General features: G+C 41.1%; 7 protein-coding genes across 7 annotated transcripts; 6 read left to right on the top strand and 1 right to left on the bottom strand.

The window, feature by feature from the left end:
* Positions 1–9,336: 9,336 nt before the first annotated feature.
* On the top strand, positions 9,337–10,299 carry LOC308139185 (olfactory receptor 2AT4-like; the record flags this gene model as incomplete). The annotated part of the gene is made up of 1 exon (XM_080508532.1): positions 9,337–10,299. The coding sequence occupies one exon, from the start codon at positions 9,337–9,339 to the stop codon at positions 10,297–10,299; it is 963 nt and encodes a 320-aa protein (XP_080364658.1).
* A 2,090-nt stretch (positions 10,300–12,389) lies between these two features.
* Positions 12,390–13,915, top strand: coa4 (cytochrome c oxidase assembly factor 4 homolog). Its single transcript, XM_080508869.1, has 2 exons — positions 12,390–12,491; positions 13,469–13,915. The coding sequence occupies exon 2, from the start codon at positions 13,499–13,501 to the stop codon at positions 13,748–13,750; it is 252 nt and encodes an 83-aa protein (XP_080364995.1). The 5' UTR covers positions 12,390–12,491; positions 13,469–13,498; the 3' UTR covers positions 13,751–13,915.
* A 1,304-nt stretch (positions 13,916–15,219) lies between these two features.
* Positions 15,220–16,397, top strand: LOC308139184 (olfactory receptor 2AT4-like; the record flags this gene model as incomplete). The annotated part of the gene is made up of 2 exons (XM_080508531.1): positions 15,220–16,170; positions 16,386–16,397. 2 exons carry the CDS (start codon positions 15,220–15,222, stop codon positions 16,395–16,397), a joined length of 963 nt encoding a protein of 320 aa, XP_080364657.1.
* Positions 16,398–19,851: 3,454 nt separating this feature from the next.
* On the top strand, positions 19,852–20,820 carry LOC308139062 (olfactory receptor 1M1-like; the record flags this gene model as incomplete). The annotated part of the gene is made up of 1 exon (XM_080508388.1): positions 19,852–20,820. One exon carries the CDS (start codon positions 19,852–19,854, stop codon positions 20,818–20,820), a length of 969 nt encoding a protein of 322 aa, XP_080364514.1.
* Positions 20,821–25,151: 4,331 nt separating this feature from the next.
* Positions 25,152–33,326, bottom strand: sar1b (secretion associated, Ras related GTPase 1B). Its single transcript, XM_080508928.1, has 7 exons — positions 33,183–33,326; positions 30,105–30,180; positions 28,740–28,859; positions 28,540–28,605; positions 28,318–28,421; positions 27,411–27,542; positions 25,152–26,886 (listed from the first exon to the last, which is right to left on the bottom strand). Exons 2-7 carry the CDS (start codon positions 30,160–30,162, stop codon positions 26,770–26,772), a joined length of 597 nt encoding a protein of 198 aa, XP_080365054.1. The 5' UTR covers positions 30,163–30,180; positions 33,183–33,326; the 3' UTR covers positions 25,152–26,769.
* A 4,053-nt stretch (positions 33,327–37,379) lies between these two features.
* sec24a (SEC24 homolog A, COPII coat complex component) lies at positions 37,380–56,096 on the top strand. The gene is made up of 23 exons (XM_080509223.1): positions 37,380–37,691; positions 41,188–41,793; positions 43,611–43,775; positions 44,969–45,031; positions 46,037–46,191; positions 46,420–46,607; positions 46,757–46,859; positions 47,807–47,933; positions 48,290–48,399; positions 48,544–48,656; positions 49,272–49,390; positions 49,621–49,676; positions 50,089–50,295; positions 50,458–50,581; positions 50,746–50,904; positions 51,094–51,267; positions 51,370–51,480; positions 53,021–53,196; positions 53,333–53,470; positions 53,593–53,697; positions 54,030–54,122; positions 54,291–54,394; positions 54,840–56,096. Exons 1-23 carry the CDS (start codon positions 37,631–37,633, stop codon positions 54,952–54,954), a joined length of 3,372 nt encoding a protein of 1,123 aa, XP_080365349.1. The 5' UTR covers positions 37,380–37,630; the 3' UTR covers positions 54,955–56,096.
* A 946-nt stretch (positions 56,097–57,042) lies between these two features.
* On the top strand, positions 57,043–62,350 carry camlg (calcium modulating ligand). The gene is made up of 4 exons (XM_080508939.1): positions 57,043–57,346; positions 58,320–58,780; positions 58,920–58,985; positions 59,458–62,350. The coding sequence occupies exons 1-4, from the start codon at positions 57,196–57,198 to the stop codon at positions 59,647–59,649; spliced, it is 870 nt and encodes a 289-aa protein (XP_080365065.1). The 5' UTR covers positions 57,043–57,195; the 3' UTR covers positions 59,650–62,350.
* Positions 62,351–102,239: the final 39,889 nt, after the last annotated feature.

The following is a 102,239-nucleotide window of genomic DNA, read 5'->3' as shown; positions in this document are numbered from 1 at the left end:
TCAATTTATCTTTCACAACAATAAAATAATTTCATTGCAGAAGATGCAAAACTGTTCTCTGTGGTAAAATCAAGAGAAACTCTGTCTCAGCTTGTATTTCAAGTGGGTTAAATATGGATATTATGTTTTTATATGAAAAACTTTTGGCTTACAACGCACCAAATGTCATCCAGAAGATCGGTTCTGGCATTTCTGTTCCAGGTTTGCATGTTCTCTTGGTGCTTATGTGAACCTCCAACACTTCCACACTAACAGGGCATTTCAAGGGCAAAATGTCATGTACTCTTTGTTCCTTTTTGGACTTTCTAACAGTCTAAATACATGTGTTTTAGATGATACAGTTGACTGTTGTTGTGACGGACTCTCTGAGCTGATGGTCTGGCAGCCTGTCCAAGGTGTACAGTTCCTGCTGGACCTTTTGGCTGGCGATGAACATCTGGGATGGGCTCCAGCTCCACGTCACTCCACTCTGAGTATCGTAGATGGATGGACAGATCATTCATGCAGCACCACACAGGAACACAGCTCGCGATTCGATTGTCCTTTGACCTCCCCTTTGAACAGACTCACTCGTAACAAGCTGTACAGGTGCCTCAGATCTATACGCTAATTACAGCTACAGACTCACATGTCAATATCCAAGAAGAAGGCATCAGCGATGTGCAGAATGGCCTGATGAGAAAGAGCTCCGACCTTAATCTTTTGCAGGGCAACACATTAATTTCTCAGATTTCACACATTAATTCCAGGCACATCCTCTCCAGCAAGGGCACAGGTGCTGCTTTTTTGGATTACATCGTTTGGTTAGGCAGAGTCAGAAATACCCTTCACATCCCCGGAGTGATTGGAAATGGGGATGCTGATTAACTAGATAATTTTCACACACGAAAGTTGGAAAAACTGCACCTGGACCTTAAAAAATTGCTTTTGCAAGTTGTTAAAGTGCTAACTTTTCATCTGTTCATTGAAAGAGTCACTCATCAAAATTCACTGAATAAAATCCTTTTCTGAAATCAACATATTGTTACTGATATGGAAATGTTTTTGTTTTCATAATATTTGTATGCATTTAGTGAATTTTTATCTTCAGGGCAGCACAACACTTTTTTAGCTATTGACACAAAACCGTCTGAACTGAACTGATTAGGCGCTAAAACTGAATTGAGTGTCTTCAGTCCACTGTGAGCCCGTGCTTCACCTTGTCGATGAGAGGGTAAGCCAGCGGCGGGTGTAGTACTGAGAATCTACAATAAAGGGTGAAAAGTAGCAGTGAATGTACAGGATCTACAAGGGGGCAACTGACCACCGGGACCTCCAATGAATTTCCCAGTTGCTTGGTTGTTTTTGAAGCACTTCGGCCAGGGAGATGTGAATCCGTTTAGTATTAAAAAATACATTTATTCTTCACAGTTTGGGCTCTTGTCATTGGAGCACCAAATTACTCTAGCGACTTCTTTCAGCGACTTAATACACCATCTTGTGGAGCAAGATTGCATTGAAAGACTAAATTAGCTGGAGGAAGTGGAAGAATGGGCTGATTTTTGTAGGTAGTCACAATTTTTTGTTTGAGATGACATCATGTCTGTTTGATCGTTCTGCTGATTGTTTGAGCGATTAAATTAAAACATCATATACTTTGCATGTCAAGTCAGTAACAAAAACTATAGCTTTTCGGGGCAGTGGTGGCCAAGAAGTTAAAGAGATGGACTTGGGATTTTAAAATTTCAACTCCACTGTGGGCAGGTCACTGCTGTGGATCATTGAGCATGGGGTAATGTATGACTAGTTATTCAAGTTAGAATTTTTTTTTAAAGATTTAAAAGATCGAAATCAAACAAAAAGCTGATATTTTTCTTCTTCTAACTACATTTGGCACTGGTTAAAAAAAAAACACAAAATAATGGTGGAATAGAATGTATTTTTTTTAAATGACTGAAGAGGTTTTAACAACATAGATACCCATTAGCTACAATACCTTCTAATTAACGTCAAAACTGCTCATTGAATCACATTCACATTAATCATACCAGCATCAACTGAGGAGCTTCTAATTAGCTGTCAGTGAGTCAGTTCTGAGTGTGTGTGTGTGTGTGTGTGTGTGTGTGTGTGTGTGTGTGTGTGTGTGTGTGTGTGTGTGTGTGTGTGTGTGTGTGTGTGTGTGTGTGTGTGTGTGTGTGTGTGTGTGTGTGTGTGTGTGTGTGTGTGTCAGATTCTCATTCAGATGACTGCAAAAAATATATATATATAAAAATGCAGCATCAGCATTATGAATATTTCATGCTGTCCTTCACTCAAGAGGAGCTGCTGATCCTCTGACGGGTCACAACATCGGTCCGTTACCGCAGAGACAGAAACAGCATCTGCGTTGACAACCTGTCCGTCACTTTCAGGGGTTTTGAAAGAGCTCTCACCATTCTCGGTGCAGACAACTTTTACGACCTGGATTTCAACATGCAATCTCAGCATGTGCCATCACACCGCGAGTCTGTCCTCACAAAGTCACATCGGTGTGAAAAGGACTTGCAGATGAACCTGCCAAAAAGGAAATCCAATAACGTGCATATACAGCAATGTCAACTACAAACGTTGCATGTTATGGGAAGTTCAGAATAGTAGTTACAACAACACAACGTGAAACTGATGCATGCAGCTTCAGCAATACACACTGAGGATTGTAGGTCACTTTGTTGACAACAGATCAACCTGATTATATCAGTCAGTGTGCACACCAGCTGGGATTTCTATGCTATAAAACTGTTAATTACTGCCCTCTTGTGGCTATTTGACTTTCATGCAACTGCACAAAATGGTTACAAATGCAAGAAAAAAAAGGTGTTAAGTGCACATCTCAGCTTTAAGGTCTGTTTATATGAATAAATGGAAGTTTTAGAAACAATTTAAATGGAGCTGAGGACTCAGCTGGACTCGTAAAACAAGGCCGCAGGGTGACTGTGTCTGAAGACCGCCACATCCACCCGTCCATCAGAGGGCAAACACATTTACACTTTTCCCTTCTGTTTCATAACAGGTTGTTGATGTCATTGTTGAAAACATGCAGACAGAAAGACCACCACTTGCTCAAGCGCAAGCTTAGTAGTAACTTGACAGTCAGAGTCACTGACCTTTGAAAAGTGAAGGAAATCCTTCTTTGCGAGTGACAACTTTTATCATTGAACCATAAATAAGATTTGTTCTCCTCCATTATAACCCACAGTGAAAGTTCTTCACATGTCTACTGAAGGCTCCTGGGAAATATGGTCAACCACGCTCTAATTACTCTCAGTCTGTCTTTTCCTGCCACGTTGTCCCCTCATGGCCAATCTTGAAATTTGAATCCAACTGATTCCTCCATTACCTGAACATGGAAATGCCCAAGGCATGTCTGGTGGAGCAGCAATGTCGCTCCTATAATTGCTTGTTATAGAGTATCACACAAAAAATATGAGCCAGTTGTTAAAGTACAGGTGAACTGGCAGCAGGGTGGCAGGAGATGTCAAAATTCTGATTTATCAGAAAGACAGCCTCAAGGGTTCTGCCAAACCTGCTGACAGCACAATAATGAAGGCAAGTGTCACTAGCTTGGGAATAAAAACTTCTATATTGTCAACTAAAGTAAGTGTTTTGGATGAAACCTCAACTGGATTCTGTTGCATACGGATGAGGATGATTCGTTTTTATCATGAAGGTTGGTGTCTAATCCCCATTCACAGTCCGCTTGGCTCATCTACCTGAAATAAATAGAAACACAGCAAAAACCAGTGTCCCGAACTTCTGTATAGTGCTTCAGATAATAGACTATGGGCTAATCCTCGTTAATATTGCGGCTTTTCTGTCTGCTCCGGGTACCCTACACGTCATTTAAATACAGAAATATGTCCCAGAAATTGGTCTGAATATAGAAGATGTCTGTGTAGTATCCTCAAGGTACCTGGAACACCATGCATTATTTTTATGGAATAAAAGCCCCCAATACACATCAAGAAACAGGGTTTTTGAGGTGCAGTGATTGTGATGACTGACTACTGAATAGCTTTGGTTCAATCTACATCCAAGTTCTGATCTTTGTGTTTTGTGTAAATACCATTCAAATAAATAAGAAAAACCCCAATAGGTCCCAATATGTCAGAAGGGAATGCAATAGACAAGCCTTCAATTACTGTTTATCACGTCAAAAAGTTGATTTACTTCAATATTTGCAATATGCTGTTACATTTCAATGTTACATTGTGGCATTAAACATCTGTCATCTCTGTTCATCTTAATCCACCACAGTCTATGACTTACATTCAGTGGCTCACACATCATCTGAAGTGTGTAACTCCAGAACTTCAAATCAAAATGACCATTAAAAAAGTGACCCCTGTCATTTAAGCTGCTGACTTTGCAGCACAGACTCCACTAATGGATAGTTGTGACATATTCACGTTAAAAATGCATTAGATAACCTCTGAGCGGACGAAAATGAACCATGCAATGCTGCTGGCCTGTAAAGAAAGCATTCTCATTATCACAGTACCTCTATGCATAATGTAATACCATAAAGAGCAACTGAAAGCTGAGCACTATGCAAGACTGTAAAGTGCATGACCTTGTATCGAACATCTGCACGTGTGTATAAATGCCACACTGTTGTGGCCCCATGTGCTCTTTGTTATTCGCTTCGATCATCACATACAGAGACATGACTCACTTAAGATTGTAATTGGGAGATTTAATTGTGAGTACTCTCCTTTTTAACAGAGGCAAATGAGATTACTTGGTTCTGGAGTCTCAACAGTAAAATCATTTGTTTATTACAGGAGGGGCCATTAAGCAGCGTGCTCCGGAGATGACATCAACCAGTCTCATTAGAAAAGCACCAGGAGTCACAGAGGCAGTAGAGAGTTGACCTGAACCTGAAGTATTATGTGCAAAAAGTTGCAACCCGTCATTCAAAGATGATGACAGGGTATTTAAGTTCCAGTGTTTGCAGGTCATAAAACATGTAAATGTGGTAACAGATGCACAAACCGAGTGCTTCTGTTGCTGTTTAAGATGGGATCGAAACCTTAAATGTGTTTTCTGTCTCGACTCATATTGTGCATGATAAAAGATTACTGGACGGCTCTCGCAAAGTAAAGTTGTTGTTTTTCACAATGGCGAATACAAACATGCACATTCATAGATCAAATTGGTGAAAGTTTAAAATTTCTCAACGGCACGTCTGTTTTAGAAAGTTTGAACTTTTACCAGTTTCATCTGTTAATACATTTTAAACATGCATATTTATGTCCAGTATGTGTGCAATTTAGAGTCACCAATGAACCTAAAAGAAATGCCGTCGGATGAAACTGGAGTAGCACACAAGCACAGGAAAACATGCAAACTCTGCAAAGAAAGGCCTTCAACAAAACACCACTTGGGAACATTTTTACCAAACTGCAATGAGATTGCAATTTACTGCACGATCGTGCAGGATGTCAACATGCGTGTGTATTTAATAATCCTCCAATCTCTCCATCGGGTCACGATCCACAGCTCTGGAAAAAACCACCTTCACTGCTCGCCCTCTTCTGTCGGTTCACACGCGTTCAAGGATTCCTCAATCTTACAGGAGGACGCTGCCATACAGGCTCAATCTATTTTTACCCGCTAACCTACATAAATCAAAGTACAGGCCAGCCTCTGGAGTTTGCTCCTGCTGCGAGTCATTAAAAGTTTTTCATGGGTTTATTGCATTACAAATTAGCCAAGGTTAATGTACTCCTGAAACAAGAACCGACTTACACACCAAGAGCATTAAAAATACATTTAACCCAGTCTGATTCAGTCTTTCTTACTGCCAAATCTTGGATGCACTTAATTATTGTGTTGCTTATCAATGTGACACTCTCACAAGATTGAGCCCGTAATTTGGATGCATTTAGTCATCAATGTGGACGTGATGACACAAGGCAAAAAGACACTTTTTTAACTCTTGAGAGTCTCTCTAATGAGCCCCAGTTGGGAGGGTTTCACCAGGGAATGATGCTTCAAGATCCTGCTTGTAAACAAATGGTCCTGCTGTTGAGGCCTAATTAATCTCTTCTGTACTTCATGATTAGTGAAGAGGACCATGGGAATGCAAACATTTCAAGGAGAGAATTACTTTTTAGGAAAAGCTGGAAGGGAAAAACTCAACGACCATCACAAGATGGAAGTCAATGAGTGAAATTAATGTGTATTTACACTTCTCATATGACAGCATATACAGTACATGTCAAGTGTGTTTTTGCATTGCTCTTTTAATACTTGCATGTACCGACATTATAATCCTGAAAAAAAATGTCTTGCCTGAAGCGAACAAAAGAAGACTTTACAGATTTGTTCTTCTCTGATCTGTTTACAAAGATCCTGCAGAGCTCATGGCTTGGTCTCATCGCTCAAAAGTGTTAAAGGGGTCATACTATGCAAAATTCACTTTTTAATGGTTTTCCAACAGTATTATGCATTCCGATACCTGGAATGATGCCCCAGTAGTGAAGGCAACCTGTTGTCTCCCTCCCTGGTTTGTTTTATGTTTCAAAAAGTGTGTTGCTCTAATGAGCCGATCAGAAATCAAACCCTATATAGTGTTATCAGGGGGAGGCCCTCCAATAGGCAAATGGAAAAGCTGACTTTAGGGCAATAAACTTTGAATGCAACATTTTGGCCCAATCAGACCCATGTGAAATATGGAAACATGACCACTTGTCGACTTCATCTTATCATGTTGTAGTAAAGAGCCTCCATCAGATTCTGGTTCTAAAGTAATTATTGATTTAACTTTTAATCCAGTTTTGGAGGTTGCAAATATACAGGAGTCTGATCTTGTGGACTTTAGTGTTTATGGACATTTGGATTTTATTTTTTTCTTGCAAATAAAGACGAATTTCTGTTCCACCTACTGCAGTGTCTGGCGATTGAGTCCCTTCCAGAGTCAAACCCATCAGAAATGGCAAATGCATTTCACTCATGTAGCAATTTTCCACCATGTGAGCGATCCCCAAAGCACTCCACACTGTTAACCACATTCATCCATGCTCAAATCCATCCGCAATTTGGGGTTCAGTGTCTTGCTCAGGGGCACTTCGACCCCTCTACCAACTGAGCCTCAGCCACCTTGAAAGGAATCCTGAAGATGGAGCTGCCATTCAAGAGGAGAAAACACAAGGAAGAGAAAAGCCTCTGTAGCAATCCCTCAAGGAAAAATATGGAAAGAAGAGAATATGTGACATTTCTAGACACCCATGCACTGACGGATTGGTAGTTTATTAACTGCTTAATGGTCACATCTTTGTACATTTCCACGTTGTTGTGAGGCATTCTTAACGTTTAGCTACTGCACACACAAAAAAATGCAACAATGATCTTTTTTTCAGTTAATTACATTAAATTAACTCACTTATGTCCACTGCAAGCACAACTGTCGGCTTATTTTAAAGTTCAGCACCTTTGTCACACTTTGGCTTCTAATTACAAGTAACGGCTTCAAAGAGGACGTCAGCAGCAGCTTCAGGTCCACAGGCCTATCTCCTGCAGCTCTTCAGAGAGGAGCTGACTATCAGACCATTGGGGGGTTTACTCCAGCTTCTCAGCAACACTAACAACTCATTAGTATCACTATACATTGCCTCCCTTTACAGCACAGTTTTAATTGCAAGAGTGCAAGACCTTCTAATGGCTGCAGATGAGATTAATTAGGCTTAAGCTTGAACAGTAAAAGCTTTGTTTGTTACAGGCAAGGTCATTAACCAACATCCTTTGGTAATGACATCACAAATAGGACTAATTAGAAAAGCTCCCAAGAGTCAACAGAAGCAAGAGAGGATCATTTTGTTTGGGGTCACAGAGTCCTGTTTGGAGACAAAGGGCCCCAGCAGGGAACACTATTTTCCATTAATGTCAATAAGTTTTGTTGTCAAGCTGCAACATGTTGTCACAGTTCGTGCACATGTAAAAGTCTTTTGGAGAAACCTATGAAACTTAAGTCCCATGTGACTTAATAACAGAACATTTACAAATAAATTGTTTCCCCAAAATGACTGGGACTTTTATCAAAAGCCAAAACTTTTAGTTTCTCAATTTCCAACTCAATGTCTTCAATAAGTCGTCTATTTATCCTTCTTCTGAATCCAGTTTCAGAATTCTATGCCAGCTGACATTTGTTGAAGGTCAGAGCACACAAGCTGTCAGTCCAGACACTCAATCACACACTGAAGTGATCCAGTAAGTGATGCAGGTTGTCCTAATAAACTCAAGATTAGTGGTTACCCTTGTCATCCTTCCCATGTGTAGAAGTGTTCTTTGACAAGTTGCCCCCAACAGTGGCATCCCATCGCCACTGATGACTGTGTGAATGATTGTTTCTGCAAAGGTGGGATGGTGATTCAGCATGTGAAGTGTGCTGAGATGGGTTAAAGAGTCATGGTGAACATTTCGTTTCTTGTGTTATTTTTGAGAATCTCCCTCTGTCTCGTTTTAAGGCTCCTTGACTTCCTCCCCTTGTGTCTGATGGATTTTTTTGCTCCAATAAAATGAGCTACAGTTCGACCTGTCTGGCATCCTGAGTCCACCTTTCAGCAAACGATAACAAAAATGCATTCACTCTGGCACCCAATTTTCAGCAAATAGAATAGAATAGTCCCAGAATTGTTTTGGAACTATCCAGAGTCATGACATTGCAAAGACAAAATAACATTTTCATGTTAGTTTGAAATGGGTGCTCCACCGTGGTGCGCCTGCTGTGTGCGTGCGTGCGTGCGTGCGTGCGTGCGTCCGTGCGTGCGTGCGTGCGTGCGTGCGTGCGTGCGTGCGTGTACCCTACATTTTTTGTAAAAGCTCCAGTTCCTATTAAGATAACTTACTATAAGTTTGATAAAGTTGGTATTGAACCTGATTGGAAGTACTTTTTTCAGTGCAACAATACACTTCTCCCAGTGGAGTAAGAGGCAACAGCTCATTACATTGATAATGACATTCACCCCAAATTAATGTTATTCTTAATTGGAAGATGTCCCTGTTATCTCAGGAGATGGATTAGGAGGGTAGATATTCTATTTCATACAGATAAGAGGTGGAGACAGTCTCATCATGTGAAGTCACATTGCTCAAGACGCGACAGGTGAAGCTGTACTCTTTGGTATGTTTGACTGAACAGTAATGGATTCATATCTTTACAGAGAATGCTGGTCTTCCGTTTCACTATCATCAGTGTTCAGGTTCTGCTCTGTTGTTTGGACTGATGAGTGAAAGGAGTGACTGGATAGGGATGAATTGCTTTTCTCTTTTGCAGACTGGGGAGGTTTAATGCTTCTGGCTTTTCTATGAGGATCAACTATGTCTGTTGCCAAGACTGTTTCAAACAGTTCTGCCATCATTCATCCTCCAGGCTTCTACATCATTGGTTTTCAGGTATTTCCTCACATCAGTGTCTATATCCTCTTCCTCGCTTTGGTCTATATCGTTACATTGGTGTTCAATGCTTTGTTAATGTATGTCATTGCCTGTGACCACTACTTACACACTTCAAAATTTCTGGCTGTTTTCAACCTTGCATTAGTCGACATAATCCTCAACACGACCACCATTCCCAGCATGATTAAAGTCTTTTTTGTAAAAGACAATTTTATTCCATTCAACTTGTGTCTTGTGCAAATGTACTTCTACTATTCTTTTGTCTCCATGGAGGCGTATTCACTTGCTATACTCGCCTACGACCGGATGGTTGCAATATGTTTCCCTCTGCGTCAGAACATATTAAACACAGTGCAGGTCATGTCATGTATCGTTGCCCTGTGTTGGATGTATAATCTGGGAAGAATAATTTACAGTGTGTCAATAATGAGTGAACTTTCCTTTTGTGACTCTGTCAGAGTCTTCAGTTATTTTTGTGACTATGCGCCTGTGTTTAGACTCGCCTGTAATGATAACTCAAAGCAGTGGTCCGTAGCCTCCACGTCCAGTATGGTAAACTTGTTACTTCCCTTTTTTTTCATCATTTTGTCTTATGTCAGTATCCTGCTGGCTGTGTTCAGGATGCAATCAGTCGGGAGTCGTGTAAAAGCTCTTGCAACTTGCGTTGAACACCTCATCCTTGTTGCAATATTTTATATTCCTATATTCAGCATCTTCCTTACTGGGCTTTATTTCCGTGGCATTGACCCAGACCTGCGTGTGCTGAGCCTGTCGCTGGCCTCTTGTATCCCTCCATGTGTCAATCCCATCATGTATTCTTTTAAAACCAAAGAAATTAAAGACAGAGTCAGGACAATGTTCCGTAGAATGAAAACAAGTCCTTGACAATTTCTTAATGTGCAGTGTAAACGGGGAATTGTGTGTATCTGCAGGTTGGAAAGGAGTATGAGTTAATGTGATGCCCTGTGAGGTCACTGAAACGCAACGGCATATGCATGTTTGTGTGAGATATTCTTCAATGTGGAAGAAGAAGATCTCAGATGATTTTTTCTGAATGATCAGCGTTTGGAAAGGTTAGGATGACGCCACATACACACCAAATGCACACTCATGAGTGCAACATAGATTAATATGTATGTTTGTACAGTAAAAGCTGTGTTTTATTGATTCCATTAACTGTAATACTCCCGTGATGGTTTGTTGGAGTAATTTCATTTTGAGGAACTATGGCCTCTGAAATATCCCCGGATTTCCTCTTGGCAACGCTGTTACTATATTAGTATATAAGTATATCTGGATATATAATGAGTTGTGATGATGTGTTTGCTTTATTTTTCTATCTTATGTCAGCAAGTAAAAATGCTATACAATCAAGCTGCTGGTTACATTGACTTGATGTAACTGATTATTTTACAACCACAAGCCTTGATCAACTGAAACTTGTAAAATAGTCTTGTCATGCATGGCTTTATATTTTTCTCACATCATCATATTCATGATGAATACCTACAATGTCACAAATGGATGATCTGTCATCAATAAATGTGGTCTGTAATTGACTCTGTGTTCAGCTTGTCGTCACACATCATTGACTTCACTGTTGAACATCCAGCCACTTGAAGAAGAGGATTATTGTATATGAGGCTTGTAATTGCTTTCTTCCAAGCAGCTCATTGAATGTGTTCACTTTCCCATTTGTTAAAGTGTTTAAAACTCTCCAAAGATTTAATTCAGTCTATATTCATGTAGTAAATAAATAGTTCAAAATAATTTCTTTCATGCGCCTGTCTCCACATCAGTTTTTGTTTTTCGAAACAACAAATATTAGATGAACTGTGTAGAAACAAAGTGTACGAGCTTCACATTGAAACAAACTGAAAATATAAAATTTAGACACTGGGGAAGTATATCAAAGAACAGATATATATTTCATGGAGTTCTTTCTTATTCCAAGACCCAATGACATATTGATTATCGCATGCATCTGACAGTGAGGCTATCCTTGTTCTAATTCTAGGCTTAAGAGGCTTTTCTGTGCGGAGTTTGTACTTGTAGACTCCACCTGTGTGTGCACAAGTTCCCTAGCTTTATCCCATTTTCTGAAAACTTGTGCTTCGGGTTGATTCTTGACTCTGAATCGATATTAGGTCCATTTTCATCAGCTCCAGCTATGACATAAATCTTAAATGGATAAAGCAGCTTTAGTTCTTCGATTTTAAGCTTTAATATCTGTAAGTGTATTTTGATTACATCACTTAGATTTAAAAATAAATAAATGATAATTTGACTGTGATGTGGCAACATAACACTCAAAGAGCCATCCAAAAAGCAACTGTCAGATACTGCATTGTCACATGATTTTCTCTCTCTCTCTCTCTCTCTCTCTCTCTCTCTCTCTCTCTCTCTCTCTCTCTCTCTCTCTCTCTCTCTGAAAGAAAGGAAAGCCCTTGAGGAAATTTCTTCTATGCATTTAACTCATCCAATTCACAAGAAACATAAATCATAAATGATCCATACAACAGGCATCCATCCAACTTCTGGTCTCCAGTCGATCACAGGACAAACACAGAGACAGACAGCCACACATACTCACACATGCAGTCAATTTAGGGTCACGACAGGTGCGAAGGGCAGATTACTATTATTATTATTATCATTATTATTATCATTATTATTATTATTATTATTATTATTATTATTATTATTATTATTATTATTATTATTATTATTATTATTTATTGTTATTATTATTATTGATTTAAATATTTATATTTGAGTGACTGACTGGTGATCCACATATTGTTATTCTCGTAGCTTCAATATAATAAGAATAAGAATAAGAATGTTAAAGGAACATTTTGTATTATTGTTATTATTATTATGAGCGATAGACATGTTTATTTATGAACAACCAAACGGAACCAACCCGCCATTGACGGAACTATTTTACGGTGACACCCTCGTCCTTCATTGACAAGTATCCTCCGCTCCTTCTGTTACGAAAGGTCTGAAGCTATGAACGTTTCACGGGTTTAAAGTCACTTTCACGACAGAGATCTTCGCGCAGACATTAAAAGGTAACAACTTTAGAGACTGATGCGAAGATTTGCGAAGTTTGGTCTTGTTTTTCATCATTTCATTACGTTAAAAGACGTTTTTCTACAAACCATGCCCGAGTCAGTGCTGTGCAGGGTTTTAACAATATCTTAGTGATTTATTTCATTTTAATAACGATGTCCTAGTTTTACAGTAATATACTATATTTAAATGTGTTGCAATGTTAACAGTATTCAGCTGCAATTACATTGTTGTCTAAGGCAGATAATGTATAACTACTGACTGCGAAATTACCACTTCTGGGTTGGTACTATTTGTAGTTTTGTTTTTGAACTGACATGTGGGCATGTGATTGCATTTATTATATTGATTATAAGCCTTATCCAGTCACTCCCATTTCAATGAATGTACTTGTAAGCGATCCTGTCACAATGCATTTAGAGGTGTTTATTTCTGGTTTATATCCAACGGAGTTATGCTGGAGTTCAGCATTATTTTATGGGTTTCACTATTGGAGCCACACTGCAGACACTGCTGCTATTACATGACTGTGCAACCTCCAATATTTGTTTATTAGTTACAATTCAAGTCCTTTAAAATATTATGACGTTCTATATGTACATATTAATATTTAAAATTGACTGATTTAATTCTCTGCAGGGTGCTAGAGCCAATCATTTTACTGTAGGCAATCACATGGTATGCCTGGACAGGTGACCAGTCCATCACTTGACAAACACCGAGACGGACAACCAGAGAAACTCATTCACTCCTAGAAGCAATTTAGAGTTACCCATTAGCATCACATGCATGATTTTGATCTGTGGAAGGAAACCGGAGAAAAGTACTTGAACCCAGATCTTCTTATTGCACTACCTTGATGATATTCAGACGTTTTATAGATGCACTTGCTGAGTGAAATAAAAGGAAGAGGAAGCAATAGATTGAGGAAACTGTTATCATTTGTTATTGTAACTTTTTTTTTGGTCATTTGCAGGCCTCTGTCGGCACAGTGTATTGATGAAGAATGGCAGCTGCTTCTCCCCATGACCGCAGCAGAAACGACGACGAGGAGGACCCGGTGGATCAGATGATTTCCCGCACCGGCTGCGCTGAGCTGCACTACGCGGTGCAGGAGTGCATGGCTGAACACCAGGACTGGCGGGTGTGCCAGAACCAGGTTCAGACTTTCAAAGACTGCATGATGAATTTCCAAAAAGCCCGCAAACAGCAGCTGATGAAGCAACTGCAGACCTCGTCCGAGTCTTCTCCCAGCTGAGCTCGTTCATCCGGTGGGATGCGATACAGAAAGACTGTATTACTTCATGTGTTCATATGAGCAGTAACTTCCTGACATGAGTGATCAATGCAATTCATCAATATGAAAGTATTTGATTTATCACAGCTACAGTTTGTATGTTGGTTAAAAGAAATTAAAAAAAAAAACAGGATTGTGTACAAAACTAATATATTTGACATCATTAAAGAAGCTTGAGAAAAATGTCAATCATATTGTGTTTAACATTGTTTGGTGGTTTGGGGGCAGTGTGGAGAGCAAGTGCGTTCATACAAGAAGGATTGTGTATAAACAAGCTCAATTAGGAAGAATAAGAATTGCAATACTAGTACTACCACCTCCAAAGTCATTACTGCTTATTATAATGAAAATGGATAAACAACAGCAATAGGTGAGCGTTGATGACGTCCGTCTTGAAGACAATTCAGGACAGTGGTTTGCTGGAGCTGATCCAGGCTGATTGAGTGAAGGCAGGTCACATCCTGGACCGTCCACAGGATAAACACACGTCCTCATATTCACACCGACGGGCAGTGTAGAGGCACTAATTGACCTCAATAGTGTAATTTTGGACTGTGGGATGAAACCCAAATACAAGGCCCCTAATCAAGTTTGAAACAGTCACTATAGTATCATGAGGCCCCATAATAAATAGATTATTCAATCTATGCTCTGCTACTTGTAATCCAAATTAGGTCTTGCTGACATAAAAAGAAACAGTGACGCCAGACTCCTGTAACTTCCTCCAACTCATCCAGGGAAGTTTCTCCTAACAGGTATTGGACTTGGACCGACCTAGCAGTGCCTGGTCGTTCTGTCCCATAGCAGAAGGCCTCTTCATCAGATCAAGTTAACAGGCTCCTTACAAAAGGGAGCAAAAGCTCTCATTTTAAGCCTCTTCTTGATGGCTGTTCTCCACGCTACGGCATGAAGAGAGTCTCGCCATCCTGAGAGGCAAACTAATTTAGGCCATTTTTAATCATTGAAAATGAGTAAATCTCGGAAAATAAAACCGTTTTTTCAAAGAGGAACGCAAATGATGAACGTGAAGTCGTACTCACCTCGAAAGTTAATCTCAGTCTCATCATACAGAGCCACTTCCCCGACATCTGCACGTATAATTGATGTGATTAAGAAGCTTCTGCTCCTCCCTCAACTATTGCATAGAGTGCTATATCTCATGAGATCAATGCGTAGAATATATCTTGTGATATAATCAGGCGGGTCATGCAGACACCTGCATCAAACAGTGCTGCCGTTTAGTGAGCGCCAGGTGAGGAACTTTCACTATTTTCTCTTATATCCATGTTTAAACTGTATGTGGACCTCAAGATTGAATCTTCTCTGCTGTCCATTTGCCGTCCATTCCTAATGCTAACATGATGGGATTTCATGTGATTTAGACTTTTTGAGCACTAAACCTCCTCCGACCCACAGTGTGGAGATCAACTATGTTTTTTCCCAGGACTGTCTTGAACAACTCCAACATCATTCATCCTCCCGGCTTCTACATCATCGGCTTTGAGACTTTTTCCAACATCAACCTCTACTTTGTCTTTCTCGCTTTTGTCTATGCTGTTACCGTGTTTTTCAACTGTTTAGTGATCTATATAATTGGCGCCAATCATTGTTTACACACCCCAAAGTTTTTGGCTGTGGTGAACCTCTCAGTGATTGACCTGGTCCTGAACTCGTGCACTATTCCCAGCATGATAAAGATATTCCTGCTGAAGGACAACTTCATTCCCTTCAACTTGTGTCTCCTCCAAATGCACGTGTATTACTCTTGCGTCTCACTGGAGTCGTATGCGCTTGCCATACTTGCCTACGACAGACTGATCGCAATTTGTTTCCCTCTGCGTAAAAACTCCATCAACACGGTGCGGAGCATGTCCTGCGTGGTCAGTGTCACGTGGTGTGTCACTCTGGCGATAACTACGTTCACGACATCGATAATGACCAGGCTGTCTTTTTGCAGTTCGGTCCAAGTGTTCAGTTATTTCTGTGACTACGCGCCTGTGTTCAGACTTGCTTGTAATGATTACTCCATGCAGTGGTTTGCAGCTTCTTTTCTCAGCATTTTGATCATCCTGGGCCCCTTTATTTTCATCCTTCTGTCTTATCTCAGCATCCTGCTGACCGTGTTCAGGATGAAGTCTCTGGACAGTCGAGTGAAAGCCTTGTCCACTTGTGTCGAGCATCTGATTCTCGTTGCTATTTTCTACATCCCCCTCCTTGTCATTTTCACGGTCGGGTTTCATCTGGGAGCCATTAACCCGGACCAGCGGGTCCTGAGCCTGTCGCTGTCCTCCTGCATCCCGCCCTGTGTGAATCCTGTAGTGTATTCGTTAAAAACCAAGGAGATTAAAATCAGAGCACTGGCGGTGGTCAGAAAAAATAAAGTAACAAATCAAAGAAGCTTAAAATAAGTAGGGTTTAACTAAAACATGTATGGAGGTGTGTGCCATGAATAAATAGCCTTATTGTGTGACATCAGTAAGAAATAGTAACAGTTTAGCTGATCGTTTTCACAGAATATCAAGAAGGATAACGTTACAAGAAACTGTTGCTTAACAGTCATTTTTGGGATTTTTACTGCTTTTCTTTTCTCTGACAGGTTAAAAAGTGACTCTTTGGTTGTGAACTGATTTCTGTTCAGTTTTCTTTTCCTGTTCACTCTCTTTTGTAAAATCTTTAATCACAAAAGTAAAACGGCACTGTTGGAGTGTGGTCATATTTCACTTCTTTTAGGAGTTTTGAGGTCACGATTTAAAACTTAAATGTCTTACTTGCTTTTCTTTTTTTAAAATGTCTCAACATGGTAAAAAGAAATGTGCGGAATTGTAACTCTTGGCTCGGATCAGCTTGGTTGGAGATGGTTTAAAATACGTAGAGTTCATTATTTTAATCTTTCACATTTATACTGTGATAGAATTCAATATAAATGTTTGGTTGTCAGTTACGATCATCTCCAGCCAGGAGGACAAGGAGGACGTTATCAGAGATTTGGGCTTTGTTCTAATTTTCAATGACCTTATTTGATCTAATTTCAATCATTTTCTTCTTGTACAAATCTAGTTGTTGTTGTTAGTTTGCTGTGTGTGTGTGTGTTTTCAGTGCAACATACAATGAAACTGTTGCATAAAAAGGTGTTATCTAAATAAACCTATATCTGAGCTCAACAGTCTTATTAAACATCTATTAAATTAAATTGAAATAATTGTCTCTTTCTTTTGTCATCTAACATGAGTATGTTCAGCTTGTTGTAATGTGTACAACGGAGTAACAGAGTAATGTGACATAAGTTACACTTACACGTAGACTTGTGAAAATTAGACTTTAGTAAAAGATCATTTCTACATATTTTCTTAAGTAAGAATGAAAAAAAAGTAAAGTTTTAACATGTTCAAGTTAAAATGAAGTTGTAACTTCATTGTTCCAGAATATCTTTTGGTGTTTTATTGTTTGTTATTTATTATCTAGACCAGTGTTTTTCAACCTTTTTTGAGCCAAGGCACACTTTTTTCTTTGGAAAAATCTGGAGGCACACCACCACCCGAAATGTTAAAATGTGAACCTCTGTAGCCTCTATTAACAATATAAAGTCATTCTCATCAATGCTTTATCAACAGGAATTAAATAAATACAGAAAAAAGTATTTCCCAATTTATTTATTTTTATTTTTACTCACTCAGTGTGAAACCTGGACCTGATGGATGAACACAGACCTGATATCCTGGTTAACATTCTTCCTTTTCAAAACTTCTCCATCACTGTCACTCACACAGTACGTTGATACAAGATGGGAGCAGCGCAGGTGGTGCTGATTAACCAGCTGATTGTGTTTTTGTTCCTCGGTTCAGATAGTTAATTATTTCGTCTAGTTTGGTTTGGTTTGTTGGATGTTGGTGTGCAACCATGAGTGAGAAATGTGTTGTGTGGAGTCTCATCCTGTTAGGAAGTTCCAATTGCGTTAGTTCATGTCAAAGTAAAAGCCTCTAGTGTACAGTTGGTAGAATACAAATTTGACTTACAGCAATACTCCTGCGCTCGCCATTGCATGAATACAAAATTACTCTGCACGCCGTGGCTGCGAGAATAAAAGTTTACTTAGAAAAAATATGAATTTGGACCTGACTATATCTCGTGGAGTGACACAGTGGTTGACAAACACTGCTTTATTATATTTCATTCACTGTGATTGGTGTCAAAAAATGATTGGTGTCACCAAATGTCACGTGTTGAACCGTTGTTGCTGGATTTTTTTATGTGAATTTGACAGGGGAGAAAAATAAATTTTGTAATAGCATTGTCAAGCTTAATTCTTCTTTTTGATGCTTCCCAGCTTGACGGGACGTGGACGGAGCTCAAGTACATCAACGCGAGGCCAACTCAGTTTTTTTAAAACGTTTATTTCCAGCTTTTTATACAACAGGTTGAATACCTTAAAGAAAAGGGTACAAGAGACAAAGGAAGAAATAAGCTCTGTTCAAATGTTTCCAATGAATTAACACCATGAGCTTTTTATCATTTTTATTAATTAATTTATTAACTGAATTATCTGCTATTTACCAGTGTTTCAACCTAAAATGTTTTCTATTTGTAAAATTAAATCATGTACCTTGATGCACTTATTTTAACCATTTAATCAAAGTCTAACTTTTTACAATGCATTTGACCCATAAACATATTTATTCATTTTAGTCTTTATAGAACTCAACCAAAAATCATTACTCTAAACATTTTAGTAATTTTATCCTTCATTGTTTTAACATAAATTGCACTATAAAATCACAATATGTATATGTATCAAGTGGACCACACAGCACCCAGTATCGATGAATTTTGCCTAAATTATGCCTCTGCAAACAAATTGGTCAGGCCAACCACTATGGTAGTAGAGTTAATCTTTACATTTGTGAAAAATGTGAAATTGGATAATTTCCCACGGCTCACCTGACTATATCTCGCAGAACACCAGTGTTCAACTCTCCTTCCTTCTTATGGGGTCACATTTCCAAAAAAAACCCCCAAAAAACGGATGGACTTTATATTAAACTGAATGAATTAAATTCAAAGCCTTTTTAAAAGGCTTTTATGAAAGAATCATTATTGATGTGACTTGATCCCTCTTTCGCTCGTCCATTTCTGTACCTTCAGTTCTGAAAACTGCTTTTATTATTTCACTGTAACTCAAGTTAAAACAATGAAACCAGATTTGTGTGTAAATGTAGAGAGTATAAAGTAAAAGACTGCCATGGTGGGTTTGTAAAACCATGCATAATGCAACAGCTATACGAAAAGTTTGTTTGGGTACATTTGACTGTATTACGCACCAGAAGGTTTCATTGAAATTGGCATTATATTGAATTGTTTGGTTTTTGCCAAAGAATGTACATCTCCATCACATATACTGCGTGCTACAACAAATTCAAAAACCAAAACTTTCAAAGTTTAAATTTCAATGTTTTTATGGCACTATTTTACCTACTCAAGATGAAATTGGGCCGTTTGTGGATCCTGCACTAAAATGTGCTTTAATTAAAACAAATTATCTGGCATGATGGAATAGAATAGAATAGAAGAGAATAGAAGAGAATAGTCTTTTCAGTGGCATTGTGCACAGTAAAGCGACTGTCCCAGGCATGACCTCTTTGTTGTATTTTACTTGATCTTGATAGCATCACTTTGTAGAAGGACTCGTAAGTCAACCCCACACTCCTGCTCTCCTTGGACCAAATTAAAAGCCTTTTTTCTTCCAGCTATCAAGAGATCTCCGGAGACCTCTGCGGCCTATATATTTGTCACGGTCAGATATGTGGAAATCTGCACTCTGCTTCGGGAGGCGGCACTCACAGAGCGGCTGCAGATCCAGGTAATACCATGACCCATTGTGTTGCAGCTTGCATGGTTTGTCAATACGTACTTTTTTATGTTCATAGAATGATTCTAATGGCACAAGATTGATTAACATACTTATGGCATAATTTCTGTCCATTTTCTTTTTTTCTTTCTTTGTTTTTTGCAGAGTGGAAGGTTATCATGCCGAAGACGTCCTCCACCACAGCCTGTGGAGATCAAAAATGTCTTTTCTCAGGACTGTTTTAAACACCTCAGGCGTCATTCATCCTCCAGGCTTCTTCCTCATCGGCTTTGAGACTTTCTCCAACGTCCGTTTCTACTTCATCTTTCTCGCATTTGTCTATGTGGTGACAGTGTTTTTCAACAGCATGGTCATTTACATAATTGCCTATAATCACCGTTTGCACACTCCAAAGTTCTTTGCTGTCCTCAACCTTGCCGTGATTGATGTGATTTTGAACACGTGTACTATTCCCGGCATGATTAAGGTGTTCCTCGTACAGGACAACTTCATTCCTTTCAACCTGTGCTTGGTACAAATGTTTGTCTACTACACTTTTGGAACTCTGGAGTCGTATGCACTGGCTATACTTGCCTATGACAGACTACTTGCAATATGCTTCCCTTTGCGTCACAACTCAATCAACACACTGCGAAGCATGTGCTGCATTGTCAGCCTCTCCTGGTCTTTTGCATTGGGGGTCATTGCTTATGCTGTCGCTCTGATGACCCGGCTGTCTTTTTGCAATTCTCTCAAAGTATTCAGTTACTTCTGTGACTATGCGCCTGTGTTTAGACTCGCCTGTAATGATTACTCGACGCAGTGGTGGGTGGCCTCCATGCTGACCTTCATGCTCCTCGTGGGCCCATTTACCTTCATCCTCCTCTCCTACGTCAGCATCCTGGTGACTGTCTTCAAGATGAAATCTCTGCAAAGTCGAGTGAAAGCCTTGTCCACTTGTATCGAGCATCTCATTCTTGTGGCTATATTTTACATTCCTCTTATTGTCATTTTCACGGTCGGCTTTTATTTGAGGCTGATTAACCCCGACCAGCGTGTCCTCAGCTTGTCTCTGGCCTCTTGCCTCCCACCTTGCATCAATCCCATCGTTTACTCTCTAAAAACCAAAGAAATCAAAATCAAAGTGCTGGCGCTGATCAGAAAAAACTATGTTGGCACAGACCAATGAAAATCCGATGCTTGGAGAATTTAATAGAAACGTTCAAATAGTGATTTTCGTCTGTTTTTTCACACTTTGGTTGTGTATGGAATCTCCCCTCTAGAGGCCAGAACTCCTCTGCCAATTTGTCATGTGTGTTTAAAAAAAGCATTGCAAACCATTCCCGATCACTCCGTGTCCTGTTTGTCTTGTTTCTCGCCCATCTGCTCAAATGTTTTAAGAAAAAAATGTAATACAACACAGTTTCAAGGGATAATATTTAGATAAAATTGCTGACTGAAGACTGAAGAACCAAGTACGAAATATCATGAAATGATCCTGAGAATCAGAATAAATGTTTGTGGAGAAGACAAAAAGACTAGACACGTGTGATGTTCTGGTATGATTGTCTACAAGCTTTGATGAGTCAAAGAAATTATGATGTGCAGGTATATGGCATCATAATGAATATTCACCATGTGTGTCATGTTGATTACAGGTGTGTGTTTCAGGCAGAAACAGGTGCATTTAATCCTATTGTTCTGCACAGTGCAATACATGGTTTTTAGTACAATACATTGGTTCTAACACAGACTTGAGCATTTCTACAGGCTCCATGCAGTCATGGAGTTAATCTGAAATATGGAATCAAATGAGAATGAATGCGCCTGATGGATGATACACCAACTCTAAACTGGAAAACAGGATATAAGATGGATGGACCATGTACAATAAAATATGCAGCTTTATTGAGTGCTCATTTTCCTATTTTCACTGTGTTTAAAGATTACAACCATTACCAGGCAAACCACACAAGGAAATACAAAACCTTGACTGATGCAGAGCAGAAAAGTTAATGGAAATCATGTAACATTGATTTCATTCAGGTGATATACAGAATTCAGCTTCTGTCTGAAAAATAATTGCCCACCCTGCTCTGACAGAGCAGCAGCCTTGATATCACGGAATTCCCTTGAACATGATGCCCTCTAGTGGGTGCATGTGTACAATACTGAGTCTTTGACAAATACTCCAGCATGTGAAACCATTGAAACAGGAATAGCTGCTCGACTATTCAACGCAAGTCATTTCTGCTTCAACAAACCTTCTTAAATTATCCTGAAGTTGCAAAATGTTAGTTTTTATTAAGTACACGTCTTACTCTGTGCGTACAATAACTGTCAAGTCTGACATGGAATGTAATTAACACAATTTATACTAAAATGACAGCTTATAATAAGAGACCAAATGTATACCACAACCAAGAAAAATACAAATTCAGATTGTCCAAATTACTTTTTATTCATTATTCAACCTTCAAGGCCAGTCATGGTAAGATCATTTCCACTTGTCCCTCGCCTGTTAAGCAAGCTTGAATTTCTGTAAAAGCCTGCAGATATATATTATGTTATTTCTTCAAATGCTTCATGATTCTATTCATTCTGCCCATCTCCAGTACTAAAGTGTGTTCAGACAATAGGTTGGCAGGGAGAAAAGTACACACTGCAGGCGCAGCACAAAAAGCCAGGCGGTTTCCCACCCACACTCACATCTGCGGCCAATGCAGAACTATCTGTTAACCTAACGCTTCATGCTTATTATATCTATATGTCATCATGTACTGCAGGGATAAATCTGAACTGGATCCAAAACAGTACTCTGATTACATTTTATAAAGATACGGTCTGATACTCTATTTACAAATGTTTCATAAGTCTATTATATTTGGAATTGTTTGCTTAAAACAAAGCATATTGTCCAATAAAATAGATCTGTGTTAAGAATGAAAGAAGACGAGTTGGCTATAAATATGTATCATAAATGGAAGAAACTTTTTGAAAGCATTTAGTAAATGTTTCTACATAGAACTTTGGGATGGTAGAAGAAGTATTGTTAGAACAAAGAAATACTCTCATAATAACACTTATTTCCATACCTTGTGTGTATAGTTGACATAAGAGACTTAAAACCAGACTGGATTCAAATAAAGTATAATGGGAAGTAGAATTTGTTATCAATCAGACTTAGAACGTTCGACCAGCTGAACCTTGTTTTTATATGAGAATTGTCACAATTAACAAGTCAATTCGAATTCCATCAATTGTAACTGGATAAATATTTTTTTTTTGGTCCCCATATTGGATTTATGAAAGTAATGCAGTACTTCTGCTACTTGTCCGAAGATGGTAAAAATACTTAGAAACTTCATGGCCCAAAACCGACCCACGGGATGAAATTAGCAACTGTCGCTTCAAAGATATTTAACGCTAGGCAAACACAGCTCAGCCAAAAGGTCAGTGATGCAGAAGCGAAAGCTTTGCGCCCTTTCCCACAGGAGCATCATCACTGGAGCCCCGCTGTGAGGGAGAACTTGTGGAAACATGCATGTTGAAGGAAACACCCTGAGAAGCAACAGGCTCCTACCAGCTACAGTCTAGAAAAAAAACATTAGAGTTTTTATTTGATTGTAACCCATGTCAACCTAATGCATTCAGTAAGTCAAATTTAATATGTATCCTGTAAAAAAAAATGCACAGGTACATCTCAAAAAATTTGAATATCAATATTCTTCGTCACTCATTTCAGAAAGTCAAACCTATATATTATATAGGCTCATGACACGGACTGAAATATTTCAAACCTTTATTTCTTAAAATGTTGATTATGGGTTACAGATGGTGAAAACCCAAAATGCAGTGTTTCAGAAAATTTGAATACTACATAAGATGCGGGAAAAAAAGGATATTTTGAACAAAAAAGAATGTTCATTTCGATGCACTCAATACTTGGTTGGCCTCCTTTTGCATGAATTACTGCGCCTTTAGCGACGTGGCCTGGAGGCCATACACCTGTGGCACTGCTCAGGTGTCATGGAAGCCCGGGTTTCTTTGACAGCAGCCTTCAGGTCATCTGCATTGTTGGTCTGGTGTCTCTCACCGTCCTCTGGACAAGAGACCAGAGATTGTCTCTGGGGTTCAGGTCAGGCCAGTTTTGCTGGACGATCCAGCACAGTAACACGAGGGTCATTGGACCAGCTTCTGGTACCTTTGGCAGTGTGGGCAGGCGCCAAGTCCTGCTGGAAAATTAAATCAGCATCTCCATAAAGCTTGTCAGCAGAAGGAAGCATGAAGTCTCTAAAGTTTCCTGCTCGACGCTGTGTTGACTGTGGACTTCGGCAAACACAGCGGAGGGACACCAGCAGAGGACATGGCATCACAGACGGAGGAAACTTCACTCTGGACTTCAAGCAATGTGGATTCTGAGCCTCTCCACTCTTCCTCTCTGCAGCTATGACCTTTTTTTTGGCTTACCCTCCTTGTAGACGGTGTCAATGACTGTCAAGTCGGCAGTCTTCCCCATGATTGTGTAGCCGACTGACCCAGACTGAGACCATTTCAAGGCTCAGGAAACCTTTGCAGGTGTTTTGAGTTAATTAGCTGATTGCGGTTTGACACCATGACTTTCCAAAACGGAACTTTTCCACATTCTTCTAATCTTCTGACACAGAATTTTTGGTTTTCACTATCTGTAAAACATAATCATCAACATTTCAAGAAATAAAGTCTTGAAATATTTCACTGTCATGAGCCTATATCATATATAGGTTTGACTTTCTGAAATGATTGACCAAAAATATTGAACATTTTCATGATATTCAGATTTTTTTGAGATGTACCTGTATTTCAAGCTCCAGACTAAAATATCAGATCTCCTTTTCTTCTATTTTTGGGTCAAGACTTTCTGATCAGAGACCAATACAAGATGAAACAAAATCTTTCATCACTTTAATTCATCTTCTCACTCAGACATCCTGAGTGATCCCATTGAAAGAGGTCAGAGGTCGGAAATCACATGAAAATATACACGGTGTGAATCGAACAAATCAAAGGTCAATGGGATCATTTAGCCACTTGAAAGTCATTCGACTTTTGCTTTCATTTTGCCGCTAGTTGGAAGAGTTTGTGATAAATGTGTTTTCGGTTACTTTTAATGGAAGTGAAGGAGCATGTATGCAGTACAGAATGCCACTCCTTACAGTGGGGCGCCGTCTCCACATACCTGTGCGCAAAACTAACAATCATTTATAGGTCATCAGGAGTGTCCTTATGTAAAATCAGGTCTTTTTTTTCCTCCACATTGGAAAGCCAGAATTTGCCCACGCACAGATGCATTATAAATACATCCACCAACCCCGAATTAAAAATAAAGACCGAGTGAATTCGGGATCAATGTTAACGCCGGTTATTCAATGCAAACATCTATTAAGTGTTTCAAACAACATTTGAGTCGCACCCTTGTTGGAACTGTAGCTCGTCGTTTGATATCGCCGAGGAATGAAAGAGACACAAAAGGGACAGGGACAGAAAAAGTTGTGTATTATGCGCAATTCCATTGTTTCCTTAAAAAAAAAAAAAAAAAAAAAAAAAAAAATGAACATGACAATCATCTTTCATTGTAAATTTTGGCATCATCTTCCCTCCGGTTGGACTCTCTGGAGTAATGGCTCATTAAAAATCAAAAGAACAGAACAAGGCATGCATAATAGTTACTGGTAATGCACATAGATCAAAGGATACCACTTAGAAATACAAAATCCATGTACGATGTTCATGTACATTTCATATTAATATAGCTGGTCCCTTTTCCTTCGAGGTCTCTATCTACCTGTTCCCACTGTGGGACGGTGTCTTTTACTTGGTCACTATATTCACCCTGTAAAAAAAAAAAAAAAAAAACACGGTCTGAACTGGAATATACATCTCTTCTCATATCTCGATGTTACAACAGTCTTTTATTCCTCCTGTCACCTCCCACAGCATGTTATCAAGCTAATTATTGCAAAGTAGCATTCACTTAAATAGTTTGCTTTGCATCTACACAATTTCCTTCCAAACCATGCCATAGTTACACCCAGTATCATTTTCTATTAAAAATCTTCCGTTGGTTAGACTACTACCACCCCCCGCCCTCGGCTTCTCGTGTAAAAGGAGCCCAGTGACTGTTTGGATCCATTCGTTGCGTTTCTGCCCATTAAACAGAAGGCTGGAACAAAAATGTCGAAACTTTTTTTTGTTGTTTTTTGGCTTTTTTACTTCAAAATAATGCAAAGAATTTTATTCTAATTTTGGAGGAAGAATAATGCACTGGTCCCATTTTAATAAATGGGTGAAACAGCCAACGTTTATAGTGAAGGCTGTATTCGTGGCCACATCTGAAACCATGTAAAACAAAACAAACAAACAAACAAAAAAAAGAACCAAGACAAAACAACGCTGTGATTAAATACGATGTTGAATGAATGTTTTTACTGTTAAAAAAGTGTACTGCAATGTATACAACTACTTTGCACGCTCTCTTGTTGCTCAAAATGAGTTGAAGAGGGGGATGGAGGCATTGGGAACTGATATTTCAATGGAATCATGTACAGATTTAGTTATAATGCATCTATCATCACACTCATCAGATGAGAGAGAGAGAGAGAGAGAGAGAGAGAGCGAGAGAGTGAGAGAGCGCAAGAGCAAGAAAGAGAGAGAGAGAGCGAGAAAGAGAAAGAGAGAGAGAGAGAGAGAGAGAGAGAGAGGGGCGAACAACAGACAATACAGAAAAGATTCATCCGTTTGATTTTAAAACACCCTTTTGCTCTGGGACCGATGCTATGCTATGCTACCCTCTTCGAAAAAGAAAGAGGTGGAAACAAATGTGTAATGTGCGCGTATAGATTTGAATGTTGCGAGTGCGGAACCAAATGTTTGACCAATAAAAAGTCTATTGGGATCAAGTTGTACTGGTTGCTCTGGAGATGGAGACAGACTTGATTAAACCAAACATGGGGCCGAGTGTGATGGTACTGGTGGCAACGATGGGCGTCTCGAGTGGTTGGATTCGGTGCCGCCGCCGCCCCTCCCCCTCCCATGGTGGCGGTGGAGGAGGAGGAGGTGATGTCGGTGTGTTGGGTGGGGGGGGGGTCCTGGCTGGTGTTTAGTCGATGTACTGGGAGAGCCAGCGGAAGCCCTCGCCGTAGCCCTGCCGCTTCAAAACGCTGCACATGAACACCTCCAGTGGTCTCGTGTTCAGCTCCTTCATGGGAACGTTGCCCTGAGAAAAGAAGCGAGCGAACGGTCACGCAAGGCGATGAATCCTTCCGTCATGTAAACAAAAGACGACGGATGCGATTCTGCACGTGGATTTAATTTAAAAGTAGAAAGTAATTTGTGTTGCAACAAACTTAAAAGTTCAGGGTTTGAATACACTCACTGAAGGCTGAACGCAAAGTAGCATTTTAACCCGTCAAACCGATGACGATGATTCACTCGGTTTAATTTCAGATGACAAACGGCTCAATGTGACGAAGGACTGCAATCAGGTTTTCTACAAAGACATTTCTAGTTTGTCAAAGCCGGAGCTCATCTTCTTGGATTTCTCTTTCACTCTTGTCTCAGGGTTGGAATTAAATCTACTTTTTACAATAAGAATCTTTTGTAGGATCTTGTTTACTATACAAACAAGTGAAACACATTCAGTGAATTCAATTCCAGCTTTTCAAGCTCTTGAACAGTTCAATAGCCACTACGACTCATCGCGTTAAGAGGGATGGAACCGTCTGCACCGTGTCTTCTTACCTTTCCTGTCGTCTGTCCGTACAACCCAAACATTTCCCTCAATCTCTCCTCGCTGATGGCCTCTGGTCTGTCAATCTTGTTGCCCAGAATCAGGATAGGCACATTTCCGATGGTCTCGTCTGTCATTAACGCCTGGTAGAGGTGGAAAGGATGATTTTCTTTCAGATGGTCACAGAAGATTCAGTCCTTACCGAGTTTAACTGTTTACTGCATTTACCTTTATTGACGCCAATATCCACAACTTCAATATTCACAGATTTCACAGAGTTGTTAGTATCATAGTCAGGTGGTGACACCTAAGCAAGATGCGTCTGGATCTGGAACCTTTGTTTTATCATGAGCTATGAGTGAGTGGGATCGCTGGCAAAAACAGCGAAACACAATAATCTGTCTTCCTCAAAATCATTGGAAGTGTTGGCAGTGCTGCGTGACGGGAGTCATTGCATAGACAGCCATGTAGCAGGTGACATCACATGTAAACAGTAATGAAGCATGGTGCAAGCAGCCTCTGCTATTAATCCGCTGTTTCCATGGCGACCGCTGACCATCTTTTGAAGGCGTTGGCGGTTTCCGCCAGTTACAGCAGATGTTAAAAACAGGCAAAAACGCATATTAGTCCTTGCCGATGCCATTGTGTTTACAGCGCATTAAATATTTATCGTTTATACTGGACGCACACAGAGAGAACATGTAAACTCATTATTCACATCCGTAATTTGGTGTTTGCATAAACAACTCAGGTAGGGCAAAAAAAAAAAAAAGGTAGCAAAGCTCAACGAATCAGAAAATTTTGCTTTTAAACCTGCATGATTCCTACTTGTGGTATTTCAGTGAACAAGTCAAAATCTCATTTGAAGGGAGGAATGGGATGGATGGATGGATGGATGGATGGATGGATGGCACTTACATCAAGTTCTGCTTTTGATTCCGCCAATCTTATTCCGTCTGCACAATCCACAAGGAAGACGATGCCATTAATGGCAGGGAGGTAGTTTTTCCATACTCTGCGGGCTGCGGAAAGCAACATAAAAAAAAAAAAACAACAGAAAAATACAGTTGTTCAGTTTGATTGTTCAGCATATTCTAGACAATATCCACAAATAGGCAGACATGTACAAAACAAACGCACCTTGTTGATGGCCTCCAAGGTCAAAGGTGGTGAAAGTCATGCCAGCAATCGTCAGCTCTTCAGAGGCTGGAGGAGGAAAAGGGAATAAGCTCATGTTTAAAAAGACATTGCTGAAGGTGAACTCATCATCAAGGCCTGAATAAATTAGTGTTGACAGTACTGTGTAGATGTGCATGTATGTGACAGAAACGTCAACTCACTTGGGTGTAAAGTTGGCACATGCTGTCCCAATCTGTCATCTTTGAGCATGTGCAGTAGCGTGGTTTTGCCAGCATTGTCCAGGCCAAGAAATACTAACTTGCCGGATTTCTTGAACAGTCCTGGAACGGAGTCAGAAGGATTTCAAAGCATGAGCTTTCGGACACTAAACGCGTCAAGATTGCTGCGTCACATTACACACTATTGTGGGAGAAGAAAGCAAAAACGAAAAACACCTATAAAGCAGAGAGGTGACAATCCAGAAATGACTGCCAAGCTCAGACTTGTTCTGAAGAACTGGCTGTCCTCACACATAGAAAATGACTAGTTTAGGCTCACTAACGACATGCACAAACATGGTGATTTGACGGCTATTTAATTTGTACTCCCCACAGGGGAAATGAATTAAATCCTTGATTGTCTAAATTAATTGATATCCTTGTGTTCTTCATAATAGCAATTTGTAAAACAGAAAATACAGAAGAAGGTGGATAATTCAGAGATAACTACCTATTCATATTAAGACTATTTTTTCATTTCTGAAATGGGGGGGGGATGGCAAACGCAGCACCACGACTCTTGCTTGATAACATTGCATGGCTTTGTGTTTGCCGCTGAGTCAGCACGTTGATACCGAGTGGATTCAGACAGTTTCTGACTGACTCGGCTCGACTGGACGTCGTCATTATTCACGGCAGCACGATGCAACCGAACAGGGAGAACAGGACCAACTGCTTGGAGTCGGCCTCTGCGACGCAGAAACTAGAACAGAGCACTCTGGTGGTGGTGGAGGTGGTGGGGGGGGGGTAGAGCATCTGGTACGCGCAGCAGTTTTGCCACCGGATTTTACACTCGCAGATTACTTCATGTGCAAGCACAACAAGCCAGTTTCTGCATGAATCAAAGAACAACCAAGCTATAAATTAGGAATTTCAAGGTTTTCTTTAAACTGGTCTGCCAGGTTTTGGTTGTGTGTTTTGTTTTTTATAAATTGGGAAGTAAACTAATGTCTTCTGTGTGATAAGGGTTTTCTAAAGTTGTTTGTGCAGGTCAGGAGCTGAACTCAACGGTCTGTGAGCAAACAGTAAACAGACTCCTCTGAGGAAACGCATCCCGGATGGATTTCTGAGCACAAAGCTCACTACTTAGCACGAACATGTAGGACAGATTGGCCGCTGTGAAAAGTAATGGCATTACATTCCCACTAAAACTTAGCAGTTTAATTTACCAGGACTATTCTAATTTTTCACTACCTTCCTGTTCACACCAAGATAATGCCATCTGGACTGATGATGTGTTGGTTTTTATTTTATTTTTTTACAGGTTTTAACTGTGATTTTGATGAGCAGCTTGTCACATGTACTCACCTAAAAACTGTAGTACGCTATTGAAACTGGTACAAATCCAATCCATTACGAATGACATATCCGAAGCTGTTGAATCCTAAAAAAAAAAAAAAAACAATAACAAAGAGGACAAACGGGTAAGAAAACATGCAAAACAAAAAGATGAAATGTGTTTCTTTTAGCTGGAATACCTACAATATAAAGCATGCATTAAATGTAAGCATGTAAAGCAGTGACATGGAATAAGTTTCACCCTTTCTTCATTCACAAGTTGTTTTTTTATGTTAAAGTCTGGGAGTGACCTACACAGAATTGGAAAATTGAAAAGGATTTTGTCTATGTGGCATATTTTCTGTCTAAACAATAAAAGCAGAAACTTTACTTGTGTTTTCAAGCACAAGGTGAACCAAAATACATCCGAGAACATAGAACATATGTGAAAAGGACATCTCCTTTACAGATAATACAAATGAGAACTCCACAACCATATCAACTCTGGTGGTATGTTACGACATGACACTACTAGCTCAACTTGCAATCTACTTTTTTCAGGCCATATTGTTTTGTTAAATTGTGTCATTTTCTACTTTACAGAACCAGAACACACCTAAAAAACTTAAGGAACAAATCGAACACACGCAAAAACATTATACAACCGTAAGATCGATAGAATCTAATCACTGCGGAGCTCATAGTCATGTCAGTTAGCAGGCAGCTTGCCTCCACCTATCAGATAGATACTTGCAACTGGTGATAAGGACGAGTAGCCGTCTACAGCCAATGATTAGCCCGTTCCAGTAGGAGTCTTTTGACAGCAGGACAGAAGATCCAGAGGTCTGATTACAGACCATCTGACAGGCAGCATGGGGTGCAAGCGCTTTGCAAATCTAGTCTAATCTCAACCTTTCTGGATAAACGAGACAGTATTTCATTCAATACAAAAAGAATCTGTGACGTGACTTGTTATTGGGGTGAAATCCACAGTTCCATTACAAACGATGTTGTAAGTTTATCGTTGAAGTTCAGGCAGCATGAATATCTGAGGGAAAAAAAAACAAACACTTCCTCAGTGATTACTTTCCTTTGAACTTCATCCGGTTTCCTTGGCTCTTCTTGATGACCGTTAAACCCATCACAACATGGAAAGTCAGAGCCAACCTCTACCCCTTACGCAACACGCAAACAATTCCATGGCTGAAGTTTACGGTAGACAAAGGTCAAGAACAGGCAAATAAAGAAAATACAGCTGAGTTACACGTCAGCTGCTTAGCCTGGGCTCCTGTCATGACATAATGAGTTGGAATTAAAAGACTATCAGCCTCATGTGTTTTGTAATATAACAACAGCAAAACGCTCAGTGGCTAATGCCAAGCGCAGTGAGATGCAGTCTCGCACAAGGGTGCGTGTGACTTGAAAACACTGCAAAGAGACCCAGCACGTGGAAATTTAATGCATGTGTGAGGCACAAACATAAAATTTTGGCAGCTTCAGCATGTGTTCATAGGTCTGCTGTGGATGTTTAAAGTGCGGCCCGAAAGGTAAACAAGAATAAAGACAGCTCATACTGAGAGCTATGTAGCATGGATTAGACATTTTAACAGATTAGCTAATGTCACATGTGAGCAAAGAGAAATGTGAAGTCACATTTTTTTGACTGATCGCTATCACACTAAGAAAATCTGTCATCTGAACCATGACTTCATGGTCTCGCACACACTTCCTGCAGCTCCAGACCCCCTTTCTGCTCACTCAGGTCATTGGACCAACAGCTTTTAGTAATTACCAGACTTACAGCAGAGCGGGCTTTCTGAAAAGCAGCCCCACACCTCTGGGATGAAATCCTTATGTAGGTCAAGTCATCGGTTTCTCTTGAAAAAGCACTCCTTAACTGTAACACTTCTCAGATTACACTTAATTATTTGATTTGGGCTTCATGATACATTTTTTTAGCCTAACATAAAAATAACACTGTTTTACAGTGCCACTTATAGTAGTATTTTTTTTCACTTTGGTAATTAAGAAAGGTGTCCAATAATCTATGACGGCTGATTTTTTTTTGACAGTCTTGAAGACTGGCACAAACACTGGCAATCAAGCATATAAAAAGCTGTGAATTATCTGGAATGCATTTGAAAGACGGACTTAATCTTGCTTCAGATGTCTATGTAAATTAGAATACCTTGTTATTTTAATGTGGAAAAAAAATATCTTTTGAATTAATCTATCTTACGTTTTTAACTCAGTTTCAGTTTGTTGTTGTACAATACTTTGGCGATCAGACTCGTTACAAGAACGTGGCTTTTTCTGGGAGACGCTGCAGCAACTGACGACATTTCATCTTAAACCAATATTGTCACTGGATGCAACAACTCACGTAACCATTTTAGTAGTTCAGTCGAAAATGCTGTTTTAATATCAAACCATGAGGGGAAAAGCAACAGTGAGACAAATTCGAATTTGGTTAGACTTAGGCCGGGCTGGTGCCTATCAAAATCACCTGTTCTAGCATGAATAACTAAACAAGAAAATATAATCTGAGCCCATTGAATGTGGTGGTTAAGATTATGAAAAGCAACATAGCAGAGGCTAGCTAACATTTGCCTTATTGGCCAATGTTATATGGGAACGAGTTGGCATTAAAATAAAGATAGATTATAGCAAATTATTAGCACATCGACACTTCTCTTCGAGGGCTAATATTTCGATTAAACCTGGATTGAAGAGGAGTGGAGAGGCCAGCTGACGGACAGGCTAGTAGCAGGAAGCTACAAGCTACGTGTCATATTCAGGACTTAGGCGACGTTGCATCGAGAGCTTGTTGGCTACGTAAGCTAACCATCACTTAGCTCCCCAGAAGTTGTACCAAAATACACACGAAACTCGCGGTAACGCGAGGGTTTACGCCGCCAAGCGCCACATAAACGTAACATATTGTCAGGTTGAAGTTCCATCCAACTCAAAGTACAACTGGTATCAAAACGTGCAGGCTGAGTTGGCGTTAGCATTGCTAGCAGCGTTAGCAGCCGGGGTCGTTAGCGAGCGGCATAACAAGTGTTTCCTGACAAACACGTTAAAGTGTCGTCGGAATCAAAAACTCACCCGTCGCTTATGTGGAGAATAATTCACAGCGTACGCTCGCTCTAATTGTCATGTAACTGGGCCTGCCTGCGGACTGCCAGGTCTTCCTCTCCTCTCCTTCGTGTTTTGTTACTGAGCCACGACGCTGCAATGGCTGAACAGATCCTCCCCGAAACCCCGAGCCCCGGCCCGGCCCCGCTTCCTGCTTATGTGTCACATCAGCGCTCCGGCCGGAGAACCACGTCCAGCATCCAGCATCCAGCGTCCAAGTACAGCTCCACTGCCCGCTGCTGTTCAGATTCACAAAACATTTAAGATAGCTCCATCCAAACAATGTTCCAACTGTGAGCGTTACAGTTACATACATATGTTTCAAAGTTATTATAAAGTTATGTCGACATAGAGTTGAATTGAACCACCATATTATTTGTATATTTTCTCATGTTATCTACGACAATGGTCCCATTGCATACCAAATGCTTTGTTTTGCATGTTTTTTTCCCACTTTACTTACTGTTTGTACAACATTTTTAGAATATTATAGAGTTATTATATTAGACAACAGTTTGATTGTCTCTTTATTTTTCCAGACATACTGTTGTATATTTTCTTCTTTTCAGGTATACATATTTGTATATAAATCATTGTTTAGATTTGTTTTTTTATGTACATTTATAATGTACATATTTTGTTTTGTACACCGTTTTGTAGTGGTTCAGTTATGTGCTTTTAATTAAGGTCTTCCATATTGTATTTTATTTTTGTTCACTCAACATCAACTGGCTATAAAATATAAAAATATATAAATATAATGGCTCTACAATATGCCATAATGTCCTTTCGCTCTGAAGAGTGGACCCTTGGATATTAGAGTGTCCCTACATCAGAGGTTTTACTGTATATTGATAGATTCATGTGAACTGAATAGATTTTTTAATTTGAATGTGTTTGTATACTATGTTTTTGATATGTCTGGAATCAATGAATAATGTCTTTTTTAAGTAGTGTTGTAAAATAATCCTGTTTAATAAAGGATTAACTTTGAACTAATTGACCTGAATTAAAAAAAAACACTTTCTTGTTTATTCCATGAGCTTTAAATGTATATTTGTTATAATTTCATATTGATGCTGAAACAAAGAAATTACCTTAATTTCAATTGTCTTTTTAAGCGATATAAAATACTTTGTCGAGTTGTAAAAACAAATCCATATATTTTTGATGGGAATATCCTGAAAGAATCTCATTTCCTTTAATAACAAAAGTTGGGGTGAAGTTCATGTTTTTGTCTGCTGTAATTATTGGTTTGTATGTATGTATGTATGTATGTATGTATGTATGTATGTGTGTATGTATGTATGTATGTATGTATTTTACCAACTTTTCTGAACTCCTCTCCCTAATTGCAAGACATTTTCAGGGATGAATTGTCATCACCCAAGGACAAATCAATTGGATTTTGTCACGTTCAACGGCGAACTCTTTCCAAATAAATCCCTAAAAACTGCAAAGAAAATTCCCATACAAATCAGAAGAGAGGCACCTTTTGGATTAGATCAACGGAGATCAGCGTCTGTTATTCATGGAGAAGCGCCCTGCTCAGTGTTTCACACAGTGATGTTGCTACCAAACAGGCTAGTTATCATCCCTATGAGCTAAAGGTTAACATGTTACGGATGCTAACTTGGTTCCGCAAACAAATGTGGCGTTGGTGAAGTTCTGTGCTCTACTTACTCTCTAATTTAACATAAATCCCTGTAACCATTAAAATATCCTGGTAATGCACTAATAGCAGGTTTGTATCTCCCAACATTTCCAGGAAAGAATATGAATTACACCTCATGGTGGAGCAGTGGTAAATACTTTCACCTCACAGCAAAAATGTCTTGGGTCGACCCTCTCTGTGTGGAGTTTGCATGTTTTCCTCATTAGTGTATGTGGGAGTTTCATACGGGGACTCTGGTTTCCTCTCACAGTCCAAAGAAAATGCATAAGATATTAATTGGTGACTGTAATCGATCCAAGATGTGAGTGTGTGTTATTTTTGTCTATGTGTGTTTGCCCAGTGATAGACTGGAGACTTGTCGATGTATGTATGTATGTATGTATGTATGTATGTATGTATGTATGTATGTATGTATGTATGTATGTATGTATGTATGTATGTATGTATGTATGTATGTATGTATGTATGTATGTATGGATGTATGTATGTATGTATGTATGTATGTATGTATGGATGGATGGATGGATGGATGGAGGAACTCACACCTACCTTAAAAAAGACCCCATTTTGTCTCTGCGCTCTCGTGTGTCAGACTGTTGTTTCTAAAAATTGTATATATTTAAAAGGTCTTTATGAACTTTTTATTCTTTGAAAAATAAATTGGAAGAAGAAAAACAAGTCAAAAGTGTTTGAATTTCTTATTGAAGGATCATAAATCAGAGTGCAATTCTGCATCTTCAGATGGTATAATTGCAAGATTCTTCCATTCACTATGATTTCAAAGAAAAAACAGCCATACATTTGGTCCTTAACTTTATTTATCAGTTTAAAAAAAAAAAAAAATTAAACAAAAACATTGGCAAATCTGATGAAAGAAATATTTCTCTTAAAAATACAGCTGCAGTTAGGGACACATTAAATCCCAGACAAAACAAATACAGTTGACAGTTGAATAAAACTTAAAGCTAATACTTGAAAGTGTCGTATGGATTACATTCTTCTGTATGTAATTTTCTACAGGCAAGGCAAGGCTAGGCACATTTATTTCTATCGCAACATTCAGGCACAAGGCAATTCAATGTGCTTTACGAGGAAATATAGGAAGTATAATAATACAAAGCCACGAAGAAAGTAAAAAAAAAAAAAAAGAGTAAATTAAATCCCTTATTAAAATAGAGGCAATAAAATAATTTAAATATATTGTTTATTTGAATGCCTGAGTAGATAACAGTGTTTACAGGACTGATTGAAAGGAAATTAGTATGTCAGCAGTACTCAGGTGTTCTGGAAATTTGTTCCACAGGTGAGGAGTTTAGGAACCAAAAGCTGCTTCACATTGTTTCTTCTTACTCTGGGAAGACTCAGTAAACCTCTTACTGGGGACCTCAGGGGGATGTTTCGTATTCTACAAGTAAATCTAAGATGTATTTCGGCTCAAGATCATTCAAAGCTTTGACGACAAGAAGGCAGATTCTGAAGTTAATCATTTGACAGACAGGAAGCAGTGATTTAGGCTCAGGCGTACTAATGTGTTACATAATGTTTTATTTGTTGTTTATTTAGAGTACAAAGACACGAGTATGTACATTGACAATGAACTGGATTGGGTTAAGAACACTGAAGCCCTTTAAGGGCCAAAGCACTCAATGTTTTGAGGAGCACTATGCCAAAGTTGTTCTATGAGTCCGTGGTGACCAGTGCAATCCATTTCATTTTGCATGCTGGGCCAGCTAACCAAAAGGGCCAGTGACATTGTGAGGGCAGAGATGGACTCAGTAGAGGTGGTCTCAGAGAGGAGGGTCTGGTTCAAACTGAGGCCCAAATCCTGAACGTATCTCACCTCCTTCGTGACGTTTTGGTCAGCAGGAGAATCTTCAGCAAGCAACAGACTCAAATCACCAACATGCACTAGAGTGCCACAGGAGATTGTTTCTTCCTGTGTCCATAAGATTCTATACCTCCTCCATTTAAATAGTATTGGTTGTGTTTTCTGTTAATTCCATAATTTTTGTGCACCACAAAGCCTGCATATTACTATTTACGTAATATTACTTATATGTTACCCTGTCCTATTAATGTTTAACTTAATTTCTTATTTATTCTGTGTTTTCCATTGTGTGGGGAGTAGCGTGTTGAAATAATTTCGTTCTGGGATTAATAAGTATTTCTCTTCTATTCCATATTAGTTTTTGATCCAACGGGTTGCATTCTTTGTGTAAGTGCCTTTGTTTTCTGTTTTCTTTTGTCCCACCTGATGCAGATAACAATGTGTGAATGCAACATGTACTTTTTCCTGCCATTACAGTATTCTAAACGAATGATAATGACAAAATATGAGTACAATTTGAATAGGAAGATACGCCTTGCTTTTTGTTTCCAGTACAGCGGAAAAAGCCGTGCACGAGAGGAAGTGCCACGTGTCCACACTGCGCATGCCTGACGCTTTTGACGTCAGACCGCTAGGTGATCCTGCTTCCGGTGAAAGAGGAGAAGTGTCTCACTCCTTCACTCCGACAAGGCCCGTCCGCTCACCGCGGGTAGCTTAGCGGGTTTGGCCACCAGCCATGGCTTTGTGATTTTCGCCGAATCACTCTACTAACTTTGTTCAAGAACTTGGAGACGGTCGCCGTTACGTGGCCGCTTCGCCAGAGCCTCAGGTTCAAACGACCGGCGAGCTAGTTAGCACGCTAACGACGCAGCTAGCTTTAGCAGCTCTGAACTCGATCCTGGTTTCTATTTCAAGATGTCAACAGCGGGGTTTAACTCCCAGAACGGGACGGGGACGGGGCAGGCTTATGCGAACGGTGAGTAACATTTATATTAAGTTTAAAGCGAACGCGGCACGGTTAGCAAATGCTCCTAAAGCAAGTAACAGGCGAGCTGTATCGTGCTAACTGTTAGCCAGCTAGCCGACTTGCTTAGTAACGTAACTGAGCTGTCAGGTGTGGTTACGATATGGTGACAGCGGTTAATCTTGACCCGTGTTACCCTACTTACTTAAGACGTCAAAAATAGTTGCCGTTGTGAACCTACGCTCACTAAAGATGTCCTACGAACTGCTAAACTTGGCCAGTGCTTTCTTCTGTTGGTTTGTCGAGGTGGCAGACCAACAGGTTGGACCAATTGGTCCATAGAACTCAGCCCAGGTTTAAGGCTGCACTCCTTTTCTGTCATTTCTGTCATGTAACAACACCATTGCAGTTTTAACTTCTCACGTCTGGCTCAAACATCCCTCGACTAGTTTTGAACTGATTAGGAGATGGATATGTAGTTCTATCAACATCTGTATGTAATCAACAGCTGACTGTTGTTGACTTCGGTGCAATTCAAAAACAATTTGACAATAGTTATCATGTAACATGGAACTGAAAATATATGTATTACTGCTGATATTGCATTTTCTGATTTGCTAAATAAATACCAGGCTCATTTTCTAAACGAGAGAACAATAAACATGTGGAAAAGTGTGCATTTTGAAATACAGAGCTTGACTTCAGAACAATAAAACACATTTTAAAAGTAATTCAACACATGCAGAAAGTCTCACTTCAGAGCCTCTGATATGCAGGTTGAGGAACCATTGGTGATTCTGGGACCATATTTAGTTTTGATTCTGTTCATTGTGGAGAAAGCTGCCTCACCTTTGTGTCTTATGTACAGAGCGACTTTCCTCAGACCTGGAAAGGAGTCTCGGGAACATTTGGGACCAAAAAGTGGAAGTGTCAGTTCTTAGAAATGGCTCTTTCAAGGCAACATATGCTTGGAGATCAACCATTAGCACAAAGAGAAGCTCAGCATTTACCAATTTAAAGTTCTGTGTGACTTCTTTTGAGAAGCCCCTGACGTCTGTGATGAGAAATGACTCTGAATGAATATGGGGAGCTGTAGTTCAAAGTTGAAACTGTTAACATGTTTTCTCAAGTTGATAATCGGCAAAATTAAAAAAAAATCTCAATGGATGTAAACGTCTGGAAGGTCCTGATGGACTGGTCATACTGGACTCTCAGACTACTGATTCTCTGTGATCTCACTTCTCATTTGAGTGGGTTTTTCTGTTCAAAGGCTTTGTGTTTTGTCTCATAATGTTGTTGTACAATGACATTTTAATAAGAGTAACAGACTCACAGTTTTTGTGCTGCCAGTGGGGAAAAATGTGTGATTTTCACTGTCAACATTTCTTTCTTTGGAGAGGGTCATCAGCTCCTGGTTTTTCCTCAATTTCCTCTGTCTTATTTGTTTTTTCTCTCCTTTAGTCTGTCTTTTTCTCTGCCTTTATCCATTGTGAATTGTCTGTCTGTCAAAGTTTTTCCCTTAAAATGCACAGATTTGATTGGCGACATGGTGACGGTTTAACTCGCATGCAATTGGTCTTTGCATTTCCTCATCTTCTAAACTGTAAAGACTATAAACGCTGCACCAATTCAGATGGAAGCTCTCCATCCAGTTTACTATTACTGCCAAGACGATAAAAGCCACGTCTGTTAAAAATGAAGCTCTCCGCCAGTAACCTTCTGTTTGGGCTGGAGGTTGGTCCAGGTCTGAATGGGACAGCGTCTGGGTCCGGACCTGGACCACTGTCTACCATTTAGTGATGCCTGGTTATACCGTTTCCAGTCTCATCTGTGTGTTTATTACTTCAGTCTACAACCCAGATTTGTTGCTCTCACTTGTTTGCCATCATACAAATTGCTGCACATGTGGCAGTTTGGGACACATCCAGTTATAATGGAGCTGGCATTTCTCCTGCCCTGATGTAATTGTTTTGCCTCAAGCTGAAGTTTGGTATATTCCCAAGAGCAAGTAAGATTAATATAAAACTAATCAGCGACTATGCAAGAAGTGTGCTGAGTTCTGTTTTTTTTATCATCATCAGTGCATGTGAAGAAGATATCTTCTACTATGCAAACAATGCCTCCACTGTTTTGCTGGAGCTGTTGATAAGCACGTGTCTGTTTTCTAAATGGAAATTCTTAACCTATATTAACATACAGTTCTTTCTTTGGCCATACAAGTCGCTCATTGAGTAGTGATAAATCTGTGGTAATACAATGGAAACTTTCTTTGAGTGTGATGAGTTGCAGCAACAATCCTTCTAAATTAATTTCATAATGTAGTGATCATATGAATCATGATTCAATTAAATCAAAAGAATTGTAATTTCCACAAGGGCTTCACCCACAGTAATAGCATTTCTGATTTAAGTTTTTCCAAGGTAATTATCAGACGCATAGCTTTAGTTCTAACAAGCTGGACTGGAAGGGAATCTGTCTTTTATTTTAAGCAATCTTAGGGATTTTTTCCCCTTCATTTAAGTTTGTTTGGGCTTCAACAACAGGTCTGTGTCCACATCTCCCTCTCTTTTGCACTACATGGGTGAGTGATGTACACGACTGAACATTGTGTGTGACAGTTTCTCTGCTCACGAGTTGAAATGAGATTGACATGGATTATGCTTCTTCTAACTTTACTCATTGACGAGCGTTGTTTTCTAATCCCCTCTCACTCTGCTGGCTTAGCCGTGTTTCCAGTTATGTAGTAGAGGGCTAAGTGGATAGTATCAAGTCCATTTTGCATTAGGTGATCATTCAGGTGCAAACAACAGTTAAAGCCCTTCGACCTGCATTATTTTGATTACGTATTTATAGAGAGATGAATATGCTATACTTCATTCAGACGTCCAATCAGAACATTACTCTTTTTCATATTTGGCTTTCTGGGAGGCTGTCGAGGGATTCTTGATTGTGCAAAAATCTGTAGTATCTCATGTTTTAATGTCGTGTTGAAATTATGAAGGTCAGACTTTGCTTGGAGCCCCTCTCTCACCGTCACCGATGGCTGATCATTGAATTAAATCTATGTAAAGAGATTAGAGCCTGGGTTGGTTGTTCATTGGTCATTTAGTGGAGCCATGTGGTTATCTCTTGGTGTTAAAACACCACTGCTGGGGTGCCATTGATATTTTTTATTTTTTATTTTCATAAATGCTTTGATTGAAAAAGTACAAATTCAAGCTCTTTCAGACTGTGGACTCTAACAATGTTCAGCTCAACAGTTGTATGTACTTTTTAGTGTTTGAGCTTCTGGACATTAAGTTACTTCTCCTAAATGTTACATGTTAGCTGTGGTCAAGCATGAAGAGATTATGATCTGCAGTCGTTCAATCCTGCAGACGTTTTGTTGGGAACATGGAGACTGAACCTTCTCAACACAAAGTGTGACATTAAAAAAAAAAAGTATATGATATGCATAATTTTTGTCTCGGTTTGATTTAGTAACTTTCTTTTTTCATCCTGTCTCCAGGACCATCGCAGAATCCAGTTGCCCTCCAACAGCTGCCAGGAGTTAGCTATGGCATGAGTCACCAGTCAGCCTACAATCCAATGCAGGCCAAAGCTCCTTCTGCCCCTGGCCCTGGACAGTATCCCTCTGGACCATATCAGCCTACCCCTCCAGTTAACTCCTATCAGCCAGGCCCACCTCCGACCTCTTACCCATCCGCCGCAGGTCGCCCCCTGTTGTCTGCACCTCCAGTAGGAGGTCTTCCCTCTCATACCCCTCCGCAATCGGCAAGCCCCAGTCCTGGTCCGAGACTACTGCCGGCACAGGCCACACCACCTCCTCCTGCCGTGTCTTCAGGTAGTTACCACCAGAACCCCCAGCAGCCTGGGGCTCCGGCATGGCAATACAACGCAAGCGTCCCACCGATGGGGCAACCCCCTCCCTCCATGAGCATGCCCCCTCGAGGCCCTGTGGCCAACCATGCGAGTCCAGCTGCAAGCTTCGCCGGACCACCGCCGTCGTCAGCAGCTTATGGCACTGCAGCACCTCCTCGTGTGTCCCAGAGCACCATCCAGCCCCCAGGCCCAGGGATGCCCCCCTCATCTCTTCATGGATACACTCAAGCAGGTAGGAATGTCCTGTAAAAGTTCCTCTTGCTTTTGGCTCTGCACAATGGAACGCGCTCAATAAATATTTTACTTGTAATTGAACTGGTAATTACACAGAAGCCAGGCAACAGTTGCCAGTGAGAATAAATGAGACACTCATGATGCAGGTGTTCCCTCAGGTCAAATTAGTACACAATGAATCATCTTTTCTTCCGACTTAATAACATCAGGCCAGTGAACTTGAAAATATTTACACTGATTCAATATTACCAGATCCGGAATTAAGTGCCTATGGATGCTTTACTTTTTAGTTATTTCTACTATCATTTCTTTCCACTGAACCTTATGTAACACAATTTCTGCTATTTTACTGTCATTGTGATCTTTCTCTGACATGTGCTGCTGATATGCGTATCTGTAATACTGATATGTTGGAAGTGGACATTGCCCTCTGTTCTCCTGTTGAATGTGCTGGCAACTGTTGCTTCTGGCTCCATCCTGAACACTGAGACTCATTTTGAACAAAGTTCAAACAGAAAAGGTTTATTGTTTCCAGCTAAAAGGAGGACTGGGCTTTTACAGCAGATCCATTATTTCAATTTGCATTTTCATCTGATCATTAAGCTGTTTCCTTTTATTGATTCTTGATTGAATTAATCATTGAGGTTTACAACAGTTTTTTTTCTCTCAGTATCAAGAATAGTGAAGAATCTCAGTAAACAGGAAGTGGCTTTGTTACATAATCAGAGTACAAGTTTGATGTGTAATTTTTGTCTTCTGAGACATATGATTTGTCAGCATTCTGACGGTCAACTATGATTTTTTTTTCCCGTAACATTTTGGTAGTGTGATACTTGGAGAGTTCACGTGACAAATGGCAGACATGTTGCATAGTATTCTCAAATTGGCTTAAAAATGTCAAACATAATGACATTATATAGGCTGTGCACTGGGCTGAGACGATATTGAGATATTTGATAATGCTTTAATCAAAGTTCCAAGTATATAGAGAAAAGGTGTTAAATAGCCATTGTAACTGGTTTCTGTACTAATATAAAGTACTACTGCACACAATATTTTGTGATGCAGATTATTGTTATAGTCATTTTTATGCTTCTTGGTGTAATTTTTTTTCTTTCTTAAATCGGTAACATATGTCCGCTGTATTTTTATGTTTCCTTTCCACAAAATGATCGTTGTTTGTGTCATTTATCAAAACTCTTGTTTAAGAAAATTGCATAGTTGGATGTGAATCTACTTTCTGCCTTTTCTGATCAATACATTCACTGAGCAGTTTGTTTTAAGTTACATGCTGCCCTGAACTGGCTGTTAGCGAGTGGAGATAAATGAGTTGCTGCTCTAACATTAGCTGGCTGTACGTTTAAAGGAGCACAGCTGTTGTCGCCACGACTCCACGCTTGTTTGGTTACAGCATCTCTGCGATATCTCGTGTCCTCCGTGTACTTGAGACGTGTTAACAGGGCAGAGGTGTTTCACACAGCGTGGTTAATTAACATAATTTTAGAAAGGAGAAAAGTTCTTCTCTCTCTGTGTCTGTGTGTACGCTGTTGGTTGAACTTGCTGCTGAAGCATAAGAAGCAACAAGCATCAAATGTCTGGATGCTCAAGGAGGCCCTTTTAAGAAGCAAAACAATGTTGGAACTATTTGTGAATGTAGTTTTTTAACGTTCAGGACTTACTGTATTTCTCTGGGAAACTGAGAAGCACCGGACATTTTCTCTCTTCATATGATAAATGTGTCGCCTGATTAAAACGGAAAGAAATTATGAGTCTTGGAAGTAATAATTCAAATTTACTGCTGTTGATTTTCAACAGGTGTTGCTCCTCCACCAGTGAATCCCATGGCTCCCCACACATACCAAGCAAACAGACCTGCCTACGGTCCTCCGCCTACAGGTCCTCCGCAAAACATACGACCCACTCCACCTCCCACTGGACCCCCAATGGGTAGTGCCACACCTCCACCACCCAAAGCAGATGGTAAGCCTTTTCTCCCTCTTCATACGTTCAGCTTTATTCTTTCTATTGACTTTAAAGGCTGAAAAGATTTCAACTGGACAGTTTGGACTTTACCAAAATGTCATGAGATCACGTTGTAGAACACATTCCTTAATCCCCTTGACAGATTGGTGACAGAATGCATGCATGTAGACGTACACACTGGGAAACGACAAATGAATTGCCCCTTGTCGGATTAATAACAGCGTCTGAACTGAACATGAAATGAACAGGTTGCTGTTGTCGGTCAGAATAAGGACGATACTGATTTGATGAGTCGCTGATTGTATGTTGACACTACCAGTGTTAGTCAACAATTCTTTGTTCTTTTTACCTTCCCTTCTATCCCCTCCTTCTTCCACATGCCAGCTCAGTGTGGGGGGGCTGTGAACAGCACTCTCTCCCCCACTGAGCCCGACTGCCAGGAGGGGGATATTGAATGTCCAGGTGTGGCCCAATTTATATCACTCGCTGTTTTTGTCGTAGTGCCGCCATACCAGTCCTGTCTTCTCTGTGCAGTTCTACAAGTGTTCTCAGAAGTGCTACTTAAGGATTATTTAAAGGCCCTTTGAAATTATGTTGGGAGTGCTGTTTATTCATGTTGTTGGAGAAGCTTTCTACACTTGATTGACATTCCAGCAGCCATTTGTGCATTCAATGGCTCATCAGAAAAGATACACTTTTTAACATAAAAGGATTTAATTGATGTGAAAAATAGTCTTTTTAAAAAAAAAACAATTGGCACAAATCAAGAGATAACTGAACAAGATGACACCACTGTTTTATATTTCATGGGGCCTTTATGTCTGTCTACTAAGTTTTCAGTGCCATGTGTACAATAAGAGAACGAGTAAAGATGCTTTGCTTTATACCTTTTAGCTGGTGGTTATAAAAGTATTTTTTTGTGTCATCTAGTGTCATCACAACACCCATGCTGCCTCTAAAGAAACATGCTACTCAAAGTGGACACGTTTCCTTCAAATATCATCACTTCCATCAATAGCTCCACCATTAGCATTGCTTTTCTTTAAGTGTAGCCCTTCTGTCCAACTTGCTGAACTCTTTCTCCGCCGTACAATTCATTCATAAGCATTAACTTCCCTTCCCCGTGCAGCCTGCTGATTGCCAAGTGCCACCGAAGAGTATAAATTACACCTGTTTTTGCTTTGACACAGGAGCTTTGACTGGAAATGGCCCACAGGCATCAAATAGCTATAATCATGTTGACAACAAAATGGGTAAGTTAGATGTTTCTTTTTTGTTTTTTTTTCATTGTTTCTCATCTACGACATGCACAATTTAAATGTACTGAATTTGGTTTTCAAGCTTCGAAACAGTCTTTTCTTTTTTTCCTTACTGTTGCAAATTTTACAATCGGTCTTTATTCTGTCATAGATGTAAAATATCTATCAATGGCTGTCAGTTTGGGGAAGTGGTAATTAATCACTAGTCTTTCATTTTCTTACACGTAAGGGTAAAGGTGATATTCTTATCTGTACACGAAGGTACACTACTTATAATTTGCCTCGCGTTTATTTTTGTTCCACTGGATTTGGAGCACATGCACATAAAACACATCAAAGCCTGTTAAAAAAATCAGGGAATCAATTGCAATGGGTTTTTTTCATGACTCGGCAAGCCGTTTTGCGCACACACACAAAAACGGATTCAAAAAAAGTCATTCAAAGTGGATGAGATTTTGGTGGAAAATGCCCCAATACCTCCTTTCTCCATGATTTAAGCTACAAACCTCATTTAACGTTTAGAATCTTTCCCTATCGGTCCAATATTCAGCTGTGAAAAAGCTTTTTTATTTTTGATTATGACTGCTGATACTTTTTCACCATTACTGCTATTATCACACGTACACATTATCCTATACATTCAAACACACAATGATAGTTACTGCTTTGTAGTGGCAGTGTGGAGGGAATACAGTGGGCACACACAAAATTTTAATCCAAGATTGTCTGTCAAGCTAAATTATAGAGTAGTTTATATTTTGCACGTTTGGTCATGAAGATGTCAGAAGTGCTCAGCAGTCAGTAACACTTGTGTCCTGCAAAAAAAACCTGTTGTATATTCTTTTTAATCCCTTTAGTATCATTTTGCTGCACATAACAAAGAACCAGAAAGATGTAAAATGTTGATTGATGAATGCATCGTTTGCTCTTAGTAATTAGAATACCGATATAGTAAAACAAGCAGACAGTCACTAATTAATTTTTTCTCTCCCTCCGCAGCCGGTCTCACTCAGCCTGGACCTCCCGGTCGGCACTTGGGCCACTACCCCTCCCTCCCCCCCGGGTACCAGAACACCTCGACTCCCTCTCCCATGCATCCCGCTCTGCAAGCCGCCACTCAGCCTTATACTCAGGCACCTCAGCCGTACCCTCAGGTGAGAGCAGGGCTGATCACCTATTATCAGCAGGATGTCACGTCTTTGCTCTCTCAGAAGCAAGTTTCCTTTCATATATTTACTGTTTCAGAAATCAAAACATCTCTACAGTCCTTACTAGTATTTTTAAACCCAACGATAATGTATTTTCTTACCTATTTTAGATTCCTGGGTAATTTAGCTGTCTGAATGTCGAACTGAATAGCTTGTCATCATTCCTTCTCTCAGATGACCGGTGGCCCAGGTATGGCCCAGCTGAGTCCATCACTAGCTGCCATGAGCCTCCAGTCCAACACCCCGGAGGCCCTCAGAGTTGTCAACCTACTGCAGGAGAGGAACCTGCTGCCACCAACCCCGATCCCAGCCCCCACACCCTGCCTCCCCCAGGACCTGCAGAAGATTAACTGCAGCCCAGAGTAACACATGCTCCTCTAATACTGCATTAGATATAATTTTTATTAAACTTATTGATTGAAAATGAGAATTCTTGCATCTGAAGATGTCAACAGTTATTTCTATAGTGCATTTAGATGAGTCGGCTTAAATGTCTTGTTTGTGCCTCCAGGGTTTTCCGTTGTACGCTGACCAGCATCCCTCAGACCCAGTCTCTGCTCAATAAAGCGAAGATGCCTCTCGGCCTGCTGCTCCACCCCTTCAAAGATCTCTCGGTAATGCCTCGGTTTGTTATTCAGTCTTCACATACTGCTCATCAACAATATTTACATTTTCAACTAGTCTTTTTTTTTTTTTCTCCCGTTCACTTTTTGAAACGTGCATGTGTCTTTAAGCTTGTGTAAACATGAGAACGTGTTTGCTTATTAGGTTAACAGATTATGAACACGGAAAAAATGCTCTCGTTCTTCTGCCCAAGTTTTTTCCATGTATGTTTTTCCCGAGGTTTAAGAATTATAACACATGGCATAGACGAGTTTATCATGCTCCTGTATGAGAAAAAATTATATATTTTACTCAGTTACCAATGAATCTATTGGTTTTTAGTCCCAGAACAGATCAAACTATCCTACCTTCATTGGGTCAGTCGCTGCAGTCCTATATTTCTTGAATACAACCTGAATACTTATCATTTTACTTCCAGAAGGTCAGTCGTCTTCTGTGTCTCCCAAACCCCTTCTTATTCAGTTGTATAAAAAAAAAAAAAAAAAAAACACACAGCAGAACAAATTGTTAAGGCGATGGTTACGTCAGTGAAGACTAAAGAATCCTTGTTGAGCTTCGGGTAACGAGTTACTTCTACTTTTATGATCCAAATGTCACAAATCAAAGAGTGTGAGGATCGGGTCAGTTGTCTCTGAGTGTTACTCATGATGAAACAGACCTTTTGTGCTGATGCAACATTGATATTGCAGTAGAAAACATCCCCACAGCAACAACAGCTGACAAGTTACTGAAAGATGTGCAGTTACAAAATGAGTTCTTTGAATTTTGCCTCAGCTCATCTTCAGTTCTTGTTGTCGCACTCCATTTCTAAATTTGCTCAGTTCATGTGTGTTTGCGAGTGTCGTTGTCAGTCCCAATGAGCAAATGAGAAAACGAATTTGCCTGAAGGTCGATTTTTTTTTTCTTATTTTTTTTTTTTTCTGTGGCTTTGTTGCAGCAACTTCCTGTGGTAACATCCAGTACTATTGTCCGGTGTCGCTCATGCAGAACCTACATCAACCCATTTGTGACTTTTCTGGACCAGAGGAGGTGGAAGTGCAACCTGTGCTTCCGGGTCAATGATGGTAAGAAACCGGGGAGCGGTCAGGAAGATGTATACTCCAAAAGGATGTCGGTCTTTAAAAAAAAAAAACTTTTATTTGGCGAACTAGTACAGCATAACAATGAAGTGCATTTCATTTAGTCTTTATTGTTGTCATAATGTTCCTACGCTTCCATCTTGGTCAGCAAAATATTTTAGTATGATTATATTGGTGATATTTTATTTTATTAAAAAAAACAAATAATAAACTTGAGATGAAATTCGCCTGACAAAAAAAAGAAGAAAAGCAAAATCTACTTTGTTGCACATTGGTGTAATTGTGAGGCGTTAAAATAGTATTTCTATAAATGTATTTGATTGGATGTTGTGTTTCTGTAGTTCCAGAGGAGTTTATGTACAACCCAGTCAGCAGATCATATGGAGAACCACATAAAAGGCCCGAAGTTCAAAATGCCACCATTGAGTTTATTGCTCCATCAGAATACATGGTAGGTTCAACCCTCTGGAGCGTTTCCAGGACAACGCTATTTAACTTCATGTGATGAACTCAAGTCATCGAACCAATTATCAACATTGCCAATTGTGTGTTTGAGCTTCTTTCCACGAGTTGTGTTTTCTGTGTTTGTGTCCAGCTGAGGCCACCACAACCTGCTGTTTACCTTTTTGTTTTGGACGTTTCCCATAATGCAGTGGAGACAGGCTACCTGAATGTCTTCTGTCAGTCACTACTGGACAACCTCAACACGTAAGTGGAAAGTTTAACTTAAAATAACCTTTTTTTTTTTTTTCCTGTGAGAACTTAAACTAAATTGCAGGTGGTTAATAAATAGAAATTGAATTTAGAATTGGTGTACCAAATTGTTGCTTATAAATGCTTGATTGACTGGAGTTATTCCCTGCATGCAACTAGTAGAAGTCATACAAATAACTGGTGCATACATTTATGTATACAATTATTAAAACATATTCTTTCTAAGTACAGAGGAGAATAATTAATTCCCATAATGTCCGAAATCAGCAGTTCTCTTACTTTTTACAGTTTTCACTATGGCTAACGTGATAAGCTCTGCACGGCGAATCAAACAAACGAGACATTTTTGATCAGCCGTGATGTGAGACTTTTTGCCCACCGCATCGACATAATTTAACTTGATAAGATTATAGCAGACAGCTCAACCTCTGTTTTTCTTTTCACACACAGTCAAAGTCATAACTAAGCAAGACTGCATGAACCAATGAACCAATGGCGATACAGATTTGGATCATGATACAATATTGGTTACATTCTCTGTTTTACTTGTCATTCTCATTAATGTTAATGAGACTCCCGGCGTTACAGAAGCCTGTTTGTGTGTTTCAGGCTTCCTGGAGATTCACGGACAAAGGTAGGCTTCATCACCTTCGACAGCACCATCCATTTCTACAACCTCCAGGAGGGACTTTCCCAGCCTCAGATGCTGATCGTGTCAGACATAGAAGGTGAGACGCAAAGATCGCAACAGCTGCCTGCACGCCTACTGCACAACTTTAGAAGCGAACGAGTCGGGACAGACCTTTGATAACCCCTATTTTATTATAAATTGTATTTCTGTTATCTAATGGTATTTCTGCTGTTATCAGAGTAAGAAAAAAAGATTATCTTACTTGTTTTTGAGGGTGTATTTGATTGCGTTCCCATCAGTTGGTTTAAAACAATTTGTGCTCCACAGATATCTTTTTACCAACACCAGACAGCCTTCTAGTAAACCTCAATGAATGCAAAGAGGTAAGAAATATAACTTCTACTCCTTTAGTGAATGAATCTACCCTCAAACATGAAGCACTGTGACAAAGCAACACCCGCGATGTCACTTCAATGACAATTTTGTGGCGTGTTGCTGCTACATCTGGAAAAATCAACAACTTTTTCAACTTTCCAGACCGTTTCATTGTGCAGTAAAGGTTTTCACTGTAAGAGTCACTCAAAGAATCAATCTCAAGGTGTCGTTAATACAACAATAGTTGAAGCTGAAGGCAGCGTACACCATTCACCCACGAGACCTAATATGTACAACTACCAATCATAGATGTGTATTCAAGAATGTATCATCACTGTAGTCACAGTGTTGATAAAGGTAGCCTCTGAATTGTAAATCGGTGGAAACGTCTCTTAAAAACTCTTGTGTTTTTTTTCCCAGCTCGTGCAGGACCTGCTGAAGAGCCTGCCCACTTTATTTCAGAAGACGATGGAGACTCAGTCCGCACTGGGTCCCGCTCTGCAAGCAGCCTTCAAGTTGTTGTCGCCCACAGGAGGGCGCCTGTCTGTTTTCCAGACCCAGCTGCCTAACCTCGGAGTGGGGGCGCTCCAGTCGAGAGAGGACCCCAACCAGCGGGCCTCTGCCAAGGTAAACCCAGGATTCTCCGGGGGGATTGAGTCTAAGTGTGTTCAGCATCGTATTGTCTTTAACTCGCACTAGATTAATTATTTTCCGTCACTGAGACAAAATCGTTTTGGATCTGGGTAGTTTTTCCATTATTATTTAGTTGTATTTTCTTTTGCCATTAAGGACGTCCAGCACTTGGCCCCGGCCACAGACTTCTACAAGAAGCTGGCTCTTGACTGCTCGGGCCAACAGGTGGCCGTCGACCTGTTCCTGCTCAGCTCTCAGTACTGTGACCTTGCCTCACTTGGTGAGTCAGAAGAGAAGACATGGTCTATTTTACTTCGTGTTATTCACATATTCAGAGCGCAATGAGGCGCTTTAATATGACATATAGTTACATCATTTCCAAAATGTCAAAATTGAAACAGTCTTTGGCTTTGCCTCTCTCCTTGTGTGCCCGCTCTCTTCCAGGCTGTATATCCAGGTATTCTGCAGGAAGCGTTCACTACTACCCCTCCTACCACCACCAGCACAGCCCTGCTCAGGTGGAGCGCTTCCAGAAGGATCTCAAGAGATATTTAACCAGGAAAATTGGCTTTGAGGCCGTCATGAGGATACGCTGCACCAAAGGTAGATTAGAACACGTATAACTGAAACGGTGTTTCTAATGTTTGTCTACATTCCTCACCATTTATGTTTACGAGTGCATTATGCATACCCTTATTATTAACATACATGCTTCAGAGCCCTTGCGTAGGTGTTTTTCTTTTTTTATCTCAGTTTGATTGACTTTTAATGTGTCATTCTTCGTCTCTGCAGGCCTGTCCATCCACACGTTCCACGGAAACTTCTTCGTGCGCTCCACAGACCTGTTGTCCTTGCCCAACGTCAACCCAGACGCCGGCTTCGCAGTTCAAATGTCCATCGAGGAAAACTTGGACGACATGCAAGTCGTCTCTTTCCAAGCTGCTCTGCTTTACACATCTAGTAAAGGTACACGCACACACACATTTTAAGTAAAAGTTTATGAGCTTTTTTTATATTGTGTATATATATATATATGTTTGTTTATATAAACTGGGTTATCTCCTGCAGGAGAGAGGAGGATCCGTGTGCACACTTTGTGTCTCCCTGTGGTCAATTCTATGACCGATATCTTTGCTGGGGCTGATGTACAGGCCATGTCAGGACTGCTGGCTTGTATGGGTATGTTCTGAATACTGGCTGCACCGACACTGCGTCACGGTTTCTTGAAAATCAAAATACTTTTGGAACTTGTACCAAAATACTTACAAATATGGATTCTATAAATCTGAACACACAGCTCTTAACTTCTATGGTGTACGTACTGTCACTCATGACAATATTTGTATATAGTCCAGTTTTTAGAAATGTTTTATTTTGATTATGCCCGAGATAATTTTCTGAAACATTTAGTTACTTCTTTTTGCCACAGTAAATAAGCTTCAAATTGACAGGACACTAAATCCTCACAGGCTTTTCATCCACTTTGCTCTTATTAGCACTGACAGATGGTGACAAGCGGCGACAGCTGTGGTTGCTTAGCAACCACACAAGTCCGTCCCGGCTCGTATGACATAAACTCAGAGGACAGAGGCAGACATTTGTCATCCCTTCAAAATCTGACACACAAGATCTAGTTCATCAATATTGTGAACATGAACTCTGTAGAAGTTCTAGAATGCTTAGATATTTATTCAGATCATTTTAATGGAACCACAACGTCCCACAACGGATGCATCTTGGAACATGTGATAGAATTTTTTTTCCCCACCGCAGATTAAACTAATTTGGTATCTGTTACCCACCTGAACTGTTCATCAGTTAATAAGCAATGAATATCAGACAATGTAGCTGTTTTTATAATCACAGATAATGTAATTATGATCTGATTCTCTAATTTCTGAACCTAATATTTTCATCACATTAATATAGGTTAGGTTCAGCAGCAGACTTTTTTTTTTTTTTTTACTTGTACCACACTTAATAGACTTTTCTTGTTGTCTTGTATATGCTCAGTTATATTTGTATAGATTTTTTTTCCCCCCACTTCTTTTCTTTTTATTGGTATTTTCGTGGTTCTCCAAATTCTCCACATCACGTTTTACCTTTGGCATTCATCTGTACATTACAGTTAAATCTCCTAAACATCCACACCTATAGAAATAGTACAGAGACGAATGATTGGTCCTTCCATCATATTATAATAGACACTCAAGGTATTTAGAGGTAAGATTTTAGTTACTCTCCTGAGAACAGGCAAATGTCGATGCACCTTGGTGTTATTAAAAAAATTAAAAGTAAACAGGACCATGAAGTAAATCTGACAAGAACATGAAAAAGAACATTATGTAAAAGATGGCCTCACTGGTTTAATATACCTCATCCATCTTTTCAACAAAGCAATTTGGTGCAGTCTCATGGCAAATGTCATTCTTTCAATCTTAAAAAGTGAAATGTTCTATTTCAATCATCTTTTAGTTGATTATTCTTTTGATTTTCATTCACTGACTTTTTGCTTTAATTGAATCACCAAAAACTTGAACTTGAAAACCTTATTGTTTTAGTTCTTCCCTGCATCTTTTAAATGACTTTGATATGTAGGGTTTTTCAAGTTGATTCGCGTGATTGGTACGGAGGTCTTTTGCACATGATGCTGCTGCTTTAAGATTAGATTTGCCAGACATTTTGTGATTGCTGATGAAGGGGTTCCTTCTCTCTCCAGCTGTGGATCGTTCAGTGACGGCCAGTATGGGTGATGCCAGAGATGCGATGACCAACGCCGCCATCGACTCGCTGGCGTCCTATCGGCAGTCTGCGTTGACGATCCAGCAGCCTGGCCTGCTGTCCCCGGCCTGCCTCAGACTCTTCCCGCTCTACATCCTCGCTCTCCTCAAGCAGGTCGGCCATTTATTTATATTCTACACTCACTCTACGGCTGCAACAATTTTTTTTTGTTCCACGATGAACTCCTTTTCCCCCAAGTTTTTTTCCCCCCCTGCAAAACTGATGGGTTTTGTGTGTTTGCACTGTGCAGAAAGCCTTCAGGACAGGCACCAGCACCAGGCTGGACGACAGAGTGTTCGCCATGTGTCAGCTGAAGTACCAGCCCCTCGCTTACACCATGCTGATGATCCATCCTGCTCTGTACCGTGTGGATGATCTGACTGACGAGGTGACAAACATCATCTCGATTAGATTAATTGTATAGTTGAAAGGCACAAGTGTGGAACAAAGGCTCGGTCGTCTCCATTTGTTGTTAAAAGTGGCCGCTCGCGCTCTACTTTTCTTCTTCAGGGAGCTTTGAACATCAACGAACGGACCATCCCTCAGCCCAAAGTGCTGCAGCTCTCGGTAGAGAAGCTCAGCAGGGAGGGAGCTTTCCTCATGGATGCTGGAACTGTACGTTTACAAATTCACATCAAACGTCTGAACAAATGTTGAAAAGTCTGACTTGGCATTTTTCCCACTCACTACAGTCTGTTACTAAATAGACTTGCTTTCATCACTATTTAATCTTTAAACATTCATAATCTGGATTAGCTGTGGTTTGGTACTTGTACTTTTTGTCCTGCAAAAGACAACCAGTTCCTGTTTCTTTGATAGCAAATCATATTGGAAACTCAATCATTTCTATTCTAAGAATAGATTCCAAGCCAGCCCATCAGATTTCCAGTGTTAGACCTCAGTACTTACTGTGTAATTATGTCATTGTTTTTCTATTGTTCCTCAAGGTGATGTATTTGTGGATCGGACGAAATTGCCATCCCAACTTCCTGTCACAAGTGCTGGGCGTTCCCAGCTATGCTGCCGTGCCTGATAATCTGGTAGGAAACCTGATGTTGCAGCACTTTTATGGACTTTGCTTCATCTTTCTTCATCTTTTCTTCATCTTTTTGTCCCAAAACGAAAAAAGACTCGCCATGCAACCAACTGTATTTGCTTCACACTCAGCGTTTGCGCCAGAAAACTGACTGTTCCTTCTCTCTGCACAGTATCACCTCCCAGAACTGGACACGGCGGAGTCGCAGAGAACCAGAGCTTTCATTGGGTGGCTGAGGGATCAGAGGCCATTTTTCCCCTCCATGCATGTTATCAGGTGAGCATCACAGGAAACATCACAAGATGGAAAGTCATGATATCTTGTACTATTCAGTTTAATGTTTCTCAGTATGACCAATGCAAACTATGCCTCTATTATATTATTAAAAATGCCTCAATTGAGAATATGATTTGAGCAAAGTATTAGAAGAAACACTACCTGAATTCCAGAGTCGTCTTATGTTCGAGGTTTACGATTCAGCTTCAGTGTTGTACAGCTGTTAAAATTCTGCACCTCAAATGATTGAGGCTGGTGAGAGGAGGCAGAACCATCGAAGTGGAGAAGCAGGAGCTCTGTACGAGGAACCAGTTCAGGACATGAAACTCCCTCTAAGGAGGAAACGAATAAGAAGTTGGATGACGTCACACTGTTAGGCTCCCATGTCACTTCCTGAATATCGGACTGATCTTTGTTTTCTCTCCTCCGTTCGTCGCGGGACCAGGGATGAGAGCCAGCTGAAACCCGCCTTTATGCAGAACATGATCGAGGACCGAACGGAGTCGGCGCTCTCGTACTACGAGTTCCTTCTCCACCTCCAGCAGAAGATTTCCAAATAAACACACCGAGTGGGTTACGAGAGAACACTGAAGCAAGGACACGCAGTAGTGTATGTGTGAATCTGTAAATCATGCGAGTGCGCACTTGAGGATACTTGTTGATCTGACTCGGCTGCGCTCCAGGTCCACCATATCCGAGGGAAACCTGAGCGGAGATAGAATTGTGTGGCTGAAGAAAGCGAGGATTCCACAAACGATAGATTCTGATCCCTATTTGGCACCTTTTTTTTTTCTTTTTTTTTTTTTAACTGCTCAAGCGGCATGTCGGAAGGAAAGAGAACTAGAAATCTACAATGATTAAATGAATCAGTGTTTATTCTCATAGAACAATGCTGTCTAACTGAGGTATCGTTCAGATACAGTGCAGGCAAAGAAACGTGTGAAGTGTTTTTTTTGTTTAAAAAGCACGGCGGTCTTTACTAATCAGAGTCAAACAGATGTATGTTTGTATGTATGTATGTATGCCCGAGACGAGGTTCATGAGGAAGGTCTGTGCTCTTAGACTGTTCTTGGGTGTCACCTGGAGTATTTGTATACACAACACCTGAGCTCTCTAACACTCTAATGTACCTGAAGGACAGTGTGCTTTTTATTTCATCGTCTTTATATTTGTGTGACGAACAAATCCGTAGACTCTGTTTGTTAAGGTTTTACCGGTGTTGGAAGGTGGGCCGACCTTGCTGCTCCTACTGCCATGAATGTGCAGATCTGGCAGTGAAAAGATGTTTGGTCGGTCTCGTCTGTCCTTCAGAGACTCTGCTCTCTCTCTCTCTCTCTCTCTCTCTCTCGGGACACCTCTGACGACATCCCCGTTCAGTCTGTCTGTTTCTTTCTTTCTTTCTTTTTTCCTAATTGTTTAATTTATGAGACTCCCAACCTGATTAAATTCTATAATTGCCTTGTATGGGAACTCACTTTTTATTATCAAAACCTCTGTTTAAATACAGACTCTATATATGAAATATTTTAATATAATAGGATATGGGAAATTCTTTAACACAGACATAACAAAGCCATTGTGATCTTTTAGTCATGCTTATTGATACTTGTATATTGAACAGACTGCATTATATAAAGGTAAAGAATTGCTGATGATTTTAGTATATAAACTAAGGTGAACTGATGCTCAGAAAATAAAATGTTTGGGACTTTTTAAATGTTTTGGTGGCTGATAATTGTTTGTTCCGTGGAAAACAGATGGCGAGACAGAAAATGGACCGATTCAGTGAATATTATTCTCACTGGATTGGATTTCACACATTTTGTAATCTATGTATTATAAAGGTAAAACTGTATTTTGAAAAGAGGGCAACATGTTTTGGTCTTCATGCACAAATATCTTGTATGAAAATGAAGTGAATTGTTTTTTAACAGAAGATGTGAAAAGTCACATAATTGGAGCCCTTGAATTTAGGAATGGTTTTATTTCACTAACTAATCTTGCATCGCATGAAGCATTTATTCAGGAGCCAACACAAGTTGAAATGAGTGCAAGACTCAAGTTCTCCTTTTCTAGTCAGCCTGACACATCTTTTTTTTTAAACTCAGAAGTGACATTTCATTTGAAAGCAATAAAGCCATCCTCTCCATTAAATAACACCATTGGTACAAACTGTAAAGTAAACACTATTATGCAAAAAAAAAAAATCCTTTGCACCTGATAACGGCTCAAACCACTCAAAAATACTTTGCTTGTGATTTATTACTCAGCCTGTTGGAATTCCTTGACCTGAGCCCCGTGGGAAATCAGTTGGTAATAGTCCTGAAAATAAGGGATGCCACATCTACAGAACAGATGAGTATCTCGAGTGATGACACACCTCATAGATTATGCATCAAAATTTTCATGCGTATAAACATGATCAATGCAGGGTGGGTGCGGGTATGGCCCAAAGTGCTCCACAGAAAATGTGATAAAACAAGGCAAAGGAGAAAATGATTGAGAAAATAGGCATTTAAAGGTGAAGTAGGTGATTTTAAATGGATTCAAAAACGTCCTCTTCCTCACCGGAAGTTGTCACTCGGGCGGAAACAACCGTACGAAGAGTTGTCATCTATTTGACGTCATCACTGTGCGCCCTGTGTGCAGACAAGCTCGGTCCATTCCGTTATGTTTACCGTCTAATCTGACGATCTGAGGCCTGCGAGTTGTCACCATTCAGCCCAAACATCGACACATTGATGTGCTGTGACTATATCTTGTAGTCGGTGCTCATTTACTCCATTTTAGTTTAAAAAAAAATGGAGTCCGCCGAGGCCAGCGAGGAGAAGACGGGCTCAGTGTCCGCGGCTCAGAGGAGAGCCGAGATCCGGAGGAGAAAGCTGCTCATGAACTCCGAGGATCGGATGAACAGAATCGTGGGCTACGCCAAAAGCGAGACTGACAACAACGGTATGTGGGGATAAACCAGCCTGTTTGCAGCCCTCGCTGGTAGGGTGGGTCTTCTGCAGTCACTCCAGTGACTCCCTGCTTTTGTCTATTCATTGCCATTAGTTCACGAGGAATCAGCCTTCTGGTCAGGTCATATTGAGGAGATATGCTCATTAATAAAGGAGGCACCCGGCATACATCCTCTCTGTACCAATGCTCTGGAATCAGTTGACCTAAAAGAACATTGTAACTTGGAACTAATGAGAATTATTTTAACCCAGAAAGATCTGCATTATTTTACTCCTAGCCTCCACGTCACACTGCTTTGTCCGTGGAATTGGTACTATATTTCAAAGAGAATGATAAAGGACAGGGCTTTCAGTCAAATGTTCTTATTGTGAAGCTAATTCAATACATACAGATCATATTTACATTTTGACAAATGAAGAATAACCTTTATTTTAGAATTGTGTTCAGGTTCGTGGGGAGCTGGAGCCAAGCCCAGCCAACGGCAGGATACACCCTGGACAGTCCGTCACGGGACAAACACAGAGAGATAGACAACCACACACACTCGCATTCACATTTAAATTTTGTCTTTCCCACTGTGAGGCAAGAGCGCTAACTACTTACAAGTATGTGCCTCCATCAATTTATTGTTACCACCCTCGTCTATTAGAAAGATTGGAACTTTATAGCCCTTCATAGACTTTAATCCATTTTGGTTATTGCACTGGACTACATCTATCTGGAGGAAGAATAAAACCCATCTTATAGGACCAGTATGTTGTTTTAACTGTATTTGTGGTCTTTATATCCACAGAGAAGCTGTCTACTGGGTTTGTGAGCACATTTAATACACGTCTGACCTTTTTACAAGTTAGTGACAAATATCATCCACTATCAGCTAATTGCCCTTTGTGAGTAGTTGCTGGAAACATAAGGGGAGAAACGGACATTAAAAGGGATGTGATTGATGTCATCTTCTCTACAGGGGCATCTCGGCGTCCCACAGAACCTCGTTTCCACCTGGACCTGGACAGGACGGAGCCGTGGTCCTCCTCATCACCCTCCACCAGGCCGTCCCCCTTCCTGGCCGAGGCTTCGGGACTCGGCAGCCGCTCACACAGTGCCACCCCCGAGCGGAGGGGCTCGCCGCTGCCGGACTGCGGCGAGCTCCCCGCGGGCTCTCTGGATGATGACGTGGGCGGGCTTCGACAGAGGCCGAGGGGAGAGCGGGCCTCGGACGACATCAGTGGCTCGCCGCGTCGAGGCCTCCAGAAGTACCTGTCTCGTTTCGATGACGCCATGAAGCTCCGGGGTCAGCTGGCCAATGAAAAGCCTGAGCAGGACGAAGGGTCGGAGGCGGAGGAGCTCGATCCCTTCAGGATCTTCAGGCTCGTCGGCAGCGTCCTCCTCGCTGTTTTCGTCCGGGTTTTTGTCTGCAAGTATCTGGTGAGATGCTGCAGTTGGTTTGATTATGAGGACTGTGCATACATTTGTCCTTTTTATTTTGTTTTTTGTGCCTGTCACGGTGTTTGAGTTGATGCTCCTTGTTTTGCTGATGCGACCCTGTTGAATCATTATTTTTCAGTCAATATTTGCTCCGTTTCTGACTCTGGAACTGGCCTACATGGGACTGTCCAAATACTTTCCGAAGGTGAGTTTCTTGTGGCAGCAGTGACAGCTGAGAAGGCCATAACAACCACATTGTCATGCCATTACTGTAAAGATGCACTGTCACATACCAAATATAAAATCAAGTCTTTTTCAATATGTTGCAAAATTCCCCCAATCAAACTTTTTAGCATTTCCAGTGACTAATTCTCTACATGAGCTTCAGTGCCCCATAAAAACTGCCTTTCCATTATTGTGTACCTCTGTCTCACACTGCAGTGTGTTAGTTGCAAAAAACACGCCAAGAGTTTCACTTTTTTTTTTCCTGATAAATGCATCAATCAAGAGAAGTAACTGGGAATAGGAGATGTCTAAGGTCAAACATAGCTTCCGTGCTGTTTGTAAGAAGTAATAGCAAAATAACCCCTCTCTCACTAACTCGCACCCACGTTTGTAAAGCAAAACAAACACGGCCTCCTTCCTGGTGGGTGCTTGAACTTGAATGTGGTTTCCAGGTGGAGAAGAAGGCCCAGACCACCGTGCTGACCGCGGCCCTCCTGCTGTCCGGCATCCCGGCCGAGGTCATCAACCGCTCCATGGACACGTACCGGAGGATGGGCGACGTCTTCGCCGACCTCTGCGTCTACTTCTTCACCTTCATCCTCTCACACGAGATCCTGCTGGTCTTCGGCTCGGAGACCCCCTGATGGTCGGATCGCAGTGCCCTCCACCCACCCCCACCCTCCACCCCCCCTCGCCCCCCCCTGCAACAACGCATGCTCATTTACGCCCCCTGGTGCTTATTTGTCGTCGGCACTGTGAAAATGAGCCCCTGCTGCCTCACGACTCCCAGCACTTGGACAACCTCTCATTGTTTTCGCTTCTCCGGCTTGAACTGACCCCGTTTGCTGCAGAGCGCCTGGATCGGGTTTTTCTTTTTCGTGAGCAGAAGTTGCGAAACGGACAATTTTTCTTCTGTGTACGAGTGAAGAATGTACCGCCGTTTTATCGGCGCAGAAAATTGTTACACTGGGCAAACGCCCACTTTGTTGGGAAACACTGGAGTGTGTCGATGGGCTCGGTGGTATTTCTTGTTTTAGTTCAGGTCGCAATAATCCATCCATCATTTCAGTCAGTTTCACAGCTTCTTACTGGAGTTTATTGCACCACTCAACCTGCAAGCTTGAGGCTGCATGTTCTTTCTGTGCCCGCGTGGGTTTCCCGTAGATTCTCCGGCTTCTTCTCACAGTTTGAAAAGGCGTGTACGTCGGTGTGAACATTGCTCATTGACTCTCTGTTTTGGTCTGCCCAATAGTTAGCGGATATGGGTTAACTGAGCAACCTTAGACCGGATCATTTGGAAATGACAGTTTCCAGTAAAATGCCTTACGTCAGACTACTTAAATCATGAGGTATAATGTAACACATGCCTGAAGGAAAGTGTGTCAGCAAACCTTTTGGGGTTTCAACAGCATGGATTCAACAACAAGCTTCATTTACAATATTTTAACACTCACTTTTTGATTAAAGGAGATTTCTGTTCATATTTTGGCCCCCAAAAAACTACCAGAGCTCGGTGTACTCACTTTAGTAGCAGTGGCATTTAAGTATCAAAGCAAACAAATGGGAGATGTATTATTTAATAATTGTATATCCTTGATTTATTCCTTGTCTTCTCCCTAAACAAGTTGGATGGGATATCATTTTTACACAATAGAAGATCAGTTGCAGATATTTGAGTCTCTCATGTTGCCAGATGTTCATTCTGATCCAGAAATAATCTATTTCATCAGATTAGATACAAATTAAGTCTTTATTGTAGTAGAAGTACTGCAGTACAGTCTCTACTTTTACAATTATTATCCACTGGCAGATGGAATAATAAAAATACACTACAGCATTGACCATTTACTCAATTAGAGATTAATTTTAAATATAACTTGTCAAAAAAAATGTTTTTTGAACTTTCAATATTGAGGCTAATCCTGATTACATCTTGCATTTACAATGGGAGTTTGTGATTTTCTGCATGTGCCTCGGCTGCTCATAAATCAAGTCATTGGTCATCGAAACTTTGCAGGCACTTCAGGTCAAATCAGTTCAAATGAAGGAAGATAAGTTATTTAAAACAGTAATCGAAACAATCAATCAGCCCTGAGTCATTCTACAGCAAAGCCTCTGGATTCTCCTGAACAACTACACCTCAAACTATGTCATGCATATTAAAAGTACAAAAAAATAAGAAGCCTGCATTGGCCAAGATAAATGTGGGGCAGGGGGGATTACTGATCGATGTGGAAAAACCACAGGTTTGGAAATAAAACGGAGGTATTAAGTCTTGATTTGTTGGAATTGATAAGAATGAAACGAGCAACAAGCTGCACATTGAGTTCCGTATTTCCCCTCGTACGGTCGCTCGTCGCCTCAGCGCTGCACCACTCGTACTGTAAGGAGACGTCACAAGACGACGTAAAGTAAACTTGAACACTTTGAGCTTTTGAGTCCTGAAAAGTTCAATAATCAGACCTTTGCTTTTATCCTCAGGTTTCTTTTCGCTCTTTTTTTTTACGGGAATACTGCCATTTCCTTTCCTGGGAAATCTGAGGGTTTTTTTTTTTTTTAAACTTAACTGAGTTTCCAGGTTGAAGCAGGAAGAGCAGAGCCCAGATAGACGATCATCATCTGAACGAGTTGAGAAGAGAAGTGCGGACGCTACTGATCTTTCTCAAATGTTACATGTTTACATACATGATCCTGCAGCCTCAGAGATTCGGCGTTAGTTTCACTGTTCAAATGCTTCAAAATAATGCATTGCAGGATTTATCTCAAGAACCCTTTTTGCTCTGCGTTAGTGTTGTGACAAACCTCCATCATAGCAGAACAGGCATATTTTCCGTTATAAAGGGTCCACTGACATTACCAACAGGTTTCCTCGCCTCAGAAGCATTTAGCCCTGAAATGTGGAGCGTTTCATTTTTGCACGGCTGCGAGATTTCAAAACCGCAGCGAACTTCATACATAAGCGGTTTTGGGGGGTTTGTGGGAATTTCTATGCTTATGTGTTCAGTATTTCTGGTGATGTGTCCTGCATAGCTTTTGTTCAAGCTTCATTCAGATACTCCTTACTTCTACATGTCCGCGCTTCAATTTGACCCAAACTAATTTATTAATGTGAATACTCCTCCTCTTTTTTTTTTTTTTTTTCTCCTGTGAAACTGATGATTTACTGGCGATTTATCCTGCAACTTATCTGATCGACTTGATTGTTTTTGATATAATGGGTTTACAGAAAAGTAAAGCTGTTTTTGAATATGTCTGACAGTATCCTACATGTTTGAAGTAATCGATTTAGTGTTGATGTGATGTAAACAGCCTCGTGAGCAGGACGATTCATACCAAATAAATACTCCTTGTGTGATGTACTCGTACTTGTGTTGGTTGTTTCTCACGTGTTTTCCATTGCGACGCTCTGAGATTTGAAGGAGACAGAAGCAACACTTTCCAGTAAAACTAACTCACATTATTGATTTAATCCATAATAAGGCATCCAGTGAAATACTGACTTGTGAGTAAGAGATGATGAAAGATGTTTCACACCTGGTCGGGGCATCTGGGAGAGCTTCTCTGAGAGAACTGTCACTTTTCAATATATCCCAATTTCTTTTGTTTCATTTTATTTGCTTGATTACTATATCGTGTCTCAAAGTATATTTGATGAGAATTTTGTGGATTTTGTCTGTTTCGAAGCCAACAGTTGTTCTCCAGGGATCCTGAACTGAAGAGCACCAGAGGAACACTTTGTTCTACAGCCAAGCTGAACTCCTGTAATTTGCTGTTTGTTGATGTTTGACAAAGCCGCTTTATTTAATTCGCAGTGGCTTTCTGGTGCTTTCATCATTAAAATTAATAGCAAATTAAAAGTACAGAGTCATACATTTTTGATTTTTTTACTTGAATTGAATTTTAACAAAACATTTGTTAGAATTGATATGCAGTTACACTTTTGTTTTTAAATAATTATGAACACATCTCATTGGCTCTAATTACAATTTGGAATCAGTTCAAACTGTAGAGTTACTGGAATGTCAAACTCCAGTTGTGTTATTGTGTTTTGCTTTTCATTTTAGGGTCCAAAGGTTCAACGGAGGCTGTGATCGATCCTTTGCTCGTCTTATTTTCATCACAACCTTTTCTTCTACAACATCCAGGTCCACTGGCTCCATGTTGGACAAAGAAATAGGACATGGCTTTTGTTTCATGCTCTGGTCAACATGGACACTCAGTCCAACTATGTGGAGAAGTTTGTGGTAAAAGGTCTTGCTCAAGGATACTTCGGCATATAAAGAGGGGGAGATGGGAGTGAAGAGAGATGGGTTGTCACCCTCTATGCTCACCCCCTCTCTCCTGTATTCCTTCACATGCTCAGACCAAACTCTGCACAGGACAAACTCTCAGGCTGACTCATCTGTCACTACGTTGTTTGGTGTGTTTGGAGACGTCAATAAAAAACTCCTGACAAAAACTCCTTAGTTTAGCCACTTTATTTTTTGTGGACAGGAAGGTTTTTTTATTCTGGCCATTCAATCATTAAGTTAAAGATGATCTCAGGTTCAACTCCTTCCTCTGTATTCAAATTTATCACCTCGAACTCGAGTTCAATTTCGTCCCTGCGAACACAAAAGAAAAAGTGTTACTCCCAGGCACAGACACGTTTCTTGTTTTCAGAGGTTCACAGTTGTTTAGTTCCTGGTGTCATACAGAAGGTGGAGGAACCGTTAGACAGAGGAGAGGCTTCAGCTCAAAGTACTTTCTTCCATATTTTAGCATGTAAGGAGATTTTCTTTTTGTGTGCATGAGCGTCAGACCCCCTCTGCGCGTGTGCGCGCGCGCGCGCGCGCACGCACACACACACACACACACACACACACACACACACACACACACACACACACACACACACACACACACACACACACACACACACACACACACACACACACACACACACACATTGAATATTTGGGAGCAAAAAACATTTTTCTGATTAGCTCTGTCATCAGTAACTCCCTCTATATTATTCCTTCTTTCTTTAAGAATGGACATTTGAAGCTGGTTTTAATAATAAAGTTTGTTTTTTAAAAGGACTAAGTTGCAAAATGTGTGTGGAATTATTCTTTTCTTTTTCTGATCATCATAAATGGAGAGAAATGTTTTTTTAAAGCTCACATACTTAAATACACTCAATAATCTGATTAATTATAATGTAACTCATTCTTACATCAGTTTTTATATTTTGATATGGGCAGTTGTGTGTGTGTGTGTGTGTGTGTGTGTGTGTGTGTGTGTGTGTGTGTGTGTGTGTGCGTGCGTGTGTGTTTATTTTTTTGTGAAGCACTTTGCATTGCATTGTTATCTGTACAAAAAGTGCTGTATGAATAAAGTTTGGTTTGATTTGGATTGCTTTGATGTGACTCGTTAGTTTGATTGGCTTTGATCTGCCTTGATCTGCCTTGATCTGCCTTGATCTGCCTTGATCTGCCTTGATCTGCCTTGATCTCAAAGCAGATCAAGGCAGATGCCTTGATCTGCATTGATATAGTTTGAGTTCCTTTGATCTTGAACAAAGCCAGATTTCGCAGCTATAAAGCTCCAGTTCACATTCGCCCATCATTCTGACTTTCGAGCAGGACCTGATAGCACTCAACGAGCCAACCAGCAGCCTTCCCAGCATTATTGTTGCCTTTTTTTGGAGACCATCAACGGACCAAAGTGTCTTCAGAACCCATCTCGTTCAATCCTTCAGCGACGAAAGTCTCCAAAAATCGACAGGTCAAATCATTGGATTCAATTTTTAGGATTTGAAGAATTAGATTTGAAATATTGCCTGGAAATACCTCTTATGTTACTGGTATATCAGGTGTTGGCAGAACGTAGAGCAGTATTACCGTAATTCCTAGTATACCTATCGGCTGTTAGCTTCGCGCCATCATGTTTGAGATCCCCACGGGTCGAGGTGTTTGCAGAGAAAGGACAGAAATGTGTGAATATGGTGGCGATGTCATAAACATCAAGAGTAGATGTCGCAGCCACCTCCACTCCGTATTATCGCTGGCGAGCGGTGGCGCCGCCATCGTGGTTCGGTCGCCGCTCCGCCCAGTCTAATGTGTTTGACGTTGTCAGAGACTTTAATCAATCATAACTCCTGAATACAAACCAGGCATTTACTTCTAATTTGTTTCATTTGAGTTTTTGTGTATATTGAGTGTGTATCTGTCTTTCTGTTGCCTCCACAGAGAATGGACAGGATGGCTTCACGGTGTCCACCCCAGGGGATCGTCCTCGACGTGTCTAACACTGTTCAACTAAACACCTGTAAACATCCATGGAAGCCCAGCATGAAGAGCCAGAAGGGCCCAGTGCTGGATCGTGAAGCACAGGGCACAGAGGTAATGGCATAAGATCACAAGAGAAGCACACTACCTACACCACACTAATATTCCTGAAAACAATGTGTTTGTGAAAGAGCTTCATCCACAATAGCCTAAAACAAGTGACTCCTTATCAGACAACCATCATATCTGATAGAGCAGGTTTCACTATGTTTACATGATGAGTTAATAATCTGATAATTCCAGAACTCACATAATGACTGGATGTACATGTAAGCAAGCAAACTGATTGATGATCTCAGTTATCAACCATTTTTTCTAATTGCTTTCCCCCCAGGAGCTCCTTGGGAAATTCAGGAGCCTCCTCAACAAGATGACGCCCGAGAACTTTGACCAGGTGGTTAAACAGGTCAAAGCTCTGAAAATAAACACCGTGACGAGGCTGAAAGGTGTCATTGACCTGATCTTTGAGAAGGCCCTCGCAGAACCCACATACACCGTCGTTTATGCGAGAATGTGCTGGTGCCTTCTCTATGTAAGTATGATTTATACAATTTTGACTTTGAAAAAATACAGTTTTCGACCAGTTGTCTGGAATCGCCACCTTGGGCAAGCTGGGAAAATTAGTGCTTTAAGAAATGTGTTAAACTGCGAGGATGAAGCAAATTGAGCCTCAATGAAAGCCCCGATATGGTGAATGTGATATTTTAACCAACCGATGTCAATAATATCTCAGAAAAACCTTTGTCTTAAGAGTATTTTTAAATGGTATGAAGGTATAAATATCTTCTTGTAAAAAACAAGATGGACGACTGAAAGAGTTGTATAAATGTAGAAATGCTTTGTGCCACACTGCAGAGATCAGCACTCTAAACACCAGTGTGGTGGATTATTCAATATTACACGTTATCAGCAGTCCACTTCTTCTCCTAACCTCAACTTCTGTCTGTGGTTCACAGTTAAACATTCAAGTCAAAGACGGTCCCTACAGCGCACTGGACTTTCGCAACCTGCTGGTGAAACGCTGCAAGACGGAGTTCGAGGACGAGGAAATCACAGTCGAGGAGTTTCGATTGTGGCGGAGCGAGCTGGCCTCTGCTGAATCGGTATGCATTGATTCAACTCCACATTTTTACTACAACTCTTGCAAAGACATGTCTCAATAACTTACCAAGGCTAATATTCATATTTAATTAATATCTATTTTTGTTTTCTTTAGTTAATGGAGCGCCAGCAGATTCAGGAGGAGATGGAAGAAGCTCGGGTCAAGGCCCTGAAGCACTCCATTGGGAATATAAAGTTCATCGGTGAGCTGTTCATGATGAACATTATGACAGAGGACGTCATAATGTACTGTGTGGACAAGTTTCTGGAGGACCAGGATGAAGTGTCACTGGAATGTCTTTCCACGCTGCTGACAACCATCGGCGAGAGCATCTACTCTCCAAAAACCCAGGTGAGACTGAAAAATCCCAGTTCTGGATTCAGCACAGTTTGCAGAGACATTAGTGAGGCTCTCTGTTGGGAATTGATCTGCTGTTATAGAACTTTGTCTCACCTCTGTGTTTTTTCCGTCAGCCTCAACTGGAGCAGTGTCACAATGAGATTCAAAAGATCATCAGGAGGCGCCAGACCTCAAATCGGATAAGGTTCCTGCTCCAGGACGTCTTAGACCTGAGAATGGTGAGTCTTTGGTTTAGATGTTTGCTACAGTCTGAAGTCTTACAAAGCTCATGCTTTACCCTACATTGATTCATTTTCTTGATTTCTTTAACTTCCTGAAACACAATATTTGTGTACGGCTCACGTTTTGATTGCCCATCTACTTGAAGTCTGAGTTATGTTTAATTCATTTTGACAGAAAGTGTGATTGGAGTCAATGCAATGTAAAACAAAAAGAAACCCAAACAGTTTTTTTGCGATATTACAGTTTGAAATATTAACAAATATTGAAAAGTTGGGAACATTTTTAGTCCTGAGAATATAAATGTATGATTTGAATAGAGACATATGTGCTGTCAAATACCTGAAAGCCCCCTTAAGTCTCACCCAACACAAGCTGAATGTGCTTTGGTCATCTGAGTTCAAACTGCAGAATACGACACAACTCGTTGATTCACATTAATAAAAGACATTTGTTTTTCACAGAACAACTGGGTCCCTAGAAGACCTGTCCAGGGTCTGGAGACCATCCAGGAGATACACGACAAGATACATGACATGGAAGAGGAGGAGCAGCTCGTGGGAGAGCAGAGAGATGAAGAGGAGGAAGAGGTAGAGCAGAGACAGACAGAGCAGGAAAAGAGACAGCAGAGAGAGAGAGAGCAGCAAAAGAGAGAGCAGCAAGAAAGAGAGCAGCAAGAAAGAGAGCAGAGACAGAGAGAGCAGAGACAGAGAGAGCAGGAAGAAAGAGAGCAGCAAGAGAGAGAGCAGCAAGAGAGAGAGCAGGCAAAGCAGTTAAAGAGAGAGCAGAAAAAGCAGCAAAATAGGGAGCAGAGAGAGAGAAAGCAGGAAGAGAGAGAGCAGAGAGAGCAGCAAGAAAGAGAGCAGAGACAGAGAAAGCAGGAAGAAAGAGAGCAGCAAGAGAGAGTGCAGAGAGAGCAGGCAAAGCAGTTAAAGAGAGAACAGAAAAAGCAGCAAATGAGAGAGCAGAGAGAGAGAGAGCAGGGAAAGAGAGAGCAGCAAGAAAGAGAGAAGAGACAGAGAGAGCAGCAAATGAGAGAGCAGAGACAGAGAGAGCTGGAAGAAAGAGAGCAGCTAGAAAGAGAGCAGAGAGAGCAGCAACAGAGAGAGGAGGCAAAGCAGTTAAAGAGAGAGCAGAAAAAGCAGCGAAATAGGGAGCAGAGAGATAGAAAGCAGGAAGAGAGAGAGCAGCAAGAGAGCGAGCAGGCAAAACAATCAAAGAGAGAGCAGAAAAAGCAGCAGAAGAGAGAGCAGCAGGAAAGAGAGCAGAGACAGAGAGAGCAGGAAGAAAGAGAGCAGCAAGAGATAGAGCAGAGAGAGCAACAACAAAGAGAGCAGGCAAAGCAGTTAAAGAGAGAGCAGAAGAGAGAGCAGCAGGAAAGAGAGCAGAGACAGAGAGAGCAGGAAGAAAGAGAGCAGCAAGAGAGAGAGCAGAGAGAGCAGCAAGAGAGAGAGCAGCAAGAGAGAGAGCAGGCAAAGCAGTTGAAGAGAGAGCAGAAGAAGCAGCGAGAGAGAGAGCGGAGAGAGAGAGAGCAGCGAGAGAGAGAACAGCAAGAAAGAGAGCAGCGAGAGAGAGAGCAGAGAGAACAGCAAGAAAGAGAGCAGAGAGAGAGAAAGCAGAGAGAACAGCAAGAAAGAGAGCAGAGAGAAGAGCAAGAAAGAGAGCAGCAAGAGAGAGAGCAGGCAAAGCAGTTAAAGAGAGAGCAGAAGAAGCAGCAAGAGAGAGAGTGGAGAGAGCAGAGAGAGAGAGAGCAGCGAGAGAGAGAACAGCAAGAAAGAGAGCAGCGAGAGAGAGAGCAGAGAGAACAGCAAGAAAGAGAGCAGAGAGAGAGAGAGCAGAGAGAACAGCAAGAAAGAGAGCAGAGAGCGAGAGAGCAGCAAGAAGAGCAAGAAAGAGAGCAGCGAGAGAGAGAGCAGCAAGAAAGAGAGCAGAGAGAGAGAGAGCAGAGAGAAGAGCTCATGGACGCCAGGCCGTCTGACCAGATGTTTCCTGAGGAGCTGAGCTGCCAGCTGGACAGACTCCTCCTGGACGACACGGCCAGTGACCAGCAGGTCTTTGACTGGGTGGAGGTACGAAGTTCACCTTTCAAATATCTCATAAGAAAGACTGTAGACGATGTTTGATTGATTATTTGTTAGGATCTGTTGCTGATCAGACCAGTAATTCACTCAGCAGATGATGATGATGATGATTCTAATTGATTGACATCTATACATATAGAATGCTTCAAGCCTCTTTGTTTGAAAGAGCTTTACATTTTGCCCCTGAGTCCAAATGATGTTCATGGTGGACGTCTGTACTGACCTCTTCTTTCTCTGGGCTGTTTATCAGGCCAACCTGGATGAAGGTCAGAGGAGGTCGCCGCCCTTCCTGAGGGCTCTGATGACCAGCGTGTGCCGGTCAGCATATATGTATAGAGGTAAGCTGGCCACCACCTGGAGGAGACGCTTCTCTTGTGTTCTGCTCAAACAGTAACGCTGATTGAAAGATGTCCACTTGGAGGCTCAGCATGCACTCACTCTTCCTCCTGCTTTGCTGCACAGCTTTTGGCACCAACTACCTTCTGGACCAGAGCGTCCTGCAGAGGAGACGGCCGGTCCTGCTGGAATACCTGGACTCAGACACTGAGCAGCAGCTGCAGGCACTTTATGCTCTTCAGGCGCTGGACGTTGCCCTCCGTCATCCTCCACGTAAGTGAACTAGAGCTTTCTTACACCTTCTGTTCTTCACCAACATAGAGACTCAAGTTAGAAAGACATAAACATCAAGAAGAGTCAAAACTGACATTGCTGTCCTCTCCAGATGTTCTCCGCTTCTTCTGTAAATGGCTGGCTGACCAGGGCCTGATCTCTGTCGAGGCTTTCAACAAGTGGCACACCAGAGAAGATCCAGATGAGCAGCAGGGGAGAGACCCTAACCCAGGCCAGCATCCCAACGGCAGAGGACACTTCCACCTGGACATCCTGCCACGTGTTTCTCTCCGTCTGGTTTAACTGATACAAAATAAAAAGACAGAAAAAGAAATGAGTGGAATGAGTCAATCCTCAAAGGGGAAGCATTTTGGTCTGACAGATGATCTCACTGTGATGTAAAGAAATACCCCCATAAATATACATCTATCTATATATATATTTAACTTTCTTACATAATGGTCAAAGTTCATTAAGATCATTTAAGGTGTTTTGCAGATATGGGACACAGACGGGCCCATTCAGTGTGAAAAGCGACCCCTTGGCAACACTTTATGTGTAAATGAGAGTTTTTGTGTAATTATAGAAGAGCCATTTTTCAATGATCACTGGGATTCTTTACTACATAGAAGGATGATTAGATTGAAAACTACAGCCTACAAAGGCCTGTCTTAAAATTAAAAAACTGTAATCGGGGAAAATAGTGTTAATAGTTTGGAAACTGGTCAAACTAGTTAGTGGTCATCAAAGTAGTGGTACACTCAGCAAATCACTGGATTGAATCTGGACAATACAAAGTGGTTCAAGTAAGAATTGTATGACGTAGATACAGTAAGAATATAGTATGGTAATTATAGTATAGTATAGTCAGTATAGCTAGTAGACAGTGATGTGTCACTAATACAATTACTTTACTATTGGTAAATCATCTCAATTACACTTTGTTTTTTGCATGAGACTTTCCCAGAGACTTACGTTAGTTGTTACCGTGTTCATACACTTTAGTATATTTGTACTTAATCCTAATAAAAGCAGCTGGAAAAGAACAGGCAGTGGACAGCCAGTCAGTGTGCGTTCCCCTGGACAGGAATCAGTTTTTGCACAACACTGCAGCTTTACTGCACTATTTATGTTCTCACTCTGAAATGAGACCGACTGACTTACTCACTTTGTCACAATTGATAATCCATCAGTTCTTCCCACCGCTCTGGATCATCTGAACATGAAAGTTTGACATATGAACATGGTGCTGCTGATTCAGCAGTAATGTTCCACTAAAGAAACATCTGGACCACTGCAGCTTGGCTGTTTATGACGACGTGGATCTGTAAGTCTGGTATTTGAAGATATTAGATGTGTGAGATGAATCTGGCGTCAATTCACCACCTCACAATCAGCGCTGCAGGTTCCCCGTCTCCAAAATGTGCCATAAAAAGCCTAATCTGTAAAAAAAAAAAAAAGAAAAGTCGTCACTTCGTTGAGAGAACATGCAAACTGATGATCAAAGAACAGCTCATGGACACGGATCCAGGTAAAAGTACAGCCAATACAACGTACAGTGAGTTTTTGCTGCCCAGTAGTCATACTGGGAATCAGCTGCAGCCATTCCACCAGTCTGCTTTGGTGGTTGAAGAAAAGCTTTAGGAATGGAGAATTGGGAGGCATCGGAAAAGATACAAACATTCTGGGAGAAGCGTCATTTTACTTGAGTTTATTTATACATTTTTGCATTCCTTCATTCGTTTCTATTTTAAATCCTCCACACTGATGTATTCGCAAATTATAAAAAGTGTTTATAGTTTTGTTCGCAATCTGTTTTGTTTTCTGGAACAAAAAAGGCTATTTCTGTGTTTTTATTTCTTTTAGCATAATTTATAGACTTATCAATGTATTTCCTCGTTCGTTTACTTTTCCAACCATCTCCAGTGGGCGAGAGCAGGACAGACCTGGACTGGTGGCCTGTCTGTCTACCTTTTCAGAATTGATTCATTTTCTCATTGATCTGATTCTGCAGCTGTTTAATTTGACACATTTGTTCATTTACTATTTCTTCACCTGTAGAAATCTTCATATGATCATTATTATTCATTGTTGTATTAACATAAATCCACATTCATTTATTCATGTATTCATTCCATATATATTTGCTAGTTTGATATTTTTCTACACTTTTTTTCTTTTAAATGGTTAGAATTAAACAATTACTTGACTCAATGGCTTTTCAGTTACAATGCTCCAAGGTGAAAATCACAATTGTGAAAAATACAGAAATGGCACTTTTTATGACCAGCATTGATAATATTTCCATGTTGCTATTTATTTTCTTATCAATACCATTGTTCATACGACATATTTCTTTGTCTCTTCACTGGTTCTTTTGTGTCCGTCACTGGTCTTTTCCTCGGTTGTGTTTGCACTCATGCTTCCCAGCAGCTCCTCGGCCATTAGCTCCAGGACAGCATGATGGAGAACAGTGAAGAGATGCAGTCGCTCTGTGAACACATCTGGCTGTGTTTGGAGAGAGGTCATGTTAGAGAAGTGGGGATACTTCACTACATACACAGCCATATTAGCTGTTTCATTGTCGCTGCAAAAACCGTCGTCCTTCAGAGGAAGTGCTGCTTGGATGACTTCCTGTCATGTGCAGCCTCATTCATTCCACTGCCGCCCCGGAGAGGTACAAACAGTCAAACACAGTTCAAAGCAGGAGTCTTATTTTCAGAGTGCTTCACTCTGTCACCATTGGATGATGCAATATCTACAGGAGCAGCAGGACACCGGCCTGGTGGTCAGGTCTCTTTCTTTGGTTCTCCAGAGAAAAGAAACGTCAATCAGCCACCAACAATCAGTCTCTGACCAATTGAAGCCATCATGTTATTAAATGACCACTCGCCTGTGTGTCTATCAGAAAGTGAATGGTGAGATGAGTGAACGGATGTAAGTGACACTGACTAGGTCAAAGCATGGTGTGCTATGCTATTCTATTCTATTCTATTCAGAGTTTATTTGTCATGTGGCCAATGTTAATCCAAGTCCATCAATGAAAACTCCTGCTCAGGAAAGCGTCCTGAGACACACTGCCACCATGGGGCCGTGATGAAGATGACCTCCTGCAGCAAAGCTGCGCTGCCTGCGCCACCGAAGAAACAGTGTGGAAACAAATAGGTGAAGGTGTGATGAACATAGCTGTTTCTCTGCTCTGAAAGATCATGTCTTGAACACAACCAGTGTTGGTTGGATGTGAAAGGAAAAGCGTGTCAGAAAGCAGCATGCAGGAAGTTTCTAATTCTGAATTCAGACGGGACAGAAGATGGTGGATGTTCTGTACACCTGGAAGGGACTGCATCTCATCCCGGTCCTCAGTCCAGACTGACTTTCCTCCTGACTGGTTCATCCATGTTTCTATCTGGAGGACAGTGGTGGATTCAACGTACCACCTGGGTTTACTCCTTCAACCCTCAGTTCTACTACCGCTTTTTGTCCACATGTGTTCAATTGCTGTCTGAGCAACACAAATATTTCACTATCGCAGTATTACAGCAGCTTAGAGGGGAAAATCCCACCTTTACTAGAAGGCTTTTAATGGGAAACATTTGTTAGATGTGCTGAGTGTTATTGAAAGTTAAAGGGAAAGTCGACGCCCCACAGGAGTTTGTGAAATACAGGTCTTATTTTTAAAATTCACAAGAGACTATTTTAGAGGAGAAAAGTGTGAGCATGGTCATTTTGTTGTGTTAACAATCCAAATAAACCTTCAGGTTCATGTGACAAGGAAAAGAGAGTGAGAGAGTGAGGTTGAAGACACTGCAACTCCCAAATAAAGGTGGAATGGCTATCCCACATCTGAAAGATTACTTTTGCTGAGCCCAATCTATTAAACTTATGTAACAAGCAAGATGGAAAGACCTAGAAATAATCTAATCAAGGATCCCCCCAATCCCTGCCAAGAAAATCATGACTATGCACTGGAAGCCCCCTGACCCGCACACAGCCAGAGAATGGCTCGACACCATCAACGACATGAACCTTGGCCGGGTTGTGAAGAAGCTCAGAAGATCAGTGGGACCGAGCTTCCTGCCTGGATGCAGTGTCTGTTGGACGCCTGCAGAGGGAGCCACCAAAATGTCCATGGTCAGAACTCAACCCAGACACCATGGGTATGTCCCAAATGTCCCTCCTCACTCCTTATCTCAAGCAAGCATTTAGTTTGCCCCCCTCCCATCAGGAAAGCGGTTCTGCCAGGCCTTCTCTACAGGCCTAAGAAAAATATCTGAATCACAGACTGATGAGTGATTCTATTTTGTCCATGAACACTTATTCAATAATCTCCCCTGACTGTGCTGCTTCCAGACACATACTTCCATAATTAACATTGTTATAATAATAATTACATGTTTTAACAAAAATGTAAGACTTCTGAAACGTATGTTCATTTCTATGCACTCAATACTTGGTTAAGACATGATTCATGTAAAAGGAGGCCCTCCTTTTACATGAATCACTGTGTCTTAGCGGTGTGGCCTGGAGGCCATCAACCTGTGGTACTGCTCAAGTGTAATGGAAGCCCAGGTTGCTTTGATAGCAGCCTTCTTGACAAGAGCCCAGAGATTTTCTCTGAGGTTCAGGTCAGGTCCGTTTGCTGTCCAATCACAGCGCAGTCACACCACAGTCATTCGACCAACGTCAGGTACCTTTGGCAGTGTGGACAGGTCCCAAGTCCTGCTGGAAAACTCAGTCAGCATCTCCATAAATCTTGTCAGCGGAAGGAAGCATGAAGGGCTCTAAAGTTTCCTGCTCGACGCTGCGTTGACTGTGGACTTCAGAAAACACAGTGGAGCGACACCAGCAGAGGACATGGCTGCCCTAATCATCACAGACTGCGGAAACTTCATGCTGGACTTCAAGCAACGTAGATTCTGAGCCTCTCCACTCTTCCTCCAGACAGAAAACATCTCATACAGTGAATATGGAGAAAATCAAACATTTCTAAAAACAACATTTTCATGGCTAAGATAAAAACAACAACAACAACAAAGTTTTTTTTTCTGTGCCTGAGAAAGAGACATTACTTTACTTTAGTGTTCCTGGTCAAAATTGAACGGTCTGTTTGAACTACTCTTAAATTAGACAGGACTTCTTGACAGGACATGAAACTGTTGTCAGGACATAGTTGCTGGAATAAAGACCTGCCAGACTCTGCATCCCACAGACTTTTTGTAGCCTCATAGTTTGAGCAATGTCGTCCTGCTAAAATCAACAGACTGATGTAGACTTGGAGGTCTTCCAGGTCCATTTCTCTCCAGGTGTCTCCAAACACACACTTCCCCTCCAGGTTTGTCATCTCCAGTAGAATTACCTCAATGGACTCTGGTAAAAAGAGTTGGAAGCTGGACTTGATGTCATCCACATGAGATGTTGTTGGCCTGGCGTCATCTTGATGATGTTTTCCACTCTCGCTCTATTTCCTCTGTCCTGGGGGCATGAAGACCAGAGCAAGTGTCCTCTGGGACTGGAATGTCTCCTCAGGTATGTTCTTCAGGTGCCTCTCCCTCTCCATCTGCTGACTGGCCAGTCTCCTCAAAGTCTGGATCAAAATCTGTGTTGTCTTCCACTTCTGAGACATCCTCCTCTATCTCTGGTTCAATTTCAGTGTCCTCTTCATCATGTCCAAAAAGCTGGACCAGAACGTCTTCGACAGAGAACCGCTTGGTCAGTCGCCTCCTCATTGTGCTCAGAGGAAAAGGATTGCAAAGCAAACATCAAGCTGTATACATGAGGTCTGTGTGAAGATGTTGATGAGTGTGGAAGGTGTGGTTCACATAACAGACTCCTTCTCGTCTGTGTGAAGATGTGATGCATTGTATCACCAGGAATCATGAGGGAGGATGACTATGGATGAAGATAGTAGGGCTGCCATTCATTTCCTATGGTGGTCACTTTTGACCGGGACACTACAGGTGGAACAAGGTTGATTAAAACACTTAAAATTCACTGAAAGAGGTGATCATCACTTTTATATGTTCAAGTGCATCGTGTGGAGGATATCATTAGGCCTTGAGGCAATCAGATGTAAAACACAATACTTTTGAGTGTTTTAAGTTTAAATCGGTCAGATTCGACCGGAACACGAAAGGAGGGTTAAAAGACAAAGTAATTACCCTCCATTGTTGAAAATGACAGTTGAAATGACCAAAACAGCAATTCTGGCTAAACTATTGAGTGAAACTAAAGCAACAATGTCTGAAAGAGTTGTGATGGTAAAAGAGCTCAAACTGTCAAAATGGCTGAAATGATGAAAATAACTATTAAAGTTAAAGAGTTAAAACATTGAAATGGATAATATCACAACTGAAAGTGCTAAAATTATTAATGAATATAAAACGTTATTGATGTTTTATGAAATTGTTTACATTCATACGGTGGCACTGAAGTGCAAACTACAACAACAAATCACAAAACACAACAGCTATTTGAAAAACACAACAGCAAATTGAAAAACACAACACGAATTAAAAAACACAACTGCAAATGAAAAAAGTCAACAACATTAACTTTACAGTCTTTCTCGATTGATGACACACATTTTCTGAAAGCATGCCTCATATTCTCAAAACTCTACACACAAATCCAAAAAACACACACACAATGGGCAAAACCCCTCACTTCTCCTGCAAAATGAAGCTTTACTTTCAAAACAATGTAATTTCTTCTCAAAATGGTATTTTGTTGTCAAATGACAAACACAAACCATCAAATGAATAGACATTTATAAGGATCAGTTGAACACTGGTGTGTTCAATGTAAAACCCTATGATGAATGAAACACTTCTTCTGCATTCATCATAATGACTTAGGCCTTTTTTGTTCAGTGTTACACTTACTACAGACAGTACAGAAATAAGTGTGTTGTAAAATATTTTAGAATATTGTTTTTATACTCAGAACAGACAAATACACGGTAACAAATATATTTAGTTTTTCCCAACAAAAACAATGTACACAGTGTACATCCAAACCAACACAAAGTTGCAAATACAAAATAGAAAACTGCAGTTACAGTAAGAAAAAAAAGAAAAAGAAACGATGCTGCATCCTGTCTTCTGTTTGGGTCTGGCCACAACACCTCATCACATCACAGGCAATGTGTTCCCTGGCCAAGCAGCGGCGGAAATATCGCCTGGCATGGCGAACCCAGCCATGAAAAGCATTGACCGTTACATCACCACATGTATCTTCCATAGCTTGGAGAAGGGGTATACGTGTTTGTGGTTGTCGTTCATACACCTTCCATCTCCAGGCAGAAAAGAATTCCTCACTTGGATTGAGGAATGGAGAGTATGGAGGGAGATAAACAACTAAAACGCGTGGGTGGGCAGTGAACCAGTTATGAACCAGAGAACTATAGAACAGTCCACAGACAATACAACTGTACTCATTGAGTACTGTATTGATATGCAGTACTGTCATTTTCTAGTGAGAGTAGATTTCTTACCTATTCTCATTTCTGAAGGTCCGGATGATGGATGCCACAGTGGATCTGCTCAAATGTGGCTGTACTCGTTGTCCAGCTTCCCTCATTGTGACACCATAATTGACCACATGGTCAACCAAAGTGGATCGGATCTCATCTGAAATTACAGTCCTTGGCCTTCCTCATCCTCGTCCTCATCCTCGTCCTCGTCCTCGTCCTCGTCCTCCTCCTCCTCCTCCTCCTCCTCCTCCTCCTCCTCCTCCTCCTCTTACTCTCACTCCTCTGCCTCTGCCTCTGTTGGCATCCAAGAGCTCACCTGTTGCCCTTTTATGCTAAAGCTGTGATTGCTAATTGTAAAACTGTGAGGCAAGTGTTTGCTGATGTGATGAGTCAGTGCGCATAGTAGGGCAATTAAGTTTAGAATTTTGAATGACAGTGTGTTCCTTGTGAAAACAAGAGATTTTCTTCATGAAAATTGTGCCTAATGCAGAGAATTGTGTGTACTGTTTTGAAAAAAGTGTGTTTTAGAACTGCAATTTGAGTGTAAAGCAGGAATTGTGCTTGTAGTATAGCAGAAATGGTTCAGGGGGTTGGTGCATGAGTTACATGTTGTGGTCATTGTGTCTCAAGTACCAGAAAATGTGTGTAAGCAATCGTGAAAGACTGTAAATGTTCCTGTTCTAGTTCATCAAACTTGGGGCCTCAGACCCTCTACAGAGAGGAAAACCACAAACTGAGTCATCAGTCAACCAACTATTTATTAATTTACACAAACAGAAGCTCCTGTTCAGTCAGCGATCTGCTGGAAGAGCATCAACAAGACTTTGTTTCTTTTATTGTCTTTTAATTCACACATTCACAGAACTAAGATAAAGCCACACAAATATATTTTAATCATGTCCTGTCAGTGTTTTCTATCATCATATTCATGTCGTGTGCTCTCTTGGCTTTCCACTTCCTGTTTCAGGCTTGCGGTGTTCATGGTTGGCAAACTTTGCTGGACGACCCGCTGGCTGACTCGTCAGACTCAACATTGACCTCTATATGTCCTGATGTTGGGAACAGCTGGCCTGAGCGTCATCTCCACCATGAGCCTGGTGCTGTTTTACAGACTGCTCCGAGCAGACATCCTCACAAACACCAGCGATCAGCAGCAGAACTGAGGTCGACACACCTCGCAGCCTAAAAACAGGTTTTTCACACTTGACACCAAATAAACCCTCCAACAAAATGTAAAGTCAATACAACCTTTTATTAGATTTTTTTTTCTAAATGTACCAAAACGGTGGCTTGTGTTGCATTGATGAAATGAAGGGAATTAATTTAACTGATGAGTTTTGAGAAATATGAACATCTTGACTGTTTGACTGTTCTATTGTAGGCTTTGAGGTGATCCTGGAAACTTTGATAGTGAACTGTGAGTTTTGATTTCCTCCACCTCCGCTCAGCAACCCTGCAGTTTCTTCTGTATTGATGAGTTTCCCTGTTTTTCCATGGTGCTGGTGGTTTGGACTTATTGATGATTCTTGTGATAATCGGAGCCTCCAGTTCAAGAGTTGACTTTAGTTCACAGCGGTCCAGCCGTCATTTGGACAATCGAAGGAAAAGACGGCTGAAAAAATAGTCTAAAATATGTGTATAATGTCCATCACTACTGTCGCCACACACACACACACGCACACACATACACGTCTCATATAACCTGTTGAAATCCGTATTAAGCTTTGAGTGTTTTTTTTTTTAAATTCTGTCATGTTGGACAAAAACGTCACGAAAACAAAACAAGGAAGGTTCAGGTTCATTAGTTCTCTGCTGTTTCACTTCAATGTTATATGAATTCTCAATAGAGACATTTTGTAATCCACACGTTTTTATTTGTTTTGTTTTATTTATCATAGAATGATTTGAAGATGTACAAAAATGTTTCACCTGCTTTATCAGTGTTGTTTTCACTTAATACTGACACCGTGTTTTGTCCTCAAGCTTTTAAATTCTTCTCCTTTAATCCTCCCTCTTTCCTGTAGCAGCTGTCACATGTTACAAAACCTGGCAGAGGATCACTGATCTCAATAATCAATAACCCACTTGTTGTTTGTTAGCTTAGTGAATCTGTTCTCTATTAATACTGAGTGATGAGAAGTGATTCTATTGGCTCTGGTGATTTTAGAGTAAAGGATCAGACTGGATGTTGTGTCCATCAACTCTTTTCTTGGTTTTGGATTATTTGGGTTCAGCAGATCATTGTTAAACTCGTCACAGATAAACCAGACCTGTGTTGAACTTGTTTCCATGTCCTCATCCCTGAAGACTCCAAGTTACAACCTGCTGTTCTATAGACGCATTATTTTTCTTTCTACATACAGTCCTTCTGTGATACATTCAAACACGTCTTTCATTACTGCTGTGGTGTTTTGTACTTCAGGTTCATGTCCACAGACACCACCCCTCCACCACCACCACCCCTCCTCCACCACCAGGCTTGCGGTGTTCATCGTTGGCACACTTTGCTGGACGACCCGCTGGCTGACTCGTCAGACTAAACATTGCCTCTGTATGTCCTGATGTTGGGAACAGCTGGCCTGAGCGTCATCTCCACCATGAGCCTGGTGCTGTTTTACAGACTGCTCCGAGCAGACATCCTCACAAACACCAGCGATAAGCGGCAGAACTGAGGTCGACACACCTCGCAGACTAAAAACAGGTTTTTCACACTTTACACCAAATAAAACCTCGAAAAAATGTGAAGTCAATACAACCTTTATTAGATGTTTTATTTCTAAATGTCCCAAAACGGTGGCTTGTGTTGCATTGATGAAATTCAAGGAATGAATTTTGTTCTTTTTAGTTTGACTTAAATCTTTTAGTAATAAATCTTTGATGTTATATTATCAGGAGTGTTGTTGTCTGCAGAATGTTTGTGTTTTGATCTGCTGAATGTAAACAATTTCATAAAACATCAGTAACATTTTATATTCATTAACAATTTTAGCACTTTCAGTTGTGATATTATCCATTTCAATGTTTTAACTCTTTAACTTTAATAGTTATTTTCATCATTTCAGCCATTTTGACAGTTTGAGCTCTTTTACCATCACAACTCTTTCAGACATTGTTGCTTTAGTTTCACTCAATAGTTTAGCCAGCATTGCTGTTTTGGTCATTTCAACTGTCATTTTCAACAATGGAGGGTAATTACTTTGTCTTTTAACTCTCCTTTTGTGTTCCGGTCAAATCTGACCGATTTAAACTTAAAACCCTCATAAATATTGTGTTTTACATCTGATTGCCTCAAGGCCTAATGAAATCCTCCACACGATGCACTTGAACATATAAAAGTGATGATCACCTCTTTCAGTGAATTTTAAGTGTTTTAATCAACCTTGTTCCACCTGTAGTGTCCCGGTCAAAAGTGACCACCATAGGAAATGAATGGCAGCCCTACTATCTTCATCCATAGTCATCCTCCCTCATGATTCCTGGTGATACAATGCATCACATCTTCACACAGACGAGAAGGAGTCTGTTATGTGAACCACACCTTCCACACTCATCAACATCTTCACACAGACCTCATGTATACAGCTTGATGTTTGCTTTGCAATCCTTTTCCTCTGAGCACAATGAGGAGGCGACTGACCAAGCGGTTCTCTGTCGAAGACGTTCTGGTCCAGCTTTTTGGACATGATGAAGAGGACACTGAAATTGAACCAGAGATAGAGGAGGATGTCTCAGAAGTGGAAGACAACACAGATTTTGATCCAGACTTTGAGGAGACTGGCCAGTCAGCAGATGGAGAGGGAGAGGCACCTGAAGAACATACCTGAGGAGACATTCCAGTCCCAGAGGACACTTGCTCTGGTCTTCATGCCCCCAGGACAGAGGAAATAGAGCGAGAGTGGAAAACATCATCAAGATGACGCCAGGCCAACATAGTATACAACATCTCATGTGGATGACATCAAGTCCAGCTTCCAACTCTTTTTACCAGAGTCCATTGAGGGAATTCTACTGGAGATGACAAACCTGGAGGGGAAGCGTGTGTTTGGGGACACCTGGAGAGAAATGGACCTGGGGTCCGTTTCACGAAGCAGGTTTAACAAGCCATGAGCTTAACACCGAGCTCTGAGTTGAGTTACACTGAGACAGAAAACGCGGAGTTTTCGGTTTCACGACACCGGATTATGATCAGTTTGATGAACTCAGAGTAGTTTCACCTGGAGTCAAGCGCGTGCACCACGACTCTAAAAAGACCGCATCAATGGAGCCCCGATTCAACGAGTCACCATGACAACAGAGACGCGGAGGGCGGAGTTTTTTACGCCAGTGGAGCAGGAAGTATTGATCCGATCATATGGCGAATATGAACATATTTAAATTTAAAAAAATACACAACAGCGCAGCGGCTGCTAAAGAGAGGGAGGCGGCGTGGAAGAAGGTTGCTGCTCAAGTAAATGCGTAAGTTCAAACGTCTTTGTCATCGCAACATTATTGTAAGGGAATACTGCTTGATGGTAGCTTATTAATCTATTTCTTTTGGGTGCAATTCCGCGGGGGAGAAGTGCTCTTGGCAGCAGATGAAAATGAAATATAAAAACATTGTCCAATCGGGTAAGACTGCTGCTAATTTAATTGTTAATCAATACATTTCTTAACGTAATTTCGATCATGTGTGACATTGTACAGTAAATATCAAGTGGCCATTTGACTGTGCAGGTGTTTTATTCCCAACATAATGATGTTTTCAAACACATAAATGTCTTCTCACCCATATCATGTGCTGTCAAATAATTAAGGCTAAACTAACGCAGACTTTACTCAGCCAACAGAAGGAAGGCAGATGTAAAACGGGTGGTGGCCCAGCACCTCCACCTTTAATAGAGGCAGAGGAGCCCTAAGCCAGAATGTTGGGAGGCCAGTGGCTGAGGGAATCCCTGGAGGAGCTCCTCTTCAGAGCTCAGCCCTCAAGATACCACTTCCTTCATAATATTTAATATGCCGAGGCCTATATATCTCTTTAAGCCTATTTCTGTTCATCTTTAATTCCCCATCATGTCTTTTTTTTTTGTCACCCAACAGATTGTGATGGTGCTCTCTGCCTGCTGGACCCCCTCATGCCACAACAGACCTTGTAAGTAGGCAACACTCCAAAGATCTTGCAAAATGGTAGTTTAAATATACTGAAACATATTCATGTAGGATGAAGAGTACGAGGAAACCCTGTCTGCTGCCTTTACAGAGGAGGATCCACAAAGGCCTATAGAGGTATGATAGTTCTCATCCTGTTTACATTTCTTAAACATTGTGGTAGAATAAAGAGTGATATTTTGTCTACACTGAAGTATTGGCACATTATTTTTAACAGGGCCTGGCTGGGCAGCAGCAGGAGGGTCCCTCAACATCCACTGCAAGGACTGACACAGTGAGACAGATGTTCAGTAAACACCAGAGGTTCATTCTGTGGAATTCATGTCCAACTGTAATAATTGAATGTCCTCCTTATGTCCTCCCAGTTATCTGTAAAACAGGTCTATAGACTCCACCTGCTCCAAAAGATGGAAAAAACTGCTAAGGAAATGCAGATCTGTAAATTGAACTACTGGAGCACAAGTTAAGGGTGGGTGTACAGTCCCAGGTGAATTATGCTAACTACTAACTACATTAACTAAACTAGCTCTTGTATTTGTAGGAAATAAAAAAGACCAAATGAATTGTGCATCATGTCTTTATTTGGTGGTGGTGGTGGTGATCAGACCCCGAAGTGATGATGGCACATGGTGTCTCTGACAGCTCTGCCATTTGCGAGGAAACGCAGCGCAACTTACAATATCTGCTATGACGTCAGGGCAAGGCTCCGGTTGGTGATGTTGCTAATGTACAGAGCGATGTGCATAATGGTCTCGGCAGTAAAACGGTACCGCTCAAAAAGGAAGGTGTCTGCAAATGCCAGTACATCTATGCGCGGTCTGATGATGCGAATATTAAATTCTCGGCGGAGTAATGCTGCGCCTTCATCAATCAGATCATTATCAAAAGCACATTCCATATTGAGGGAATAAAGTTCACGTCTAATTTGCCTCGGGAATAAGGCACTGCAGAACTGTTTCGCCAAAACTCCCCCGCTGAATGAGGAAATGAAATCCCGTGTCCGTCTGAAAGGGGGCGGAGCCAGAGCAAAACTCCGTGTTCACTGACAAAAACCTGCTCCCGACCAGGTTAGTTCTAGAGCGTCTGTTGCCCCGGTAACTGACCGAGAGTTGACGTTACACCGCTTCGTGAAACAGGCTTGAGTTACCCCGCTTCCTCTGGTTTGAGTTACCTCCCGTCGTGAAATGGAAAATCCCGCATTTCCCTCAACTCGGTGTTAATTAACCTGGGGTAATCCTTAAACCTGCTTCGTGAAATGGACCTCTGGAAGACACCCAAGTCTACATCAGTCTGTTGATTTTAGCAGGACGATATTGCTCAAACTATGAGGCTACAAAAAGTCTGTGGGATGCAGAGTCTGGCAGGTCTTTATTCCAGCAACTATGTCCTGACAACAGTTTCATGTCCTGTCAAGAAGTCCTGTCTAATTTAAGAGTAGTTCAAACAGACCGTTCAATTTTGACCAGGAACACTAAAGTAAAGTAATGTCTCTTTCTCAGGCACAGAAAAAAAAACTTTGTTGTTGTTGTTGTTTTTATCTTAGCCATGAAAATGTTGTTTTTAGAAATGTTTGATTTTCTCCATATTCACTGTATGAGAGGTTTTCTGTCTGGAGGAAGAGTGGAGAGGCTCAGAATCTATGTTGCTTGAAGTCCAGCATGAAGTTTCCGCAGTCTGTGATGATTTGGGCGGCCATGTCCTCTGCTGGTGTCGCTCCACTGTGTTTTCTGAAGTCCACAGTCAACGCAGCGTCGAGCAGGAAACTTTAGAGCCCTTCATGCCTCCTTCCGCTGACAAGATTTATGGAGATGCTGACTGAGTTTTCCAGCAGGACTTGGGACCTGTCCACACTGCCAAAGGTACCAGATGTTGGTCGAATGACTGTGGTGTTACTGCGCTGTGATTGGACAGCAAACGGACCTGACCTGAACCTCAGAGAAAATCTCTGGGCTCTTGTCAAGAAGGCTGCTATCAAAGCAACCTGGGCTTCCTTTACACTTGAGCAGTACCACAGGTTGATGGCCTCCAGGCCACACCGCTAAGACACAGTGATTCATGTAAAAGGAGGGCCTCCTTTTACATGAATCATGTCTTAACCAAGTATTGAGTGCATAGAAATGAACATACGTTTCAGAAGCCTTACATTTTTGTTAAAACATGTAATTATTATTATAACAATATTTAATACGGAAGTATGCATCTGGAAGCAGCACAGTCAGGGGAGATTATTGAATAAGTGTTCATGGACAAAATAGAATCACTCATCAGTCTGTGATTCAGATATTTTTCTTAGGCCTGTAGAGCAGGTCTGGCAGAACCGCTTTCCTGATGGGAGGGGGGCAAACTAAATGCTTGCTTGAGATAAGGAGTGAGGAGGGACATTTGGGACATACCCATGGTGTCTGGGTTGAGTTCTGACCATGGACATTTTGGTGGCTCCCTCTGCAGGCGTCCAACAGACACTGCATCCAGGCAGGAAGCTCGGTCCCACTGAACTTCTGAGCTTCTTCACAACCCGGCCAAGGTTCATGTCGTTGATGGTGTCGAGCCATTCTCTGGCTGTGTGCGGGTCAGGGGGCTTCCAGTGCATAGTCATGATTTTCTTGGCAGGGATTGGGGGGATCCTTGATTAGATTATTTTCTAGGTCTTTCCATCTTGCTTGTTACATAAGTTTAATAGATTGGGCTCAGCAAAAGTAATCTTTCAGATGTGGGATAGCCCTTCCACCTTTATTTGGGAGTTGCAGTGTCTTCAACCTCACTCTCTCACTCTCTTTTCCTTGTCACATGAACCTGAAGGTTTATTTGGATTGTTAACACAACAAAATGACCATGCTCACACTTTTCTCCTCTAAAATAGTCTCTTGTAAATTTTTTAATTAAGACCTGTATTTCACAAACTCCTGTGGGGCGTCGACTTTCCCTTTAACTTTCAATAACACTCAGCACATCTAACAAATGTTTCCCATTAAAAGCCTTCTAGTAAAGGTGGGATTTCCCCTCTAAGCTGCTGTAATACTGCGATAGTGAAATATTTGTGTTGCTCAGACAGCAATTGAACACATGTGGACAAAAAGCGGTAGTAGAACTGAGGGTTGAAGGAGTAAACCCAGGTGGTACGTTGAATCCACCACTGTCCTCCAGATAGAAACATGGATGAACCAGTCAGGAGTAAAGTCAGTTTGGACTGAGGACCGGGATGAGATGCAGTCCCTTCCAGGTGTACAGAACATCCACCATCTTCTGTCCCGTCTGAATTCAGAATTAGAAACTTCCTGCATGCTGCTTTCTGACACGCTTTTCCTTTCACATCCAACCAACACTGGTTGTGTTCAAGACATGATCTTTCAGAGCAGAGAAACAGCTATGTTCATCACACCTTCACCTATTTGTTTCCACACTGTTTCTTCGGTGGCGCAGGCAGCGCAGCTTTGCTGCAGGAGGTCATCTTCATCACGGCCCCATGGTGGCAGTATGTCTCAGGACGCTTTCCTGAGCAGGAGTTTTCATTGATGGACTTGGATTAACATTGGCCACATGACAAATAAACTCTGAATAGAATAGAATAGAATAGCATAGCACACCATGCTTTGACCTAGTCAGTGTCACTCACATCCGTTCACTCATCTCACCATTCACTTTCTGATAGACACACAGGCGAGTGGTCATTTAATAACATGATGGCTTCAATTGGTCAGAGACTGATTGTTGGTGGCTGATTGACGTTTCTTTTCTCTGGAGAACCAAAGAAAGAGACCTGACCACCAGGCCGGTGTCCTGCTGCTCCTGTACATATTGCATAATCCAATGGTGACAGAGTGAAGCACTCTGAAAATAAGACTCCTGCTTTGAACTGTGTTTGACTGTTTGTACCTCTCCGGGGCGGCAGTGGAATGAATGAGGCTGCACATCACAGGAAGTCATCCAAGCAACACTTCCTCTGAAGGACGACGGTTTTTGCAGCGACAATGAAACAGCTAATATGGCTGTGTATGTAGTGAAGTATCCCCACTTGTCTAACATGACCTCTCTCCAAACACAGCCAGATGTGTTCACAGAGCGACTGCATCTCTTCACTGTTCTCCATCATGCTGTCCTGGAGCTAATGGCCGAGGAGCTGCTGGGAAGCATGAGTGCAAACACAACCGAGGAAAAGACCAGTGACGGACACAAAAGAACCAGTGAAGAGACAAAGAAATATGTCGTATGAACAATGGTATTGATAAGAAAATAAATAGCAAAATGGAAATATTATCAATGCTGGTCATAAAAAGTGCCATTTCTGTATTTTTCACAATTGTAATTTTCACCTTGGAGCATTGTAACTGAAAAGACATTGAGTCAAGTAATTGTTTAATTCTAACCATTTAAAATAAAAAAAAGTGTAGAAAAATATCAAACTAGTAAATATATATGGAATGAATACATGAATAAATGAATGTGGATGTATGTTAATACAACAATGAATAATAATGATCAAATGAAGATTTCTACAGGTGAAGAAATAGTAAATGAACAAATGTGTCAAATTAAACAGCTGCAGAATCAGATGAATGAGAAAATGAATCAATTCTGAAAAGGTAGACAGACAGGCCACCAGTCCAGGTCTGTCCTGCTCTCGCCCACTGGAGATGGTTGGAAAAGTAAACGAACGAGGAAATACATTGATAAGTCTATAAATTATGCTAAAAGAAATAAAAACACAGAAATAGCCTTTTTTGTTACAGAAAACAAAACAGATTGCGAATAAAACTACAAACACTTTTTATAATTTGCGAATACATCAGTGTGGAGGATTTAAAATAGAAACGAATGAAGGAATGCAAAAATTTATAGATAAACTCAAGTAAAATGACGCTTCTCCCATAATGTTTGTATCTTTTCCGATGCCTCCCAATTCTCCATTCCTAAAGCTTTTCTTCAACCACCAAAGCAGACTGGTGGAATGGCTGCAGCTGATTCCCAGTATGACTACTGGGCAGCAAAAACTCACTGTACGTTGTATTGGCTGTACTTTTACCTGGATCCGTGTCCATGAGCTGTTCTTTGATCATCAGTTTGCATGTTCTCTCAACGAAGTGATGACTTTTCTTTTTTTTTTTTTACAGATTAGGCTTTTTATGGCACATTTTGGAGACGGGGAACCTGCAGCGCTGATTGTGAGGTGGTGAATTGACGCCAGATTCATCTCACACATCTAATATCTTCAAATACCAGACTTACAGATCCACGTCGTCATAAACAGCCAAGCTGCAGTGGTCCAGATGTTTCTTTAGTGGAACATTACTGCTGAATCAGCAGCACCATGTTCATATGTCAAACTTTCATGTTCAGATGATCCAGAGCGGTGGGAAGAACTGATGGATTATCAATTGTGACAAAGTGAGTAAGTCAGTCGGTCTCATTTCAGAGTGAGAACATAAATAGTGCAGTAAAGCTGCAGTGTTGTGCAAAAACTGATTCCTGTCCAGGGGAACGCACACTGACTGGCTGAACACTGCCTGTTCTTTTCCAGCTGCTGTTATTAGGATTTAACGTACAAATATACTAAAGTGTATGAACACGGTAACAACTAACGTAAGTCTCTGGGAAAGTCTCATGCAAAAAACAAAGTGTAATTGAGATGATTTACCAATAGTAAAGTAATTGTATTAGTGGCGCACTATGTGACACATCACTGTCTACTAGCTATACTGACTATACTATACTATAATTACCATACTATATTCTTACTGTATCTACGTCATACAATTCTTACTTGAACCACTTTGTATTGTCCAGATTCAATCCAGTGATTTGCTGAGTGTACCACTACTTTGATGACCACTAACTAGTTTGACCAGTTTCCAAACTATTAACACTATTTTCCCTGATTACAGTTTTTTAATTTTAAGACAGGCCTTTGTAGGCTGTAGTTTTCAATCTAATCATCCTTCTATGTAGTAAAGAATCCCAGTGATCATTGAAAAATGGCTCTTCTATAATTACACAAAAACTCTCATTTACACATAAAGTGTTGCCAAGGCGTGGCTTTTCACACTGAATGGGCCCGTCTGTGTCCATATCTGCAAAACACCTTAAATGATCTTAATGAACTTTGACCATTATGTAAGAAAGTTAAATATATATATAGATAGATGTATATTTATGGGGGTATTTCTTTACATCACAGTGAGATCATCTGTCAGACCAAAATGCTTCCCCTTTGAGGATTGACTCATTCCACTCATTTCTTTTTCTGTCTTTTTATTTTGTATCAGTTAAACCAGACGGAGAGAAACACGTGGCAGGATGTCCAGGTGGAAGTGTCCTCTGCCGTTGGGATGCTGGCCTGGGTTAGGGTCTCTCCCCTGCTGCTCGTCTGGATCTTCTCTGGTGTGCCACTTGTTGAAAGCCTCGACAGAGATCAGGCCCTGGTCAGCCAGCCATTCACAGAAGAAGCGGAGAACATCTGGAGAGGACAGCAATGTCAGTTTTGACTCTTCTTGATGTTTATGTCTTTCTAACTTGAGTCTCTATGTTGGTGAAGAACAGAAGGTGTAAGAAAGCTCCAGTTCACTTACGTGGAGGATGACGGAGGGCAACGTCCAGCGCCTGAAGAGCATAAAGCGCCTGCAGCTGCTGCTCAGTGTCTGAGTCCAGGTATTCCAGCAGGACCGGCCGTCTCCTCTGCAGGACGCTCTGGTCCAGAAGGTAGTTGGTGCCAAAAGCTGTGCAGCAAAGCAGGAGGAAGAGTGAGTGCATGCTGAGCCTCCAAGTGGACATCTTTCAATCAGCGCTACTGTTTGAGCAGAACACAAGAGAAGCGTCTCCTCCAGGTGGTGGCCAGCTTACCTCTATACATATATGCTGACCGGCACACGCTGGTCATCAGAGCCCTCAGGAAGGGCGGCGACCTCCTCTGACCTTCATCCAGGTTGGCCTGATAAACAGCCCAGAGAAAGAAGAGGTCAGTACAGACGTCCACCATGAACATCATTTGGACTCAGGGGCAAAATGTAAAGCTCTTTCAAACAAAGAGGCTTGAAGCATTCTATATGTATAGATGTCAATAAACTAGAATCATCATCATCATCATCTGCTGAGTGAATTACTGGCCTGATCAGCAACAGATCATAACAAATAATCAATCAAACATCATCTACAGTCTTTCTTATGAGATATTTGAAAGGTGAACTTCGTACCTCCACCCAGTCAAAGACCTGCTGGTCACTGGCCGTGTCGTCCAGGAGGAGTCTGTCCAGCTGGCAGCTCAGCTCCTCAGGAAACATCTGGTCAGACGGCCTGGCGTCCATGAGCTCTTCTCTCTGCTCTCTCTCTCGCTGCTCTCTTTCTTGCTGCTCTCTCTCTCTCTGCTCTCTTTCTTGCTGCTCTCTCTCTCTCTGCTCTCTCCGCTCTCTCTCTCGCTGCTCTCTTTCTTGCTCTTCTTGCTGCTCTCTCGCTCTCTGCTCTCTTTCTTGCTGTTCTCTCTGCTCTCTCTCTCTCTGCTCTCTTTCTTGCTGTTCTCTCTCTCGCTGCTCTCTCTCTCTCTGCTCTCTCCGCTCTCTCTCTCGCTGCTCTCTTTCTTGCTCTTCTTGCTGCTCTCTCTCTCTCTGCTCTCTTTCTTGCTGTTCTCTCTGCTCTCTCTCTCTCTGCTCTCTTTCTTGCTGTTCTCTCTGCTCTCTCGCTCTCTGCTCTCTTTCTTGCTGTTCTCTCTCTCGCTGCTCTCTCTCTCTCCGCTCTCTCTCTCGCTGCTTCTTCTGCTCTCTCTTTAACTGCTTTGCCTGCTCTCTCTCTTGCTGCTCTCTCTCTTGCTGCTCTCTCTGCTCTCTCTCTTGCTGCTCTCTTTCTTCCTGCTCTCTCTGTCTCTGCTCTCTTTCCTGCTGCTCTCTCTTCTGCTCTCTCTTTAACTGTTTTGCCTGCTCTCTTTGTTGTTGCTCTCTCTGCTCTATCTCTTGCTGCTCTCTTTCTTCCTGCTCTCTCTGTCTCTTCTCTCTTTCCTGCTGCTCTCTCTTCTGCTGCTTTTTCTGTTCTCTCTTTGACTGCTTTGCCTGCTCTCTCTCTTGCTGCTCTCTCTCTTCCTGCTTTCTCTCTATCTGCTCCCTATTTCGCTGCTTTTTCTGCTCTCTCTTTAACTGCTTTGCCTCCTCTCTCTGTTGCTGCTCTCTCTGCTCTCTCTCTAGCTGCTCTCTTTCTTCCTGCTCTCTCTGTCTCTGCTCTCTCATTTGCTGATCTCTCTGTCTCTGCTCTCTTTCTTGCTGCTCTCTCTTTCCCTGCTCTCTCTCTCTCTGCTCTCTCATTTGATGCTTTTTCTGTTCTCTCTTTAACTGCTTTGCCTGCTCTCTCTGCACTCTCTCTTGCTGCTCTCTTTCTTCCTGCTTTCTCTGTCTCTGCTCTCTTTCTTGCTGCTCTCTCTGCTCTCTCTCTTCCTGCTTTCTCTCTCTCTGCTCCCTATTTTGCTGCTTTTTCTGCTCTCTCTTTAACTGCTTTGCCTGCTCTCTCTCTTGCTGCTCTCTCTCTTGCTGCTCTCTTTCTTCCTGCTCTCTTTCTTGCTGCTCTCTTTCTTGCTGCTCTCTCTTTTGCTGCTCTCTCTCTCTCTGCTGTCTCTTTTCCTGCTCTGTCTGTCTCTGCTCTACCTCTTCCTCCTCTTCATGTCTCTGCTCTCCCACGAGCTGCTCCTCCTCTTCCATGTCATGTATCTCGCCGTGTATCTCCTGGATGGTCTCCAGACCCTGGACAGGTCTTCTAGGGACCCAGTTGTTCTGTGAAAAACAAATGTCTTTTATTAATGTGAATCAACGAGTTGTGTCGTATTCTGCAGTTTGAACTCAGATGACCAAAGCACATTCAGCTTGTGTTGGGTGAGACTTAAGGGGGCTTTCAGGTATTTGACAGCACATATGTCTCTATTCAAATCATACATTTATATTCTCAGGACTAAAAATGTTCCCAACTTTTCAATATTTGTTAATATTTCAAACTGTAATATCGCAAAAAAACTGTTTGGGTTTCTTTTTGTTTTACATTGCATTGACTCCAATCACACTTTCTGTCAAAATGAATTAAACATAACTCAGACTTCAAGTAGATGGGCAATCAAAACGTGAGCCGTACACAAATATTGTGTTTCAGGAAGTTAAAGAAATCAAGAAAATGAATCAATGTAGGGTAAAGCATGAGCTTTGTAAGACTTCAGACTGTAGCAACCATCTAAACCAAAGACTCACCATTCTCAGGTCTAAGACGTCCTGGAGCAGGAACCTTATCCGATTTGAGGTCTGGCGCCTCCTGATGATCTTTTGAATCTCATTGTGACACTGCTCCAGTTGAGGCTGACGGAAAAAACACAGAGGTGAGACAAAGTTCTATAACAGCAGATCAATTCCCAACAGAGAGCCTCACTAATGTCTCTGCTAACTGTGCTGAATCCAGAACTGGGATTTTTCAGTCTCACCTGGGTTTTTGGAGAGTAGATGCTCTCGCCGATGGTTGTCAGCAGCGTGGAAAGACATTCCAGTGACACTTCATCCTGGTCCTCCAGAAACTTGTCCACACAGTACATTATGACGTCCTCTGTCATAATGTTCATCATGAACAGCTCACCGATGAACTTTATATTCCCAATGGAGTGCTTCAGGGCCTTGACCCGAGCTTCTTCCATCTCCTCCTGAATCTGCTGGCGCTCCATTGACTAAAGAAAACAAAAATAGATATTAATTAAATATGAATATTAGCCTTGGTAAGTTATTGAGACATGTCTTTGCAAGAGTTGTAGTAAAAATGTGGAGTTGAATCAATGCATACCGATTCAGCAGAGGCCAGCTCGCTTCGCCACAATCGAAACTCCTCGACTGTGATTTCCTCGTCCTCGAACTCCGTCTTGCAGCGTTTCACCAGCAGGTTGCGAAAGTCCAGGGCGCTGTAGGGACCGTCTTTGACTTGAATGTTTAACTGTGAACCACAGACAGAAGTTGAGGTTAGGAGAAGAAGTGGACTGCTGATAACGTGTAATATTGAATAATCCACCACACTGGTGTTTAGAGTGCTGATCTCTGCAGTGTGGCACAAAGCATTTCTACATTTCTACAACTCTTTCAGTCGTCCATCTTGTTTTTTACAAGAAGATATTTATACCTTCATACCATTTAAAAATACTCTTAAGACAAAGGTTTTTCTGAGATATTATTGACATCGGTTGGTTAAAATATCACATTCACCATATCGGGGCTTTCATTGAGGCTCAATTTGCTTCATCCTCGCAGTTTAACACATTTCTTAAAGCACTAATTTTCCCAGCTTGCCCAAGGTGGCGATTCCAGACAACTGGTCGAAAACTGTATTTTTTCAAAGTCAAAAATGTATAAATCATACTTACATAGAGAAGGCACCAGCACATTCTCGCATAAACAACGGTGTATGTGGGTTCTGCGAGGGCCTTCTCAAAGATCAGGTCAATGACACCTTTCAGCCTCGTCACGGTGTTTATTTTCAGAGCTTTGACCTGTTTAACCACCTGGTCAAAGTTCTCGGGCGTCATCTTGTTGAGGAGGCTCCTGAATTTCCCGAGGAGCTCCTGGGGGGAAAGCAATTAGAAAAAATGGTTGATAACTGAGATCATCAATCAGTTAGCTTGCTTACATGTACATCCAGTCATTATGTGAGTTCTGGAATTATCAGATTATTAACTCATCATGTAAACATAGTGAAACCTGCTCTATCAGATATGATGGTTGTCTGAAAAGGAGTCACTTGTTTTAGGCTATTGTGGATGAAGCTCTTTCACAAACACATTGTTTTCAGGAATATTAGTGTGGTGTAGGTAGTGTGCTTCTCTTGTGATCTTATGCCATTACCTCTGTGCCCTGTGCTTCACGATCCAGCACTGGGCCCTTCTGGCTCTTCATGCTGGGCTTCCATGGATGTTTACAGGTGTTTAGTTGAACAGTGTTTGACACGTCGAGGACGATCCCCTGGGGTGGACACCGTGAAGCCATCCTGTCCATTCTCTGTGGAGGCAACAGAAAGACAGATACACACTCAATATACACAAAAACTCAAATGAAACAAATTAGAAGTAAATGCCTGGTTTGTATTCAGGAGTTATGATTGATTAAAGTCTCTGACAATGTCAAACACATTAGACTGGGCGGAGCGGCGACCGAACCACGATGGCGGCGCCACCGCTCACCAGCGATAATACGGAGTGGAGGTGGCTGCGACATCTACTCTTGATGTTTATGATATCGCCACCATATTCACACATTTCTGTCCTTTCTCTGCAAACACCTCGACCCGTGGGGATCTCGAACATGATGGTGCGAAGCTAAGGTATTTCCAGGCAATATTTCAAATCTAATTCTTCAAATCCTAAAAATTGAATCCAATGATCTGACCTGTCGATTTTTGGAGACTTTCGTCGCTGAAGGATTGAACGAGATGGGTTCTGAAGACACTTTGGTCCGTTGATGGTCTCCAAAAAAAGGCAACAATAATGCTGGGAAGGCTGCTGGTTGGCTCGTTGAGTGCTATCAGGTCCTGCTCGAAAGTCAGAATGATGGGCGAATGTGAACTGGAGCTTTATAGCTGCGAAATCTGGCTTTGTTCAAGATCAAAGGAACTCAAACTATATCAATGCAGATCAAGGCATCTGCCTTGATCTGCTTTGAGATCAAGGCAGATCAAGGCAGATCAAGGCAGATCAAGGCAGATCAAGGCAGATCAAGGCAGATCAAGGCAGATCAAGGCAGATCAAGGCAGATCAAAGCCAATCAAACTAACGAGTCACATCAAAGCAATCCAAATCAAACCAAACTTTATTCATACAGCACTTTGTGTACAGATAACAATGCAATGCAAAGTGCTTCACAAAAAAATAAACACACACGCACACACACACACACACACACACACACACACACACACACACACACACACACACACACACACACACACACACACACACACACACACACACACACACACACACACACACACACAACTGCCCATATCAAATATAAAAACTGATGTAAGAATGAGTTACATTATAATTAATCAGATTATTGAGTGTATTTAAGTATGTGAGCTTTAAAAAAACATTTCTCTCCATTTATGGTGATCAGAAAAAGAAAAGAATAATTCCCCACACATTTTGCAACTTAGTCCTTTTAAAAAACAAACTTTATTATTAAAACCAGCTTCAAATGTCCATTCTTAAAGAAAGAAGGAACAATATAGAGGGAGTTACTGATGACTGATTAAAACTGGCATTTCCAGAAACAGAGCTAATCAGAAAAATGTTTTTTGCTCCCAAATGTTCAGTGTGTGTGTGTGTGTGTGTGTGTGTGTGTGTGTGTGTGTGTGTGTGTGTGTGTGTGTGTGTGTGTGTGTGTGTGTGTGTGTGTGTGTGTGTGTGTGTGTGTGTGTGTGTGTGTGTGTGTGTGCGTGCCCGTGCGCAGAGGGGTTCTGACACTCATGCCCACAAAAAGAAAATCTCCTTACATGCTAAAATATGGAAGAAAGTAGTCATCCGGCATGGAAACACAAGGCCGGACATAATCATGTGAACAGAAGCCAGTCAGTTACCATCACGCATCAACCTGAGAGCGAAAACAACCACTTGCTGTCTCACTCACTCACTGGTGTCTTGTGGTTTTTTTATATTTTAAAGAAGGAGCTGGACATTGTGATAAGAATGTGAACAGCTATGGGATCCCACCAGGTGCCAATGGATGTGATTTGTACCATGGAAAACCTTTCCTCATGTTTCATGGAGCAGAACTTTACCAAGCACAGGACGGCCTCCAGCCACTATGACAGACTGGACATTGTTTTGCAAGAGGATGTTTGCTTGTGTAAAACTGACATTTGTGTGATCCAGACCTTCATGAACTCTGAGTTGTGATAATGGAAGAACTTCATCTTGAGGCTGACCATCATGCTGCTGAGGCAACCACACTGTGCAGACAGCTGAGGCTCTGCATAAGAGGACAAGTGTCAGATTAACCCCCACTTGACAAGATTGGAGTACACCAGCCGTTGCTAAAAAGTCAAGCCTACTATGAGCATATTTCCAATTCCTGTGTTTTTTATCCACCTGTTTTCTGATTCTCTTTTTACAGTGTTATTTTTGGATGAAACATACAGTGGATGCATCATAAATAAATAACCAGCACGTCTTAAATGTGTATGCGTTGTTTGCATGTCCGTAAAATCCAAATGTGCTTCACAAATACCCTAATTTTCTTGAAGGAATCATACATTATACATGCTTAATGGCTGCAAATGGAGAAAGGATTGTTCTTTATAAATGTTGTTTTTGCTTGTGCATAACCTCAGATGGAAGTGAAACATGTGTTCAGACCCCTGTGGGTCAGTCTCTCTGCTGGTTCGCTGGCTTTTTCCTTCTCTGCAGGCTCCTGGGTGGTGTCGTAATCGGGGTAATAGGCTACACCTATGCTAGGCGTACTTTAATTCCTCCTCATCCCTTCAGCAGGTGGCTTCCTTTAAGACACACTCAGGTGGCTGGCTCCTTCCCACTCCTGGACTGACTGATGCTCCTGCACACGTCACCCATGCAGTCTTTTGTTGTCGTTTATTCACAGCCATCGTCCTGGCAACCTGCCATGGTTAAAACAAAAAACACTGAAATACTACATAATATTAAAATAATGTATAGTGGAGGTTCAGTCATGGCTGCATTGCTCATCATCAATAGAATAACACCTGCTAAAGCTGGAACAATTGTGATATGAAAATGTAGAATGTGAAGAGAATAAAGATGTTTACCTAAATGTAATGACATTTGGTTTTTCTGCATGGATAAAGTAAAAAAAGTGCATGAAGATGTGCGTTTCATTAGAAAAAGGTCAACTTCCTGTCAAGATTACATTGAGAGGTGTGTTGTTTACCTTGTCAAGCAACATTTTTTCAAGGTTCTCTTCAAGTGTCCCTCAAGGCAGCAAGGAAGGGATCATCCATTGTTGAGCAGGCAGCTGGATAAATGAAATGAATGTTTGTTCTTGGAGGCTCAGAAAATTAATAACAAGTTGACAAAATGAAGGGCAAAGTAGGTCAAAGGTTGAGGTGATCCACATCCCTCAAAATCCAGTCTGGCCGTATGAGCCAACAAACAACTGAGGTGGAGACTCAGCAACTGTTACTGATGTGAAGATTCTGGTACAGAATGAACTACTGGCTCATTTGAAACAAGGAACTTCACATCACTGACTGTAATAAGCATAGATCTGTGGATAATAAAGTGGCTTCTTCTATTACCATCTGCCTGGGGGGGAAATCAACAATGCAAAAGCAAGGTCATCACATGGAAAGCATGGAAGCGGCAGTATTTGTTAAAAAAAAAAAAAGAAAGAAAAAGAACTAATGTAACCATGCAGTACATATAAAAATCTAATCTGAGGGGGAGAGAGGACCACTGAAGTAAAAGTCAAATATTTCTCATGAAGCACTAAAAGACATTAGAATGTGAGATATGTAATTAAATTACTATTAAGTGCTTAAAGCAGGGTGTTAAATATGTTATTAGAGCGCTCTTATTCTCTGTCTAAAAGAGGTTCTTATTTTGAAGACGCATACAGGAAGTTGTTTTTATGGTGTTCCTCATGTGCTCATGGTCACGGCTGCTGTTCTCCCGTGCTACCAAGTTGTCCGACTAATAAATATGCTAAGCAAGAGGCTGAAGATACCAACGTGAGAGCATCGTTTATTTTGCTTTGAGTCATCTCCTCGACCTGCGCGCCTTAACAGGTTATGGGCCCAGGCACCCAGACAGCGGTCACACAGGCAAGGTGGAGCCGACGGACCGACAAGGCTGCTATGGAAGGTGCGCAAGGGCGGATTTGAGCCGAAGAAATAGCGAGACACGGAGAAAGGTAAAAGCAAACGTGACGTATTTACGCGGAGCTTACCATGGACATTTTGAAAATAAAGGACAGATCATTGTTGACGAAGAATTAAACGCGACGTATTACGCGAGCAAAGTTCAAGTCAAGAAAAAGTGCGAGGGAAGACAAAATGGCGACTCGTGGAGCCCTGTCCCCGCAGATGTTCTTCGATGGATCGGAAGACAAGTACGACCTGTGGGAAGCGAGGTTTTTGGGACATTTACACACCTTAAAGTTGAAAGAGACTATTTTGAATGAGCCAGTTGGTGAGGTGCAGACAGCAGCAGATGGGACCAAGAATCCAGATTGCTACGCAGAGCTAATAAGGCTAATAGATGATAAAAGTTTGTCGCTTATCAGACATGAGGCTGAATACGACGGCAGAAAAGCATTGAAAATACTGAGGGAGCATTACTCAGGGAAAAGCAAGCCACGAATCATCAACCTGTACACGTCCTTGACCAGGCTACGGAAGACGGACAACGAGTCAACTACGGACTACATCATCCGAGCAGAGAACCTGATTACAGCTCTACGTGATGCCGGTGAGACTCTTAGTGACAGTTTGATCATAGCCATGATTCTTGGTGGTTTACCAGACGCTTACAAACCACTTGCCGTTCATATAACGCAAAATGAGGACACTGTGACATTTGCTGACTTCAAACGAAGATTACGAATATATGAAGAATCAGAGAAAATGAGCACAACGGAGACCACAGATAATGTGATGAAAACTGATGTAAGGCAGGGAAGAAATTCCCATAAGAAATATACCAGCAACCTAGGAAAAGGTGAAGATGTAAATATGACATGCTTCAAATGTGGAATTAAAGGACATAGAGCAAGGAAATGTACCAGAAAAGTGTGGTGCAGCTTTTGCAAAAGCAACACACACCAAGAAACTTTGTGTAGAAAGAAAGATAAACAGGACAATGCAAGAAAGGTCACAGATGAAGAAGCGAGCGACTACTTCTTCAAGGCTGCACAAACCAAAGGTGATGGTTCAATCCCCAAAGTAAAGATGAAAGGCATTATGGTGGACGCAGGAGCGACATCCCATATTGTGAACGATGTAAAAACATTTCAAAGCTTTGATGACACATTCCGACCAGAGACTCATTCAGTGGAGCTTGCTGATGGGACGCGCTGCAGTGGAATTGCTCAAGGCAGAGGAACAGCGATGATACATCTCCTGGACAGCGATGGACGACAGCACAGAGCACAGCTGCAGGATGCTCTGTACATGCCTTCGTATCCCCACAACATCTTTTCAGTGTCAAGAGCAACGCATGGAGGAGCAACAGTGATCTTCAAGAGAGAAGACAGTCACATGGTAACCAAAGATGGTAACAGATTTAGCATTCATGAGAGTGAAAAGCTGTACTACTTACCTACTGTTGATAATACTGACCAGTGTAAAGTGTGTCATGATGTACAAACCTGGCATGAGATTCTTGGGCACTGTAATTTTGAGGATGTAATCAAACTCCAAAGCGTGGTCAAAGGTATGGACATTAAGGGAAATGCAGTGAAGCCAGATCAGATGTGTGAAATCTGTACAAAAGGCAAGTTTTCGCAAACAAGAAGTAGAGAGCCAGACATTAAAGCAGAGAAACCCTTAGAGCTCATCCATACTGACTTAGCAGGCCCAATGAAAACAACAAGTATTGAGGGGTACAAGTACACACAGTCTTTTACCGATGATTACTCTGGTGCAATACTAGTGTATTTCCTAAAGTCAAAAAGTGACGCAGTTCTAGCTACAGAAAGGTTTTTAGCTGATGTAGCTCCCTACGGTGAAGTCAAGTGTATGCGTTCAGATAACGGCACTGAGTTCACATGTCGAGATTTCCAAGTGTTGTTAACTAAGAACAAAATCCGACATGAGACATCTGCACCTTACTCGCCACACCAAAATGGCACAGCAGAGCGAGGTTGGCGAACGTTATTTGACATGGCTAGATGTTTGCTGTTAGAAAGCAAGTTACCAAACACACTGTGGAACTATGCAATTCAGACAGCTGCCCATGTGAGAAACAGATGTTACAATAGACGTACGAAGAAAACAGCGTACGAATTACTGACAGGAAAACTACCAAATCTATCCCAAATGCAAAAGTTTGGATCAACGTGTTTTTGCTACAAACATGAGAAGGGCAAGCTAGATGCCAGATGCGAACAAGGCATTTTCGTAGGTTACGATAAAAACAGCCCCGCCTATCTGGTATATTACCCTGAAACAGAAAAGGTCCAAAAGCATAGGTTGGTGAAATTTACAACCAAAACAAGCCGAGAGAAGGAAACACAAACAGTTAAGTCACATGCAGAATTTGACAATGGACTCTGTGACACAAAAGACAAAGAAGAAGAAGCAACACAACCTGAGAACAGTTCTGAAGTTATAGATGAACATGTAGAGACTGAGCAAGTAGAAGCTAATGCTGAGAGTGTGATCAGGAGAAATCCAACCAGAACAAAACAGAAACCAGTCTATCTACAAGATTTTGAGACAGATGATGTGATGGACAAATTACAAACTTGTGTTGATTTCTGTTATCGAGCAGTGTGTGACACACCAAAGACATTTCAGGAAGCAGTGACATCATCCAAGTCAAGAGAGTGGAAAAGCGCCATGGACGAGGAGATGCATTCACTGAAGGAAAACGAGACTTTTCAACTGACTCAGTTACCACCAGGTAAACAATCACTGGGAGGGAGATGGGTCTATGCACTCAAAATGGACACAGATGGATCCAATAAGTACAAAGCAAGATTTGTTGCTAAAGGTTACAACCAGAAAGCAGGAACAGACTATGAAGAGACATTCTCACCTACAGCTGACATGACAAGTGTCAGAGTTGTCATGCAGAAAGCAGCACAGGAAGACTTGATCTTGCATCAGATGGATGTCAAGACAGCGTACCTACACGCACCCATTGACTGTGAAATTTACATAGATCAGCCACAAGGTTACGAGAGAAGATCGAAAACTGGTGAAAAACTGGTATGTAGACTCAACAAATCGTTGTACGGACTCAAGCAATCAGGCAGAAACTGGAATGCTGTGTTACACTCATACCTATGTGAAAATGATTTTGTGCAAAATGCTGCAGATCATTGTGTGTACACCAGGGAAAAACATGATGAAAAGATAATCCTCATAGTATGGGTAGATGATCTCATTCTAGCTGCTAATGGTGAAAAGGCAATGCTTGATGTAAAAAGAATGTTGACTCAGAGGTTCAAAATGAAAGACTTGGGAGTACTGAAATATTTCTTAGGAATAGATTTTGAACAAACTAACGGACAAGTCAAAATGTCACAAGAGAGATATGTGAAAAAGATCTTAGAAAGGTTTGAAATGCAAAACTGTAAACCGAGAGAGACTCCTTGTGAACCAAAACTTGATTACACAGAAAATGCAGGAAAGTTGGAACAACCCAGACGGTACAGAGAGGCAGTGGGGAGTTTAATATACTTATCCACTTGCACCAGACCTGACATAACTTATGTTGTCAGTAAACTTTCTCAACACTTTAGTGAACCAACTGTTGAACACTGGAATACAGTAAAACATGTATTCAGGTATCTAACAGGTTCAACTGAACAAGGACTACACTTCAAAAAGAATACTGAAGAGAAACTTGGTCTAAAAGTTTACTGTGATGCAAGTTGGGCATCAAATGAGACAGACAGACGTAGCACATCAGGATATTGTGCCAGTCTATGTGAAGGGAGTTCACTTATCTCATGGAAAACAAGAAAACAACCGACAGTAGCCCTCTCTACATGTGAAGCAGAGTACATCTCTTTAGCTTCAGCTATACAAGAGTGTCTTTACATAGAGCAGCTACTAAAAGACTTAGACAAATACAAATATGCTAAAACAAAAGTGTACGAAGACAACCAAGGTACAATAGCATTAACAAAGAATCCTGTTAACAGACAAAGATGTAAGCACATTGACGTGAAATATCATTTCATCAGAGGTGTTGTAACCACAGGGAAGGTTATTCTGGAATATTGTCCTACTGATAAAATGATTGCTGATGTTTTGACAAAGCCAGCCACGAAACAAAAGTTAAAAGGTTTTGCAAAGAAAATGTTTGGCATGTAAAAATGTAAATGTTTATGTACTGCCATTGACCGTATGTGTTTTACCCAGTGAGCTAACAGCGAGTGGGGGTGTTAAATATGTTATTAGAGCGCTCTTATTCTCTGTCTAAAAGAGGTTCTTATTTTGAAGACGCATACAGGAAGTTGTTTTTATGGTGTTCCTCATGTGCTCATGGTCACGGCTGCTGTTCTCCCGTGCTACCAAGTTGTCCGACTAATAAATATGCTAAGCAAGAGGCTGAAGATACCAACGTGAGAGCATCGTTTATTTTGTTTTGAGTCATCTCCTCGACCTGCGCGCCTTAACAGAACTGTTAACTACAAGATTTGTAAACTTATAAGGAGGAGTGTGTAACCCAGTGGTGTCAAACTCATTTGAGCTCAGGGGCCACATGGAGGAAATTCTATTCCCAAGCAGGCCGGACCAGTAAAATCATGGTATATAACTTAAAGACAACAACTTCAGATGGCTTTCTTTGTTTTAATACTGTCCAAAATAGTGCAAACACATCATCACTATAAATCATAAAACACTGTTCACAAAATTCTGAGGACAAAGAACACACAATGCCTCAGTGATTCACAGAACCAGAACAGGATCACAGACCACAGAACTACATCAGGGTGTCATTTCTCAGGCAGCAATGTAGATAAAAATAATTAAATCCTGTTGCCCCAACAAGTGCAAGAACCAGTCACAAATCAAGAATAGGTTAAATATACAAATAAAATTAAATAAATTAAATAAAAAACAATAGCACATCAACAAAAAAACATATAAACACAAAGCTGGAGCCTGAGGACAGTGTATCCAAAATAGTGCAAACAACAATACTATTAATCATAAATCCCTTCAAGTTTTTTGAAAATTCTGACGACAAAGAACACACAAACACAGTGATTCTCAGAACTGTTTCATA

The sequence above is a fragment of the Blennius ocellaris genome (genome assembly GCF_963422515.1).
Source record: "Blennius ocellaris genome assembly, chromosome: 14".
In the NCBI taxonomy this organism is placed as follows: Eukaryota; Metazoa; Chordata; class Actinopteri; order Blenniiformes; family Blenniidae; genus Blennius; species Blennius ocellaris.
Note: the sequence above shows the minus strand (reverse complement) of the source record. Positions and strands in the feature narration are given on the sequence as shown.

What these genes read in the sequence shown, in the direction of transcription:
- coa4 (XM_080508869.1), top strand. Translation starts at nt 13,499, where the DNA reads ATGGCAGCTGCTTCTCCCCATGACCGCAGCAGAAACGACGACGAGGAG.
- sar1b (XM_080508928.1), bottom strand. Translation starts at nt 30,162, where the DNA reads ATGTCATTCGTAATGGATTGGATTTGTACCAGTTTCAATAGCGTACTA. An exon ending in TGTGCCAACTTTACACCCAA is followed by an intron (nt 28,606 to 28,739) that starts GTGAGTTGACGT and finishes TTCCTCCTCCAG; the next exon opens with CCTCTGAAGAGCTGACGATT. An exon ending in AATCAAAAGCAGAACTTGAT is followed by an intron (nt 27,543 to 28,317) that starts GTAAGTGCCATC and finishes CACCTCTACCAG; the next exon opens with GCGTTAATGACAGACGAGAC.
- sec24a (XM_080509223.1), top strand. Translation starts at nt 37,631, where the DNA reads ATGTCAACAGCGGGGTTTAACTCCCAGAACGGGACGGGGACGGGGCAG. An exon ending in ACCTCAATGAATGCAAAGAG is followed by an intron (nt 49,677 to 50,088) that starts GTAAGAAATATA and finishes TTTTTTTCCCAG; the next exon opens with CTCGTGCAGGACCTGCTGAA. An exon ending in GCTTTACACATCTAGTAAAG is followed by an intron (nt 51,268 to 51,369) that starts GTACACGCACAC and finishes TATCTCCTGCAG; the next exon opens with GAGAGAGGAGGATCCGTGTG.
- camlg (XM_080508939.1), top strand. Translation starts at nt 57,196, where the DNA reads ATGGAGTCCGCCGAGGCCAGCGAGGAGAAGACGGGCTCAGTGTCCGCG. An exon ending in AAGCGAGACTGACAACAACG is followed by an intron (nt 57,347 to 58,319) that starts GTATGTGGGGAT and finishes TCTTCTCTACAG; the next exon opens with GGGCATCTCGGCGTCCCACA. An exon ending in TGTCCAAATACTTTCCGAAG is followed by an intron (nt 58,986 to 59,457) that starts GTGAGTTTCTTG and finishes TGTGGTTTCCAG; the next exon opens with GTGGAGAAGAAGGCCCAGAC.